The following is a 144,179-nucleotide window of genomic DNA, read 5'->3' on the forward strand; positions in this document are numbered from 1 at the left end:
TAAATTAGTCTCAAAATAATGAAATTCTGAGTGTATTAAATGTGATACACAAGGCTAGAAGGGGTTTTAATATGTCCGTTTTACCCTGGAGACCCCAATTTACAGACACTGCACAACAGTTTTGTTTCAACCCAGCCATAAAAAGCAGGTAAGTAATTACGTATATTTATTATTCAAAATGTCTATAATTTTTAGCTTAGAATCAATCATTGATGTCTAATATTTAGTTAAAAAAAAAAAAAAAAAAACGAAACGACTTTAAAAAATTATTCACCCGCATATTTTAAACTTTTAAACAAATTACATCGCAATGAAAAAAATAGTGTCTGTAAATAAGTCACAGATTTCATAACTATCACTTAATTGTATATATATATGCATATGTGATACATCATTGGAAAGCTTAAAATTTCTATTTCCTGGGGGAGGAAAATTTTTGAACAAACCATTCCTCTCAGTAAAAGTGAAGGCAAAAGCAAAGACAATGACAAGCGAAATAGGACAAAGAAACATTTTCCCAGTTTTTTCCCTTTGTTTTTTACTGACAAAATGTAAAAGTCAATTCGTTTGCTTTTCAATGAAAAAATGTCAGTGACAAAAATGGTCAATTTCACATTTGTCATTTTCGATGACAAAATGTAAAAGTCAGTATAAAGATATTCTTATCAAATTTTCATTTTTTTATTGCTCTTTATATTTTTTCACAAATACAAATGTAGTACAACTGTATAATGACAATAAAGGGATATTCTATTCTATCATTGTGCTGCTGATGATTGTAAACTGTAATCACTGTTTGATTTTGCCTCGGCTACCGGTGCTCGCTAATAGGGTAGCTGTCACTGACGGCTTAGCTCACTGACAGCCTGTCAGTGAGTTAAGCTGCGCTAGGCATTATGGGAAATGTAGTTTTAAACTGCTGCATTTGGAAACATGCTGGTTGAATCGTTTGTCAGTTTATTTCAGTTATTGTTTGCGTGCAATCTAGAACACTGAATGAGAATAACAATTGAGTGTGAATAACCACTTGTCAACGACAACTGTTGTGATATTAATTTATCAAAATGTTTACACATAGCGTACGGTGTGTGTGTGTGTATTGACTGGGCTACATTTCCATTATATTATCATTATTTATCATTTTTGTCTTGACAGTACAGTATTGTATTTGGTTGACATGACCCAAGAATAAAACAAACAAAACCACATGTCACAAAAACATTTCATGAAGCCATGCCCAAAAAGAAACAAGAATTCTGCCATTTTGGTGTGGTCAATTTTCAACAAAGTTGAATTCCCAGACTTTTCAATGCTTTGAGCCATGAATGTTTTCATCAGCCACTTTTATTCAAGTCATTTCATTAACATGCATTGATACACTTAACGCTGGGAAACAACTCGTAGGATCCCTTATGAAAGGAAAAGTTATTTACCAATGTATTACTTGCAATGCATTGTATGATATTGTAATACATTTTAAATATGTCACGATAAAGGGTGCCGATTGCAAAATATGCACGATTGCCCCTTTCCATGTTTTGCAATCGATTCGAACATATAAGCCAAAACTCATACATGGGAATATATTTATGTGTTGCGCGATATTTTCCGATATCCTCCGGTTACGATGCCCTCGACCGAGGAAGCCTGTGCCTCATCTGCCATTTAGCCCCTCCTCCCATTCTTCTTCATCCACCTCATAGCAGTAATGCCAAGTACAGCACCTTTTTTTTATTTGAATGTATTGTAGCATTTACAAGGACAACACTAGCTTTGTTCATTTTCAATACTTTATTTGCAAGAGACAGCAGGGAACACGACTACTGTTAAGCCGTAGCCTACAAAAACGAACAGTCTTCCACCCCTCTCTCCCTCCCTCACTCACACTCCAGTCAAGCGCTGCGTTTAGTGACAGCATTTAAAACACAATAGCCACACATCAACATTGCAACCTGAAGAATGCATGCGACCCAATTCGTAACAGTATTTTACTTTTTTTATACGTAATATTTTGACGTAATTGTGACTTTAACGGGAAATTCGGGTCACCTCGCCAATGTCGGAATGTATGTCGTTTGTAACTGGAGGACTCCCTGTATACTGAAATATATTTTGCTTCATAAGTGATGGCCCTCAAGAGGAGGTAGACCTTCATCAAGGAGGGACCGATATAAGAATATTGCATCACCTTAGTGGTGGATTTGCTTATATTTATCTGGTGGGGCATTTTTGTTTGTGAGTTCGCATTAAAAGTGAAAATTAATAAATTGTTAATGAATGAGTGATAACAACATTAATGTCTTGAGAATAAAGTCTTATCTTTGGCCAAATCTTTTGATGGTACTGCGGATCATCACAATGGCCTATCATTTTTGTCACAATGTTAATTTCTTCATTTTCTTCAACAAAAAATGCCTCTCAATTGTACGTTTTCCATCCTCCTATCCCGAACAGATTTAAAAAAACATAGCTCACAAAAAAAAGAGCAATTGATCTCTTAATCCTTCAATGTTTTTCCCCCTCAATTGCACAACTGTGCTTTACCCCAAAAATGTCTTATTATGGTGTAAATAGTATTGCCTTCATTTTGTCCTATCAATATTAATTGATACCCATTTCTGGGTATTAACAAAAATGAATCAGAAATCTGCCTGCCACATTTTTGGAGGAAGTACCAGAATTATGATATCTGCGTGATCCTGGACAAACGGTAGCTGCCGCAGATCATCACGGATGACTGGATGGAATCAGCGTGGATGCACTTATGAGGTGTAAATCACAAATTGGCAGTTCATCTGCTTTCATGGTAAAAAGGAAGCAGTCGTGGTTCCACTGGGTGGCAACAGTTCAGATGGGAAAGAGTTCCGGCGGACTCTCTCCGTAGCAGTACTTGGCTTGAGGGTTTCGGTAGGTGTTCTCGTGCTGAACGCTCTGCAATGACACAGTTTTCTCTGTTAACCTTGCTCATTGTTAAATAGTTCTTGTTTTTGCTACTTTTAAGTTCTTAATGACTACTACTTTTCATGAGAATAAAATATTCATCTTTCAACTCAAAATTTCAATGTATTATACTATTCATTTTTTTTAACAATACACTTGCACTTTTATGTCCAGCAATTTTTTTTTTATATTGTCAATGCGTTTATCTCGACAGACACAAGCAGTGAGGAACAAAATAGCTTAGAACAAACTTGGAACGGCAATTTATGGAGAAATTATGATAGTGCTTCGCTGTGGTAGATCTAAATCTATCAGGTCACTACTGTTTGATTCGGGGACACGTCCTGTTGATATCAGGTCACTTCCTGTTGATTTAGGGACATTTCGGGAACACGTTCGATTGACATCAGGTCATGTCCGGTTAATTTGGGGACATTTCGAGGACACGTCCTGTTGCATGCTGCCAATGGCAACGACTTACTTGGGTGCCAGTTGAATGTCAATGGGCTGTAACAATAAGTTTCTGGTAAAAAAAAAAAAATCACAACCACACATGGATTTCTGCCATTGAAAATTAATTGAACATTTGGACGTACATGGCGGTCAATGGCATCCCATCAGAAATAAATGGGCAAGTTTTTGGTGAATTTTGGGGGAACTGTGTTTTGGAAATTTTTGTGAACAACCTTTATACCCCTAACTGTCCTGAAATTTTTGAAGTGTAAATTATGCGATTTGGTCAAAAATTGTGGTACTAAATACATTTAGATTCTCCCCCCCCCCCATATAACCTGCGTTTACGGGCAAACGGAAAATTTTGGGGGGTCATTTGAAAAATTCCCTGCATTGCGTGAAAATTCCGGTCATCTTCATATTTCAACGGTGATGGTTGGTCAAACGGTTTGGGTTGTGCGGCGCACTGAAGAGACGCCACCAAAAAAAAAAAAAAAAAAAGGGAATTTTACTTTCTGGGCCTTTGCCATGCAAGGCCTCATCTAATTAATTCAAAATTGACTGAAGGAAAGTCTTTGAAATGTGTCGCAATCTGTCACTCTTTTAATAGCCATTCTGCAAGGTCTTTCACCATATTTTAAGAATACTTGCTTGTCCTGGCTGTCGGCCAAATAAGCAAAAATATTGCCATATTTCGCTTCTCTGCTGTGCATTGCTACCCAACCATTTACACAAATAATATTTTTCTTGGATTTTCCTAAAAAGATGATAAAATCTGTTGGAGAATAATACAAATATTTTTAAACAAGCCTCCTAATGATATAAATAAAATGTATTATTATAAGTGCATCTTTAAATGAACTGTTTTAATTTGGCATACTTATTGAATATATGTATGACAAAATCAGACATTCATTTGCATTTTGAAAATGTTTGTTTTGTTTAAAAAAGGAAGGTTGTGGACCCAAACAACAAAGAGGCTTTTACTTGGGAGGAGGTGCGACACTTGGCCAAGCACAGCTCAAAGACATCCTCCACAGCAGTGAACAGGTTCTGGAAGCCTTCGGCAGCACGGTTCAGAAAGCGTTCCAGGAGAGCTTGCTAAAATGAGAGGATAAAAATCCAAACGCGTCTTTTAACATACAATTTTTTTAAGTCCCAAAAATATAGACCTGCATACAAAACATGGAAAGTCATTTAGTCGTCCAAGATTACGACTTTGTCAAAATAATGACTTCATTCTCATATGAGTGTGACCCACCCACTATAAAAAAACAATTTCATTTTTCCCAGTTTCTTTACATGATTAAATACTGATAGCCATATATTTCCAGACTGCTGATGTTGATTTCACACAAGGGTCATCATGGTTTTATGTTCAAGCATATTGATGGTGCAAACATAGGCTCGGCTTGCTGGAGGAGGGATCTAAGACCAGTGTTGTTAAGCTTGCGTTAAAAAAGTAATTAGTTGCAGTTACAAATTACTTGTCCCAAAAAGTGAGTTAGTAACTCAGTTACCTAATTGCAAGAGTAATTAGTTACTTTTCACGTTCTACACATTTATGTTAACTGATTGACTGAATTGAACTGGTTTTTCCTTTTTTTTTTTTTTTTTTTTTTTTTAAATTTCACCGACATAAGAGTGTAACATTATACAACTTTTTTCAAATGCTGTGAGGGAAAAAAAAGACAGACGTTTTCTGTAATAATATACCAAAATACCAGCAACAGTGTGTGAAAAGCTTGTGAAGAGTTACAGAAAATGTTGGCCTCCGCTATTGCCAACAAAGGCTACATAACAAAGTATTGAGATGAACTTTTGGTACTGACCAAATACTTATTTTCCACCATGATTTGCAAATAAATTCTTTTAAAAAATCAAACAATGTGATTTTCTGTTTTTTTTTTTCCACATTCTGTCTCTCATGGTTGAGGATTACCCATGTTGACAATTGCAGGCCTCTGTAATATTTTCAAGTGGGAGAACTTGCTCAATTAGTGGTTGACTAAATACTTATTTGCCCCACTTTAAGTGTTAACATAGTCGAAGAGTGCATCCTTTTTCTTGAAAAACACATCTTTATTGAAAGATTGTAATTTTTAATGTGAACAAGAATAAAAAAAATTCCGAAAAAAAATAAGTTGTATTCCTGTAACATTACTATTTTGGAGAATAAACCCTGATGACAACTTCTTCAAACGTGACTTTATTCCGCTGAATTGTAATTTTTATAGACCGTAATTTCACATTCAAATCGATTAGAATATGTCTCCAAACAGAAATGTGTGTGAAGAGGTTACCTTATCTGGCCGGAGGCAACAGGACACGCAGTACTCATAAACGCTGCAGCAGCCACTGGCCAGGCAGCTTTTGCAGACGTGCTGCCTCGTTCGCGGAGCGTTGACGTTGCAGCAGCTGTTCACCAGCAAGTCTTTGCGTTCGCACACATAACCTTCATGAGGAGACACGCATTTTAGCATTTTCACATTCAATTTAAATAGATTTAAGTTTGATTTGGGTTGCCATGACAACAACAGTTGTTGTTCACCCAGCTGTTAGGTGAGCATTTAGCAACATCTTTTTCCTGCAACAATTTTATCATCCTAAAATCAGATTTTCTTTCTTTAAAAAAGAAAAATAATTTGTAATTTACAATAAACTTTTCCAGCCTCTTATTGCTATTTGTCCCAATACTCCAATGACATTTAAAGGTACAGTGGTACCTTGACAGTTTTCGAGATTCAATTAAGATGCCGATTTCCTGCGCCATCGTATCGAAAAGCGTTAGAGGGTATTTTAACTGAAGAATGGCTTAAAAGTCCTTTGGAAACAATTCACAAGTTGTATGTATAAACACCTCGGAGAATTGAGGCTTTAATTGCGGCAAAAGGCGGATCTACACTATATTAAATAAGTTAATTTAATTGTTTTGATTTTTGAAGGTGTTTCCATTTTTTTGTCCAACCCCTATACGGTCACATCAACATACGATCCTTTCGACATCCAATGCAAAATTTGACACATCATTTGTCTCGACATATGACTAGCGGTGTGCAAATAAATCGATGATTAGATTCATCAAGATTCGACACGTGACGATTCGATTAAGATTCACAAATGTTCAAAAACGATGATTTTCCCTAATAACTTAATGACAGCTGCTGCTAGCAGAACAAAATTCAAGACACGTCTGCCCCCCGGACACCTTAAGGGACGCAAAAGGTTAGAATGGCTGCAGCTGAAGTTACTGAGCGAGATTTACTCCTGTTCAAAAGACTCGAAAATAAATTTAATGTATGAGACAGGCAGGGACCCGGCAGTCACGCTTTGGATCCTCTTCTGTACGCAAGTTAATTTTTAGAGCGAAAGGGGAAGAGAGAATGTGTTGCTCTTTGCCTTTCAGTTGTCCAGCTGTAGGTTCAAGTCATGTTAATTGGAAAATGTCCCTAGTATGTAGCTAAGACCTGTGTGCGTCTATAAGAGGTGAGTACATGAACCCTATTGTACTGTTTAGCCTTAATTGTTGTGGTTTTAGAGATGTTACAAGTTAGTGACGAGTTTTATGCTAGTTGGCAAATTCGCTAAATTTCCATGTCCATTTGTGCGTCGTTTGGTGGTGTACAGAAGTTACTCCAGAAGCAGAACATGTAAAACCATGCGGTAACACTACAAACATGCAAAATAGTACCGAAATCTGTGAAAACAAAGTATATTGACAATAAGTCTGATTTCTAAAGACACTTTGTTTGTTTCCAGAAAATGTGGAATTCATTCCACCAGTTCAAATTTTATTGTATTGATGAGAGAAATGCGTACTGCCTTTTAAACAGCTAATGCTTTTGCCCCTTCTGGTAAAAAAAACAAAAACAAAGGTTATCATTAGGATATTTTAAAGTCCATCTGTGTTACGTACTGAATTAACAATATTTGCAGCATTATCTATAGTCTATAGACCGTACTCACATGACGTCACAACCACGCCCCCGCGCCATATTGTCCGTCAACTCGTCGTGTTGATGCATTACCGCTACGTAAATTCCTCTTATTATGGCGTGTTTTTCTGCTCGTTAACATTAATAATCAAAATGGCGAAGGCGTGTGTGGCGGTCGGTTGCAATAACAGAAGATCGACGGAGAGACTTGAAGTTCTACCGTATTCCGAGAGACCCGGAGAGGAGAGCGAGATGGACTGCTGCAACTCGACGAGAAAACTGGGCTGCAAACGATTACCACAGATTATGTAGTAGTCATTTTATATCTGGTAAGATGCATTTAATATATATTTTGAGGGTTTTGGCCTGACAACCACAATTAAGATCATTGCTAGGATAATCGCCGACAACATACCGCTTCAAATTCAAGATGCTTATTTCTTCCACCATCTTTATTTTTTGAATAATATTTAGCTGGTAACAAGTGAAAGAAGCTGGCCTTGTCTACGGATCATTGGTAAAACAGGGGTGTCCAAACTTTTTGCAAAGGGGGCCAGATTTGGTGTGGTAAAAATGTGGGCGGCTACCTGGGCTGATTTACGTAGAACAATACATTTAAAGAAATTTTAGCAAGCCCTTCTGTGTGTCACATTTGCTTTATTATTATTATTTTTAATTCATAATTTCAACAATCTTGCCTTTGTGGCGTTCTCTTTCGACCCTCGGGCTCTTGCGAAATACTGCTGCTGTGAAATTAAATTAGCTTCAAGTTGCTTTAATTTCTCGTTGCGTATCTTCCGCGACTGTCTCTTTGCAAATGAGGCAGACACTGTTGTGTATTTTATTGAAGAAATAGTCCAATATGCATCTATCCTTGACGCGTCGCAGTCAACTTTTTTTTTTTTTTTTTTTTAATTGATTGTCGCCATTTTAGAAAATTGGAAGTAAAGGGTCACACGGGGTAATGTTGCTTAGAGTGCTGCTCTTAAAGTTTTCAAAGTTTCTTGAGAATAGGCTGAGTTTCTGTGGACAAGATAGTTGTAGATATCAGGGTAGCAGATGTCAGGCAGAGACGGCGAAGACAGCGGGTCAAAAAAACATCGATTTAGGCATCAAATATGGATCTGGCGAATGGATAAACTGAAGCTTTTCCACATAACGCCTTTTATGCAACGCATCCAATGAATTTACAGCGTCAGATAACACCGGGGCTTCCATGAATTGCTCTATAAATTGCACGACTAATTGAAACCATTGAGAATAGGGCTAAACAATGACGGACAATATGGTGGCCGGATACAGCGACACGTCATTTTGTGACATTGGTGAGTAGGGTCTATAGGTATGGATTGATTTATCCTGCTTAACTTCCATTCAGTCATGGCGGTTTTGAATTCATCAATGTAGTATACAGTGGGGAGAACCAGTATTTGATATGGGAAAACCCATTGGCAGTGTATCAAATACTTGTTCTCCCCACTGTATGGACCACGCGTCCCATGATCACTCAGGGCTCACGCAGCCAATAGCATGGGATTTAACGTAGCACATCTAGGTTGCTATTTGATGATATCAGTGTGTGCGCGCGACTGTTTTCAGGCATTAAAAAAAGTTAACAAACGCCACAGAAGTCACATCTGCTCATCACTGCACAACACCAACATTTGACAATCGACTTTCATAAACAGGACGAGTTTGAAGTACAGCGTTCTTAATTTGTCACTCATAGTTCATCATGTAACTGCGAGTTAGCTCTCTGTCACCCACGGTCTTAACCTGTCTGTTGTCAAAGCAGGGTTATTCGTCGCAGCCAAGTCGACAATTATATATTGGCGGACTTTGTTGTACGTATCCGGAAAGACAATCTTTGTTGAACATGTACGAGTGAGGATACCATATAAGCGCACCCAAAATGCTGCCAAACAACGGATCTGTACGATATTGAAGCCGGCAAGCTGCCTCCTTAAAGGGTATGACAACACCTGGGGAATGCTAATATTCCATCATTTATCCATAAACGCATGCCTTTTGGATTCATATCATGCCACTTCGTGTAATTACACACATCGCAACACCAAGAAAATGATAGAAATTTGGATCGATTGGCACGCTAAAACGACCCGCCCCCGAGATCCCGGAAATCTAGCATATTGTGTGCGTGACGTCACTACAAGGAAACAACCGGCTCAGTGCTTAGTACTGAATGGCGGCGATGATGGCGGACAAATTTGTTTCTAGTTGCAGCGACGAACCCGACGTAACGAACATTCCTCTAGTGGTGACGAGGAGAGTGATGAACCTTTCTTTGGTGTTTTGGGTTATCAATTTGAGCCCAAACGAAAGCCAATGCAGCCTAATAAAAGGATCATTGAGGGGAGCAATTACACTGATTAAACACCAGCAACAACAGATCATGTGGGAAACACCGAATGGTTTGTTTTGCATTTCTTTTTGTGAAGCTGATACACCGTGAACGCATCGGTTTTTGCTCTGCCAACCGATACAAATATGAATGGGATTAGAGGATTTGTTCTATATATTTTACGAGCGATAATTTATACATACAGTGCCTTGCAAAAGTATTCGGCCCCCTTGAATCTTGCAACCTTTCGCCACATTTCAGGCTTCAAACATAAAGATATGAAATTTAATTTTTTTGTCAAGAATCAACAACAAGTGGGACACAATTGTGAAGTGGAACAACATTTATTGGATAATTTAAACTTTTTTAACAAATAAAAAACTGAAAAGTGGGGCGTGCAATATTATTCGGCCCCTTTACTTTCAGTGCAGCCAACTCACTCCAGAAGTTCAGTGAGGATCTCTGAATGAGCCAATGTTGTCCTAAATGACCGATGATGATAAATAGAATCCACTTGTGTGTAATCAAGTCTCCGTATAAATGCACCTGCTCTGTGATAGTCTCAGGGTTCTGTTTAAAGTGCAGTGAGCATTATGAAAACCAAGGAACACACCAGGCAGGTCCGAGATACTGTTGTGGATAAGTTTAAAGCCGGATTTGGATACAAAAAGATTTCCCAAGCTTTAAACATCTCAAGGAGCACTGTGCAAGCCATCATATTGAAATGGAAGGAGCATCAGACCACTGCAAATCTACCAAGACCCGGCCGTCCTTCCAAACTTTCTTCTCAAACAAGGAGAAAACTGATCAGAGATGCAGCCGAGAGGCCCATGATCACTCTGGATGAACTGCAGAGATCTACAGCTGAGGTGGGAGAGTCTGTCCATAGGACAACAATCAGTCGTACACTGCACAAATCTGGCCTTTATGGAAGAGTGGCAAGAAGAAAGCCATTTCTCAAATATATCCATAAAAAGTCTCGTTTAAAGTTTGCCACAAGCCACCTGGGAGACACACCAAACATGTGGAAGAAGGTGCTCTGGTCAGATGAAACCAAAGTTGAACTTTTTGGCCACAATGCAAAACGATATGTTTGGCGTAAAAGCAACACAGCTCATCACCCTGAACACACCAACCCCACTGTCAAACATGGTGGTGGCAGCATCATGGTTTGGGCCTGCTTTTCTTCAGCAGGGACAGGGAAGATGGTTAAAATTGACGGGAAGATGGATGCAGCCAAATACAGGAACATTCTGGAAGAAAACCTGTTGGTATCTGCACAAGACCTGAGACTGGGACGGAGATTTATCTGTCCAACAGGACAATGATCCAAAACATAAAGCCAAATCTACAATGGAATGATTCAAAAATAAACGTGTCCAGGTGTTAGAATGGCCAAGTCAAAGTCCAGACCTGAATCCAATCGAGAATCTGTGGAAAGAGCTGAAGACTGCTGTTCACAAACACTCTCCATCCAACCTCACTGAGCTCGAGCTGTTTTGCAAGGAAGAATGGGCAAGAATGTCAGTCTCTCGATGTGCAAAACTGATAGAAACATACCCCAAGCGACTTGCAGCTGTAATTGGAGCAAAAGGTGGCGCTACAAAGTATTAACGCAAGGGGGCCGAATAATATTGCACGCCCCACTTTTCAGTTTTTTATTTGGTAAAAAAGTTTAAATTATCCAATAAATGTTGTTCCACTTCACGATTGTGTCCCACTTGTTGATTCTTGACAAAAAAATTAAATTTCATATCTTTATGTTTGAAGCCTGAAATGTGGCGAAAGATTGCAAGATTCAAGGGGGGCGAATACTTTTGCAAGGCACTGTATGTCCAGTCCTATATCCAATGCGTGATATGTTTTTTATTATAAAAGAGTACTCAGTCTGGCCATTTCCCTCCTTTGCTTTGCCTGAGGTGGTGTAGTGGTCTCATCAGAGCCAGTCATCGTCCTCTTTCTTGACATCTCGGGACATTTAGGTGGCTGCGCGTGTAGGTGGGCAGCGCATCTGCTTTCAGCAGCAATTTCTTAGCAAAACCTGATTTCAGTTGTCCGTAGTTCGTATAGCTTTCAGGTGTAAAATGCGCACCACACAAAACCGTGCCGGAGGCTGGCTCTGCAAAATTAGCCATCTTAGCACTGACGAACTTTACTCATTGTCTGCATAGTCCAGCTCTTTTTCTCGCGTTCGGGAACTCATGGGTACTACATTGCGACAAATGGCTATTTGTACACCACATAGCATGACAGGTTTGAACCATTTTAGCGATTTTTTTGATAAAACACAGACGCAACTCTCTCGTCGATAAACAACGATGGCACCTGCCTCGACCTTTTGTTTCCTTGTTATGACGTCTCCGCCCCATTCGGCTGTTTCTGGAATACTTTCGGAAATGTTCATAATTTTCGATCGATTTTCGATAATTGCTCATGAATGTGATTTATTTTTTTGTTAACTTTATTAATATTTGCAGTGTTTCCCCTAGGATTTTTTGAAGCTGGGGTGGTGGGCTGCATCGGAGTCGGACAGCCTCACCATGTCGTGCCACAGCGAATTTTTTTTCCTTCATTTTTCCCCCCAAGAAGAACCATAACAAAGATATATTTGAAATATTTCATTAGCCAGGCTAATGTTGTACCTCTCAGCTACAGTACATGTATGTAAAATGCGTAGCTGATTACAGCTACGTTACCCGATGTACTAATGCGACTTTTTTTCTCGTGGCAATAGTACGACTTACATCTCGTAGTGACTCAGGGTTGGCAACCCAAACTGTTGAAAGAGCCATATTTGACCCCCCAAAAAACACAAAAAAAACTGATACAGTATGTCTGGAGCCACAAAAAATTAAAAGCCTTTTACAAGCCTTATAATTATCGATACTAGCTATATTAGCCTACTATAGAAATACGTAATTAGCCTTCATGATTAAATGTTTGTTTTCCCTGCAGTGGATCCTATAGAGAATGACGCACCACGTGACTACTCTGTTGTACTATGCCACCACAAGTTTAACTTCATTACAATATTAATGAATTGAAAGAATGTTTGTGTCATGTTTGTCCTCCTAGAAATCCTATTAAAACAAAAAAATATATTTCCCTCCCCCATCTTTTTCCATTTAAAAAAAAAAAAAGCTCCGAAGCATCGCTAAAGAGCCGCATGCGGCCCGAGAGCCGCGGGTTGCAGACCACCGTCGTAGTCCTCCTTTTTCCTTTTATTTGACCCTCATAAGTACTACATTACCACAACAATAACAGTCCTTCTGTCAACTGACCCATTTAGAGCACTGGGGGAATTCTAATAGCCGTGTAAAGAGTTTTACTTGATTCGGTGAGAAGGTGAATAGTTTTTTCCCCGTTGTTCGTAAACTAAATTTCCACACAAAGGCACGTCGAGGTACCATTAACTTAGCAAGGAGAGGTATGAGAGTCATTTTTCGAGTGTCCCAGAGCTCGCGAAATTTGGGTGGGGGGGCGCATTTATCAAAGTTTCGTCAGCCGTAATTGTCTGAAGTTGGCGCGCCGGTGTTGTGCCGAAAAATAGCCACTCCACGTGAAATGTCCCCCCTGACGGGAGCGCCCACACGTCACTCGTACAAACAGCCTTTTCTTACCAATCGATGGACACAGAAACAACGTTCTTGTACCGTGAATATGTATCATTTTACTCTGCTTGAACTGATAAATCGTTTACTGTGACCAACGCTCTGAAAATAGAGCAAGGCTTTATTTTGGGCCCCGCCTCTCCGCAGTCTCTCAGCGCAAGTTAGTCAAAGTTTGCTTTAGACGGCCGTCCACCGCTCACTTTCGCCGAAAAGTCCGATCCAAATTATTGTAATGCCCCGGATATGGGCAAGAAGGAGAGAAGTCTGTATTTGCTTACCCACTTTATTGTGGTAACAATAATAAAGAAAAACAATAACAAAATAACAGCGGGCTGCTACAACATGCGACCGCTATCTCTCGCTATCTCGCTCGTTCTCCCATTCTTCCTACTCGTTCCCCTTGCGTCTCTTAAGGGGGGGCCTGCATAGTTACGAACATTAGGCTACAATACACAATGAATAGGTGTCCGCTGAACTCCTCCCACTCGGCTGCCGCTAGTTTGAAGCGGCCTTAAAAAAAAAAAATTTATTTAAATAAATAAATAAAATACATCTCATTTGCCAGGCGTGGCGGCTTTCATTTTAGTGTGGCGGTGCGCCACAATCTGTTGAATATAGGGGAATCCCTGATTTGTTATCTTGCCACATAACGGTTCTATTGATAACTCACAGCCCCTTCGTGTTTTAATACCCTTTAAGTTTCTGTCTTTCCTCAGGAGCAATGATCCCCGTGCGCCACAGCTCCCACCTTTATGCAGTTTGGGGGAGGAGTGGATGAGGGGGGCTGCTAGCGGCAGAGTTTGTTTTTTCAAGGCAAAGCTGCTCCGGACATTTTAGCAAGAGAGTCGACAATAATAAATTCGGAAAATACATTTTGGGAGCTTTTCATTTGGATCAAATGTTTTTGCAAACTGAATTGAAAAGGGTGTATCGAACGGTTCAGTATTGTTGCATCCTTAAAGAATACCATGATCATCGTTTAACGATCGAATCTTAGCACCCTGAATCGTAATCGAATCGAATTGCGATGTGCATTAGATGGCACACCCCTCTACTTATGACAAGCTCGAAATACTACAATTTATGACAGTGTCGCAATCTCATTATTTTCCCACAAGTCAGATGCACATAACAAGAATATTTAGGTTATTATGTCGTTACAAATTGTAAACATGCTGACGATTGTAATTTTTTCCAAACACAGGAATTTTAACACCATAGGACAGGGGTTTCAAACCATTTACACAAAGGGCCAAGATGGTCCAGGATTTCGTTCCAGCCAATAGAGTGCAAACAGTTTATCCAATTAATTTTATGCTGAAAAACAAGCAGCACTTGACTGCAATCAACTGATGACAGTTGAAGCTACGAGGTGAGATTGGTGAAAAGGTGACCCCTTCATTGGTTGAAACGAAAATCTGCACCCACTTGAACTTATATAGAATTAGTTTGACACCAGTGCCATAAGGGAGTGATCCCCACCCATTGGGCCGGGGACTGGTACCGGTCCGTGGCACATTTGCTACCGTGCTGCAGAGAAATAATAAATCATTTGTTATTGACCTCTATCTGGCCTGTGCCTCTTGACAAATGAATATGCCTGTCTACTCATCTGAACAATCCGAGTAAAGATTTGTCTACGTCGCTATCTAGTGAATGACCGCCATTACTGGGGTGTTTGTACACCTATAGCCGCCCAGCATCAGTCAATGTAAACAGTACCGTTAACGGCTGTTAGCTGTGTGCTGCAGGCAGCGACGTCTTTGGAGAGCTTTTTCACAGGGAAAAGGCCACCTGCTGAGCCTACAAAGGAGCCTACAAAAAGAGTCCATTTTGCATAATATGTGGCTAAAAGCTGGCAAACGAGGTAACAAGAGAATACTCTGAGAGCATCATACCTCGTGGCGAACCGTAGTGCTAAAGCCAAGAAAACTTTCACGATTGGAGAAGAATTCATGATGCCAGCGACCAAGTATATTTGCGGTCAAGTTTTAGGAGCGGCCGCTGTTAAAAAAGGTGTTCAGCCTTTAGTGAGTTACATTTCCCTGCACCTAATATTGTTTTTTAGCTCCGTTGTGTTACTTTATTTTTTCTGTAGTTTTCTGCCACACAATGCCGGTCCATGAAAAAAAGCCCACATTACACCGGTCCATGGTGCAAAAAGGTCGGGGACCACTGCTATAAGGTATTCCCTGAGCAGTGGACAGGAAGTAGGGAACTGGGAGTACCCAGTGGACCGGAAGGCAGCTATGATCCAGACAACTCCCTTTTTGCACTAAAGAGAACCCGTCACTCACCCAGCTCGTCCGTGAGCAGCGTCTTGCCCTGGATGGAGTTCCGACATCTGCCCATCTGCCGGCTGCTGTTGCCCAGGTTGAAGCGCACCTTCCACGGGATGCGATGCTCGGAGTCCCTCACCTCCAGGAGGGCGCGGTCCCCTATAGTGCGCTCTTCCTGCATACAGAGTGGACAAATTGCACTTTCTTGAGGTAGGTTGTGCCCATATGCAAACTCCTATCTTAGATTATTTATTTGTACACTTGGCTGTAAATTTGAAGCTCACATGTTTCAGCGTGCTGGTGAGGAAGTAGATGAGCGACAGTCCAAAGACGACACCCAGCACCCAGCGCTTCCTCAGGAGCCGCCGGAGCACCATCATGGCATGATTTTCTCAAAGAAACATTCAATTTACTCCTGTCGTGGAATTGCGTACGCTTCGATGAGTACGCGCGTGTGCTCCTAGTTAGCTCCCGAAATGACACACATAACGGCGAAAGTTTTACAATGAAACCGCGAGCTGCCTAATCTACAATGAACCCATTATACGTGATTAAGTACCATAAACAATGCGACAACGGCGATACTCAACATTTACTCGTTGCTGTTAGCCTGATAGCTTATTTGCGTGAGAAGCGCTAACAAAAATTGGCTAGGTCATTAGGACCCATACCATTCCTGGAAAATAACACTTCTGGGAAACAAATTGCAAAAAGATTAAACCCAGGTAAGAGCGAATACTTGGCTATATTTGACGAAATATGAAGCTGTCGTGTACTGTACGTATATCCACTGGCGGAATCAAAACAACATCTTTATTGACTACTCTACCCGGAAGCGACGTTCACTTGAACGTGAAATGCAATTGGTCGATAGGCAACAACGCCATGACGAAAGAAAAATCGCTTTTTAGTGGGAACGCCAGATTTATTTGGGGAAAAAAACCTCCCGAAATATTTTTAATTTAAGCATTCTTTTTTCTTTTCTTTTTTTCAGTTTTGGTAACAGAAGAAGCTGCGTGTTTTAGTCTTTTGAATGTAGATTTTGTAGATCTTGTACATGACTAGTATGTATGTGTATACGTGTACGTGTGTGCGCGTGCACTATTTATGTGTAAAGAGAAAATGCTACTTTGTTTTAAACTGAGTTTCATATTCTGTGGGTTTCATAACATCAAAATTCTTAAGAACAATACATATGCGAAATGCGTTATGAGCCGGCTGTTAACGCTGAATCATAGCCACGGTGATATATTTTTTTTTGTTATAAACCAAACCGTTAGAAAATTCGTTGAGACATTGTCGAGTTTTAGTGGAGGAAATCACTCAATTTACATTCACTGCTTTGAAGCCCGCAGTAGCGTGCTCTGCTTTATGATGGCTGCTGGTTTTCAACGCCGCCATCTCAGATTTTCCGCATCTAGTAATAAATATGTGATGTCTATTGACAGTGTTTATTCACGCAACTAAACCCGGAAGCGGTGCAAACGTAATGCTATTGGTCGGTAAGTGATGAACATGACGTTGAACGGAGGTTATTACCTAAAAATAACGGCAGCGGCCTAGCATTTTTGCCACTCTCTTAGCAATCAAGCCCGGTGCTAAATAACAATGAAATTCAGCTAAGTGCCATTCATGGACCACGCTAAGGTAAACATTTATATTAATATTCGTTAAATGTAATGTTGCTAGATGTTCAAAAGATATGTTAACGTGAACATGTTTGCTTGTATCCTCAGGTCAGTTTCATGTGTTAAGGAGCGCCGTGCCATGCAGAGGAGACACAGTAGCAACACGGATGGCATGCCCTCAGAAAGGTCAGCAAAGGCACCAAAGAGGCGCGCTTACTGCACTGTACTGTTTCGTTCTAGTGTTGGGTGTTGTAGTAGTTGTAAATTCTCAGAGGTTACCTAACAGGCTTTGTTATTCCTAATTTAACGGGGGGGGGGGGGGGGGGGGCACTGGCTTAAATACTGATTTAAAAAATGCCTCTTCTGTATTGGCGAATAATTGAATGCTTGAACAAAATAATAGCTGTCTTTTCAATTTGTACCGTTCAAATAAATAATCTGAAACAATCGTCTAAATCAGGGGTCAGGAACCTATGGCTCGCGAGCCATATCTGGCTCTTTTGACGGCCGCATCTGGCTCGCCGACTTATCTAATTATGGAGAAAAAAAAAAAAAAAAGCTTTGTTATACTCCTTTTCGCATTGTACAAAACGGCGACGATCCCGAGTGACTAGAAAGCCGGTTCGCAGTTATTTTAGTGGGGAAGTGGCAAACATACATGTCATTGCGTCTATCTATCTATCAGGCATGAAAATCTCTCACGTTTCGGCGAAATTCGCCGTTTTGAAGTAAAAAAGGATGACCAATGTGAATCGTGTAGATCCGAGAATTTTTTTTGGGGGGGGGGGGGGGGGTCGGGTGTAGGCATGTGCCGGTTACCTTCACGGTTTATCATGCTATGTAAACGTCGCGGTTACAAAACCACTAAAATTTTCCGTCATTCGTTATTTTTCATGTGTCAAAAATGCAGCCAGAAGTGGCTTGGCGCGGAAGCGCTTACCCCTTCCCCTGTTTGATGCTGCGTGTGTCAGTGACGCTATTCCAGCAAACCCAAAAACAAACCCTCCAAACACAAGCCGTACTTTTCTTCCATTTATTGAGCTCTCAAATCGTGGTAACTGAAATATACCAAATGAATACATTTAAAACGTTGTACAATCGTATTTTTCCACGTGTGAGTAGATTCAACAGTTTAGCTTCATGAAAACGTTCGCCAAAAACAAAACACACATTTTCCTTTCAAATTCAATACACAAAGCTACTAAAAACTTACAAAGACGAATGATAGGCAAGGTTTAACTAGGAGAGCAACTTCACTGAGGTTAAAATCACAGCCGCTGAGAGAGAAACAAGTTTGAATGCGGGGGGGGGGGGGGGGGGGCGTCAAAGATCGCTAATTGCGACAGATGATCTTGTCCTAAGCACAAATTCACAGTCGCTGGACGAGGGGAGGTCTCACTCCCAATTTTTTCAGATGAATGCATTTGCCAGCATATTGAATTTGGTGAGTAATGGTTTCAATCGTTTTCATATTTTGCGGTATGACAAAGTTACTGCCGTTCGTTGCAGCTTGCGTTAAACACTGCCAGAGCTAGCCAAGTCTCCGGTGAAAAAATAGCTCCCGTTAAGTTAGCGTCAAGCTTGTGTATTTAAGGGGGAACTCCGGATTTTTTGACATCAGGCTTAATCATCGAGTTGGGGGGGGGTTAATTAGTCAGTGGAGTAGATTTCAAAATATTACGTAGCGTTTGTTAGCCTTTTATTATTTTTCAGGGCTCCAGAGTGGCTATGCTAATGCAAGTCAATGTGCCCAATTAGCATGCTAATAAAAAGTGATATTCACAGATCTAACACAGTCAAATAAATTGAAAACGCAGCTCAATGTACAAAAATCCCCTGCAGCCCAAAAAAAATGTCGCACCAAACTGCCGTAATTTATTCAATTCCGCGGACTATTGTTTCATATGCGTAATGACACTCCACTAGAGAGCAGTGCTACGGCCACTTGTCTTCACGTCAGTCTGCACGAAAGGACATCAGCATGGTTGAAATGTGCGTTTTAGAACTTGTGGAAACATACAGAAGAAATGGACAAAAGAAAGTGTCCACCGCTTCCCTGTGAAGAACGAGGAACTATATAAACTTTGGTTACTCTCTGCTGGATATGACATTCACACACCGGTGGAAAAAGGACTAAAATGGCGAATTTGCAGCAAGCATTTCGCAACAACCGACATCAGGAAAACATTTTGTGGCTATTCTCTCCTGAAATCAAATGCTGTGCCTTCGACTGCCCAAACAGCTTCAAGATCTTCTGATAAACAGGTAAAAAAAAAAAAAAAAAATTCATGTATGGAAATATATCGCATATACACTTCTACTAGGTGTTGGTGTACATGCACGCCAAAAGCGAGCTACTTGTAACAAACATCGGGCATATTTATGGTTCGTGTTTTTAAGTAGGAAACAACGATTAACTTTCATATAACCATCCCAAATGCAGTAAATTATTCCAATTTGGGTTGGGTTCGGTTTACAAATGGTTCGTAATTGGTTTATGTTGTGCCGTTCGTAACTTCGTAGGGTGATCTTTTGCCCTTTCATGTCCTCGCGCGTCCCGAGAGGTTTTCTAAATTCATGTCGATGCTGCTGCTTTTTCTGTCTGCGTTCTACTTTCTCTTTATAAAACTCGGACATACGCAAATGTGTTGAACATAACTTCAAGTATTATTTCTTGAATTACAAGTGGCCCCCTTGAACACTTGATTTAAAAACTTGAAGTTGCGTAATTTGCGGACTATAATCCGCTATGTTTTCCCCTCATTTTAAATCCTGCTGCTTATAGTCCAGTGTTGCTTATTTGTTGGGTGAATTGAAAATGTGTCCAAGCTAGAGTTCTGTAACCTATATACTTGCGCTCTATCACATGAGGATTTTGGCACATTCTTTTTGTGTAGTGTATAAATATTATAATTTGAGTTACTCGAGGCCGGGTCGAGTTTCCCCTTTTTTGGAAATCTAAATATTGTCACCCTACCTATAGTAAGTAGTTTTCTTTGTCCCATTCCCATTCAGGCATTTATTTAAAATTTTGTCGTTTGCGTAAAAGCAGAACTGTATTTGTAAATATTAATGTAAATGCCTGAAATGACATGAAAAAAAAACAAAGCGAGCAGCTCTCTCTTTTGTATGATAGGCCTTACTAAGCCAAGCATTTGTTCATACTTTCTTTTGTGATAATGAAATATAGGTAAGATCTGCTGTACCACAGTCCACGCCAGTGAAGGATACCACATCAACATCAGGCCAGCCGAGGACAATTCAACAATCATCACGAGTAAGTGATCATCTAGTAATAATTGCCACACGATATTAGGGTTGGGAACCTCTGGGTGCCTCACGATACGATAGGATTTGCGATACAAGACTTATGATAAAGAGGATCTCACAAACAATACAGCAATTATCGATAAATCGGTCAGGAAATGCTTCTAGGATATTCAACAAAAAAATAAATAAACAGAGAAACTGATTGGACCTCTACTAGAGATCCAATTAGTTCGAAGAGGGAGGGATGGCAGTGGATAGTTATTCACTGCCAGCCAACTTTCCACTTCAAATGGATTGGACGTACAGTGGGGAGAACAAGTATTTGATAAACCCATTTGCAGTGTATCAAATACTGTATATGGCTCCCAATGAGCTCGATCTGGGGCATTTCACATCATTTCCAGTTTATTTTCGATAACTTCCTTTTAACAGGTCACTTCCTGTTGATTTATGCTTACTGACCACTCAAAAATGTCCCCAAACAGTTAGGAAGCAACTCCAATGCAACAGGAAGTAACCTGTAAAATGCCCTAAAATGAACAAGAAATGACCTGTAAATGACATGCTCTGGTTTCAGTGCCATTGACTGTGCTCAATGCCCAGTCCACTCAAAATGAATTGCATGTCTAGCGCCGTCAATGGCAGCCATTGAGCAAACATAGACACTCATCTAATAAAAGATTTTCTTTATTTTATATTTCTAAACAGTGACACCTTTTGAACACTGGCCAGGGCAGAGGTGGATCAGTTGATACAAATCACTGTTGTTTCTAACTCCAATCAGAATATTTTTTTGAGCATTGAGGTCCTCATTTGGCATTCGCATTCACACTAGCAAGCATCTTAAATATTTGCAAATGCAGGGCTACCTTGGCTTTGTCAGAAAATCAAGCAGACAACATTTTTACATATTCCTGTATGTGAATTGAGGTGCAAAGTTACAACACCACCTCTCATTTACTCTCTACTTACTTACTTCCTCTATTTTACGCTACAAATCCCTATAGCTTTATGTCCTGATAATTATGTTTTAGTGTTTGTTAACTGCTCAGTATGGTTGTCTAATGTGATTGAATTGTGCGCTTTTTGACAAAATTAGGAAGATAGAAAAAAACAGCTCAAAGTCCCAACACAGCTGAAGGTTGATCTCCTCTCCATCTCAGTCAAATGGGTGGACTTCAATCAGGATCATTTCCACCAGCTCTTGGCCACAGAATTTCTCAGGGCACTGACGTACGTAAGTAGGAAACTGCAGCTAAGGGAGTCCTGCATTTGCAAATATTCAAATGCTATTCGCAACTATAAAGAGTGCCCCCCCCCCCCCCCCCCCTTCACACTCAGGCAGCGACCCCTCTGCTTGATTGCTTGTTTGAGTGGTCTGTTGTTTGACAAAGCCAAGGTAGTCCTGCATTTGCAAACATTCAGATGTTAATTGTACCTATCCACCTGAGTTTGGTATAGTGGTCATCTAATGACTTTCTGGTCTTTCTTTATAGCCAAAAACACAATCCCCCTGCACTTCTAGTGTTTTAAATATATATATCACTTTTTGGTGGGAGTATATCGATAACCTTTTGGGCTACAGACTATCGCTATATAACATCTTTTCTATATATTGTCACACCTCTAGACATGCATCCTGTTTGTTTAGCCTCTTCAACTATGAGAGATAGATTGACATTCCGAAACACTGAAGGACTAGACCTTTTACACACTACTACACTATTTACAACACTAATAGCTCACTTGATTTCTGATTGAATTAAAAGCAATTTTCCAAACATTTATTTTATTGCAGTAGAAAATGTTATCCTCTGCCATTGACATCCCTAGTCCATCACACATACATAATATAAATGCAATTTTAGTTTTGTTTAAAACAAAAGTACACAATGATGATCGACAGGAGCAAATTTTTGACTAAGTTGTTGCCTCATCAGGACACCAGATCGATTGAATCTTTTTGGTCTCCTGTATTTTTTGGCTGAACATGAAAATACTGCATTATTTATTTTTTTCTGATACTTGGGTTTGCCTTATTCCGTGGTGCGGTTGTGTCTATAACACTGGCGTATATCATGACATATCTCACAAGCTACTTTTTATTGTGGTCTGTAGGTGACCTGGAGGTATACCACAGTGCGATGCTGAAGTACACCCAAAAGAGGCTCCACTTTGTCTATAACTCCATGAAGGCAAGGACACTGATGTCTGTTATGGACCACAATGAAAATGTCGGGCGCCAGCAACAGAGGAACGCTGATGGTAGGCTTACTCATACGTCATGGACCAAATTGAAATCTGTCAACATTTGTCCCATTACAATTGCACTCTACCTTTCTTATCGTGTACATATCTCTATCAAATTTACTCTATTAGGCACTTTGAAATACAGCTCGGAGTTTCCAAAGCAAACAAAAAGATGGGTTGCCCGGAGCTGTTACGAGCCAACAACGCAGACATTCAGAGAGAATTTGGTGGAAGCGTGTCCTGGAAAGACGGCAGGATTCATCATTAAAGTTTGCTGAGCCAGACTTCTATTTCAAGCCTCCAACTACGATTCCACCGAACATTGTAAACATCGAAAGGCCTGACAAAGAAAAAGTTATTTTACAACGTCAGTCGCTTTAAAAAACAAGTAGGCAGACATTTTCCTTTTTTTTTTTAATAGATATTTTCTAATGTAGATATTTTTGAATGAACGACAATAAAAAAAAACACACATATTGTATAATTTGTGAAATGTGAAGGTTTAAAAGATAAAAAGTTTCTGGGTATGGAGGAAATGGTATGAAAAGGTATGTAGGTAAGTCGTACTTAGAAAAATTGCATAGCATCTTCAGCTTCCCTAAAACCATTGTAGTTCTCACTGACAGAAGGGTACTTCTCACGGATGCAGGAGACGACACACGATGGAAGAACACGTCGCTGGCCTCTTCCCAGATGTTCGCCTTTCAACGCCCACTCAAGAACAACCCTATATGCTACCAATCAGAGTTGCCTAAAACAAAACCATAATAGAGGGTGATTCAACAAGAAAGTTCCAAAATCATCATGTTGTAGATCAACAGTATATAATAAAAAGTTACAGAACTCTAGATTATTTAGCAATATACATTTTAAATATACCCAACAAATAAGCAGCACTTGACTACAAGCAGCAGGATTCAAAATGAGGGGAAAAAGAAGAGACTTATAGTCTGCAAGTTACGTAACTTCAAGTGCTCAAAGGTGCCCATCACCGGCACTTGTAATACATGAAATGATACTTGAAGTTATGTTCAACACATTTGCCTATGTCAGGGTTTTATAATGTTTTTCATTTTTGACATATCCCGTGATGATTTAGGCACATTCTCGTAAATAATTGCCATACAGCTACTGCTTTTGGTAATGACATCATGCTTTTACGCTCACAATGCATTACAGTTGAGATGATATAGCTGCTTACCTGAAGTAGAATGAAGCTTAGAGTATACCATAGGTAGTTTTATTATGAGACCATTACGAATATTCGTCCAGCGGCAAAATAAGGCATGCAGGAATTCACTTACCTCATTGATAGCTGTCCATTTGGGCCTGCTGGCCTTGTTTTTTTCTTTCAGTTGATCTTGTCAACGAAGAAAAAAGTTTTCTAGAACACCTTTGTTGATAAGTGGTAAAAAGTCTCCGTGTTCACTTATGCATCGAAATGCTTTTTCATCGTCACTATGCAGCGATATATTGAGTTCATGAAAACTCGTGTCGGGAAGTTGCGTCGTTGCCACAAAAAAAAAAAAAAAAAAAAAAAAAACTGCGGTGAAAAGACCAACGTGATATCCCTCCGCCCTGAGTGCGCGGCGCTTGTTCTCTGCAAAGCAACTGAATTACTAATGTTGCTCTTCATACTGCAGTTATAGACATGCAATGGTAAGTTTTAATAACTTTATCCTGAAAACATAGCCAACACTACTGATTGCATGCGTCATCGGTGATTCTGTTGCGTGCATATGTTTTTTTTATTGGTATGCTAATTGGGCACATTGACTTGCATTAGCATAGCCCTGAAAAATAATAAAAGACTAACAAACGCTACGTAATATTTTGAAATCTACTCCACTGACTAATTAACCCCCCTCTAACTCGATGATTAAGCCTGATGTCAAAAAATCCGGAGTTCCCCTTTAACGGTAGTATAAAAGCAGTGTTGTTAGTAACGCGTTATGTGAGTAATGCGTAACTGTAATCTGATTGCTTTCTTTCAGTAAAGAGCAATCTAACGTGTTCATTTTTCTTAATCAGTAATCTGATTAAAGTTACTTTCCTTGATGCCTGTGGGTTACTATTTTGTTATTGCCCCATAATGTATGTAGAATGAAGAATACTGTAGTCATGGGAGTGACATCACATGTCACATTTTCTAATCGGGGATGGAAAAAAAACTGGTCACGTGTATTACCATGATGCGTGAGCCATGAGCACTGGGAGTTTGCGGCCAAAACATAGCCTTGCTACCTCGCCAAGATGCAATGAAATAGGCAGGAGATATACTACAAACGGCTGCATTTGCACACTGGAAACACAGCCATTACTTCACATTCTTGTCCAGTAAAGATGACAAAAATATCTCCGTGCGCTGCGGACTTTGCGCTGGCTCAAAAAGACTGTCGAAGCTAAAAGCATCCAATTCAAGCACCACTTGGAATTACAGCACAACAGGTACCAAGACAGCCAGGACTTTTTGATACTGCTCGTGCTCAATCCTCGGTTCAAGCTCAGTTGTTGTTGAACGTTTTGAAAGCTTAGGTTTAAAGAAATTCTAAATATCCATCTTGCCTCTTCAGCTGTAGTTTTGGCTAAACAAAGCAAACGGCTGTCTCTAAGGTGCTATAGTCACATGATCTGTTCGAAAAATAATTTGGACCCATTATGAAATACTTTGAACGATTCTTGTTCATCTCATTCATTTTTGTTGTTTGTTTTATCGCTCTAAAACTTTTATAGACAACATTTTAATGGCCATATTCAATGGTCGTTATTTTAAAGGGGAAGTTCAGAATTCTTTACATTAGGCTTAATCGTTGAGTTAGCTGGGGTTTAATTAGTCGTTGGAGTTGATTTGAACAAATTCTGTGCAGTTTGCATGTTATTTGTTAGTTTCAGGGCTCCGGAGTGGCTAAACTAGCGCAAGTCAATGGTGGTTGAAATCAAGTTCCATTTGAGGCGTGCTTATTTGGTTTCACATGATGGAATCATACGCACATTGGTGTGACGCTGTTCCTAAGGATTTGCAAAGTTTAATGTACAACAAGAATTATATTGAGTGGAAACTGCATGTAAGCCCATAAAAAGAGATCTTAAGTATTGACTGCATTTACACTCGTAAAAGGAGCACTTTATCAAGAAAACGCCAGATTACCGGAACATGTGTCATTCAGTATTGTGGGTTGGTTGTATTTTTAATGTGGCGGCAACACTCAGAAGTTAAGTCATTGATGGGAAAACCTTTTTTAACATATTTATTTGTGTATGAAAATCTACCACACGGTTTCATAAACATACTACCATGCTGTATCATCAATGTGAGAAAACTCCTTACAACTGCCAGACAGATTGTTTTACTAATAACAGTGGTTTATTATTATTTCTTGTACTGTATGTTAGTAAACTTTGACTTCAAACTAATCAAGTGTTGTTACTGTAAGATGACAGCAGCGACGTTGCCTGGCACGGCCAGACTGTTCTCCCTGTATTTTTCAAACACTGTGAGATTAGTCTGGGACCCAGCCCATTAACGGCCTCTCGAGCAAGCACAAAATCAACCGTCCAATCAGATTTGTTAATTTGCGTGACGTGTCCGTAACGAGCAACGTCACTCTTCCGCGTCAGAAGTCGTCTCCATAACAACACAGATGGCGAACAGGAGAGGCGAGAATAATTTTCAATCCAAGGTAAAATCAGTTTTAAATTACCAAAAACACATCGACACAAGTCATTGACAACAGTCTGTCTCGCGCTAGCCATGTTGAATAAACTCCGCTCAACTCGAATGTTTACATCCGCGCACAAGTCCCTCGTCGCTTTAATAACGTCACGTTGCCCGTCGCTGATTGGTCCACTCCGCTGTCTGTTTGCTGTGGTTTGCTCCGCCCTGAAAATTTTATCCGCTGAATGGCGGCCAGACTCAATAGCTGGAACAGTGGTGAGTCTGGTGTAACAGGCTAGCAGCGACATTGAATTAAAGTGAACAGGAGTTGCAGAATTGGAGGAAATTTTGGCTTCAAGATTGTTAAAAACATTTTCTGATTTTACACTACCCATTAACATTAGGTAATAAGCCATTAAAGGCTTAATAAAATAATCTTAAAGATCAATGGTAAAACTTAAGCCACAATTATTTTATTTATTTAGAATATTTGGCATATTCACAATTACATGGTTGCAGGTAACAGAGCTGCAAATCTGTACTGTTAGTATTTCCTCCAGAGTAGAATCTAGCAATAAAGCTAGCTATTACGGCTGACCAAGAGGACAGAAACAGAGCCTCCCTTTAGGAGGTAGCAGCACTTTCTTAAAAAAGATATAATTCGTCATTTACCGTTATAAAACTTGAATTCAATTATGGCTTTTGATTTTGAACTATAATTATATATTTATTGAATGTAGCTTTATAACTTGGTTGGGAAGGTTTGTTGCAATTCGTTTTGTAAACCAAAATAATAATGTTGTACTGTATGTAATACTGGTTGAATTATTTCCAATGGTCTAAAAATATATGTATCGATCAGAAGTCAAAACTTCTGTATGGGGACATCTCTACTTTCTTCTACTGCGATTAAAAAATGTTATAGTAACAGTAAAACAGTAAGCATGTATGTTGTGGGACACACATTCCTTGAATAAATAATTATATATTTAAAATGGTTATTAAAACAAATGTTTCCTCAGTTACAAAAAACAGTGATGAAACAAAAAATACCAAAGAAAAATAATTTAAATTTAAATTTTAACTGAGATTCAATTTTATCATGGAAGTCCGTCGAAACTATATTTCCTCGCTCCTGTTCTTTTTGTATTAATCTAGTGAAAGGTTGTATATTGATAGGGGCCTTTGAGGCTGTGTTTCCTGCTTCTTTTGTGTTAAAGGAACATATGAAGAGGGCCCCTGGCAGTGTTCGCCTTACGCCCCAAAATTGCTAAGTCCGCCACTGGAAACCCATCAAACATCTCTTGGAGTGGGGCAAACTTTCTTCAGACCGATGTCAAAGACTGGCTGAAATAACTTCAGTGAGACACTTTTAGTAGCCATCTACCAAAGGGGGTAACACTAGCTATTAGGTGGTAGGGTGTCCTAACTTTTTCCTCAGTTAGAATATGCATTTTTGGATATGTGAACATTTCTTAATAAAGAATTGAATTAGGGGCCTTTGAGGCTGCGTTTCCTCTTTCCTGCTTCTTTTGTGTTAAAGGAACATATGAAGAGTTCGCCTTAGGCCCCAAAATTGCTAAGTCCGCCACTGATGAGGGGTTTAAGTCAAGGCAGTGTTAAGTTTTAAGTCTGCTTTCGAATCGAGATGATTTTAAATTGGCAATTCAGGTCAGGGTTAAAGTGCATATGACATGACAAAAAAATCTTAAAGAGCATTATTATTGGAATCAAAATCATATGTCGAGACGATTCAACTAATTACAACAATTTGGCAAAGCACAACTGATGAGAAATGAGTCTTAAAATTTGCTGTTTAGCTTCTTTCATTATAGCGCTCTGGCACCTCCATCTTTGTGAAGACATCAGTCAATAAGCGATTTTAGCAGATTTAGCACTGAGCCCAATGGAGAGGAAGCGTTTTTCAGCGATCTTGGTTCAAGTGTGGATTTTTCTAACTATATTGTCGATCCAGAGGACCTATGTGGCATACAGCCATATATGTTTGAGTCGTATTTGGAGGAGGAGGAAGATTCAGAGCGAGAAAAAGGCAAGAGAGACAACAAACACGAGGCTGACGACTAGAGCAGACTGCATTTGCAACACAAAATGTCATCATTGTTTTTATCTCTCTACTCCCAATATTTTTTCAGGATATTCATGTATCTAAGTATTTTTTCCCTGATTGCCATATAAATGGTATGGTCATGACAAATAAGTCTTGTGCTAAATGGAATAGGAAATATAAAAAATGTGTTTATTCAGTACGACATGGCTAAATTACTGCATAATCGTCAATACTGCCGACTTCTTAAACCTCCCGAACGGTATTTTATGCCACTGGAGTTAGTCCAGCTCCTGTCATTTCCCTGCCGGACTCGGAGACAGAGGAAAGAGCGTAAACAAAACAGGAGGCATGAGAGCTAGTCTACATGCTAACCTGACCTGAGCAGCTCTTCGAAGTCTCTTTTTCGCCTTTCGAACGCGAAAAATCACACAAAATTACCTCGACTCATTTCACACATGGCAACGGAAGTAATTGCCTTCACCGATCGGCCAGCCTCCTGCGGCAAGCAACTTTCAGCGGACTATTACAGTTTGTCATTCCCATGCTGCGGCCCCGGCCAGCAGTCCCACAGTAGTGCTCGTCGCCGAGAAATGAACGCCGAAGATGGCTCCTTCTCGGCGGACAAATTGGCCGGCTTGTCACACACCATGGTCGCCGGCTGATGAATATAAGCACGCCCGGCTTCACTGGCCGACGGCAAGCATTGTCACCCACAAAATACAAGCCACCTCCTTATTAAAACGCATGCCATGATCCCAGTATTTGACGTAATATAAAACACGTAGCTTCCTCACTTCCTCGTCTGTCCCTCGATCGTCTTGTTTTGCCGATTCTTCTCAGTGAACAGTATCTTTTGAAAAGCCAAAAAGACTCACACCACTCTCCCTGGTGTAGCAACAAAAGCGTGCAGCACATTGGGCTGGTTTGACACAAAAAATAAACAATGAGCAAATAAACAAATTAATCCTCAAAATGAGCTGAATCCTTCTCCTTAGAATAGTATGGCTATATAGTGAAGATGACCTCATTCTCGGATTTCAAATCCGCCTTGTTCTTCAACCCTGGACTCTGGCCAGTCATTTTCATGGCGTGGGATTCAAAAAGTTGAATAAATATCTCGATTCATCACTAGTCACCCGGTGTCATCACTAGTCACCCGGTGTCCCCTTTCCCCTCTCCCCTCTGGGGACTCCCCTCTGGGGAGGGGCTATTTTTCAGCTGCAGCCTCCTGACTGTCCGGACCCCTGGCTGGATAGACGTCCTCGCTGCTACCCCCGTCTCATCTGGCTAGATGGACCTCTTCTTGCTCCTTTACTCCACTGCATTTTTACAGACTGTAACTTCGCTTGCTAATTCCCATTAGCAGTTCTGGGGTTCCTGTCTATCCGTCCTGGGAGTGGATCTCTCCTGACTGTGGTACTCCCCGAGGTTTCTCATTTTTCTCCCAATTGACTCTGGGGTTTTTGGAGTTTTTCCTTGCCGGCATGGAGGGTCTTAAGGATAGGGGATACCCAGGACTTGAACTGTATCTATTCATCTTTGTTGCTTCATTTCTAATTGTGTATCATATTGCCTCTGTAAAGTCCTTTGAGACATTTGTTGTGATTGAGGGCTATACAAATAAAATTGAATTGAATTGAATTGATTGCTTCCACACACATCCAAGCAGTTCATTTCATTCATGAGCATAAAATACCGTGTGTAATATGAAATAAACATGCTTCTTGTGTAATATGCCCGTTAGGGTGGGGGAAAAAAAGTTGAATTGACCCATTTCGCGTGATGTCACATAACGTCCGGACGGTTGCCATCGTGGGTGTTTCCTCAAACACACACGAGAAAACACTGGGTTTTCACTGCTATGCTTTCGCCGAAGCAGGCAAAATGTAAACCAATTAGACGTTGTCTTTCGTTGTGTCAGCCAAAAGTTCAATACGCGATGTTTCATTCATACATACCAGACATACATACATGCACATCATGTGAAATTAAAGATGGTTTTGTGGTGTCATGGATTTTTTTATTTGGGAATGCATTTTTTACAATGTGGGACTATAATCATCATTCTTTTTCATCCTTACACGAAAAGTAAACATTTGACAAGCTTCAAACGATGTGCTTTTTGACTAACTTATTAACAAACTAGATCTGACAACCGAGGTGAGGGCTTAGGAAGAGTTTGTGAACTTTTGAATTGGACGGCGTGGGACTATGTGGCTGAGCAAAGGCAGTATGCGTGTCCATAGAGTATTATTATTATTATTTATTTTTTTAAAGTTAACTTTGTGATTGAGAATGTTTCGTTATTCCATCTGGTCTCATGCAATCTGGACTTTCCTGTGGACTGTTAAAAAAAAAAAAAAAAAAAAAAAAAAAAAAAGATTAAAAAAAAAATTTCAAATAAATAGTTTCTGTATATCAGTTTCTGAATAGGATATTCCATTTTCCCATTTAGGAGCCGTAGCCAAACTGTGGAATCAGAGAGCAGTCTGGACGAAGGCGGCGTGTTCGATTGCTTAAAACCCGACTCGCCCACGTCGCCCCAGCAGATCTTTTCGGGCCTGGTGGGCGTTCCGTCTGGTGCCGTCTCTTCTGCCCAGTTCCAGGCGGCGAGTTTAGTGCTGGGCTCGCATCCTGATGTCTTCATCCAAATGACTACGTTATCCCGGGAAGAAGGAGGCCCCCGTCGCCCCGAGGTTGGAGTGTTCCTGCCTCGTCCGCCCCACCATCACCACAACTTCCATCACCCGCCGCCGCAGCACAGGACTTCCTCTCTTCTCCAGCAGGCGGCAGCGGCCACCTCGGAGAGGCACCATCATGGCCCCAGGGAAGAGGTGGGCCAAGAAGACCCGTCTGCACCGGCTCCTGCCCTCTCAGAGCTGAAGGCAGTAGTCTCGTGGCTGCAGAGGGGTTTCCCTTTCATCCTTATCCTGCTGGCCAAAGTCTGCTTCCAGCATAAGCTTGGTAATTGCACTCATACACAAAGGATTTTGTCTAAAAGTTTTTTCTTCTGTATTTCAGATTAAATTTCATTTTGATTTCGCCTGAAAAACATTTCAGGAACCCACCCTGGGTTTCCCCCAGTACTTTATGAGCCTAGTGGGCCACCAGGCTTTTCTAGCCCCCACCCCGAAACATGGGTAAAACAGTGCTACAAAACAGTATAGAAAGTATGCATATTTTAACTGTGTCTTGTAACACGTTTGAAAGCACAATCATGATATGTTATGGTTGATATGTATATTATACTTACATATAATCTTGTCTAAAATCTGCCATTACACTAAATTGCATTTTATTGAAACTGTATTTCAAGACTGCCTTTTCTAAGATTCTACGGTTAAGGATTGTTAATGCAGTATATGACTTGTAAGACAAATCATATAAAACTTCCCGCCGGCTTCAAGGGGAAGTTCAGAATTTTTGACATTAGGCTTAATCTTCGAGTTAGCGGGGGCTTATTTAGTCGGTGGAGTTCATTTCAACAAAATCAATGCAGTTTGTCAGTTATTTGTTAGTTTCAGGGTAAACTGGGTAAGCTTGCGCGAGTCAATGGTCCCATTTTAGCATGCCAATAAAAACACAACATATGAGAATCATTGATGACCAATGTAATCAATAGTATTGGCTATGTTTTCAGGATAAAGGTATTAAAACTTGCATTGCATGTCAGTAATTGTAGTATGAACAACAAGATTTGTAATCCAGCAGCTATACAGGGGACAGGCTGCAGAGCGGAGTGATATTTTTTTCCACAGGTGTGTTTATTTTGTAGCCAGCGGCAAGTAACCAGTTTATATTGTTCCTTGTTTTTCAAAGAGATTTTGTGAAAACTATAATTTGCCCATTTCTTCAGTCTGTTTCCACAGCCTCTAAATTCACATTCCACCATGCTTCCATACTTTAGTCAAGACTGAGTAGACTGATGCTGCATTTGAGGAAAGTGGGAGGTCGTAGTTTTCCAACCTTCGACCAGGAAAGATATCATGGGAACACTACTCGAACTGGCAGGCCCTAGTTGTGAAGTCGGAAAAAAAAGAAATACCCCGACTTCACGAGTCGCTTCACTCTGACGTCACTTGACAAAATGGTGCTGCCCTTCGAAAAGTAGACCGTCAATAGTAGAACTGGAGAAGGCAGTTCTTTACAGTGTGTGCTATTTACCTTAGCCGTCGTTTTTCCTCCACTATTTGATTGCTTATGAGAAGGCAGGTTTGCTGGAGGTCAAAATGTCTTTTGATGGCCAAGATAAAACAAAAGAAAACTTGTCGCGATCAAAAATCTTGCTGTTTTCATTCAGTCGGAACGCTTTGTGGCCGCAACTGGTAATATTCGAGTGGGTTAAGTCCAACTTCCCACCTTCCTCGAATGGAGGATGAGCAGGAGTGGCCAATCACTCCTCTCTAATGTGGTCATTTTACATAGTTAAAAAAAATGAGTCCTGCAGAATAAAATGAATTACGGCAGTTTGGTGTGACATTGTTTTGGCCGCATGGGTATTATCATATATTTGGAACAATGATCTGCATTTTGAATTTATTTGACTGTGTTGGATCTGTTAATATCGTTTTTTTATTGAAATTCTAAGATGGGACCAATGACTCGCACTAGCTTAGCCACTCCAGAGCTCTGAAACTAATAAGAAACTGCACGGAATTTGTTGAAATCAACTCCACCGACTAATTAAACCTCCGCTAACTCGAGGATTGAGCCTAACTGGAGCCTAGATCGGGCCTAAAAAAATCTAACCTGGCCCGGCCAGCGTGTAATAAAGCCCGACCAGGCCCGAGCCCTGGCAATTAACTTGCAGGCCCGAGCCCGAAAAAACCCGCAATTTTACGTTTTATTTGTAGCCCGAAAAAAATAAACAAAATGTTATGTTTTATTTGGGAGGACCCAGGAGGAGAAGGAGGAAATGCGGGGATGCGACGTGTCAGTCAAACCTGGACAGAGCACTGCTTGGAAAATGTTTGTGTTTTGTGTGATCACATCGTGACTATGCCTGTGGATAATGATAACAAATTAAAGCCTTTTGTAACAAATTCTCCCAGTTAAACAACACTATAAGATGCATATTCCATAAACATTTATATCTTTTATATTTGTGTGTGTGGTTGTCTGTTCTATCAGGTGGATAGTTCATGCGTCATTTCCTTGGCAAAATGCAGCAACAGACATTTATTTTAATTTCTTTGAGTTGGCAGAAAAAAAGGCAAGTTTAAATAGTCTACATACTGTATTTTTATGATCATTATAAATGCATTTGCACAACGAAATAATGCTGGAAAGGTTTGTTAAATATATTTCATTGTGGGATATTGTGCTCACATGGACGCGCCTCTCTGACAAGGAGAGGAACAGCAGCTAAAATTAACTAAAACTATTAAACTAAAATACTTTTCAATAACATTCTTTATTTTAATGACTCGCATCAGAACACACAACAGAACAACCTGCCTTAAGGAGCACTGAAACAAAATAAGAACATTTTAAGGAACACCACGAACTCCACGATGTCCTGCTTAGCACGAAGAGGTGCGGCCCTCGAAACAAATGATAATAAAGACGTTTGACTAGTATCATCTTTTAGGCCAGTACAGTTTTTAAAATGCCTGCTCAGCATCGAGGTGCTACTCTTCCTGCTCTCGTACTAGAGCAAAGCGCCACATTTGTTGCATTCGGCAAAGCCGACAGTTTTCTGCAACATCTTCCACTATCAATTTCAATCCTCTCCACACCCCACTCCTACCGGTGGATTCTTGCCTTTTCAATACCCCCGTCGTTGGTTTGCTTTTCACCTATCTTGCTGTTCCATATTGAAATTCGAAAAGGAAATACCGGTATGCATAGTTGCAGACTCGTGGAGAGCGCCAGAGCAGGAGGGGAACATTAAAAAGACGGCGGGGCCACGGCGTTCATGTGCGCAAACAATGCACTGGCTCTGCAGCGGCTCATGTTTGGGATTACCACAGCGCCTTCTCTCTGTTTTATCCAATGTATTTATTTAATAACAAGTATTCCTTAGTTTAACATCCATACATCGTTTTAGTATACTTATATGTATTTATTAAAAAAGTTAGCGAGAGAGAAGAAGTCCGACCCGAACGTAAATGTTTGACATTTTGGGCCCGACCCGGCCCTAAATGTGGGTTGGGTCGGGCCGGGCCGGGTTCGGACTCAAGATCTAGGCTTTAAGCCTAACGTCAAAAATTCTGAACTTCTGCGTTAACATTTTTATTTTTTATTTAAAATTGTGGGCTTCTGTACCACCGGGCTTTGCAGGTTTCTGGGGGGAACCCTGCCACAATTGCACAATCAATAAAGGAATGTGTTACATATCATATACTGTATGTTCAAACCTCCATGTAATTGGAATGATCTTAGTATCACCCCTTTTACACCATTATTAGGGCTGTAGCTATCGAATATTTTAGTAATCGAGTATTCTACTGAAAATTCCAACGATTAATCAAGTAATAGGATGAAACATTTTTTAATGTAAAAAGCAACTATAAATATTCATGAGAAAACAAAACATTTCACCTAATATTGTGTTGTATTGAAATTGAACGATTCCGATTCCACGTTTCGATTCCGGTTCTGAACGCTTCTAGATTCCGATTCTTTTAAGAGGTAGGGTAAAAAAACAATTATAGTTTAAAAACTTATTAGTTTATATTAATGTCTTAACTTCTCAATGATTTTTTTGAATTATATAAATTTAAAATTAATTCTGATTTATCATTATTTTATTATTATTTTTATTATCATTATTTATTAACACAATATAAAATTTATTAACTTGTCACAGGGCTATTTTTAACTTGTATATAAATATCAATCTTTAAACTTGAATGTGATGAAGTTTCCACAGGAGCGCACTTTCACAAAATTTTTTCAAAAGCTCACAGAGAAAACATTTACACTAGGGCTGTCAAAATTATCGCGTTAACGGGCGGTAATTAATTTTTTAAATTAATCACGTTAAAATATTTGATGCAATTAACGCACATGCCTCCCTCAAACAGACTAAAATGACAGTACAGTGTAATGTCCGCTTGTTACATGTTTTTTGGTGTTTGGCTCCCTCTGCTGGCGCTTGGGTCCAACTGATTTTATGGGTTAGTACCATGAGTGAGCATGGTGTAATTATTGAGATCAACAATGGCGAGCTACTAGTTTATTTTTTGATTGAAAATTTTACAAATTTTAATAAAACGACAACATTAAGAGGGGTTTTAATATAAAATTTCTATAACTTGTACTAAGATTTATCTTTTAAGAACTACAAGTCTTTCTATCCATGGATCGCTTTAAGAGAATGTTAATAATGTTAATTCCATCTTGTTGATTTATTGTTATACTAAACAAATACAATACTTATGTATCGTATGTTGAATGTATATATCCATCTTGTGTCTTATCTTGCCATTCCAACAATAATTTACAGAAAAATATGGCATATTTTATAGACGGTTTGAATTGCGATTAATTACGATTAATTTTTAAGCTTTAATTAACTCGATTAAAAATTGTAATCGTTTGACAGCCCTAATTTACACATATTGTTTTGCCGTACAGGTACCTTAGCTGGGAGCTACAATGAAGCATTAGTATTAAGGCTGTCAAACGATTAAAATTTTTAATCAAGTTAATTACACCTTAAAAATTAATTAATCGCAATTAATCGCAATTCAAACCATCTATAAAATATGCTATATTTTTCTGTAAATTATATATATATTCTGTAAAATAAATTGTTGGAATGGAAAGATAAGACACAAGATGGATATATACATTCAACATAAGGACTGTATTTGTTTATTATAACAATAAAACAACAAGATGGCATTAACATTATTAACATTCTGTTAAAGCGAGCCATGGATAGAAAGACTTATAGTTCTTAAAAGATAAATGTTAGTACAAGTTATATAAATTATATATTAAAACCCCTCAATGTTTTCGTTTTAATAAAATTTGTAAAATTTTCAATCAAAAAATAAACTAGTAGCCCGCCATTGTTGATGTCAATTATTACTTACACAATGCTCATGGGTGCTGAACCCTATAAAATCAGTCGCACCCAAGCGCCAGCAGAGAGCGGCAAAACTCCATAAAACACAATTAACAAGTGGGCATTTCACTCTACTGTCATTTAAATCTATCTGAGCGGGACATGTGCGTTAATTGCGTCAAATTTTTTAACGTGATTAATTTAAAAAATTAATTACCGCCCGTTAACGCAATAATTTTGACAGCCCTAATTAGTATAAATTCTTCTATTATAATTTGAAGATCTTGTAATACTGTTGATTTTAACGGAGGCGTCTACTGCTTTAAGATGGCGTCTGTTTACTAACGCTGGCAAGTCTGTCATTTCACATCTAGTTCTCTATTCGTGTTCTAATGCCACCGAGACTGTCATTTAGCATCTAGTATCTAAAATACGACTTATTCTCGTACTATTCCGTCCATCCATCCATCAATCCATCCATCCATCCATCCATCCATCATCTGCTTAATCCGGGTTCTACTTACCTGGTTCTGGCGACGCAGCACTCAGCTATGCACCTGGCACTCGGCACTTGTATTCCATGAAGCCGGAGGTGTTTAAGCATATTAGTTGTGCAGCCACCTTTGGATGATATTGTTGTGTTGCAAATGTTGCACTGAGCTGACTTTTTTTTGTTTTTTGTTTTTTGTAAAATTTAACCAAACTTTTGAGCGCCGCTGCACCGTGTCAATGGTTGTAATCAAGTTGCAATGCACAAACACGCGCTTCTTGTGGCTTCTTTTTCGTGGTTTTCGGCATTAATTTTTTTATGCTCGGCGGCCAGGGCATCGAAACGTGGAATCGAAATTTTAAAATTCAAACTGTTCCGGGAGCATCGGAGTGTTAGAACCAGGTCCCATCGATGCACAATGCCCAACCCTACAAGCACATAACCACCATGAGAGAAAAGAAACAATCTCCCTCCATTGCAGCCGTTTTTCAGTCTGCCTGTTTAAGTTAGCCAGCTGCTCTCGAACCTGAAAAGACAGAAGCTAAAGCAAGCAAGCTGCTAATTTAAGCTAAGTGACAGCAGCTAACCCCAGCCAGCTAGCTGCTATTGCTGCAAGCCTCCCGATTCAATATGCTGCATTCTTACATCCTGCACACATTCCACATTCGAGAAATAGAAAAACAAAATCTGGGAATTTGTGTTAATTTTTGTCGATATGGCTGTGAAATAGGTATTAAGTTTTCTTTAAAATGATCTTCATTAACTCTTAAAAAGTCTTTAATTTGAGGAAACTTGTAGGAACCCGGTATTATATTATTTGTGCTTACATTAGGACCAGTGTTGTTAGTAAAGATACACGATAATATCGGTGGCCGATAATTATCGGCCGATAATGGCAATTATGACGTCACACAGATAATCCAGATAATAAAAAATTCAACCGATAATGTAATCCGATAATTATATACTTGATTTAGCCTCCAAATGTGCACAACCGAAGAATTCAGCACGCCGCCTCCTCAACCCCTCCCCTCTCTGAAGCCCCTGAGGGAGGAGGGGTTGAGGAGGCGGAGTTACACGCCAAGAAATAGTTGAATATTATGGCGGCTGTTACTAAAAAAACGACGCTCTCGCCATTTGCGAAACATGTACCGCAGAAGTTCCAAGAGGCCGAAAGAAAGCGTCCTCATTCAAAATCACTAACCCAGCATCCATTTAAAACTGCATCACAAAGATTTTTGGAACGAATGCCAGGCTGCTGCTGCTAGCGGGAATGCTAAAGCTATTGTAAACACTAAGTTAAACTAGGGGCTTGTGACGATTCAGAGTCGGGTTGTTTGGGAAAGCAGCCCAAGGCGGGTGGTAAACTCGCATCTAAGGCTAAACACCGGCACGACTGGAGACCGATAGTCGGCAAGTAGCCGTCTTCCGACGGAGCCCGCCGCTCTGGCCGGTTGGGCAGGCCGCCGCCGCCTCGCCATCGGCGGGGCGGGCAGAGCCCGGTTCCCCGGCTTCAGGACCTCCGGCGAACACCCCGGTTTCTCGAGCGTTCCCTCACGGCGTGTGAGCAGAGCCAGGCCCCGAATACGCCGCGGCAAACCGGCCGGTGCGGGCGGATTATCCGGTACAAACGTAGCCGCCGCTGAGACGAGACACAATTTTTTTTTTTTACCGAAATGACCCGAGAGCCAAAGCCCTGGATAAAAAAATAATGCAATTTATATGACCACCATTCTTCATGAAAAACATGCCAATCACATTTTCACCACTACATTTGGAAAAGTGATGTCCAGTAAGCAAGCTTATCATGACGGCACAGTGTTTAGATGATAATTTAAACATGGAGAAAACGAAGTCAGCCTGTCAATAATACATTCAGTATGTAAAATGACGAGCGGTCAGATGACTTTGTAATGCCGCCTTTATTTTCGGCTTAACAAAACTCAGGCACAAAACAACTCGCACGGAGATGCGCGCTCCAACTGCATCCAAATAGTACTGCCGTTTATCAGTTTAGCTGCTGTAAAGCGAATGTCGCGACTCGTGAGTGCCGCAAATGTAAACAAAGCGCTGCAGAATGGGTACATGACATCTTGCTCTTTTGAGTTAATCATTTTCACAGTGTGCAACAAAGCATATAACATTAGCAATCACTTTTCAAATTAATTTAACTTATTTGTCTGCTCAATTACAGTCACAGTAGATAATCTAAACTTATTGGCACTTATTAACACTTAATAATTTAAATATGCACATTCCTGTTGTAATGAAATAACAATAATATTCTGTAGCCACAAATATTCAAAATCTTTTCTTCTTCCAAGTTTTTTTTAGGATTAAGTATAATAATGTATTGCTTAAAATAAGGCTGTTGAGATTATTTTCAGCGAGCTATTTTTCTTCCAAGAAATCTGAGAGAAATACACATGAAGTGCTGGCAGATAATTTCACTTATTTCCAATAGATTTACACTTAAAACTGACTAGTTTTAAGGAAGTGTGTTTTGCAGTGTATTAATGTTATGTTAGGAATGGCTTACTTTTAAAGGCATTTTTGTGCAACTTAGGTATTTACTCTGTAAGTAATTGTTGCCAAAAGTTTACCATTACACAATGTCAGACAATGTCATTATTTAGATGTTGGAATTGACGACTTGTTCATATTTTATGTTGGAGAAAAAAAAGCAATAAATTATATTTTTGCAGAGTAATATTTTCTTTTGTTTAAAATTTTACATAAATCTTTTAATAGAATTATCGGCTTAACATTATCGGTTATCGGTAGGAGTGAGGAGGAAATTATCGGTTATCGGTATCGGTTGAAAAATGTATTATCGTGCATCACTAGTTGTTAGGGTTTAATGTTGAATTACTTTTTTTTACACCCCCCCCCCAAAAAAAAAACAGAAAAAAAAAAGAAAAAACATAGGACACACTATGTAAAGTTCAAAAAGTTTTTGGGTCAATTGGCCGTAGCCCAATTCTTTACCGTAAACTTGACACAGGGGTATTGCTGATATTGCGATAACTAGATTGCGATAACCTTTGCTTGTTTGGAAGTCATTTAATGTTCTGAATCAACCCGTTATTGCTTTCGTTCCCTTCTGTCTACTTTCGATATGTGAAAGTTTTAAAACCGTTTCATAATTTAAAGATAGATTCAAGTCCAGATTTTGCCGATTTTGGAGCAACTTAGATTAAAAGTTACTTAGGCTCGCCAGGAAGATTCTCCACAGTAAAGCCTTCCTGAGAAGTCTACTACTCAATGATGGCGGCTGTTTACTAACGCCGATGAGTCGTATCATTTCGCATCTAGTTCTATTAATTTGCTAACGCCGCAGAGTCTGCCATTTCACATCTAGTTCTATACACATGTGATATCTACCGTAGCATCATGTTGGTGTAGTTTGTAGGTTATCGGCTACAGTCAGCTGTTATTGGAGCCACCTAGCATTGCGTTTGCAACGGCGTCACAACTCTCGTCCCCTCCTCCCCTCTCCCGCTCTGCTTTCTCTGTCTCTCAGACATTTCTTGCGTCATTCAACCAACGTAGTAACGCACGCCTTTACATCCTCAGTAACGGTAATGGCATTGCAAAGATGAGAAAAGTAATTAATTAGATTATTCACGAGTCACTACTGAAAACACAGTTATTAACAACACTGATTAGGACTTCTTCGAAAACACATTGCTGTATCTCAAAGGATTTCAAACTTTTTTAACAATACCCTTGCTCTCCTTTATGCCCCGCTCGCTATTTGTGCTGCAGGTATTGCAGTTTGCGTTGGGTTGGCCAGCACCTTCACCTACGCCAACGCCACCTTCAAGCATCAGGTGTCGCTGCGGGTAAGTTTCCTTTTTTATTTCATTTTTTGGTCTTATCTCATAATCCTTGCGTGTGTTTTAGGAGGAGCGCTCGGTGCTAATGGCCCTTTGGCTTGCACTCTTCCTTTCTGGGAATGTGGCATATATTTACTACGCCTTCCGCCAAGAGGAGCTGCATAAAAGGTAGAGAATTTTCCCAGCATCTCCTTGGGTCAGCAAATTCATGATTTCATTTTACTTGTTTTCTATTATGTCAGCCATTTTATGTCGTTTCTTTTGGCAGAGTGCCCGTCTGGTTTTTGTCTTGTGAGTATTTTTTGTTTTTCTCACTTGTTTTTGTCACACCATGAGCTGCTGCTTGTGTCATCATCGCAGACGTAAAGACGGTGTGCAAATGTCCTCTTTTTCTGGTTTCATCTAGCCTCATGTTTTCCAAGCCCAACCTCAACGGTTTTGACTTCTTCGACCTAATGTGGGCGGTGGGCATCAACGACTTTGTTCTCAAGTTCGTCACCGTTGGACTGAAATGCTTCGTCCTCCTTCTACCTGGCATCTTCTTGGCTTTCAAGTCTAGGGTGAGAATTCGGACTCATATTTTTTAATTCAATCAAAAAGGGCAAAGAATGAAGAATTGAAAGACACTTTACATCTTAAACTTTAAACATTATTGGATGAAACCTCGTCGCTGCCCTAATTTTTCCTGCCTTTTAATTTTTTTTTTTCCCTATGTGTTAGAGTATAACGACCTTTCTAATGGCGTTATTTTTTTAAAATAGTGAGTAACCTAATTGATTACTTTTCCTATATTTCCAACGCCGTTACTGAGGATTGAATGGCGTTGCAAACCAGATGATGATTGGCTAGGTAGCTAGGAGGGTTAGCGTAGCATTCACATTCTCGTTAGCATTAGCATTTAGCGTGGTGAGTGTCATTTTAACTCTCGGGTAATTTTTTTGACGTACAGTTCGTGGCGTCCAGGTGGGTACAATTGATTGAAAATAATGTACTATTATCCTGCTGTGTGTGTATTATCATCATCAAGTTGGCGTTGTCCTTGTAGATGCTACAATATAATAATTAACTTAAACACTATAATTTCTTACCAAAAATAGTCTCTTGCCCTAAAATTTTCTCGAATGACGTATCCATGAACCTGGTGTGATGTTTTTTAATCAAAACAACTACAGCAAAGATAGAAGATTCAGATACCTACCTGTAAATTGAAAAATATATCTATAGTGTGACATTACACAAGAGTCACGGTTCAGTATGTACCTCAATACGGAGGTTACAGTTCGGTGCGGTTTCAGTACATCAGAAAAAAACAATGGCTTTTTTTCTCGCAGCATTTGAAAGATACTGTTAAACTCTTATAGAGGTGATTTTTATTTTAAATGTAGAAAACTGTGAAATACCTTTTCTTTGTTGTATGAAAAAATTTGTTCAATTCAATCAATTAATATAAACATATTATAGAATATATAATTTAATAACGTGTAGAACATGAAAAGTGACTTCAGTTTCTTTGCTGAGTAGGAGTGGAAACCTCTTGGTTCTGCTGATCTCTCCTTATCCTGATAGGATTTGCGATACAAAGCTCACGATAACGATGATCTCACGATATGGTGATACAACGATTATTTACACATTGGTCAGGAAATCATTGTAGGATATTCTACAAAACTATTAATGAACAGAAAAACAAGCTATCTTCATCCCTCTGCTGTCAGTTTATCACTAGTAGGTATCCAATCCATTTGAACTTGGGGGGGGTGGCGGCGAATGAACCCCTCCCACTTCAAACGAGACCCTTCCACTTCTATGGCCGTCAGTGCCAGCCAATGCCAGGCAACAAGGTCATTTTGGGCCATTTTAGGTCATCACCTGTTGATTTTTAGTTAATTCCTGTCGATTTTGGGGCATTTTCATGGGTCACTTGCTGTTGATTTTGGGTTACAGAACAGGAAAGGACCCGGGAGACTCCCAAATGAATAGGCAGTGACTCAAACTCAAGTAGGGAGCGGCCAAATGCAAAAATGTGTTAAAGGGCAGCTGAAGAGCTTTTCGGATGAGCGTTTTACTCAGTTAAATTGGCCCGAATGAATCATGTGTGTCCCAAAACTCAAATTACCAAACATTTTTTTTAATTGACCATGTAGTTTTTGAGTTACTGCCATAGCAACACCATAGTAACAAGGGACGCGCCTCGCTGCCAGCTGCTACCTGATGACTTCATTTCCCCAAGACCTCGCCAGCACTCCAATACGAAAGTATAACACCACGCTATCCCCACCAAATATTGCAAATATTTTCTGGGTTTTACTCGCTAGATTTGTCATGCCATTTCGATGTGTAGGGATGCATTGCTCACACGAAGGCACAAGACTCTATAAGTGGCCCAAAAAACCCTTCTTCTGCAAGGATTTGGTCAAACCTGTTACCTGTGGCACATAACAGGTGGTGGCAATAACTAAATCACACTTGCAGCCAGTTGAAATGGATTAAAGTTGACTCAACCGCTGTCCTGTGTCCTTGTGTGTATCACATTCAGCTGTCTGAGGACTTGAGAAGCAAAATTGTGAGGATGTCTGGGCAATCTCAAGGCGACAAGTCCATCTCCAAAAGACCTGAATGTTCCTGTGTCTACCGTGCGCAGTGTCATCAGTAAAGTGTAAAGTCCATGGCACTGTGGCTAACTTGGAAAAGGAAAATTGACGAGAGATTTCAACGAAGATCGTGCGGATGGTGGAGAAAGAACCTCGACTAACATCCAAACAAGTTCAAGCTGTCCCGCAGTTCGAGGGTACAACAGTTTCAACCCGTACTATCGTCGGCGTCTGAATGACTCTATGGTAGGATACCCAGGAAGACCCCACTCCTGACCCAGAGACACAAAAAAGCCAAGCTGGAAGTTTGCAAAATCTTACCTGAGAAAGCCAAAAACGTTTTGGGAAGAATGTTCTCTGGTCATATGAGACAAAAAAGTAGAGCTTTTTGGGAGAGGCAGTTTACAGGAGAAAAAAAAAACAAAAACACGGTCCCCACAGTCAAACATGGCGGAGGTTCCCTGATGTTTTGGGGTTGCTCTGCTACCTCTGGCACTGCACTGCTTGACCGTGTGAATGGCGTTATGAAGTCTGAAAACTACCAACTAATTATGCAGGATATTGTAGGGCCGAGTGTGAGAAAGCTGTGTATCTCTCAGAGGTCATGGGTTTTCCAGTGGGACAATGACCCAAAAAGCACTAGAAAATGGTTTGAGAGAACGCACTGGAGACTTTGAAAGTGGCCAGCAATTAGTCCAGACCTGAATCCCATAGAACACCTGTGGAGAGATCTGAAAATGGCACCCTTCAAATCTCAGAGACCTGGAGCAGTTGGCCAAAGAATAATGGTCTAAAATTCCAGCAGATCATTGTGAGAAACTCCTTGATGGATAGTGGAAGCGGTTGTTCGCAGTTATTTTTTCTAAGGGTGCCGAAACATTTGTCCGACCCATTTTTGGAGTTTTGTGTAAAATGAGAATGATTTGATTTTTTTACATTCTCTTTTGTGTTTTTTTTTCATTGCAAGCAAAATAAATGAAGATTTTACAACCAAAGTATTTGTAATTGCAATCACTTTCTGGGAGAAATTGAGCATTACCTGACAGAATTGAAGGGCTGCCAATACTTTTGGCCAGCAGTGTATGTAGTTCAAAAAATCACACTGTGGAAGTCCCGCAGCGTACCAATGTGACCTCACCGCCATGCGACATCATCAACAATGGTGACCTACTAGTTAAAATAATATAACACATTTGATTAAAACGAAAACATTAAAGGGTATTAAAACACTAAGGGGCTGTGAGATATCATTAGAACCGTTATGTGGCAAGATAACAAATATTAATAAAGTTAACAAAAAAAATAAATCGCATTCATGAGCAATTATCGAAAATTGATCGAAAATTACAAACATTTCCGAAAGTATTCCGGAAACAACCAAATGGGGCGGAGACGTCATAACAAGCAAACGAAAGGTTGAGGCAGGTGCAATCGTTGTTTATCGCAGAGAGAGTTGCGTTCGTGTTTTATCAAAAAATCGCTAAAATGGTTCAAACCTGTCATGTTATGTGGTCTACAAATAGCCATTTGTCGCAATGTAGTACCCATGAGTTCCCGAACGCGAGAAAAAGAGCTGGATTACGCAGACAATGATTCAAGTTCGTCCATGCTAAGAGGGCTAATTTTTCAGACCTAGCCTCCGGCACGGTTTTGTGTGGTGCGCATTTTACACCTGAAAGCTATTCGAACTATGGACAAATGAAATCAGGTTTTGCTAAGAAATTGCTGATGAAAGCAGCCACCAAACACGCGCAGCCACCTGAGATATCAAGAAAGAGGACGACTGGCTCTGATGAGACCACCCCAGGCTAACCAAAGGAGCGGAGCAGCCAAGCTCGAAATGGCCAGAGTGGCCAGGCCTCTTTTATAATAAAAACATATCACACATTGGTATAGGACTGGACATATGTATAAATTATCGCTCATAAAATATATAGAACAAATCCCCGAATCCCATTCATATTTGTGTCTGTTGGCAGAACGAAAACCTATGATAGCACAATAAATGATCATTATTCAATACATTACATTATTTTGCGATCACGGTGTATCAGCTTCAGAAAAAGAAATGCAAAACAAACCATTCGGTGTTTCCCAAACGATGTTGCCGGTGTTTCATCAGTGTGAATGCTCCTCTCAATTATCCTTTCATTAGGCTGCATTGGCTTTCGTTTGGGCTCAAATTGATAACCCAAAACATCAAAGAAAGGTTCATAACGCTCCTCGTCACCATTAGAAAAATGTTCGTTACATCGGATTTGTCGCTGCAAACTAGAAACAAAATTGTCCGCTATCATCGCCGCCATTCAGTACTAAGCACTGCGCCGGTTGTTTCCTTGTAGTGACGTCATGCACACAATATGCTAGATTTCCGGGATCTCGTGGGCTGGTCCTTTTAACTTGACAATCGATCCAAATTTCTATCATTTTCTTGGTGTTGCGATGTGTGTAATTACACGGAGTGGCATGATATGAATCCAAAAGGCATGCGTTTATGGATAAATGATGGAATATCCCCAGGTGTTGTCATACCCTACCCTTCTAATATGAAATTATTATAACTCATGCTAACATTTATCTTTTAAGAACTACATGTCTTTCTATCCGTGGTACCCTTTAACAACTTTTTTTTTTTTTTTTTTTTTAGGCATGTCAGTCGATCTACAAATACATCTGAAGAAAACATGCCTGAAAAGAAAAAGGCACAGGTCTTGACATTTTAATTTGAAGGGCACATTTTGGGGGCAATTTTTCCATTTCCAATGTTCATCCTACACCTTTACAAATTTTAGTCCAAAAACCCGTTTTACTTCGAAATGTAAGATTTGATAGTCATATTACCAAATAGTCTCAAGAAAAATATGCTTTTTATCGTCATATCATCATAAATATGATTTAAATAACTGTTTGAATGAAATGGTCTTAATGATATCATTCAAATTTTAAAAAACAATATTTTATCCAAACTGTCACAGTTGCTGTATGGTTTAAATGACAAAACTTTTCATCAATGTAGGTAGTGGAGCTCCGTGAAACAGGCCCAAAATGAAGTCTAAGGGTGAATCCCATTTCACCCCTTGGCCCTACCCCTTACCCCTTCCCCTCCGTTTTGCGCGTTCACGTGTAGGGGTAGGGCTGTCCCAATTCACGCTAATGTGCAGGGGTAGGGGTAAGGGGGAGGGCTTTCCACCCGTCCAAACGGAGGGCCATGACTACCCTCACTCCAAACGGAGGGTTACGCGAAATTTCCCAGGGTGCAAAGCGATTACCCCGAGAATCATTTCCAAAATGGCGGAGCCAAGGAAAGAAGTACACAAATGTAAGTAGCTCTGTTTATCCCTAATTTAACTATTTTAACAGTTTTAAGTTGTGATAACTGATGTAGGCGTGTCTGTTTGGTTCTGTCGCTTTTTGATGACGTCATAACTGGCGGAATGGACTTATGACGTACGTGAGTGTGAAGGGGTGTCCCAATTCGTAGGGCTAACGTTTCAAGCCCCTACCCCTTATTGCTCCGTTTGAAGGGCCAAGTGGTAGGGGGAAGGGGTAAGGGGGAGGGCCAAGGGATGAAATGGGATTCACCCTAAGTGTTCATTGTATGTGCCATATACACATTTTTAGGTTACTTTCGCTGATGGAAACTTCTCCTTCCTGGGAAATTCACTTCTACTGTTTCCATTCCTCAAACTTCTGACCTAAGCCAAGCCATTAATTACTGCATGAGCATCTGAAAAATGCGCTGCACCAAAAGATACTCAGAACTTCATGTCATGATGGAGTTCGTCATATGTAACTTAACCTCATAACAAATGTTATGAGTTTGTTGTTGACAAACCTTGTTCACATCTTCTGTCTTAACAGTCTCAAATGGCAGCAGGTGCAAACAAGGCAAAAAGACTCAATATGGGGAGAACCTCTGTTCCGCTTGTGTCAAGATTTCTTTACATGCTAGAAACTAAAATTATCTGGACATACAGTCTATACAGCGTTGTAATTTTGGCCTTTCTGAATCATCTCAGGTCTGACATATTGCCAGTCACAAGAAGGAGTCATGTCTGAACAAGAGAGACACATCCAACCTACTCACATAGAATTCTTTTCCGTAACATGAGAAATCCTCTGAGTGTGAATGGTTGTGTATGTCATTGGGCCCCGCGAGTGTTTTTGCAACCAGTTCAGGGCGTAACCCGTAGTTAGCTCGTATGGGCTCCAGCACCTCTGCAATCCTTGGGAGAGTAAATCATAGTTTTTTTTTTCTTCTTCAACTAACTAAATGTGTAAACATATACTAGATGTTGAATTAAAGCTCATGGCAGAGGTTGTACATTACAGGTGTCCAAACATTTGCTTTCAAGTGCTGTATACGGAGAAGATGAATTTGTTTCATTGAATTTAGGTCAATTAAAAGTTAAGAAAGACAGAGCAGCAGAAATGCATGTCAGCAGAACCAGCAAAGAAAGCTTGCCTTAGGTAGCAACTGTGATCAAGGAAAGGAGGAGGGGAGGAGTAGTGGTGGATGAAGTACTCCTTTTTTTTTTTTTTAATTTATTTATTTAAATAAAAGTACAGATACAAGGGCAAATAATTAAGTAAAAGTATCCAAGAAAAAATTGACTCAAGTAAAAGTACAAAACTACTTGCTTTAGAATTTACAAGTAGAAAGTAAAGGTACTTTCTCCTGATGCAAAAATGTCATACAGTCATGTGAAAAAATTTGGACACCCCATGAAATATTCAATTCTTTATTAAGAAATGTGCACATATCCAAAATGCATATTCTAACTGAGGAAAAAGTTAGGACACCCTACCACCTAATAGCTAGTGTTATCCCCTTTGGCTGAAATAACTTCAGTGAGACACTTTTTGTAGCAATCTATCAGTCTTTGACATCGGTCTGAAGAAAGTTTGCCCCACTCCTCAATGCAGAATACTTTCAGCTAAGAGATGTTTGATGGGTTTTCAGTGGCGGACTTAGCAATTTTAGGGCGTAAGGCGAACACTGCCAAGGGCCCTCTTCATATGTTCCTTTAACACAAAAGAAGCAGGAAACCCAGCCTCAAAATACAACCTTTCACTAGATTAATACAATATGAACAAGAGCGAGGAAATAGTTAATGAATATATAATTATAGTTCAAAATCAAAACCCATAATTGAATTCAAGTTTTATAACAGTAGATGACGAATTATAACTTTTTTAATAAAGTGCTTCCACCTTCTAAAGGGAGGCTGTGTTTGTGTCCTCTTGGTCAGCCGTAATAGCCAGCTTTATTGCTAGATTCTACTCTGGAGAAAATACTAACAGTACAGATTTGCAGCTCCGTTACCTGCAACCATGTAATTGTGAATATGCCAAATATTGTAAATAAATAAAATAATTGTGCCTTAAATTTTACCATTGATCTGTAAGATGATTTTATTAAAGGGGGAGTTCGGAATTTTTGACATCAGGCTTAATCTTCGAGTTGGGGGGGGGGGGGGGGGTGTTAATTTGTCAGTGGAGTTGATTTTAAAATATCCCGTATCGTTTGTTAGTCTTCTATTATGTTTCAGGGCTCTGGAGTGGCTATGCTAATGCAAGTCAATATGGCCAATTAGCATACTAATAAAAAAAAAAACATATGCACGCAGGAGAATCACCGATGACGCATGCAATCAATAGTGTTGGCTATGTTTTCAGGATGAAGTTATTCAAACTTACCAATGCATGTCAGTAACTGCAGTATGAAGAGCAACATTAGTACTTCAGTTGCTTTGCAGAGAACAAGCTGTCCGGGCAAGCAGGGCGGAGGGATATCACATTGGTCTGTTCACCGCTGTTTTTTTTTTTTGTGGCAACGACGCAACTTCCTGCCCCCAAATCAATAACCCGACTCACTGTAGTTTATTCTGACCAAGACATGGCTTCGTTTGAACCGCATACGTATTTTTCTGACACTGAACAGGATGATGTTAGTATTATAAACATTTTACCATATCAGTTTGGGCCGGAATACACAGATGAACAACTGAAGGACACGGATGAAAAGCAAAGACTGACTGACCAGTCAGGACAAAAGGAGACTGGTGGTGTCGGTGCAAAAAATGCGTCAAAATGGCAACAGATGTGTAATCTTTTTGCTGCAGGGAATGGGAGTTGGTTAATGAACAATTGCAACAATTGGAGCTGGACATGAGTTTTCAGGAACTCTATATCGCTGCATAGTGAAAACGAAGTAAAAGCAGCTTGATGCATAAGTGAACATCAAGACTTTTTACCACTTCTCAATAAAAGGTGTTATACAAACTTTTTTCTTCGTAGACAAGATCAACTGGGAAAAAAAAAAAAAAAAACAAGGCCAGCAGGCCCAGATGCGCAGGCATCAATGAGGTAAGTGGGTTTCTGCATGCCTTATTTTGCTGCTGGGCAAATATTCGTAATGGTCTCACAATAAAAACACCTACGGTACACTCTGAACTTATACTTCAGGAAAGCAGCTATATTATCTCAACAGTAATGCATTGTGAGCGTAAAAGCATGATGGCAATTATTTACGAGAATGTGCCAAAATCATCACGCGATATGTCAAAAATGAAAAACTTTATAAAACTCTGACATAGGCAAATGTGTTGAACATAACTTCAAGAATTATTTCATGTATTACAAGTGCCAGTGATGGGCACCTTTGAGCACTTGATGTAAAAACTTGAAGTTACGTAATTTGCGGACTATAACCCGCTACTTTTTCCCCCTCATTTTGAATCCAAGTGCTGCTTATTTGTGTATAATGAACATGTGTCCAAGCTAGAGTTTTGTAACTTTTTTTTACTTATATATATACTTTTGATCAATAACATGATGATTCTAGCACTTTCTTGTTGAATCACCCTGTATTATGGTTTTCTTGTTTTAGGCAACTCCGACTTGTGGCATATAGGGTTGTTCTTGAGTGGGCGTTGAAAGGCAAACATCTGGGAAGAGGCCAGCGACGTGTTCTTCCATCGTGTGTCGTCTCCTGCATCCGTGACAAGTACCTTTCTGTCAGTGGGAACTACAATGGTTTTAGGGAAGCTCAGGGTGATATGCAATTGTTCTAAGTACAACTCCTACATACCCAGAAACTTTTGATCTTTTAAACCTTCACATTTCACAAATGAGACAATATGTGTTTTTTTTTTGTTTTTTTTTTAATTGTGGTACAGTGTAAAATATCTATTAAAAAATGTCAGCCTACTTATTTTTTAAATCTACTGACATGTTGTAAAATAACATTTTCTTTATCAGGCCTTTCGATGCTTGCAATATTTGGTGGAATAGTAGTTGGAGGCTTGAAATAAAAGTCTGGATCAGCAAACTTTACTGATGAATCCTGCCGTCTTTCCAGGACACGCTCCATCAAATTTTGTCTGAATGTCTGCGTTGTTGGCTCGTAACTCCTACGGGCAACCCATTTTTTTGTTTGCTTTGGAAACTCCAGGCTGTATCTCAAAGTCCCTAATAGAGTAAATTTCATTGAGATATGTACACGATAAGAAAGGTAGAGTGCAATTGTTAATGGGACAAATGTTGATAGATTTCAATTTGATCTATGTCGTATGAGTAAGCCTACCATCAGTGTTCCTCGCTTGCTGGCTTGAGGTGCTAGACAGTGGAATAAAGCTTTCATCCATCTGGTGTTCTGGTAAGGCAACAACTGGGCAAAAACTCATGTCCAGTTGTTGATCTTCGACTGTTCTCGTATCCTTTGAAATCATAAAAGTGCAATTATATTAGCCATGTATAAATGGAATGGAGATGTCTATGCCTGATTTAACTATATTTAGTGCGTCACAATACAGTGGGGCAAACAAGTATTTAGTCAACCACTAATTGTGCAAGTTCTCCCACTTGAAAATATTAGAGAGGGCTGTAATTGTCAACATGAGTAAACCTCAACCATGAGAAAAAAAAAAATCACATTGTTTGATTTTTAAAGAATTTATTTGCAAATCATGGTGAAAAATAAGTATTTCGTCTATACCAAAAGTTCATCTCAATACTTTGTTATGTACCCTTTGTTGGCAATAACGGAGGCCAAACGTTTTCTGTACCTCTTCACAAGCTTTCACTGTTGCTGGTATTTTGGCCCATTCCTCCATGCAGATCTCCATTAGAGCAGAGAAAGTACACGTCCAGGCCATAACACATTCTCCCAGTCCTCTTCTGGATCATTCAAATGCTCTCTAGAGAATCACAGACGGGCCTGGACGTGTACTTTCTTCAGCAGGGGGACACGTCTGGCAATGCAGCATTTGAGTCCCTGGCGGTGCATTGTGTTACTGATAGCAGCCTTTGTTACTGTGGTCCCAGCTCTCAGTGTGGTTCTGGGATTTTTGCTCACCGTTCTTGTTATCATTTTGACGCCACGGGGTGAGGAGGGAGTTGAAAGTCCATGTTGCTCAACGACAGCCCCAAAACATCACTGCTCTAGAGGAGATCTGCATGGAGGAATGGACCAAAATACCAGCAACAGTGTGTGAAAAGCTTGTGAAGATTTACAGAAAAGGTTTGGCCTCTGTTATTGCCAACAAAGGGTACGTAACAAAGTATTGAGATGAACTTTTTGTATAAACCAAATACTTATTTTCCACCATGATTTGCAAATAAATTCTTTAAAAATCAAACAATGTGATTTTTTTGTTTTTTTTCCCCACACTCTGTCTCTCATGGTTGAGGTTTACCTATGTTGAAAATTACAGGCCTCTCTAATATTTTCAAGTGGGAGAACTTGCACAATTAGTAGTTGACTAAATACTTATTTGCCCCACTGTATATGAATCAAATCCAACCATATGTCTAAAAGAGTATGCTGCAATTAATTATTTGAGATAACGCTCTTACTTGTGTTGATGGTGGTTGTATTGTCCTCAGCTGGCCTGATGTTGGTGTGGTATCCTTCACTGGCGTGGACTGTGGTACAGCAGATATGTCCTATATTTCATTAACACAAAAAAAAAGACAGAGTATGAACAAATGCTTGGCTTAGTAAAGCCTATCATACAACAGACAGAGCTGATCACTTAATTTTTTTCCCCATGTCATTTCTGGCATTTATATTAATTTTTACAAATACAGTTCTGCTTTTACACAAACGACAAAAAATTTAAATAAATGCCTGAATGGGAGTAGGACGAAGAAAACTACTCACTACAGGTAGAATGGCAATATTTTGATTTCCAAAAAAAGAAACTCGGCCCGGCCTCGAGTTACTAAAATTATACTATATTTACACTAATTATACTATACATGGTACCCGCGGGTTATTAAAAGCAGGCCCGGATCTAGGTTTACCCACCAGAGTGGGCACCAAGAAAACTTGAGGAGGCACCCCCAATGCAGGCTTTTTTTTTACCCTCTCCGGGCTTGGGACCGGCGCAAGTAGGACACTGGCTTGTGTCCCGTTGAGGCTGCATTAATTTTTTGGGGGTCTGTTTTTTGTCTTTTTTCATTCATCTATCTACTTATTCTCGCACTCGGCGTGATGTCACGATGACGTCATCTTGCATAGCAACGTGTCGCCATTTTGAGAAACTTCCGTAGACAAACGTCTGAAATTCATATATTTCAGCTGTGTTTTGCATCTTTTTTTCATAAAAACGTCTTAAACATGACTTATTATTATCACGAGTCACTACCGAAAGACACGAGGAGGCGATACGACTTAAAATTAGTGTGTATTGGCCTGCAAATCTGCCCATACAAAGTCGCAGCTGATAGCTGGATAAACGATCCAAAGGAATTGCCTGCAGTGGAGTGGACGAACTTTACTCATTGTCTGCGTAGTCCAGCTCTTTTTCTCGCATTCGGGAACTCATGGGTACTACATTGCGACAAATGGCTATTTGTAAACCACATAGCATGACAGGTTTGAACCATTTTAGCGATTTTTTGATAAAACACGAACGCAACTCTCGTCGATAAACAACGATGGCACCTGCCCCGACCTTTTGTTTCCTTGTTATGACGTCTCCGCCCCATTCGGCTGTTTCCGGAACACTTTCGGAAATGTTCGTCATTTTCGATCCATTTTCGATAATTGCTCATTAATGTGACTGATTTTTTTGTTAACTTTATCAATATTTGTTATCTTGGCACATAACGGTTCTATTGATGTCTCACACCCCCTTTTCGTTTTCATACCCTTTAACACTCAAAAGGCTGAAACAAAAGAAAACAGACAAAACAACTCAATCAAAATATGCACAACAAATGAAATCGCATATGTACTGCCCTATCTGTAGCAAACTGCGTATGAAAATATGAATAAACACTTAGCAGAGCGCCCGAGACGCCATTTTGCCGACCTTCTAATTCGTGGGTAATTAGCATATCACAAGTTTCGGTGACACTTTATAATAACTATCCGTTTACTAGTTAATAGATCATTAGTAAACTGTTGATAAATTATTTATTGTTCATTTGTGAAGTATTTGTTAACAGTTTGTTAAGCATTTACCTTAACCTGAAACACTATCTTTTCAGGTGAAGAAATGCCGTTCACTTCAAAAGAAAAGGCATTTTGATAAGGCATTTTGCAGGCAGCGCTCATGTTGCACATTTATGAAAATCTGCCATAGAACCAACAAATATTTGTACTTTTCTTTGTATATTTAACAAATAAAACTTATGACCTTCAACATAAAGTGTATATAGTTTTATTAAGAGCCATCAACTAGCATGGGCATTTAGAATGGGGTCAACCATAGTGGAACACCCTGTAAATGCTTAACAAACTGTTAACAAATACTTCACAAATCAACAATAAATCATTTATCAACAGTTTACTAATGATCTATTAACTAGTAAAACGGATAGTTATTATAAAGTGTTACCCAAGTTTCATGCTAAGGGAATCTGTCTCACTTTTTTTGCACTGAAGTACACACAGTTCACATATTTATGGTTTTAAACACATTTAAACAATACGTACCGGCGATGCAACCTCAAATTTAAGGCAAAGTGGTCACAGAGACGGCGCGAACTGACTGTGGCCCTCGTCGTGTGGTTCTCGACCGAACAACGTCACTTCCGTGTTGCAGTTTCTTTCAAATAAAGTGCACATGAAATGCAGTAAATTAAGGCGTCCACTAGATGATGCCAATTAGACGTAAAAGTAATAAAACTCATGTATTCAATCACAAAACCCATCAATCTTTTATGCATAACAGAACACCGACATTTTGATTGGGTGGGCACGACTCACGTCTGGGTGGGCCGTGCCCACCCCGCCCCCCCATACATCCGGCCCCGATTAAAAGTATTTTAAAAAAGCATTGAATTTAGTTTTCCATTATTAAAGGTATTAAAAATATTAAATTAGCTGTTGTAAGTCTAATTTTTTCACCGTGGTCTTAATTTTCAAGAAACATCTCAGTGCAACCTAAATTATATCCGTGACGAATTTTTATTTATTTTTTTAATCCTTAACGAAGATGACGCATAGAATTTTTACGATGCACTGCACTACAAATCGAAATGCAACTCGTGCGTGCCAGACCACCACAACCGGCAAAACGGAGAATCCATCCACCTCTGCATCGGGAATGCGTCCGTTTGTCGGTGGAACGAAAACCCTGCAGGCAGAAGTATTGTGGATTCTGAACACCAAAACAGACCACCATTCATATACTTCAAATGAGTCCATTGGTGATCTGTTTCAGATATTACGTCATTTTTGGTAGGCATCAGCTGTCACAATGTTGGTCATATTGCGTTTTGTTCCAGAGGGAGCGTTCCCGATGTCGTAACTGTCTTTTATAACAAATTTTCAGTTGGCAGAAAAAAAACGCACATTTTCTTAATGTTTAAATAGTCTACATATTTTTATGATCATTATAAATGCATTTACGCAATGAAATAACGCTGGAAAAGTTTGTTAAACATAATGTTGGTCAAATCGTGTATTTTTTTCCCGCAGGGAGCATTCCCGACTTCGTAACTGCAGCCAATTTAAGCTCATCAAGACTTTAAGATAGAGGTAAAATCGGGCCTAAAAAAATTCAGCCCGACCCGATCTGGTCCACGGGTATTAAAGCCCGACCCGTGTTTTGCATGATAACATTTGTGACTTGTGTCTGCATAAAAGCCTGTCTCTTGTAGCGAATTCTCAGTTGGCAGAAAAAAAACGTACATTTTCTTAATGTTTAAATAGACCAAATATTTTTCTGATCATTATACATTTATTTACAAAACAAAATAACGCTGGAAAAGTTTGTTAAATATAAATAAACAGATGCGGACTCGCAGAGGGGAAGATTAAAAAGGGCGTATAGGAACGCTCTGGCTCTGCAATGACCATACAGCGCCTTCTCCTCCAAATTATTTATTTTATAACAAGTATTCCTTAGTTTATCATTCATACACCGTTAATATATAGTTATTTCAAAAAGTTAGCGAGAAAGAACCCTGGCCCGGCCTGACGTAATAATTGACATTTAAATTTTGGTAATGTTTTCAGTTTAATTTAGCTGTTTCCAGCTTGCTATGTTTATAATTGTGATGTTTCTTTACCGCTTTTCGTCTTACTGCGAAGAGGGAGGAAGTTACATCGGCCGCCGCTATGATATTTAAGTCATCAGCCATCTGCTGTGACCTGGGTATTTAACGCCTGCTTTCAGGCACACTGCTTCTCATGTCAGTCGACACGGGAAATTGTTTTCACACACAACTGCTGCACGGTTAAGTCCCGAGATATTCCCGTTGTTTTGGAGTATGTGATAGGGGTTCAAGTTACATCCAGATACTTTAGGTTGCAGTTTATGGGTCATGCGAAGGCAGTGGACCTGCTTAAACATTTCGGTTTGCCTTTCGAATGAATGTGAATTTCGCTGTTTTAACTCAAGAGTTAGCCATGTTCACTGGGGTCTTGGCAGGTGCACTAGCGGCTAGCCTGTTACAGAAGATGGCTGGTCTGAGTCCTGTCCTCCTCTTTTTGTCCATAATTATTGTGTGCGTGTGTGTGTTTAATGTGACAGACTTTATAATGTTACTTTAAATGTGTTTTAATTGTATCTTCAATACATGTGCATTCTTTTGTCAAACACACTTAGTAATTGAGGTTAAATTTGATATTCAGTGCTTTATTTTTTATGATTCAATATGATCTAAATAATGGGTGCGAGAAAAGTTAATTTTCAGTTGAAATGGCATTAAAAAAGGTCTTAAAAGTCTTGAATTTAGATTTATCAATCCTGGGGGGACCCTGCCAGGATGATTCAAAAAGAAAGTGCCAAAATCATCATGTGATAGAGGAAAAGTACATATATACTGTATATACAGGTATATATATATATATAAATATATAAAGTTACAGAGCTCTAGCTCGGACACATTTTCAATACACCCAACAAATAAAAAACACTGGACTACAAGCAGCAGGATTTAAAATGAGGGGAAAAAAGTAACAGATTATAGTCCGCAAATTACGTAACTTCAAGTTTTTAAATCAAGTGCTCAAAGGTGGCCACTTGTAATACATGAAATAATACTTGAAGTTATGTTCAACACATTTGCTATGAGTTTTATAAAGAAACAGTCGAACGCAGATAGAAATAAAAGCAGCATAAACATGAATTTAGAAAACCACACGCGCGAGGACATGTCCGGGCAAAAGATCACCCTACGAAGTTACAAACGGCACAACATAAACCAATTACGAACCATTTGTAAACCGAACCCAACCCAAATTGGAATGATTTACTGCATTTGGGATGGTGATCTGAAAGTTGACCATTGTTTTCAATTTAAAAACACGAACCACAAACAGTTTTGGGTGCAGGGGATTTTTGTACATTGAGCTACGTTTTCAATTTATTTGACTGTTAGATCTGTGAATATAACTTTTTATTAGCATGCTACTTGGCCATATTGACTTGCATTAGCATAATCACTCAGGAGCCCTGACAATAATTAAACACTTAACACATGATACAGAATATTTTGAAATCAACTCCACTGACTAATTAACCCCCCCCCCCAACTCGAAGATTAACTTAAAGCCTTTAATGGCTTATTACCTAATGTAAAATCAGAAAATGTTTTTAAGAATCTTGAAGCCAAAATTTCCTCCAATTCTGAAACTCCTGTTCACTTTAATTCCACGTCGCTGCTAGCCTGGTACACCAGACTCACCGCTGTTCCAGCTATTGAGTCTGGCCACTATTCAGCGGATAAAATTTCCAAGGCGGAGCAAACCACAGCAAACGGACATCAGAGTGGACCAATCAGCGACGGGCGAACGTGACGTTATTAACGCGACGAGGGACTTGCGCGCGGAAGTAAACATACGAGTTGAGCGGAGTTTATTCAACATGGCTAGCGCCAGACAGACTGTTGTCAGTGACTTGTGTCGATGTGTTTTTGGTAATTTAAAACTGATTTTACCGTGGATTGGAACATATTCTCGGCTCTCCTGTTCACCATCTGTGTTGTTATGGAGACGACTTCCGACGCGGAAGAGTGACGTTGCTCGTTAAGGACACGTCACGCAAATAAACAAATCTGATTGGACGGTTGATTTTGTGCTTGCTCAAGAGGCCGTTAATGGGCTGGGTCCCAGACTATTTTCACAGTGTTTGAAAAATACAGGGAGAACAGTCTGGCCGTGCCAGGAAACGTCGCTGCTGTCATCTTACAGTAACAACACTTGATTAGTTTGAAGCAGGGGTCGCGTTAACCGAATATTTTCCGTCGTTGACCGTTTTTTTTAAAACGTTGATGGAAAAAACAAGTCCATCCGTCATTTTGACAGGTTGCAATTCACACCCCAGACCACAGGATGGCGAGTGAGCATATTAATTAGCTATTGTCTCTCTTGATGCATGACGTCGTTGGCCTTACTCGGAAAAATGTCCAAATTAGCATTCAGGTGTAGCAAACACGGAAACGTTAGGAAGCTTTGGAGAGCATTGTCTAAGGCTACGTTCATTCTACAGGTCTTAATGCACGAATCCAATTTTTTCATGTTTTTCCGACTCGAGTCAGGCATTAACTTGACGGTCTGAACGGGACAAGTCGCATAGAAGTGGACCATTTCAAATCCGATCTGGGTCATTTTTGTATGTGGTTCAAATCCGATCTGGGCCACATTTTTCCAGACTGTCGCGGCAGTCTGTACCGTCCAGTGTCCCAAATCCGATTTCAGCTGTGCGTTATTAGCGCCTAGCTTGCAGTGAACACGGCTTTTGGGGAATGACAACAGTCATAAAAAAATAAAAATGGGTTGAGGATAAGCATGAGAATGATCGGTTTTCTCTCTGCTCTATGTGAGCTATATTTCAACATTTCCTACACGGCCGAGAGTCAGGAGAGGGGTCTGGCTGCAGCCCGACTTGGAGAGTCGGGGCAAACGGCCCGTATGTGTGTGTGACATGCACGGACAGTGCGTGCATGCTATCGATCCATATAAACTGTGAATATAAGCCTAAACGGGGATTATTTATGTCTGTTATTTGTCTCCTCCTTTTGAAAAGCAAAATATGATATCCCTGGAATGACGGATGACTTGTCATTTGTTTTTATGCTTCTGCGCACCGGCGCGTGTCGGACTGCGAATTAGAGCACATGCATAATACTTGAATGGTCTCAATGGACAAAAGCAGTCTGAACGGGCATGCCAAAAAAACGGATATTACAAAAAAATCAGATTTGTGCATTAAGACCTGTAGTATGAACGTAGCCTAATTGAATGAGCAGGGACAAACAGCTTGGAGTCAGAAGTACATGCGCTATTCTCAAACCTGAACGCACCCCGAGTCTTGGATGACAAATCAACAGAGCAGAGAGTAGACACAACATGGCTGGTAGTTTTTTCAATTTATTCAGAGTTGAGTAAGTAACGCACCGCTTTTGACCAACACTGCTATTGAATATGTCATTATTATCATTTTAAAAATTTAAGTGACGGGTAAAAATAGATTATGACCGGATTTTTATGACCCTGTCAGTCAAAATGACAGACAACGAAAAAGTCTAGCGCAACCTCTGGTTTGAAGTCAAAGTTTACTAACAAACAGTACAAGAAATAATAATAAACCACTGTTATTAGTAAAACAATCTGTCTTGCAGTCGTAAGGAGTTTTCTCACATTGATGATACAGTATGTTTATGAAACCGTATGGTAGATTTTCATACACATATATGTTAAAAAAGGTTTTCCCATCAATGACTTGACTTATGAGTGTTGCCGCCACATGAAAAATACAACCAACCCACAATACTGAATGACACATGTTCCGGTAATCTGGCATTTTCTTGATAAAGTGCTCCTTTCACGAGTGAAAATGCAGTCAATACTTAAGATCTCTTTTTATGGGCTTACATGCCGTTTCCACTCAATATAATTCTTGTTGTACATTAAACTTTGCAAATCCTTAGGAACAGCGTCACACCAATAGGCGTATGATTCCATCATGTGAAGCCAAATAAGCACGCCTCAAATGGAACTTCCATTAGCTTTCTTATATGCCGCCAACATGTTGCTAAATGCTGTTTTTTCCCCTCATCTTAAGTGTTTGTGTTCCCCTGAGTCAAAGTAAACAATACGACATACCCACAATTATCAATCTCGATGACGATCTCACTTTGTGAGGCGGCTGGTGTTGTGCCGAAAAATAGCCGCCCCGCATGAAACGTTCCCCCTGACAGGAGCGCTTATTTATGACGCTTTATTGAGGTGAAAACATCAAATGTTTTCATGGACGCATTACAGTAATGGATTTACGACTGTAAAATCAGTTTAAAATAAATAAATTACACAAAATACTAGTACTGTATTTTAGTAACAAATCGTGGACTGGGCCACATAACCATCTTTGAATAGAAATGTATTAGTCTACAGGTTTTCACGAACATATCCCAATGACAATCGCACAGGTATGACGTTCAAGCAGAATAAAATAATACATATTCACAGTACAAGATTTATCAGTTCAAGCAGAGTAAAATAATACTTATTCACAGTACAATATTTTTTGGTTCAAGCAGAGTAGAATAATACATATTCATGGTACAAGAAAGTCGTTTCCGTGTCCATCAATTGGTAAGAAAAAGCTATTTGTATGAGTGACGTGTGGGTGCTCCCGTCAGGGGGGATATTTCACGCGGGGCGGCTATTTTTCGGCACAACACCGGCTTCTTCTCCTAATCCTAAAACCTCTTCATTCACAGCGAAAACCTCATCCAGGTCACGGTGCAGTTAAATGGTCCCTACTTCGTGGAAAAACTTCATGTACTTTCTTGGGCTGCTGCGACCACCGCGGGCCACGTAATTGCCCTTTGGCCACCTTATAAACGTACTTAATGTTCTTATGTTTTTGCGGCACAGTTTCCAGTTGCGCACCACGCCAAAAGTTCGTTCCAAATGGCCGGAAATCTCCTGGAAGATGTACTTGTTATGTATGGTGCTCTTGAGGCTCTCCCGGATACGCCGATCAGCCCAGATGCATAGCAGCGCTTGCATCTCGTCGTCAGTCCAGTCATCCTTCATCACTGGGCTCGCAGCATCTAGCGCGGTACCATCCGTTAGGTGACGGGAGTTCGGCTCACAGTCCACGACAGTTAGCTCTGGCTCATTGACATCTTTGTCTGCCGACGACATCGTAAAGAATTTCGAGACATTTGGCAATAATGAAATGTATTTTTTTACATCCTCCCGCGGTTTTCTCTTTTTAGACCCGCTCTTATTCATTAGCTTCTTTTTAAGTACTATAACTACTTCTCAGAAACCCAGAACTTCCTCTTCTTCAATGTGTGATGGCAGTTGGCAAACCAATTTGCAGGTACATTACTGCCATCTACTGGACTGGCCCATGTAACTTTCTGGCTGCTCAGTCCGTTGTCATAGAACAGCCCATTGTAGTCCGTGTGTGTGTGTGTGGGGGGGGGGGGGGATATCAGCATTCAAATGGCTTTCTTTTTTGTTTTGTTATTTGTTTTTTTGTATGCTGACATAATTATACATGATAGTAGTTGGGGGTACTGCTGGCTCCGGTGGCCCAGGCCCTTGCTCGTTGGGGCAGGGGCAGCTGGTTGGGGGGCCCCTACTGGTTGGGGGCCTAAGGCGATCGCCTACTTTGCCTGAATAGAAGATCCGCCTATGGTTTGTTTTTTTGTTTTTTTGCATGTACAGCCCGTTTCAAGTCACCCCACAGCATCTCAATGGGATTAAGATCTGGGGTTTGACTCGGCCATTCCAGGACTCTCCATTTCTTCCTTTTACAGCCAGTCCAGGGTGGATTTACTGGTATGTTTTGGGGTCATTGTCATGTCGCAGGGTCCAGTTTCGCTTCAGCTTTAATTTATTCACAGATGATCTCACATGTTCCTCAAGAACCCTCTGATACACGATAGAACTCATTGTGGATTCTATGATGGTGAGCTGGCCAGGTCCTGCTGCAGCAAGGCATCCCCAAAGTATGACACTTCCACTTCCATGCTTTACAGTTGGTTTGAGGTTCTTTTCCTGGAATGCTGTTTTGGATTTACTGCGGCCGACAGCCGCTACAAACTACGCCCACATAATGCTACGGTACATACGGTACATACAGCGTTAGTAGCACATGTATTGGAAACTAGATGCGAAATGACCAACTCCCTCGCGTTAGGAAACAGCCAACATCTTAAAGCAGTATACTTCTCTGGAAGGCTGTTGTAGCGAATCTTCAGAACCAACCCAATTAACTTTTTATCCAAAATATTCCTAAATTGGCAAAATCTTGACTTGAATCTATCTTTAAATGATGAAACAGTTTCACATGTTGAAAGTAGACAGAAGGGACATTATGGAATAACAGGAGCAATTTTATCAACTTTAACGGTTGATTCACAACATTAAATTGAATGTAGTTTAAAGCTGCTGATACAGAATGGGGACTGGAGTTTTTTATTGACTGTTTACTGGGCTTTGGGACTTTCGAGTGCCAGTTTGTCACGCATAGCAAAAGTTTCTGCCAGTGTTAGTTGCGTAGGACCTTTCTTTTTGTCTTCGGTTTTCTTAACATACCCCTTATATTGTTTGTGGTGGTATTTCGCTAAATACGGCACACCTTCAACAAACTACATTACCGTCTCCCAATTTACCGAGAGACTTTATCGGTAAAAATGTCAGCTGTGTGGAATCATTTCACCTTAAAGGACGACAAAGACGACGAGGCAGAGTGCAACATATGCCACAATAAAGTCAAGCGTGGGGGTAAAGCTGTAAGAATTGTTAATACAACCAACCTAATCAAGCATTTAGCGAAATACCACCACAAACAATATAAGGAGTATGTTAAGAAAACCGAAGACAAAAAGAAAGGTCCTACGCAACTAACACTGGCAGAAACTTTTGCTATGCGTGACAAACTGGCACTCGAAAGTCCCAAAGCCCAGGGAATAACAAGAGTCATTGCCGAAGAATTCATTCTGGATGACGAGCCATTATCTCTCGTGAGTAAAGAGGCACCATCCAACACTTAGAACCACGGTACAACATGCCCAGCCGTCATTACACCCTTGAGCGATTCGCCCGTGGAAGATTCAAGAACGATTCACAAACATCCAAATTCCGATGATTGAAATATGTCAAGTAAAGCGGAACTAATACACAGCGCGGTCTTCGGGACGCAATAAGAAACGGACCGCATTGCGTCCCGAGAGTAAGCATCATGCTTGTCATAGACCCGGGTAATGCCAATGCTCAACTCATGCCGCTGGATAAAAAACACAAGAATACCTGACTGCTGCTGACAGCCGCTACAAACTACGTCAACGTCGTTTTACTGGAGATAGTAGATATCATATGTATATAGAACTAGATGCAAAACGACAGACTCGACTGCGTTAGCAACATTGAAGTATTGAAAACTAGATGCGTTAGTAAACAGCCGCCATCTTAAAGCAGAAGACTTCCCCAGTAGAGCTGGGAATCTTTGGGCACCTAACAATTCGATTACGATTCAGAGGCTCAGATTCGATTATAAAACGATTATTGATGCACCCCCCTCTTTTTTTTTTTTCTTTTTTTTTTCTTTTTTTATTAATGTTTTGTACATTAGTTCCAAAATTGTTCAAAAATACTCTCAGGCTAAACCAAACTACTATTTCAGTATCAAGTTAACATATAGCAGTAAAAAAAATACAAAAATAACAGTAAATAAAAAACTCCAGTCCCCATTCTGTATCAGCAGCTTTAAACTACATTCAATTAATTTAATGTTGTGAATCAACCGTTAAAGTTGTTAAAATTGCTCCCGTTATTCCATAATTTCCCTTTTGTCTACTTTCGACATGTGAAACTTTTAAAACTATTTTAAAGATAGATTCAAGTCAACATTTTACCGATTTAGGAGTATTTTCGATAAAAAGTTAATTAGGTTTGCTTGGAAGGTTCGCTACACAGCCTTGCAGGGAAGTGTACTGCTTTAAGATGGCGGCCGTTTACTAACGCCCGCATCTAGCTTTTTGTAGATGTGCTGCTAACGCTACCGAATCTATATTGCATCTAGTCCTATATAAATGATATCTACCGTAACATTATGTGGATGTACTTTGTAGCAGCTTTTTGGCAGCAGTCAGGTATGTTGTTGTGTTTTTTTATCTCGTGGCATGAGTTGAGCTAGAGCCTTGAGTTGAGCATTGGCATTACCCGAGGGGCCGGGTAATGAGAAGCATGATGTTTAGCTACTCTCGCTCCGTTCCTCATTGTCCCGAAGACCGCGCGGCGCGCTGAGTGTGTTGTACTTCCGCTTTACTTAGTTTGTAGCGGCTGTCAGCAGCAGTCAGCATGATGTTTACTCTCGGGACGCAATGCGGTCCGTTTCTTATTGTGTCCCGAAGACCGCGCTGTGTATTACTTCCGCTTTACTTGACATATTTCAATAATCGGAATTTGGTTTGTGAATCGTTCTCGAATCTTCCACGGCCGAATCACGAATAATCTAAGAATCGGAAACTTTGCACACCTCTATTCCCTAGTAGACTGTTCTGAACCTTCCAAGCGAACCTAATTAACTTTTTATATAAAATACTCCTAAATCGGCAAAATCTTGACTTGAAGACAGCCCCACAGCATCACTGACCAACCCCCATACTTCACAGTGGGTATGAGGTGCTTTTCAGCATGCGCATCTTTCGTGGCACGCCAGACCCACTTAGAGTGTTTGTTGCCAAAAAGCTCAATCTTGGTCTCATCTGACCAAAGCACACGGTCCCAGGCTTCAACTGGGACCGTGTGCTTTGGTCAGTTTTTGCAGTTCGCTTCCAAAGGCCCTGGGAACCTTGTTAGGGTGCATGGCATCATGAATGCTTTGAAATACCAGGACATTTTAAATCAAAATCTGTTGCCCTCTGCCCGAAAGCTGAAGATGGGTCGTCACTGGGTCTGGGATTTAGAGAGATTCTGCAAAGAGGAATGGCTAAAGATCCCTCTTTCTGTCTTTTCCCATCTTGTGAAACGTTATAGGAGAAGATTAGGTGCTGTTTTGTTGGCAAAAGGGGGTTGTACAAAGTATTAACACCATGGGTGCTAATAATAGTGACACACATTATTTGATGTCAAATAATTATTTCTTTATGTGGGAATTTTTCCCCACTGAATAAATGCACTTGTATTGAAGGTTGGATTTGTCTCTTTTTTCCATTAAGGCAGTGCTTCTCAATTATTTTCTGTCACGCCCCCCTAAGGAAGACGTAAATGTTTCGCGCCCCCCCAAACTCTCTGCCGCCACTGTAAATAGTATCATTTGTCTATAAAATTACTATTATAAATACGCATCTGCCTAACATTGTGTCCTTTTTTTCTAATAAAGAAAAAAGTAACATAGATCAACTTATAATAAAGTATAACTTTATTAACATTGTTTTGTTTGTAACAGAGAAGACTTGACGTGCATCAATTTGCCTGAATTAAAAAAAAAAAAAAAAATTCACATCCAAACTAAAAAATACACTCAAGGTACATTTTTGACCATTTGATACAGAAAAATAAAATGTAATAAAATCAGTAAATAATACCAAATTAAAATTGATTAGAAACATTCACTCATGAGGACAATGTGCCAAAAAATTTGACCGAAAAAACAAATCTGAATAAAAGGGGGGGGGGGGGGGGGGGAGTGTCCAGGACAGTTTTTATTTTTGCTGCTCACAGTATTTACCTCCTTTGCAATGATGTGGAGTTATTTTTTAATTAGCATGCTAACAATGCTCACTGGCTTACTGATATAACACTGACAAAGCAGGACGATTGTTGGCAATATACGGCACGTTTTCAATGAAAAAATCAAGCCGCTTAACAATGATTGATTTGGCTTCTTGCTGTCTGCTATAATTATTTTTAGACACAGTAAACAGTGGTCTTTCATCATCACCCACTGTATTAAACGTCAAAGCTAAAAGGCAAACGGCACGAAATAAGCGCAGTCACGGCGGCCGAGGTAGAACCGTGGGTGAGGGCAGTCGTCGTGACGATCCGAACCCGAAAATGGCACTTCTCGGGCGGCGACGTGAGAACCGGACAAGACAGTGGGTCGCTGCGTGAGTGAGTCCGGTCGGAAAACGGCTTTCGAAAACGGCGGTGGCACACTGCTCTTCATATCTGTTGTCTGTGTGTGCTGAGTGCTCTTCCTTAGTTCAAAAATACTGCGCGCACTCTGAAAATGAGAGCGCCACTGCCACCTACTGAGTGGATGTGCAAGTACACTTTATTCCAGTACGGCAAAAAAAAAAAAAAAAAACTAAAAAAAACATGTTCCCCGAGGTCACATGCGCCCCCCCGGCATTGCTCTGCGCCCCCCCAGGGGGGCGCGCCCCACTATTTGAGAAGTACTGCATTAAGGTCCCATAGTATTTGAATTAAAAAATATATATTAGAAGCTAAAAAAACACATCTTAACCAGGGATGCCAATAATTATGGAGGGCACTGTATGTCAATTGGCTGGCATCCATAGCATCCAAATTTGATGTGGAAGTGATAACCACAGTGGGACCCGAGCCTGCAGGGACAATAAGGAAGATGAATTGGCTGCTAGCGGTAGCTACCTGGCTGCCAATGCCGCCTTTACCCACAGCCATCTATCTTTGTCAGGAAGTCATTAAGTCCAGTGAGTTCCATGAGCGGTAGCTTGGGGGTCCACAAAATAATTTTGGAATAAATTATGTCATTTAAAAAAGGCCAGACCTTCATATGTGAAATGGCTGATAAACATCATAAACCACTTAAATCTGTCACACACACACACAAGATGTGGGGGACTCAAATGCAGAATTCAGTCTTTTATTAACGTAAATGGTCAGAGGCAGGTACAAACAGGGGCGCTCCACAAGGAGGAAATAACAGGCTATGAAACAAAAATGATACAAAGGAGAAAGAAGAGAGCCAGGCAAAGTGCACTGGAGTAGACAACTACAACAACGGGCTAGGCATGAGGCACAAAATAACAAAGAGCTATGGCATAACACTATAAACAACTTACAACATAGAACATCTTTGTCTATGGATACTAGCTTTGGTGGCAACGAAGGGTGAAGACACTTTGGCATGAGATTAGGGAGTGACAAACAATTTAAGTACAAGAGGAATGGGGCACAGGTGGGAACAATTGGTAATCAAAATCAGAGGCAGGTAAAACAGCAGGACGGGTGAGTGGTGGAAACCGGAGGGTGAGGCTTCAAAATAAAGCAGGAAGAGACAACAATACTGTATACCTAAACCTGACAACCCTCACCCAGGCGTGACAAAATCACCATTTACAAACACTTAACGTAGGGCTGTTCGATTTTGCCTGAAAAGAAAATCCAGATCATTTTCCCTCAAACCCGATTTTCTGCTACCGATTATGATTTCTTGGCAAAAATAATGACAAATAAGTTTTCTGAATTTCTTCTGTTTAAACTTATTTTTTCTTTATTGGAACTGAAAGTGCCAGTGAATTTAACTATGTTCATACACACAGAGCAATCCCTTGGGATTTAGAGCATTTTATTTATACAACAGACTCGAGATCTGTTCTTAATTAAAGCGATAATGAAAGAAGAAAGTGCATATACCATTTGAAACAAAATCAAACTTGACAAAAGGTAGTCAGTCTGTAAACCAAATAGTCTCTCAGCAAGTCAGTCTGCCAACCAGCTAGCCAGCCAGCCAGTCAGGTGAAGTAGGTAGGCAGCCTGGCTCAGGGTGATGTGCTGTCATATTTCTCTCTGGTCTTACTTACATAAATTATCCTGATCCTGATTATTTGAATCAGGTGTGTTGGAGAAGGGAGACATGGAAAACAAGCTGGATAGGGGCTCTGGAGGACAGGAGTTGGATACCCCTGCCATAGGTTTATGAGCATCTCATCTTTACAAAAGACGTCAGGTCAAACACATTAATGGGCCAATGAACAATGTGCATATAAATTCAATTTTCAAATGTAGAACTATGCAGGGTGTGTTCCAATTATAGAGGAATCACACTCCTCAGCCTCCCCGGTAAAGTCTATTCAGGGGTACTGGAGAGGAGGGTCCGTCGGGAAGTCGAATCTCTGATTCAGGAGGAGCAGTGTGGTTTTCGTCCCGGCCGTGGAACAGTGGACCAGCTCTACACCCTCAGCAGGGTCCTCGAGGGTGCATGGGAGTTCGCCCAACCAGTCTACATGTGTTTTGTGGATTTGGAGAAGGCGTTCGACCGTGTGCCTAGGGGAATCCTGTGGAGGGTGCTCCGGGAGTACGGGGTACCGAGCCCCTTGGTAAGGGCTGTTCGGTCCCTGTACGACCGGTGTCAGAGTCTGGTCCGCATTGCCGGCAGTAAGTCGAATTTGTTCCCAGTGAGGGTTGGACTCCGCCAAGGCTGCCCTTTGTCACCGATTTTGTTCATAATTTTTATGGACAGAATTTCTAGGCGCAGCCAAAGCGTTGAGGGGGTCCGGTTTGGTGACCTCAGCATTGAATCTCTGCTTTTTGCAGATGATTTAGTGCTGTTGGCTTCATCAAGCCGTGACCTCCAACTCTCACTGGAGCGGTTCGCAGCTGAGTGTGAAGCGGTTGGGATGAAGATCAGCACCTCCAAATCCGAGACCATGGTCCTCAGTCGGAAAAGGGTGGAGTGCCCTCTCCGGGTCCGGGATGAGATCCTGCCCCAAGTGGAGGAGTTCAAGTATCTTGGGGTCTTGTTCACGAGTGACGGTAGGAGGGAGCGGGAGATCGACAGGCGAATCGGTGCGGCGTCTGCAGTAATGCGGACTCTGCACCGGTCCGTAGTGGTGAAGAAGGAGCTGAGCCGAAAGGCAAAGCTCTCGATTTACCAGTCGATCTACGTTCCTACCCTCACCTATGGTCACGAGCTTTGGGTCGTGACCGAAAGAACAAGATCCCGGATACAAGCGGCCGAAATGAGTTTCCTCCGCAGGGTGTCCGGGCTCTCCCTTAGAGATAGGGTGAGAAGCTCGGTCATCCGGGAGGGACTCGGCGTCGAGCCGCTACTCCTCCGCGTATAGAGGAGCCAGCTGAGGTGGCTTGGGCATCTGGTTCGGATGCCTCCCGGACGCCTCCCTGGAGAGGTGTTCCGGGCATGTCCCACCGGTGGGAGGCCCTGGGGACGACCCAGGACACGCTGGAGAGACTATGTCTCTCGGCTGGCCTGGGAACGCCTTGGGATCCCGCCGGAGGAGCTGGTTGAAGTGGCTGGAGAGAGGGAAGTCTGGGCTTCCCTGTTAAAGCTGCTGCCCCTGCGACCCGACCCCGGAACAAGCGGAAGATAATGGATGGATGGATGAACTATGCATTTTGGGAAAATATGTTATTTTATTAAAACAAAAAAAACAAAATTTAGTTACTGTAATCTAGTAGCAGCAATCTTGACAAGAAAATGAGACAGAGACAGACACGCACACAAATATACTTCCATACTTGTGGTATCGTGCAATACATTCAGCCAGACGTGGTGCTACATTACTCTCTGTTGTTGTGTTGTACATGATGAATGTGTGCAGTCGAAGTAAATGAAGTGTTGAACATTTCAAGGCTGCATGTTTTATTTGATAATCCACTGCAATAATTCTACAAAATACTTGAAGTACATTATGAGAGAATACACTTACTTATGGCGTCATACAATTTGTGTTCAAAGTTGGCTGGGCAAAATTAGCAGAATCGCCAGTAGCCATGGTTGTTCCTGTTCTCGTTAAGATGGCGCGCTCTCGTGGGAGGAAGCGGTAATGCAGAGGAAACCAAACGACGGCTTAGATAAAAAGTGGTGCGGTTTTGGAAATCACGTACCATTTTGAACGTTTTTAACATCGTTTTAACCAGAAAAGCCTGTTTCGGTTCAAAATCAATTAATCGAACAGCCGTAACGTAGCTTTCGACCAATTAAATGCTTTGATATGATTGGGATGTACAGTATACATAGGGCTGGATATTGGTTGGGTATTCTACATATTAGATTTTTTTTTTTGCCAGTGATGCCAAGAGTAGCTCTACCAATTTCACCAATGAGACTTTGCAACAATAAACACATCACTACATTAAACCAATCAGACGTAAGCTTGCTGTTCTATGATCACGCCAGACTCTTGATTCACGTGGCGTCTTTAAAGCACCGTAAAAAATGAAGTATAGGATATAGAGTGCCGCCCTCAACATGACTCGAAAGTGCAGATTTCAACCTCTCTCCCAAATTTTATTTAGCACCGAGTGACCACGGAAAACTGGAGATATGATCATTTTAATTTCATAATCGGAACTAAGAAGGAACTATTCACTATTCAAACTAGGAACTATTTTCTTCACTAGAGGGCACTCATGCTCTTCGGACAGATGATGCTTCAGTTCTGCATTTTTTTTCTCTTGCCGGAATTCAATGTTTTATACATATATTTATAAATTTAATATCAGGCATGAAAATCACTCACCTTTCGGCGAAATTTGCCGTTTTGTAGTCAAAAAGGGTGACCTACGCGAATTGTGTAGATGACATATGAGACTCCAGTTGTTGTGTCCAGATGTTAATTGGGCAACAACACGCCGTAGATGTTTATTGGTCAACAACACGCCGTAGAGTTATACAGTTCACACATACAAAATAAGGAAACACATCTATATTAAACACTGTAAACGTTAGCATTACTACGCTGAGACTAATGGGGAAAAAAGACAACTTACTTTAGCCTGCTATAAAACATTAGCAGTCTTTTCCAAAACGCAAACTTGCAGTTAAAAGTTGAAACTTCAAACATGAAAAATCACTGTTTAACAGCATTTGCAAACGAAAAAAATCTATTAGTGACACTACAAGCAATGACGAAAAGTACTTTTTGCGGACTGTAAAGTTAGCGGTTTAGCGAACGTACTTCCGGTGAACATTTCAAAATAAAAGCATGTCACGTTTGTCATATAAATAACGATTTCTGGAGGTAATCCCGCATATTTCAGAATGAATACAATAATATGTAAATACTATTTTACACTAAGAATACCATTAAAATGATACCGTTTTTAAAAAATATAATTGGCAATTAATATTACAATTATTATAATACTATTATATATAGTAGTATACAATAAAAATATATATAAAATAATAATGCTAGACATTTTTTATAAGAATTGCTTTGAATAATGTTGGAAAGGTGAAGTCGGTGTTCTGAATCTGTTTACATTCCATTCTTTCGCACCAATAAATGCTATCACCTACGCCTGCACAATATATCGTCTGAACATTGCCATCTGAATGTGCGCGTGCGCAATAGTCACATCGCAGGACGTGCATTTTTTCTCTTTTTTTTAGCATTTAAACTTTTGTTTTACTTCATGAAAGCAGCAAGTGTGCAGATCCGGGATTAAACTGAGTTATAAAAAATTAGGGCCGGTGGCGCCATTTTTCAGAGCATCGGAATTTAAAAACAACATACATTGATGTTTTTCTGCTTCATGCTCGTCCAGCACCACAGCGTCTCAATCTCCCTCCTGCTAGGCAGCGCGACCCAACAGTTTTTCTTCGTTAACAGTCAGGGGCGCTGCCAGGGATTTTGGGCCCCATGAAAAGATATCACTTTGGGCCCCACCACCAGTGCCGGGACACACACACACATTTAGAGTATCAACTATGTAATTTCCTGCATTCTGGTGAATCTTTACACACTAATTTGTGCATTTTCTGCATTAATTTAAGATGAAAATATATTTATGTAAACATACAGCGTATAGAGCAATAATGAATAGACTGATATCGTCTTTAAGAAATGTACTGAAGCCCATCTTTTACAATCTAAATATATTTTTATTAGAAATATTCTCAAATACCACAATGAATGACTTAAGTTAAAACAAAACTTTTATTCTAACAATACTACAGCATACATTAACGCCAATCAAAAAAAACAATCTTTAGAATGATATAACAAACAAAGCGAACACCACACATACACACACACACACACACACACAAGCAATCACACTCACAATTACAAACAAAGCGAGCAGATTGCAGGTTACTCAGCCTTAGTCACCAAGAGCCCAGCGCCGAGCCTTCTTGATAGCAAAGTCAGTGATCAAATCATTAAAGTTTAGCTTCCTAGCCAACTGACTTTCAATGGACAACATGGCAAGACTAGAAAGCCTGTCCTGACACATAGTGGACCTCATATAATTTTTTATGAGTTTTAGCTTACTAAAAGCTCTCTCGCCGCCTGCAACCGTTACGGGGAGTGTGCAAAATATTCGTAAAGCGATGCACACTTCTCCAAAAATGCTTTGCAGCTGCATCTTAAAAATTGCATTCAGGAGACCAAGAGAGGACAAGTTAGGGGGGAATGTAGCAGTATACACAGAGTTCAGGTGTCTTACTGAAGATGGTCCTGGCTCTGTAGTGTACATAAAATGACAAATATAGCAATATCTTCTATATTATTCTAGTATCTTAATTTAATTATTAATTATGTATCATTAATTAATAATAATAATAATTATTATTCATTATTATTACTTATTACTATTTGTCTCTTAGCCACTGATATTTTATGTGTGGTGTGGCAGTGTTCAAGTTGATTCCTCACCTCCTTCAGTTGGGAGTAAAGATGAGGCTGGCTCATAAAGGGTGTCAGGAGACAGGGCTGCTGAGCCAGACGCAGCAAGAGGAGTTGTGCTTGTGCCTATTACAACAGGCGAGGGCAGAGACAACTGTTTTGGTGTGGAGAGCTTGCGAAAGGGTTAACCTGCTGTACTAATTAAATGTAAGCTAAAAGTGGAGCAAACACTAGCTAGCAAACAATTACAGTATTTCATTATGGAGTAGGCTTAGCCCCATTTGAAAATTTACAATCTCCACGATAGGCTACAGCTCCGAAGCCAGGTCCCTTCCTTGTTAACTAACTAAATTTAATTGATGACAAACTAAATTCAATAAATTCTTGACAAACTGGATTCAACCAGATTAAAAAAAAAATCCACACCAACTTTCAACATCTGTATGATACCAAAAAATGCCGTCACCATTTGGAATTCATGTTCTTGAATTGGTCAATGTCGCTCACTGAGGTCGGGAAAATCCCGTATTTCTTACGGAGTGAGCTGGGACCTGCTTCTGAGCTTTCTAATAGACGTCGCGTGAGCTAAAATAACAGGTTAATTTTCAGCACTACACTGACACAATTTACACCAACCTTCCTTTGTGAAGTACTTTTTCACATCCTGTTGGCCTTTTCTACCCCTCTACACCATACTCAGAGTCATTGACTGGTGTAAATGTGCACCGCTGCTCAGCCTGCGCGCGGTCTGATCAAAGGAAAGGCGGACGAAACCAATTAATGAAAATACGCGGGGGGGGGGGGGGGGGGTTGCTGGCAATACATATGCTCTCTGGATGTTTACTTTTTGCCAAAAACAAAACAAGAAAAAGAAACCCTTCGTTTTATACCTTTTAAAATTATAATGATTAATATTTAAATTTGCAAACGATTACCTAATGCTCTAATTTTCTTTGTGGGCCCCCTCAGGCCATGGGCCCTTAGAATCAGTACCACTTTTCCCCCCTATACGGCGCCCCTGTTAACAGTGCAGCTATCCCGAACGGAGCTATTCAAGTGATTTGGTGAAAATTTTCTCGTTTTAATATTGCAATATAATATCGCAAACTCCACAAAAATCACAATGATAGTTTTTTCCAATATCGTTCAGGCCTACTATCAGCATTTGACCTCAGTGTTCATGTGTGATTAATTATTGTTATTTACATGTTTATTTGCACTGTAATAAAGAATTTAAGTTTTCCAAAATGTTTTTTTTTTTTTTTTTTTAACTAATAAGCGTCAACACAAATTTCATTGCTAAATTATTTAAAAAAAAAAAAAAATTAGTCAACTAATTGTAAAAAAATAGTGGGCTGACTGATCGGGCTGACTAATCGGGAGAAAATTAGTCGTTTGAGACAGCCCATACCGGAACATGTTTCCTCCACACCCTTCTCACCTTTTTGACCCCTGACCCATTTTCATACCTTTTATACATATATGTGTATACAGGACTGTCTCAGGAAATTAGAATAAGAACTTTATCACAATATTCTAATTATCTGAGACAGTCCTGTATATATCTCCTTGGCTTAGTGGTTCTGTAATAGGCAGTACAGTATAATAATAATAATAATAATAATAATAACACTTCATATAGATCATTTCGTGCAAAGAAAAAAATAGCATTATTTTAAAAAAGATCTAACATCATAAGCAGTTACTCACAATGTTACTCATTGTGTATACTTTCCACCAAGTATGTTTAACTTGTACTTGAGTACATTTTTCGGAAGACTACTTATACTTTTACTTGAGTAATATTTTTTTTTAACCGACGTTACTCTTACTTGTGTAACATTTTTTGGGTACTCTACCCACCTCGAGGTTCGGACACTGGTTACTACTCTGCATCTTTTAACCGGTTTCAGTGCCAAAAGGTTCTTGAACACAATTAATGAAAGCAAAACGGCACACACGCTTTGTCAACAAACAATTTTATTTCCAGGGCCAAGTGGATCATTCAACAATGGACATACAAGAACATTAAGGAAATGAATCAATGTGCAATAAAAATGGCATAACACCAAATAAAAACCCCACAAAAAAACAATGTTAACAAAATATACTCCAGGAGATGACGTAATAAGTAATCAAAAATATGAAGAAAATGAATTTCTCCTGTTGTTAACGCTTTCATGTACGAATGAGGATTTAAAAATATATATATATCCATAACTTATTGGCTGCCATTGATGGTGCTGGATGTCCAATCCATTTGAACAAATTTATAATTATAACAAATAAAACATACAATTATGATTTATTGGGAAAAAATAATCTAATAATATTTATAATATTAATAATATTTATAATATATATCTATTTTTTCATTTCTAGAAATAGTCACTTGCCCTATTAAAGGGTTAAAGATCTTACGCACTGTGAAGTACGGGGGTGGGTCAGTGATGCTGTGGGGCTGTTTCCCTTCCAAAGGCCCTGGGAACCTTGTTAGGGTGCATGGCATCATGAATGCTTTGAAATACCAGGACATTTTAAATCAAAATCTGTTCCCCTCTGCCCGAAAGCTGAAGATGGGTCGTCACTGGGTCTTTCAGCAAGACAATGACCCTAAACATATGGCCAAATCTACACAGAAATGGTTCACCAGACACAAAATCAAGCTCCTCCCATGGCTATTTAAGTCCGCAGACCTTGTTTTGTTGGCAAAAGGGGGTTGTACAAAGTATTAACACCAGGGGTGCTAATAATTGTGACACACATTATTTGATGTCAAATAATTATTTCTTTATGTGGGATTTTTTTCCCCACTGAATAAATGCATTTGTATTGAAGGTTGGATTTTTCTCTTTTTTTCCATTAAGGTCCCATATTATTTGGATTAAAAAAAAATATTAGAAGCTAAAAAACACATCTTAACCAGGGGTGCCAATAATTATGGAGGGCACTGTATTTGCTGCCCCCTCCTCCAGCTTTTTTCACCACAAATATTTAAACACTCACACTTTAAAAGCACATTATCTTTTTTGTAATATATTATATTAAAACAACTAAAACAAGCAAGTGCAGAAATTAAAAGAAAAATGCTATAATATCTATTTAAAAACACCAATCAAAAACACACATACAGTAAATAAATAAAATAAATTACAATTATTACAATATGTTTAAAAACCACCCGCTCAAACTTAAATAAACACACACAGAACAATTTGAAATACAATTTTTTTCCCCACCTTACTCGCCTTGTCTTCTCTGGCAGTTTGTGTGTGGGAAGGCACTGGACTTGGTGGGCTTGTGCTTGGTGCTGACGTGAATAAGTTGGGTGTGAATGATGGCCCGGGATGTACAGGTGGAAGGAAAATATTTCAGAAGAGCATCTACAAAGAGAAGAAAGTGGAATGTTACATTATATTAGTCAAAAGCTGTTGATTGTGAAACCAGCATGACATAACCATAATAGCGCCTCGCCTAAATTCTTGCAGCCTCCTGTTCCTGGCTCGATCAGGTGTTAGGATCCGGCCACTATCTTTGACGAGCGAAGCTGAAAAAATAAATAAATTCATAAAGCACTGCAACTACACAGGACAATCCAATAATAATGAATTAAATATTATATAATAATTTAATTGAATATTTTTTTTGCATGAACAAAATTGCCATTTTAATGAATAAATGACAAATGTATGCATTTAAATCCATGGCACTTTTAGTCCCCCATACCTCAGAACTAAGAAATTATTAATTGCATATTTAATAGTGTATTCATTTAATTAACCTTGGCACGTTTAGGCAAGGAATATTTAATAGCAAAATTTAACACAAGATAAAAGTGCTTCACATCACTTGAAAATCAGAAAGACAAAATTTTAGTATCCATACACTTTGTGCAACTATCTCTAAAATTGGAGTAAATTTAACTGAAAGTAATCCACAGCTGGTTGAATACTGAAAATATTTCTAAAATAACAGACCTGGCTAATAGTAGTGCAATTACAGCATACAGTATAATTTAGCTTTAGCAGTATGTCATACAAACTCTACGTAAACTGCTAGCTTGCAATTGTGCCAAGTATACGTTTTTATGCAGTTGAAACAAGTTTTTTTTTTTTTTTTTTATCACAACAAACCTTTTGACGTTTATGCTCCTCTTCTTCTTTCTAAAATGCGACTGGAAGGTTTTGTCTTTTCATGATGTCAACTCGTCACCGTAACGTCGCTCAATTGCGGAGGCTAAAAATAGCACCTTCAGGTAGCTCGCTGGTCTGTGGGGGGGGGGGGGGGGGGGGAGACTGAAACGGGCAGAGGGCACAATAGAAAAATGATTTAATTATTTTTAAAAGACTCAATACAATATATATTGTTGTTGTTTTGTTTTATTGTCTTGTATATATTTATACTGCTATCATCAAATATTATTTGAACATTTTTCGTGACGCCCCTTTGGACGCTGCGACACCCCTTGGCATTTGCCTAGCTCGCCTTATGGACCGCACGGGTCTGGATAACAAATAAAAAATTGTACGTAAAACGGTGTAAATTAGACATTGCTTTTAAATTGTGGTTCAACAACAATTCCTATACACACCATTCAGTCTCAGGGTTTGGCCTGCAAGTCAAACCCGAGCCCTTTCATATCTTAAAAAACTCCAATTGTGTCTAAAGGTATTATGGTCTTTTTTTTTTTTTTTTTGGATGAATGTTTTTGTTGAAGTTTTGTAAGTTGAAAATATATAGATTTTTTAGCCCAAGGGGAAGAATCACAATGTTTTGCCAGGTTTTATTTAACACACAGGTTTTGTCTTTCTGCGATGCTCTTGAGGTCCTGAGTAACAAAGGTTTTCACATATACAATATTTTTGCATTATTGTGTCTGTTTGCAGGGCAAGTTCTACCTGCTAATTGAGGAGCTGAGTCAGCTGTTTCGTGCATTGGTTCCCATCCAGCTGTGGTACAAGTATATCATGGGGGAAGAGCCTTCAGCCAGCTACTTTTTGGGAGCTGCGCTCATTATAATCTACAGTCTCTGCAAGGTGCTTTCTTTCGCCATGGATTTTTGACATCAAATTACTGTATTATTATTATCCTTGTGCTGCCCCAATCCATGTTTTCACTTCCGATCCCAATACCTAAATCAGAAAATCTGTCAAAACTGATACAGTTCAGTTTATTTTATTATTATGTTTTTTTTTTTAATATTCACCTTTTGCCATTTGAAATGAGTTTCCTCCGCAGGGCTCTCCCTTAGAGATAGGGTCAGAAGCTTGGTCATCCTGGAGGGACTCAGGGTCGAGCCGCTACTCCTCTGTGTTGAGGGGAGCTGAGGTGGCTCAGGGAGGTTCGGAGGCCTCCTGGACGCCTTCCCGCAGAGGTGTTCCGTGCATGCCCCACCGGCGGAAGGCACCGGAAACGACTCAGGACATGCTGGAGAGAGTAGAATACAATGGAATAGAATAGTCCTTTAATGTCATTATACAGTTGTACAATGAAATTATGGAGCATCTCCCTTTTCAGTGCAGGATAAGTTAAAATCTCAAAAGTGACTTGCAAGTATAAAAGTATAAAATATAAATATAAGATGTGTATGAGATATTCCTATGTTCAAGCAGTGCAAATAATGGAAGTACGTAGCAGCGGTTTGACAGTGAAGGCATGGAATATTGCACGTAGTAAGTATTGCACATTGAATATTGGACATTGGGTGATGTGGTGTTACATATGGCAGTTCAGGGTGTAAATGGCTTTAGCAAATGAACTGTTCCTCAGTATGTCTGTTCTAGCTTTTAAACACCTATAGTGTCTTCCAGAGGGAAGCAGTTTAAACAGCTGAAAACCAGGATGTGAACTGTCCTTGAGGATGTTTAGAGCTCTGCTGAGGCACCAGGAGGAGTAGATTTCCATCAGGTAGGGGGAGAGGACAGCCTATGATCCTCTGCGCTGCCTTGACTGTCCTCTGAAGCCTCTCCCAGTCTGCAGTAGTGCAGCTCCCATACCAGGTGGAAATACAGTATGTTAGCAGGCTCTCAATGGGTGAGTGGTAGAAGGCCAGCAGCAGCTTTCTGTCCAGCTTGTTGTTCCTGATGACTCTTAGGAAGTGCAGATGCTGCTGAACCTTCTTTATGATGACTGCTATGTTTGCAGTCCATGAGTGGTCATCTGAGATCTGGACTCCCAGGAACCTGAAGGTGAGGATCCTCTCCACACACTCGCCGTTGATATACAGGGGCGGCGGATCGGTTCTGTTCCTCCTGAAGTCCATGATGACCTCTTTGGTTTTGGTGGTATTCAGGGCCAAGTTTTTGTCTGAGCACCAGACTGAGAGTTTGTAGACTTCCTCTCTGTAGGCTGCCTCATCTCCTATGGGATCAGTCCAACCACTGTGGTGTCATCAACAAACGAGACGATAGCGTTGCTCCTGTGGATTGGACTGCTGTCGTTGGATTGGACTGCTGTCGTAGGTACAGCGACAGTACAGGAGGGGGCTCAGTACACAGCCCTGTGGTGAGCCGGTGCTCTGTGTGCAGTTGAAAGAATGGTGGGGGCCAAGTCTCACAGTCTGGGGTCTGTTGGACAAAGGCAATCCTTAATCCAGGAGCATGTGAGAGGAGGGCAGAATATCTAGCTTTGTAGTGAGAATGTCCAGGATGATGGGGTTAAACGCAGAACTATAATCAACAATGAGCATCCTGGAAAAGCTCTGCTATACTATGTCTCTCGGCTGGCTTGGGAACGTCTTGGGATCCCGCCTGAGGAGTTGGTTGAAGTGGCTGGGGAGAGGGAAGTCTGGGCTTTCCTGCTAAAGCTGCTGCGACCCGACCTCGCATTAAGTGTCAGATAATGAATGGATGTAAAAGCGAACCAAAACTGACAGCTTTTGTCAACAGGGACTGGAAAGAAAGCATTACTAATGTCCACAACAGTAAGGAAAGTTGAATCTAGTCCAGTTAACAATGTGTGTTGGCCCAGGATGTAAAGTGCCCTTTAAATTATGGCATCATTGACTGATTGTAGGTCCTAGACCATTCTCCAACCCACAGAAGGTGAGGCCTTTTTTACAGGAAAAATAAGATCTTTATTGATCCCATCATGGGGAAATTTTCGGTGTTACAGCAGCAAAGATATAGGTCACACAGAGGATGGCGTGATGTAGCCGTTAATGTAATTAACACTATTACTAAAGGAGCTGTGGAGTGCTGTAAGGGTGCCCCGGAGGGGGTGGGACGGGTTGTGCAGCACTGATGACAGCTTTGCCATCGTCCTCCTGTCCCCCACTGAGTCCAGGGAGAAGCCTAGGACAGAGCCAGTCATCCTTATCAGTTTGTCCAGCCTCTTTTTGTCCCGGGCTGAGACGCCGCGTGCCCAGGAGACCACTCCATTGAATATGACTGATGCAACCACCGAGTCATAGAAGCCCTTGAGGAGTGCCCCCTGAACGCTAAAAGACCTCAGCCTCCTAAGTGGGAAGAGTCTGCTTTGACCCTTCCTATCGAGAGCGTTGATGTTGTCACTCCAGACCAATTTATTGTTCAGATGAACACCCAGGTACTTGTAAGTTGAGACTCTCTCAACATCCGTTCCCTGGGTATTCACTGGTACAAGTGGAGAGTGGCGGCGCCTGCCGAAATCCACCAACAGCTCCTTGGATTTCTCCGCGTTGATCTGGAGGCGGTTCTGCTGGCACCAGTCCACAAAACCCTGAATAAGTTCTCTGTACTCCCGATCATCTCCGTCTGAGATGAGGCCAACAATCGCAGAGTCGTCAGAGAACTTCTGCATGTGACAGGTGGGGGTGTTATATCTGTAGTCCGAAGTGTAGAGGGTGAACAGGAAGGGAGCCAAGACAGTTCCCTGCTGTGCCCCAGTGCTGCAGAGAAGCACGTCAGACACACAGTCCCATGCCCTCACGTACTGTGGCCGGTTTGTAAGGTAGTCCTGGATCCATGTGGTGAGGTAGTTGGCCACTCCTGCCCGCTCCAGCTTGTCTCCCAACAGGGTGGGCTGGATGATGTTGAAAGCGCTGGAGAAATCAAAGAACATGATCATCACAGTGCTCCCCGCCTTCTCCAGGTGGGAGAGTGAAGTGTGGAGGAGGTAGATGATGGCATCATCCACACTAATACCAGGCTGGTATGCAAACTGGAGTGGGTCCATTGAGGAGCTCACCAAAGAGCGCAGGTGGACAAGGACCAGTCTCTCCAGGGTCTTCATCAGATGAGATGTCAGCGCCACTGGTCTGAAGTTGTTGAGCTCCTTCGGGTGTGGGGTCTTTGGCAGCGGGACCAGGCAGGATGTTTTCCACAGCTGGGGGACTCTGCCCAGCTTCAGGCTCAGGTTGAACATGTGCAGGACAATTCCACACAGCTGGTCTGCACAGGATTTGAGGAGCTTGGGGGGGAGATGCCATCTGGACCCGCTACCTTCCTCGCCTTCATCTTCCTCAGCTGGTCCTTCACCTGAGAAGTGGTAAAGGACAAGGCTGAACAGGAGGGGGTTTTGGCTATCTAATGTGGCTGGGAGCCGAAGACTGTGGGGGAAGGGGGGAGGGGGAGACATTCACAGCGGGAGAGTTGGGGGCTGCAGCAGGAGAGACTGAGTGGGAGCAGGCCTCTGATCGAACCTATTGAAAAACAGCTTCAGCTCATTTGCCCACTGCAGGTCCCCCTCAGACTGGGTCTTAGGTTGTCCGTGGCCTGAGATGTTCTTCAGGCCCATCTAGACTCCCTTGGCGATTTTCTGCTGCACCTCCATCCTCTTCCTGTAGGACCTTTTCCCCTCTCGGATCCTCCTTCTCAGCTGGCGCTGCACAGTCTTCCACTCCTCCTTATTGCCTGACACAAAAGCCCTCCTCCTCTCCTTCAGGAGAGCTTTAATATCCGGTGTGATCCAGGGTTTGTTGTTGGAGAAACACCTGGTGGGTATAGTGTTCTCCATGCAGAAATTTATGTAGTCAGTAACAGTGTCCGTTAGACTATCAATGTCATCCCCGTGGGCATCGCTAAATACTTCCCACGAAGTTGTACTAAAACAGTCCTTTAAGGCCTCCTCGGCCTCTCCAGACCATCTCTGAACCGTGCGCGTCACAGCTGGCTGGCTGCGGACCAGAGGTTTGTACACAGGCTGGAGAGCCACCATGTTGTGATCAGCTTTGCCCAGCGGTGGGAGGGGCAGTGATGTGTATGCCTCCTTAGTGTTGGCATAGAAAAGGTCCAGTGTTTCCCACAGGATTTTAGGAGACTGTGGTGGGAGGGTCTCTGACCCTTGGGGTAGGGTGTGTGTGTACATTTTCAAGCCTGGTGTATCTCTTTAGGGCATTTTGAGACCACCACTGAATGTAATATAAATTGCTGTATGCGGTGTCGCCGGATCGCGCCAAATGCAACAGAATTCAGCAGACAGTAGTCCCGTAGCCTGGTACACCAGACTCAGCGGCAATATGTTCCAATCCGCGGTAAATTCGGTTTTACATGACCAAAAACACATCGAGTCGCTAAAACCAACAGTCTGTCTCGCGCTAGCCATGTTGAATATGTTGAAATGTCTCTCGCTAGTTTCTTGTCGCTTTACCGACGTCGCGTCAGCCCGTCGCTGATTGGTCCGCTCCGCTGTCTATTTGCTGTGGCTGGCTCCGCCCTGGAAATTTTTTTCTGCTGAATGGTGGCCAGACTCATACTCTCATAGCCAGAAATGAAAATGGGTCAGGGGTTAAAAAGGTGAGAAGGGTGTGGAGGAAATATGTTCCAGTACACTGTACACCCCAACAAAATACTGAGCTCTGTCGACCCACACACTGCAGGGCCGTGCAGAGACCGGTGGAGGGGCGGGTGCTCATAGATCAAAAGGGGCACATGAACAAGTATTTAATACACCTTAAAACAACATAACTTCAATTTCAACCAGCTTTAGATAATAATTGGCTGCGACTGTGACATACTTTAATTGGGAGGGGGCAACAGTGAATAGAAATCAAAACTGTCATCAACACTTTCTGGCTGTGACTCAGTCAGTCTGCCTCTTTTCTTCCTTCAACCTCTGCATCAAAACTTCCTTCCTCAACTTGTTCATCTGAGAACAAACCACATCAGATGGTCACTGAGCCACCAACAGCACAGTTTTCTCAAAACTATTATTTCATTGTTATCCATACTTAACAACTCTAGCACCTAATGATTAATAAAGCAATGACATAAAATCTTATAGAAAAATAACATAGTAATTTTGTTTATAATTGTATTTAATACCCGACTATCCTTGCAAACTTGTTCTTACCAGGTCTGCTATTCACCCAGCTGATGAGGTATCCACTGCCTTTAGCAGCTTCATCCAACTCCTTTTTTATCCCTCAATCTCCTTTCCCTACGAGGCATGTCTATGTAATGAAATATAAATATTAAAAAAAAAAAAAAAAAACAGACTCCCCGGTGACTTTTAGTTTTAAAGCTTTCTTAATTTCTTTCTCTCTCAATAACGATGGAGGTAGATTTGTGTTTTTAGTATTCAATCATAAAACAAAGTTACTTCTATCAAAAACAAAGTTGCTTCAATCAAAATACAGTATATACTTTTAATCCCAAAAAAGTCACTTCAATAAAAAAAATCGTTTTTGATTGCAAAAATAAATTTGAGACAAAAAAAGCATTTGAAAACTATTTCTCTTGATTGAAACAAATTTTTCCATTGAAGTAATGTTGTTGTGCGTTTGGGCCACATTTTGGCTAGGACATTTGTGTCTTTATTATTCAATCAAATAAGTTGCTTCAAACAAAAAAATATATATAAAAAGAAAAACTTTGCACATGTGTCAATCACCGTTTAACAAAGCCTAGAGGGTTTGAGTAGACTCACTATGAAGCATTTAATAAAGCCAAGCATTTTCTTACTACTTTATTCTTGTTTACAAATAATTCGGTGGGGCAGTAACATGTTTAAAACTTATCATAATTCTTACATTTTGAAGTGCTTGAAAACCATTTATAAATGATACTTTGGTGAAAAAAGTGAAAAAACATGTCATATATATGTATCTTTTTTTCAATGTAAAATCTGAATAAATACATTGAACATGCACAAAAAATGGGGGGGGGGGGGCGCTACTTCGCGGATTTCACTTATTGCGGCGGGTTCTGGTCCCCATTAACGGCGAAAAACGAGGGATCCCTGTATTTCTGAAAAGCTTTAAGAAGCAAGAGTCATTCCCACCACTCGTCGGGCCGGTGTTGTGCCGACACCGGCCATCAGCTCAAGTCCCAGCCGAAAATAACGCGTCTCAGGTGGACGACGGGAGCGATACGAGGCGCCCCCCTCCATCCGAGAGCATGCTGCTTAATTTGACTGAACAGTATGTTTCTTCGTTTATATTACCGCTAAATACACAAGCTTGACGCCAATTTAACGGGAGCTATTTTTTTCACGGGAGATTTGGCTAGCTCTGGCAGTGTTCAACGCAAGCTGCAACGAATGGCAGTAACTTTTTTAAATCGCAAAATGTGAAAACGATTGAAACCATTACTCACCTAATTCAATCTGCTGGCAAATGCAGGCAAGTGTGTATGCTGCGCTGTGGTCTGCCCCGGTGTGGATAAGGCCTGCTTTTTGTTTTCGCAGCTTTGCAATGCAACCAAAGGCTCTCCGAGCGCTCCCATGTACACGTAAGGAGTGCGCGCGTTTGGAATAATGGAACGCAGCTTGGGCCGATGATTGGTTCTCGTCAGCGAAGCATCTAGAAGGATTTGCTGACTGTCCAAGTGTCACTTTTTTAAAGAACCGATTTCTTAAGTGCTCAGTTTACGTACTAAGTTAATCACATGATGATAATAATTAAATAAAACCTCCCGACCCCCCCCCCCCCCAAAAAAAAGAATTTCACCTCGGATCTACGCAATTCACGTAGGTCGCCCTTTTTTACTTCAAAACAGCGAATTTCGCCAAAAGGTGAGAGATTTTCATGCCTGCATAGCACAGCTATGAGTCTGGTGTACCAGGCTAGTAATCCCGTCTATGAGCGCGACCTGTTGGCGCCTGTGTCTGTGTGTGTGCACGCACGCACGCACGCGGGCGCTCTCGCTCGCGCTGGTAGTAGAGTGGAGTGGGCTGCACCTGTGTAACCGGCTGACTGACGCATCTGATTATTATCTTTTTTTAATTTTTTCGGCGGGGGGGGGCAAACATTGGTTCATTGGTGGGAAACACTTAGGTCCAGTGTTTTGTTGTCTCTGGTGTGGCAGGTGACATGCTGTGTGAATGAAGGCAGAGAGGAGGAAGGAGAGGCATTTTTGAAGTCACCAGAAATGAGGAGCAGGGCGTTTGGGTGCTGTGTTTGTAGCCTGCTCACAGCTGCAGTCAGGACATCACAGGCTATATCACTATTGGCAGCGGGTGGGACGTACATGGTTACCGCGATCACGTGACTGAACTCTCGCGGGATGTAGAATGGTGTCATGCCAACAGCTAGCAGCTCAATGTCCTTACTGCAGAGCTGCTCCTTGATAGTGATGTGCCCAGGGCCATCTATCGTTCACAAACACAGCCAGTCCACCTCCTTTCCTCTTACCACTCTCCAGCGTCCTGTCCGCACGTAGGACTTTGAAGCCGTCCAATTCTACGACCGTGTCCGGCGTTAGCGCTGTTAGCCACGATTCCATAAACAGCAGTAAGCTCGCCTCCCGGAAGTCCTTTTCGTGCCGGGTTAGCGCCGTTAGCTCATCCATCTTATTGGGGAGAGATCTAACATTCCCCATGATAACAGACGGGAGGACGAGGTGGTAACGTCTCTTCCTTGCCTGTCGTTTAACCCCCACACGAGATCCCTGCCTCTTCCTTTTCAGTTCATGAGGAATGTCGGGTCTCGCTCTGGGAGCCAGCGTGGGGTTAGCACGGAGTGCTAACAGTTGGTCCCTGCTGTAAACAATGTAGCCGTGGCTCCGAGCTGTGTGTCCAGACACGATCGCTCAAAAAATAACCACCACAGCAGCAAGAATACCGTAAGAGCAAGTTGGGTGTCCATTGCTGCGTAAGTTTAAAAAGGAAAATAAATAATAAGTAAGGGTGTAACGGTACATGTATTTGTATTGAACCGTTTCGGTTCTGGGTGCTCGGTTCGGAACGGAGGCGTACCGAACGAGTTTCGGACGTAATGTAAAGTGCTGTCAAATTTAGCGCGTTAATGGGCGGTAATTAATTTTTTGAATTAATCACGTTAAAATATTTGACGCATTTTATTCACAAAAGTCGAACTCGCAATGAACAAAATATACCAAATGCGGAAGGAGCTGGCTTCAGCGTAAGCCCAGGCGAAAACCACAAACAAAATGAAACTACACTTAAACCCCACACGCTAAGTAAACCCTGATCGTAAAAAGGAAATATAAAAAAGACAGCCACTACCCTGGCTTCTACACTAAACAAAACGGGTTGAACGAAAACGGCAGTTTACCCCTACTGCTGCGGTGCTCTTATTTACAGTGGTGCACAAAAACGATCCAATAACAAATGAACACAAAATACCTCACTGAAAAAGCGGGAGTGTAACGAAAATAGCGATCAAATGCGCAGGTGAATGAATGGCGAGCAAACAGCTGGCGAGGAGGTACGTGGCACGTATGCTGTCAAATGCGAACTCTCAGTGTTGACTGTAAAATGACGAGCGGTCAGATGACTATTGTTAACGCTGCCTTTATTTGGTTAACAAGACTCAGGCACAATACAACACACACGCGGGGATGTGAGCTCAAACAACGGCCTAATAGTGCTACCTTGTATCGGCTTAGCTGCCGTAAAGCAAGTGTCGTTATTGCCGCAAATGTAAACAAAGGGCTGCACAATGGATACATGACAGACAGCGGCTAGTTTCTGAAGTTGGCACCCTTTCTCGGGTGGCCCATCAGCGGCTGCGACGTCGTCTGCCCGTCCGGTGTTAATCAGAGTACGTCACGTTGGGAGGGGAGGCAGCCAGCTGGCGGACGCGACAATCAGCTGACTGACAGTCTCAAAAAAGATAACAATTAAACGGCCAGGCTGTCGCACCACTCAGAAGTGCAGTGAGCAGCGTGGGTAACGGTTAAATGTAACATGGAAGAAAAGAAAAGCGGTTGGCCCACTGGGTGGGGAATTAAAATTAAAGATGTGATTAACTCAATTAAAAATTTTAATCGTTTGACAGCCCTTACCTAACCCTTACTTTTCGAGGCTGTGGTCATAAAGTTAATATGAGACATTTGAAACTGTTCAGTGTTGCAACTGTTCAATTTTGCACATCAGATATTTTTTTAAAGAAAAAGTCTTAGCCAATGTTATTTATTTTTATTTTGTTTATCAAAATATCTACATTGCAGAATATTGTATTTTCTATTTTTGAGCAGAATTCTAGCTTTGTATAGGCTAATGTTCCTATTGTTGAAAGCACAAAAGTGTTTTCTTACTGTCCCGAAAATGTAACGAACCGTGACCTCAAAACCGAGGTACGTACCGAACCGAGATTTTTGTGTACCGTTACACCCCTAATAATAAGGTAAAAACACACGAAAAGGCTCGACAATGAACCAGAGCTGCTGTAACAGGCTGCCACTCGCGCGGCGCCACGCACGTTGATGTGTTACAAGAAGAATCAGAACATTCAACTATAATCCCTGCATAAATTAATGACTTGATTACAGGCTTTATTTTATCCCGTTTTATTTTATATGTTCTTATATATACTGTCTGACTTGGACAGGCTGAGCTCCCTTGATGAGTCCTACATCAGACCACAAGCATTCCGGAAGGTCATTTAGAAAAAGTCTGTTCCTCCTCTGTTAAGAGAAATGAGGAAGCATTGTGTCACTGTGGCTGTAGATGACGCATTAACCTGCACATTCTAAAACAATGCAGTTCTGGTCATGTCTGCATTTTCACTATCCTCGGTACATAAGATTTTGTTGCTGTGTTTCCAGTCCATTTGGCCCTTTCTCACGAACCCACCCAGATCCTTCCAACGTAAATCGGAACGTTTGAACAGCGACACATTTGGAAATGTGCAGTTTATGCTAAGGTGTTGTAAAGCTGGTGGGAGTCTTAACTCCCACAGCAGCTGTCCTGTGGTTGTCTGCAATGTTAATGCTAATTTTCCATGCGTCCGAGCAGACACACAAGCTCCCCGAGCCAACTGCAGACCACCGTGAGCAACATTAGATGTTTACGCTACATAACAGTGCCCTCCACAATTATTGGATTTATAATAATTATGTGTTTTTTAGCTTCTAATAATTTTTTTTTCTAAATAATATTGGACCTTAATAGAAAAAAAGAAGAAAAATCCAACCTTCAATACAAGTGCATGTATTCAGTGGGGAAAAAATGCCACATAAAAAAATAATTATTTGACATCAAATAATTTGTGTCACAATTATTAGCACCCCTGGTGTTAATACTTGGTACAACCCCCTTTTGCCAACAAATCAGCATCTAATCTTCTCCTATAATATTTCACAAGATGGGAAAAGACAGAAAGAGGGATCTTCAGCCATTCCTCTTTGCAGAATCTCTGTAAATCATCCAGAGACCTGGGTCCTCCTGGGTCAGTGATGCTGTGGGGCTGTTTCACTTCCAAAGGCCCTGGGAACCTTGTTAGGGTGCATGGCATCCTGAATGCTTTGAAATACTAGGACATTTTAAATCAAAATCTGTTGCCCTCTGCCCGAAAGCTGAAGATGGGTTGTCACTGGGTCTTTCAGCAAGACAATGACCCTAAACATATGGCCAAATCTACACAGAAATAGTTCACCAGACACAAAATCAAGCTCCTCCCATGGCCATCTCAGTCCCCAGACCTCAACCCCATTGAAAACCTGTGGGGTGAGCTGAAGAGGAGAGTACAGAGGAGAGGACCCAGGTCTCTGGATGATTCAGAGAGATCCTGCAAAGAGGAATGGCTGAAGATCCCTCTTTCTGTCTTTTCCCATCTTGTGAAACCTAATAGGAGAAGATTAGTTGCTGTTTTGTTGGCAAAAGGGGGTTGTACAAAGTATTAACACCAGAGGTGGTAATAATTGTGACACACATTATTTGATGTCAAATAATTATTTTTTTATGTGGGATTTTTTCCCCCACTGAATAAATGCACTTGTATTGAAGGTTGGATTTTTCTCTTTTTTTTTCCATTAAGGTCCCATATTATTTCGAAGAAAAAAAAATACAATCTAAAAAACACATAATTATTATAAATCCAATAATTATGGAGGGCACTCTACCAGTATCACGCCTGATTAAAACTTCATAGCAAGTTACATGGCTTATTAAAAGAAATTAATTACAGTAGCAATTTTCATTAGTTTACTTTTAATATCATGGATTTGGCCCACTCAAAATTAAAAAGACAAAAATCTCGTTGTTCATTAGATGTGTACTATGTTATATGTGAGTCCTGCATTAGTCTTAGGAAGAGTCCTGCTTTGGCCTGGGTAAGGTCCAGTTGTGGCACGGGTGACTTAATTAATAAAACATAATGAACAACCACAATGAGAGAAAATCAAGCTTCCATATTAAAAATGTTCAGACAATAAGGACACTCAAGGATCCTATTCTCTTGTGTCTAAGCAGCTATACAGGACAGGTAAAAAAAAATATTATAATAATAATTCCCTCCATCAGCTGAGGAATTCCCAAGCAAACAGAAGGTTCCCTTTGAGCAAGAAATAAAAGCTTTTACTAGATGGGCAGTACATTTACCTTTAAATAAGGCATAGATGTGGTACTTAGACAGGTGAAAAGGCTATGATGTGAAATTGTACATTCCATGTGCAGATATTCTAGATACCTTGCAGGTGTATAGTATTAGACCACATAGTATTAAGTTAATGTGGTAAACAAGTTATAGTGACTTTCAACATAATATGTCCCATTTAAAGTGAATGGAACATTGAAAAATGGTCTGTATATGCTTCTTGAAAGGTTCAGGTAGATGAGGTGCATCGACTAAATAGAAGTGTTTGACTGCAGCTTCTCTGCCTGAGATGTGAGTGACAGTGACAACGTGCGGTCATGTTATGGCCAATGAATAATGCAAATATGACCAAATATTATTTCATTCGACTGAAGGGAGTGTGCTGATTCGAGCTAACCCGATTGTGGCGCGATGTCCAGTTGGCCAATGGCGATGCAGAGTGGCTTTTTTGTGGAGGTGGGGAGTTTTGTTGTTATGGCTGTATATAACTGTCACGAGAGAAACCGAGCAGCTGGGCCAAAATTGAGACACTTATGACTGTCGCGGAAAAGTCCACTCAGCTGTGAGAGGAACTGTCACATGAGGAAGTGCTGCATTCCATTAGGCCCACATTCCTTTTATACTTGATCACTTTACAGTTTTGGTATGGATGGACTAGTCATATTCTGTTATGTGAAGAAATAGCACGGGGGAATGATTCAGGTAAATGCGTCATTTAAATTTTTTTTTTTTTTTTCAATTTTTGTATAGCTTCACTCCAAATCAGTTTAGAGGAATAGGCAACTGCTTTCATATTGCGGAGGGAAAAAGGTGCACAATAATTATATTAGATTGACTTTCATTTTGACCTCAATGGTTCTTTGACAAAATTACATTTGTTTAGTTTGTTAAAAAAAAAACCAAGGGGTATTATGGTTTGGGGATCTTTGTTGGGAGTGTTGGGAAAAGTTGGAGGACCCAAATACAGCGAAGCAGGTATGCAAGCCTGGAATGTACTCTCTTTTATTCATATTTTTTAAAGACACAACAAGCACGTGAAAAAAAAAAGTGTAATTATTGTACCATATGGCCATTACTCTTCAACCCTTTCATCCACAAATTATGCTATTGTTTAAAACCGTACAAGCATGCACAGACTTTGAGGGGGCCTTTAGTGGCCGAAAAATATCATTGTATATAACTGACTTTCCTATACAGTGGTACCTCGACATATGATCGCTTCAGCACACGATCTTTTCGACATCCGACGTAAAATTTGACTTGCCATTTGTTTCTAAATTCGACGACATGCTAGAAATACGACGACATGACAACACAGTAGACGGACGTAGGCTGATTTTCTTGTGAGAGAAATTAACACAGGTTCCAAGAAGGTTAGTGCAGGTGGTGAAAAAGGTGACGCTTACCATTGAAATGAAAATGGAAATGATAAAAAAAAAAAAAAATGAGCGTAGGCACCGCGTCCGTGAACTGGCTCAACAATATGGCCGTAGAATGTCTACGATCTCGACGGTCCTCCTCTGACCTCTGTTCGCCAATCATCATAAGTTAAGGTGACACTTATTATTGTGGTAACATCGCCAAAGAAATCGCCAGCTTCGTAAGGTTTCTAATCATTTATTTCAGAACTTGTGCAACACAACACGCCTACTGCCTCCCCAGTTGACGGCAACCACAAAACATTAAAAGAGAAAGTAAAATCCCAACCGCACCTTTCTCTCAAAAGTTCATCTCAATACTTTGTTATGTACCCTTTGTTGGCAATAATGGAGGCCAAACGTTTTCTGTAACTCTTCACAAGCTTTTCACACACTGTTGCTGGTATTTTGGCCCATTCCTCCATGCAGATCTCCTCAAGAGCAGTAATGTTTTGGGGCTGTCGTTGGGCAACACGGACTTTCAACTCCCTCCACAGATTTTCTATGGGGTTGAAATCTGAAGACTGGCTAGGCCACTCCAGCACCTTGAAATGCTTCTTACGAAGCCACTCCTTTGTTGCCCTCGCTGTGTGTTTGGGATTGTCATGCTGAAAGACCCAGCCACGTCTCATCTTCAATGCTCTTGCTGATGGAAAGAGATTTTCACTCAAAATCTCTCAATACATGGCCCCGTTCATTCTTTCCTTTACACAGATCAGTCGTCCTGGTCCCTTTGCAGAAAAACAGCCCCAAAGCATGATGTTTCCACCCCCATTCTTCACAGTGGGTATGGTGCAATTCAGTATTCTTTTTCCTCCAAACACGAGAACCTATGTTTCTACCAAAAAGTTCTATTTTGGTTTCATCTGACCATAACACATTCTCCCAGTCCTCTTCTGGATCATCCAAATGCTCTCTAGAGAACCGCAGACGGCCCTAGACGTGTACTTTCTTCAACAGGGGAACACGTCTGGCAGTGCGGGATTTGAGTCCCTGGCAGCGCATTGTGTTGCTGATAGTAGCCTTTGTTACTGTGGTCCCAGCTCTCTATAGGTCATTCACTAGGTCCCTCCTCGTGGTTCTGGGGTTATTATTTTGATGCCATGGGGTGAGGAGGGAGTTGAAAGTACGTGTTGCCCAACGACAGCCCCAAAACATCACTGCTCGAGAGGAGATCTGTATGGAGGAATGGGCCAAAATACCATCAAAAGTGTGTGAAAAGCTTGTGAAGAGTTACAGAAAACTTTTGGCCTCCGTTATTGCCACCAAAGGGTACATAACAAAGTATTGAGATGAACTTTTGGTATTGACCAAATACTTATTTTCCACCATGATATGCAAATAAATTCTTTAAAAATCAAACAATGTAATTTTCTGGGGTTTTTTTTCCACATTCTGTCTCTCATGGTTGAGGTTTACCCATGTTGACAATTACAGGCCTCTCTAATATTTTCAAGTGGGAGAACTTTTACACAATTAGTGGTTGACTAAATACTTATTTGCCCCACTGTATATTAGTGATGCACGATAATACATTTTTCAACAGATACCGATAACCGATAATTTCCTCCTCGTTCCAACCGATAACCAATAATGTCAAGCCGATAATTCTATTAAAAATGTTTTTTTAAGTATAACTAAGAGAAAATATTACTGTGCAAAAATATAATTTACTGCTCCTTTTTTTCAACATCAAATGTGAACAAGTAGTAAATTCCACCATCTAAATAATGACAGATTGTCTGACATTGTGTAATGGTAAACGTTTGGCAACAATTACTTACCTAAATTGCACAAAAATGCCTTTAAAAGTAAGCCATTCCTAACATATATAACTTTCCTTCACTGTAAAAACACACCTCCCTAAAAACTAGTCAGTTTTAAGTGTAAATCTATTGTAAATAAGTTAAATTATCTTCCAGCGCTTCAAGTGTTTTTCACTCAGATTTCTTGAAGAAAAATAGCTAGCTATAAATAAGCTTACCAGCCTTATTTTAAGTAATGATTATACTTAATCTTAAAAAAAAAAAAAAAAAAAACGTGTTTGGGCCTAATAAGAACAAATGCCAATATTTACGTACTTCAAGTAAGTGGAATAATCTGGCGCATTCATCTGTTAACTAGTCCTTAACACTCAAAACAAGATGGGGAAAATTATTTGACTAGATATAAGAAGAACTATCCTATTAAGACATCATAAATTTACAGCGTACTGTGTCATGGCAGCGCTTTGTTTACATTTGCGGCATTCACGACACTTGCTTTACGGCAGCTAAGCTGATACACGGCAGGACTATTAGGCCGTAGTTGGAGCTCACGTCCCCATGCGTGTTGTATTGTGCCTGAATTTTGTTAAGCTGAAAATAAAGGTAGCGTTACAAAGTCATCTGGCCGGTCGTTTTTTTACATATTGAATGCATTACTGACTTCTTGTGAGTGTGGTTTTGTGCATGTTTAAATTATCATCAAACCACTGTGCCATCTTGGTAAGCGTGCTTACCTGACATCACTTGTCCAAATGTCCGCGGTGAAACTGTGATCGGCATGTTTTTCACAAAGAATGGTGGTTATATAAACTGCAATATTTTTTTATCCGGGGCTTTGGCTCTTGGGTTATTTCGGTAGAAAAACGTATCTCGTCCGGAATCTCCTCCCGCCTGTGCCCTTCAGTCCGTCCGGCCGTCAAATTAGCACCCGCGCCAGGCCTCTGTCTGGCCGTGCTGCTCGATGAATTAAACCGGAGTGGCAGCGGCAGCTACATTCGTACTGGATATCCGCCCGCCCCAGCCAGCTCGCCGCGGCATATTCAGGGCCCGGTTCTGCTCCCCGCAGCGTCTCTCCGTCGACACAGGACCCGTAGTTTAACTTCGCTTATGTGTGTTTACATTAGCAATAACATTCACGCTAGCAGCAGCCTTGTGTTCGTTCCAAAATCTTTGTGATGCAGGTTTGAATGGCTGATCGGGTTTATGTTGAATGAGGCGGCTTTTTTCCGCCTCGTGGAACCTATGCAGTGCATGTTTTGCAGATGGCGAGAGCGTCGTTTTTTTTCACAAACGGAAAATGAGCCATGATTTCCACTCCAACTGCCTCTGTTGTGCAACTCCGCCTCCTCAACCCCTCCTCCCTCAGGCGCTTCAGAGGGGGGAGGGGTTGAGGAGGCGGTGCTGAGTTGGTTGCGCACATTTGGAGGCTAAATCAAGTGTATAATTATAGGATTGCATTATCAGTTGAATTTTTTAATATCTGGATTATCTGTGTGACGTCATAATTGCCATTATCGGCCGATAATTATCGGTAACCGATATTATCGTGTATCTTTACTATATATATATATATATATATATATATATATATATATATTAGGGCTGTCAAATTTATCGCGTTAACGGGCGGTAATTAATTTTTTAAAATTAATCACGTTAAAATGTTTGAGGCAATTAACGCATGCACTGAATGATCCGCTAACACGTTGCCTCAAACAGATTACAATGACGCCGTTTATGTGCATTAGGAGTGAAGAGAATGCCACCGGCCGTTTGGGGGCAGCGCCGTTCCTTACTAATGTTATTTCTTCTAATAGTGGGAGAATTAGTAGTTGTGAGACATTTATGCTGTTGCATTGTGCTATTTGTGCCCCACACATATTTCTGTAAGTTTTCTTTCTTTTAGTGGGAATGATGTGTCTCTTGTTGTATTTTGGGTAAGGTATGTACAGAGCAGGGGTCGCGTTAACCAGCTATTTTCCGTCGTTGACCGATTTTTTAAAACGGTGACGGAAAAAACTGAAGTCCATCTGTCATTTTGACAGGTTGCAATTCACACCCCAGACCACAGGGTGGCGAGTGAGAATATTAATTAGCTATTGTCTCTCTTGATGCATGACGTCGTTGGCCTTACTCTGAAAAATGTCAAGGCAACTGAGTGTCCAAAGTTTCTTCAAAAAGCCCCAAAACGACTTGTTGATAAAAGAGGTGAAAAAACAGGGACTGCACAAGCGGGCACGCAATTCAAGTCCATGCGCACCAGGAGGAAGGTGTAAGACTCCGTTCAGGCCACAGCAGGTGAACTGTTAATTTCATTGTTCCATATGTAGCCTACCTACTGGGGCCAGAGTCAGCTGTTTTTGTCACTGCGGAGAAAAAGTTACATATTCATCTGCTTGATGTGTGATGGCACCGTGTGGATTCTCTCCTAATATTCTGTCCAAACAAGCTTAATTTAAAATGAATGAAAACTAAATACTATTGAATATGTTGAAGCGGTATGCAATGTTAAGAGTCTTGTTAGCTCGAATTGCTGTGTCCAGCCGCTGTAGCTCTGCTGCTCTCTGTGAACTCTCTATTCAAGCCGGAACGCTCGCGGCTCTTAACTCATTCACTCCCAGCCATTTTCACCAGAGCAAGGCCCTTCGCTCCCGGACGTTTTTTCCGGATTTTGACTGATTTTGCAAGGCCCACAGAAAATTCTGTTCCATTGCTATATAAACATGGTACCCACCAAAAGAAAGATTAGACTCTCTCCTTTCAGTAGAAAAAAAAATTAAGTTCATATCTTTTTCTATTCTTTAGAAATCAGCATTAGTAGCTTAGTTTGAGCAATTTTCCAATTTCTGAGCTTTTTGTAAACGCATACATTTCAAACATAAGTTTGACTTTAACACGGCTATTTTTGGCTTCAGTGACATCCCAAACATCTGAATAATGTTTTCCTTTTACAAAATAACATGAACAACCAGCCAAATGGAGCTTTTGATAGCAAAGAAGCAATTTATTCACACATGACTACTGAGAGATGACGGTTTGTCGCCGAGATGACGCCGTTGTCGCCACGTCAGCCGTGTAAACTTTTCCCTCATCGTTGTCTGTCTCACAAAGATGGATTATTTTTGCGTTTCTGCGGGGTCTGCTTGGCAAGCCGCTTTACTGAGGGTCTTACTCGTTTTGCGTAGTCGTCCAACGCCTGGCCTTTCAGGCGTCCTTTCGTTGTTTTGTTCGGTCGGAGCGCCGCCTGGCATCGTGCCGCCAGCGCTCCGACCTTCCTGCCCGTCCGTTCACTGCTGTTGAATCGGGTTGCCTGGTCTTGCAAAGTGCGCTACTGCCCTCCAGTGGCCAGTTTTATTGCTTTAAAATGGGCTTGGAGTTTTGTTCTTTGTTTCTCAGATACAGTGGAAGGTATATATGCTTCTTATTTAAAAAAAAAAAAAACGCAAAAGACGTATAAATACGTTTTTGGGACAGTGAAGCATTTAAAAATAGAACGTATTTATACGTTTCAGGGAGCAAATGAGTTAAATGTCTCTGTCACGTGACTGTGTCGTAGCCGGTAACGCGCTCGGCCAAATGCCAAACAAAGGGTCACCACAATCATCATTTTAAAAATTTAAGTGACGGGTAAAAATAGATTATGACCGGATTTTTATGACCCTGTCAGTCAAAATGACAGACAACGAAAAAGTCTAGCGCAACCTCTGGTACAGAGATATACTGTATATGTTATAAAGGCGATTGGACACAGGCGTTCATTGGACCGCACCGTTTATTGGCATAAGCTTCGGCAACTCCTTCACAACAAACCTAAGTATCATTTAGTGAAAGCACAAACAAAAATAATATTCCTGTCTCTCAAAAAAAAATAATGTTCACAAAAAGAAAAGCACTTCAGTCTGTAGTAATGAGGCCCTATTCTCACACAGTTAAACAACAATGCAAAGTGAACTGGCATTCCCGATCAAAATAGCTATGCAAAATACACGTAAAACTTGCTCAGACTTTGGTCACTCTATTCTTATTATTGTTATTTTTATTCTTCTTCTTATTATTATTATTATTATATTAACTCTACATTTGATTGAAATTTTTACAAATTTTATTAAAACGAAAACATGAAGAATTTTAAGATATAATTACTCTAACTTGTAACTACAGCATTTATCTTTTAAGAACTACAAGTCTTTCTATCCGTGGATCCCTCTTAACAGAGAGAATGTTAATAATGCCATTTGTGGATTTATTGTTATAATAAACAAATACAGTATGTTTTATGTATATATCCGTATTGTGTCTTACCTTTCCATTCCAACAATAATTTCAAGAAAAATATGGCATATTTTAGAGATGGTTTGAATTGCGATTAATTACGATTAATTCTTTTTTAAGCTGTGATTAACTCGATTAATCGTTTGACAGCCCTAGTATATATATATATATATATATATATATATATATATATATATATATATATATATATATACAGTGGGGAGAACAAGTATTTGATACACTGTCAATGGGTTTTCCCATTGGCAGTGTATCAAATACTTGTTCTCCCCACTGTATATATACATATACTGCTCACAAAAATTAAAGGAACACTTTGTATATCACTTTAGATCAAAATAAATCAAAATGGACGTAAGTACATTTATATCACTTTATTCCTGAAACCTCATCAAGCATTCAAGTAAAAATGTTTTTATTTTATGTTTGAACAACATATGGCTTTCAGTATAGCATCTTCTCTTTTTTAGGGCAAACCTGCTTTACTCCAAACCTGTTGTAATGCAAGATACGAAATACTCCATGCCTCCGTTTTTGCAGTCAAAGCCAAAGTGAGCCCAAATTTCAGTCAAAGGACTAATCCAAGCAACCACTAGAGGGCGATGTACACAAATCTCTAGTCTAATGTTGTTACTTCAGCAGACTGCAAGGCAATGTTGCTGTGTGCTGCCAACTACGATACGGGAGTAGAAATGCAGTCACTGAATTGCTTATTTCCACTAAGAACAAACGTGTAAGGATCGATAGAGACAGATTTTGAGTCGATACAAGAATTGCGTGAAGTAATATCTTGATATATCTCTGAATCCATTTTTTAACACTCCTTATATATATATGGCTGAAAACATTCAGGTGACTTGAAGTTCCGCTCTGAGACCCCCAATTTGGCCAACTTTCAAAACTGTCCGATATGCATGTGTGATATATCATTGGAAAGCTTAAAATCTTTATTTTCTTGGGGAAGAAAAAAATTTAACTGGAGGGCATTTAAAAAAAAAAAAAAATTTAAACAGCGAAACCCTATCTGGAGGTGAGAGCATGAAAGAGCAGAATTAAAGACGCCATGACTTCAACGAGATATTATCGCGTACTTACCTTGTTTCGATCCAAAAACTCCATGTAGCATGTATTACCGAGTGTCAAGACACAGCTGTGAATGGCCACAGCCGGATTTTTGGGGGGATTTTATGGGTGAAACATGGTATAACAAGAGTCGAGCTGCAGAAATCGCAGACATCAAGGAGTGGTCAAGATGTTGTTTTTCATATATTTACCCTTTTAAACTTTTTTTCCCCAATTTTTCTTTGTTTGGATTGATTTTTTATCATCTAACATATTGGGGAAAATGCGACAGTAACAAAAAAATAAAATTAATCGATAGTTATGAGGTAGATATCCGTGACTTTTTTACAGACGCCATTTTTTTCATTTTGACTTAATTTTTTAAAAGTTTAAAATACGCAAGTGAATCATTTTTTAAAGTTTTTTTTTTTTTTAAACAAAATATTAGACATCACTTAATGATTATAAGCTAAAAATGACATTTTGATTAATAAATATAATTACTTACCTTGTTTATATGGATGGGTTTAAACAAAAGCTGTTGCGCAACGTCTGTAAACGGGGGTAAAAGGGACAAATTAAAAATAGTTCAGGGCCTTAATGCGCTATGAATCTGCTATGGCAGCATAAAGACATATTGTTCTATCAAACACAACAGTTCTTTCGGCTTAAAATACAGCAGTTTATTTCAAAGAGGAGTGCAAGAGCAGAACCTGCTTTTTCAGTCTTGTCTGTGTTTTCCGCCATATACACATATGACTTCACATATCATACACATTTAAAAATCAGTGCTCACTTGTACAAATTACACCGCAACCGTACAACTTGACAGGTATGCTCATTGTTTATGTGTGATTAATTATTGTTATTTACATGTTTATTTGTATTTTGATAAAGAATTTAAGTATTTTTGTGCATTACTAAGTGTCAACAAAAATTTCCTTTGCATCTCTGTTCATGCAAATTTCCTGACAAAAAAAAAGTAACATGTTTTGTTTTTGCGTGCGTGTGTGTGTGCGTGTGTGTGTGTCATCTGCAGTCATTTGACATCTGTGGTCGAGCGTCATCGCTGCGCAAGGCGCTGGTCCTTCTCTGTCACTCTCAGGTAAGCCTTGGCTGCCTTTCATAAACCCTGATTTGCGAACCCACTTTTGAGGTCAAAATGAAATTATACAAAGGAAATCCTCAGTGATAACTGTTGCAAGTTAATAAATTCAGTAAGCAAATGTAAGGGTGTTCGATTTATCGATTTTGAACCGAAACAGACTTTTCTGGTTAAAACTATGTTAAAAATGTTCAAATCGCTACGTTCGATTTTCAAAACTGCACCATTTTGGTTTATCTGAGCCGCCATAGTTTAATCGGCATTTCCGCTTTCTCCCACGAGAGCGCGCAGTCTAAACAACAAGAACAACAACAAAAATGGCTACTTTTGCCCAGTGAACTTTGAACACAAATTGCATAACGCCATGAGTAAGTGTGTTATCTCATGATGTACTTGTCAGGCAGCAAGGCAGGTGGCGGTGAACTCAGAAAAGGTTTTAATAATAACAAAAGCACAAAGTACAACCAAAAGTACTGGGGATCAAAAATGCAAGGTTCAAACAAAACTTACTTTATCGGAGGGACTAATACAAGAGGGCTTGGACAGGACTTCGACATCGACATTGACATAGACAATGACGCAACAAGGAGTGAAAAGAAACTGGGAGCTTATATACACACAGAGACGAGGGGTAACGAGACAACAAGGAACAGATGGGCGACACAGAAGGAGGCAAGTTGGCAATACACTAGGAGCAGGAACAACAGGTGAAATCAATGGGCAATCACAGGAAAACACTAGGAGGGAACCAATACAAAACCTAACAGTACCCCCCACTCAAGGGACGGATCCCAGACGTCCCAAAGAGAAAAAAAAATCCCAAACACGTTAAGAAGATGGATGTCTGGAGGAGGGAGCAACAGGGCTAGTCAGGCGGGCGTCCAGAACGCCAGACATGGGCAGATCACACAGGTCGATCGGGTGGGCGCTTGGGGTGCCAGACATTGGGCAACCGCACGGATTGATCAGGCAGGCACCCCGGACGAGGTAGGACTCTGTCGTTCGTGCCGCCAAGCCGTGGCAGGAAGTGGGGAGCAACGTCGTCGTCATCATGAGGCGAGTCAGGCACTGAGTCGTCTGCTGGCGGAACAGCGTCTGGGTCGTCTGCAGTGGGTTCGGCGGAGTCTGCTAGCGGGACAGCAGCGGAGTCGCAGGAGTCTGCTGGCGGTAGGGGTGGACTGGTAATCTGTGGCTTCTGGAGGATCACAGAACGGCTGGTGCCATGGACGGCCGGCGGCCGCCATTCATTCTGCATCACTGTTTGTATCCCCCCTATACTCTGATTATCTACAGTTCGCATCCAATCCGACAGGTGGCAGCAATGCACCTGGCTGTTCAACGCCAATCTGATAGAAGAACCAAGAAAGCACAGAGTAGCCTTCATTGGTTCCTTACTTGTGGAAGCAAAATAACGACGAGCGTTAATGCACAATATAGATGGTGGTAGGAAAAAAAGAAAAAAGAAGGGTGGCCCGGAGAAGGTTAGGGAGAAAAAATTAAAGAAACTGGAGAGCGAAGCATTAAAATGTCATAAGTTGACAAATATTTTCGCAAGCAGCAGTCTGGCTGCAACGCAGGGGTGGCGTTAACCGAATATTTTCCGTCGTTGACCGATTTTTTAAAACGGTGACGGAAAAAACTAAAGTCCATCTGTCATTTTGACAGGTTGCAATTCACACCCCAGACCACAGGGTGGCGAGTGAGCATATGAATTAGCTATTGTCTCTCTTGATGCATGACGTCGTTGGCCTTACTCTGAAAAATGTCAAGGCAACTGAGTGTCCGAAGTTTCTTCAAAAAGCCCCAAAACGACGATGGTGTTGATAAAAGAGGTGAAAAAAACAGGGACTGCACAAGCGGGCACGCAATTCAAGTCCATGCGCACCAGGAGGAAGGTGTAAGACTCCGTTGAGGCCACAGCAGCTGAACTGTTAATTTCATTGTTCCATATGTAGCCTAACTACTGGGGCCACATTCATCTGTTTTTGTCACTGCGGAGACAAAGTTACAATATTCATCTGCTTGATGTGTGATGGCACGGAGTGGATTCTCTGTTAAGCTTGTTCGGACAGAATATTAATTTAAAATGAATGAAAACTAAATACTATTAAATATGTTGAAGCGGTATGCAATGTTAAGAGTCTTGTTAGCTCGAATTGCTGTGTCCAGCCGCTGTAGCTCTGCTGCTCTCTGTGAACTCTCTATTCAAGCCGGAACGTGCGCGGCTCTTAAGTGCCTCTGTCACGTGACTGTGTCGTAGCCGGTAACGCGCTCGGCCAAATGGAAACACAAGTACGGAAGGTGAATTATGCCAAGCAAAGGGTCACCACAATGTCATTATCATCATTTTAAAAATTTAAGTGACGGGTAAAAATAGATTATGACCGGATTTTTATGACCCTGTCAATCAAAATGACAGACAACGAAAAAGTCTAGCGCAACCTCTGCTGCAACGGCCACGTCGGGTAACAATAGCCCAACCCCCGTCGATGGTGAGAGTGGGAGCGGCAGCCGCTCTGACGTGCAGCCGGTGCAGGGAGAGAGAAAAGAAGAGGGAGGGGGTAATAATAAGCTGGTGGAAGTTCCCCATACAAGCGCAGGGCAAGTAAGTATGGATGAAGAGGGTTACTTGCTCGGTATACTGGCAGTTGTTATCCACCAGGTAGCTACATTTTAAATGAAATAAATGACAATTAAAGGGTTAGTGCCAGCTAGTCCATGTACCCGTTTGATATCGTGTCAAGTTACAGTATGCTAGTCCTACTATCCCTCTCCTAAGAAAAATATTTTAGCTGTAAAACAACGTATGCACACGCAGCAGCAATATTAATTCAGAAGAAATATAAAATATTAATAAAATGAATGGTTTTACTTTAAAGTTTAGGTAGCTAAATTGATATGATATATATTTTTAATCATTTATATATCGTTTTGTTTTCTGGTTAATACTTTCCAATGAAGGTTATGTATAAAGGATTTGTCTTAAAACGTTTATTGTATTTTCATTGAAATTAATTATTTGTGTGGCAAGATTAATTATGGCATAAACAATGAAGTCATTTTATAGACACAGAGGATAGGTGCTGTTATAATCAATTGGATACAAAAAACTTGCTTTACAAAATAAATTCTTTAATTTGTTTTTTCATGGTTGATCTTAGCGCTAGGGCAGAAGGTGAATCCAATTCCAGTTCAGCCTTGCAGTAGTTTGAGCGCTCCAAGTCAGACAGTCACAGTCTAGACACATTTTTTACTTACCACCCTCAGAAGAAGACAAAACACCTGACTGTACAAAGAGTATTCATACGCAAAGATGGCTTTGATAGAAAATGGCTAACATACTGCGAAGAAAATAATAAACTATATTGTATATGTATAATAATGCAAGGGGTAGTTCTTCATAGCCGCTTCATTTTTCTCGAAATTGATGCATTTTACAATAAATGTAAAAAAAAAAAAAAAAATTCTCCCAGGGGTGCATGCCCCCGGATCCCCCTAGAGGGTCTGTGTTTCCCTTCTTACTGCTATTCTTGTGGCCTGGGCTGAGTCAAAGTCCAGGGCTGCTTTTTGATCCCAGTCCGCCCCTGGCTGGCGGGACAGCAGCGGAGTCGCAGGAGTCTGCGGGCAGGACAGCAGCAGAGTCGCAGGAGTCTGCGGGCGGGACAGCAGCGGAGTCGCAGGAGTCTGCGGGCGGGACAGCAGCGTAGTCGCAGGAGTCTGCTGGCGGGACAGCAGCGGAGTCGCAGGGGAAAACAGGAGTGGGGAGTCGGCACGGGCACAAGACTGCGGGGAGTCGGCGCGGGCACTTGACTGCGGAGAGTCGGCGCGGGCACTGGACTGCGGGGAGTCGGCGCGGGCACTGGAACGGAGGCCAGACAGCGAGGTGCCGGGACAGGGACTAGGCGACGAGGCGCCGGGATGGGCACCTCGGGCAGCTTGGACGTCGGCGCGGGAGGCCTGGACGTCGCCACGGTAGCTTCAGGAAGCCACGACGTCGGCACCGCTGCATGCCGTCGGCGTTGACGACCACGCCGAGGCTTTTGGCGAGTGCCTTCAGGTGGCAGAACAGCCTCATTAGGCCGCAATGAGCCTGGGCAACCCCGCAGACCACCCCGGGGGGGTCCCAGATAGATGGCCCAACGGGATCCCAGGTATGAGTCTCTGACCAGGAGCTCCGAACGGGACACAGAGGTAGTGGGGTAGAAAGAAAAACGATCAGAGGAAACAGGCTGTGAAATCAAAATCAGGGTCTGAGTCAGAATCTGAGAATAGGAGATCATATAAATTATGATCCTCCTCAAAGTCCGAAAAATCTGAATCCAAGAAAATGTTCTGTGGTCGGCAGGTGGGCCGAATTTGGGCTAATGGCCGTCGGCGTGCCTGTCGAAAATGGATTTTTCCCGCTGGGAATTAGTTGCGTCATTCTGTCAGGAAAACCGGGCAGGAAGGTGGTGTGGACCCAAATGCATTGAAACAAAAGGCAGCAAGGCAGTAGGGATGGGAGGATCGATACCAAAATATCGATATTTGGATCCAGCGCGTTAAATTTTAGGTATCGATCCCCAAGGAAAAGTATCGATATCTGGAATTAATATATTTTCTTTGTCAATTTTTGGGTATATTTTTGTGCACACTTTTTGTACTACTTTTCCCTTTCGCATTCTACACGCACGTAAGCAGTGCACACACATAAGCAGTGCACCGGCGTGTGCTCCCACCCCCATTCACGTCCCTATCCTGTGTCGAACAGCATGCTTTTCCTCCGCCCCTCTCACGCCTAATTTCTTACTTAACCTTATTATTATTTCTTATTCATTTCTTATTATTTCTTGTGAGTTTGTTTCATATTTTTATTTTTTCATGAAATGTTTTCCATATTTTTTTTATGTTACAAACTAGTAAATGCGTGATTTCTTATGTTTTGTTGCTACTTATTTTTATTTTGTTAAAGGTCTGTTTCAATTATTTCAAGATGTTTTTTAAAATTTATTTATTTTTATTATTATTTTTGTTTTTATTTCAAAATCTGTTTGAAAATGGTGTTAATAAAATAAAATTCAAAAACAGCAAGTGACTATTGATTATTGGATTTGTTTTTAGTGATCTACCATTTGAGAGCGGTAACATGCTACTATTAATTCGTTCTTTAATTAGATAAAAAATATTTAACTTAGGTAGATTAAAATTTGATCAAATACAACGTGTAGCAGGGAAATGTTCTGTGCATATGAATTTAAGGGTCATGGTTAAAGGATATGAAAACGCAAAGGGGGTGTGAGACATCAATAGAACCGTTATGTGCCAAGATAACAAATATTGATAAAGTTAACAAAAAAATCAATCACATTAATGAGCAATTATCGAAAATAGATCGAAAATGACGAACATTTCCGAAAGTGTTCCGGAAACAGCCGAATGGGGCGGAGACATCATAACAAGGAAACAAAAGGTCGAGGCAGGTGCCATCATTGTTTATTGACGAGAGAGTTCGTATTTTATCAAAAAATCGCTAAAATGGTTCAAACCTGTCATGCTATGTGATTTACAAATAGCCATTTGTCGCAATGTAGTACCCATGAGTTCCCGAACGCGAGAAAAAGAGCTGGACTACGCATACAATGAGTAAAGTTCGTCAGTGCTAAGAGGGCTAATTTTGCAATTTTACAGGGAAATGGGAACCTGACGAGCCAGAAGATGTGCCTACAACCTCAAAGAAAACAAAATTTATGCTACTTCCCAATCACTAAAGACCCACGAACTGCGAAGGAGTGAATTCGTGACCCGTATGTGAATAAATCGAGTGATTCGAGCATGTCTATGGAACAGGAATATCAGCTTGTAGAGATCGCAAATCACGGCGACTTAAACGTACATTTGAGACAACAACTCTACCGAAGTTCTGGATTAAAGTCATTTCGGAATATCCCGACATCGCTAGGAGCGAGCTGAAAACTGTGCTACAATTTCCAACATCGTGTATTTGTGATGCTAGCTTCTGTTACTCTCCCATCTCGGGACCATCTCGTCTCAACGAAACAAACTCAGCCCTCCCACTGATTCAGCGGGTGAGTTGTATTTTTTCCCTGCACTTAACACGACGGGGCTAAAAACAAATGCTATTTTATATTTGCTGTATTTTTCTGCCGCACATTGCCGGTGTTCTGACAAAGTTGGCATGCGCGTAACGTTAAAAAGGACCGCGAATGCAGCGATTCCTAAGTACACACTACAAACTTTCTTTAAAGAAAGGAATATTAACTTACGTTTGCCATGTTTGGCGCACACAACAACTGCACGTAGCCCTCTCATTTAAAGACTTCGCCGTGTCGTTAAGCGTTAATTTACGCCATTTCCGTGTTGCACATGTATTTTTGTGATGTAAATAGTTTTTAGCACCATTGGATAACATTGAGAGTCCAACTGAATATAAAAGTGGGACACCGGTCCGTGAAAAAAAGACCCAAATCACACCGGTCCGTGGTGCAAAAAAGGTTGGGTTGTTAGCTGTACACAGCAACTGCAAGCTGCGCTCTCACTGTTAACGACTTTGCCGTGTCGTTAAGTATTAATTTACGCCATTTTCGTGTTGCACATGTATGTTTATGATGTAACTAGTTTATTTAGCACTTTTGGATAACATAGAGTCCAACTGAATGTAAAAGAGGGCTTTTTCACCGCCACAGCAGCTTTGGGAGCAAAATTTTATAAGGGAGAACATTTTGACAGAACACCGGCTGTTTCCCGAAAGTGACGTCACGCACACAATATGCTAGATTTCCGGCATCTCGGGGGTGGGTCCTTTTAGCTTGATAATCGACCTAATTTCTATCATTTTCTTGGTGTTGCGATGTGTGTAATTACACGAAGTGGCATGATATGAATTCAAAAGGCATGCGTTGATGGATAAATGATGGAATATTAGCATTTCGCCAGGTGTTGTCATACCCTTTAAAGAGTGAGACTGACTAATCAGAGTTTGTTGTTGATGGATTGGTTTGTGAGTTTGAGGGAAACTGCTTTGCTAGTTATTAAAAGCAGCAGTTTTCCATTGCAAAGCATATTTGACACAAAGAGACTTAATAGTTTTTGAGTGCTTGATGTAGTTGTACATTAGATTAGGTTGTTCTGTATGTATATGTATGTGTGTATATATATATATATATATATATATACTTCTGGTATCGATATTGGATCGGGATCGCAATATTTGGCTTTGGTATTACTTGGTATCGAATCGAATCCAAAAACACTGGTATCGCCCATCTCTACAAGGCAGGTTGCGGTGAACTCAAAGAACGTTTTAATAATCACTAGTGATGTGCCCTACTGTGGCGAGGCGCCGATGCGTGTGCCGAGTAAACCGGAAAAAAAATCTGCAAAGCGCGCATCGAGGCATGTGTTGATTACGCTTGTGGCCACGCCCGAAGCCTCGGAAGGCACGTTGCTACGTCCGAAGCCTCACGAGACGGGCTTCCTGCGTCATCGCCAACACAAAGTTTCGCCGGTGATTCGAAATTAAATGGCGCACCGAGACGACAATGAGCTGACACTGACACACCCAACTCGCATCTTCAAACCTAAATTCAATCGGATTTGTTTTGCAATGGACGCACTGTCCAACATCGAAAAAGAAGAGAACATCCCCTGTCTGGGATCATTTTGAGCAGTTCTCTCCTAAAAAGGAACAAATTATAATAACCAGTGTGAATATACAGTATATTGTAAATTATTGTGACAACACAGTGTATCCCTCGTTTTAATGTATTTCTTCTACTTGCTGATTTTTCAAAAGGTGAAGTGCAAACCAAGAGAACACTTCATCTATGTTGAGGCATTGTACCCTGTCCTCATCCGTCCTTTGCGAAAGAATATTTTCAAAAGCAGGAGAAATCCTATCTAAAAAAAAAATGAAACCGTTTAAAGCCAAAAACTTTGGAAATTAGGAAAATTTTCCTCAATAAAAATGAATGAAAGGTGTGTCTTGTTCCTTGTTTATATGTCAATGTCTAAAATAAAGCAATCATTCTTTCAAGTAGAGCCTAGATCTTGAGCTCGGGTCGGGCCCAAAATGTCACTCATTTACATTCGGGTCGGGCTGAACTTCTTCTATCGCTAACTTTTTTTTTTTAGAATAAATGTATATTTTATTTTAGAATAAATATATATTTGTATATGGATGTTAAACTAAGGAATACTTGTTATAAAATAAATAAATTGGATAAAACAGAGAAAGGGCGGCGTCATGAGCCGCAGGAGAGCCAGTGCATTGTTTGCGCACATGAACGCTCTGGGGCTCTCCGCGAGTCTGCAACTCTGCATCCTGATATTTCCTTTTCGAATTTCGATATGGATATGATATTAGTCAAACATCTTTATTATCATTTGTTTCGGGGGCCGCACCTCTTCGTGCAAAGCAGGACTGCGTGGTGTTCTTTAAAATGTTCTTATTTTGTTTCAGTGCTCCTTAAGGCAGGTTGTTCTTTTGTTTGTTCTGATGCGAGTCATTAAAATAAAGAATGTTATTTAAAAGTATTTTAGTTTATTTTTGTATATGCTGATTTTCCTCTCCTTGTCAGAGAGGTGCGTCCATGAGAGCACAATATCCCACACAGAAACATATTTAACAAACCTATCCAGCGTTATTTCATTGTGTACATGCATTTATTATGATCATAAAAATATGTAGACTATTTAAACATTAAGAAAAATTGCGTTCTTTTCTGCCAACTTGAAATTTAAATAAATGTCTGTTGCTGCATTTTGCCAAGGAAATGACGCATGAACTATCCACCTGATAGAACAGACATACAAATATGAAAGATATAAATGTTTATTGAATATGCATTTTACAGTCTTGTTCAACTGGGAGAATTTGTTACAAAAGACAGGCTTTAATTTGTTATCATAATGCACATAGGTGTTGTCACAAATGTGATCACACAAAATGCAACCATTTTCCAAGCAGTGCTCTGTCCAGGTCTGACTGACGCATTGCATCCCTGCATTTCCTCCTGCTGGGTCCTCACAAATAAAAAATAAAATTTCGGCTTTTTTTTGGGCTCGGGGATACAAATAAAAAACTACAATTTCGGGTTTTTTCGGGCTCGGACCTGAAAGTTAATTGCTCGGGCCGGGTCAGGCTGGATTTCTTAGGTCCAATCTAGGCTCTACTTTCAAGTAACACATGCACGCACATTCATTCACATAACAACTCCCTGCCCTTTTGACCCCATCAAAGCCATGGTATTATTTTAATCACTCTGTCTGTCATGACATTTATTTTCCACATGAAGGCGCAATAGAACAAATGAATCCTCGTGATGCTTCGGCCCAGGAGCGAACCAGTTTGATGGAAAGCCTCATTGCTTCATGATGCTTCAGTTTGCCATCACTGATAATAACTAACAAAAGCACAAAGTACAACCAAAAGTACTGGGGATCAAAAATGCAAGGTTCAAACAAAGCTTACTTTATCGGAGGGACTAATACACGAGGGCTTGGACAGAACATCGACATTGATATAGACAATGACGCAACAAGGAGTGAAAAGAAACTGGGAGCTTATATATACACAGAGACGAGGGGTAACGAGACAACAAGGAACAGATGGGCGACACAGAAGGATGCAGGTTGGCGATACACTAGGAGCAGGACAACAGGTGTAATCAATGGGCAATTACAGGAACACACTAGGAGGGAACCAACACAAAACCTAACAGTACTCAAAGTATTGTTGTACATGTAGAAGGATTGCAGTGGATTGTCAAATAAAACATGCAGCCTTGAAACGCATGTAGAAGGATTGAAGTGTATTGTCAAATAAAACATGCAGCCTTGAAATGTTGAGCACTTCCTCATGGACTTTGTCTGCACACTTTCATGTAAAACACAACAACAGACAGTAACATAGCGCCACGTATGGCTGTGTGTATATTGCGCTATACCACAAGTATAAAAGTTTGTGTCTGTCTTGCTGTGTGTGTCTGTCCCTCTGTCTCGTTTTCCTGTCAAGATTGCTGCTACTAAATTACAGTAACTAAAGCCATGCGATGTTATTTTTTGTTTTAATACAATAAAATATTTTGGCAAAATGCATAGGTCTGCATTTGAAAATGGAATCTCTATGCACATTGTTCATTTGCCCATTAATGTGTTTGACCTGACGTCTTTTGTAAAGATGAGGTGCTCATAAACCTAAGGAATCATTCCGTTTGTCACCTTCACTATTTGTGTTTGTTTAGACGAGGGGATTGCCACCTTGCATATTGTTATTATCGAGTGACGGTTTTGCACTAATCATTCATTTATGTAAGTAAGACCAGAGAGAAATATGGCAGCACATCACCTTGAGCCAGGCTGCCCACCTACTTCACCTGACTGACTGGCTGGCTAGCTGGTTGGCAGACTGACTTGCTGACAGACTATTTGGTTTACAGACTGACTGACTGCCTTTACTCATGCTTGATCTTTTTTTTCAAATTGTATATCCATTTTCCTCTTTCATTAGCGCTTTAATTAAGAACAGCTGAAGTATGTTGTATAAATAAAATGCTTTTAGTCCCAGATTAAATCAAAGTTGAATTGACCAGCACTTTCCCTTCTAATAAAGAAAAAATAAGTTTAAATAGAAGACATTCCGAAGACTTAATTTTGCCAAGAAATCGGGTTTGGGAGAAAATAATCAGGATTTTTTTTTGTTAGCAAAATCATCAAATTCACCATCTGATAGTGAAGTCTATGGCGAAGTTGAAAAGCCCTAAGCAGATGTGACAATTTTACCTGATCGACATTCAGCACAGTCACACGCAGTATTTTGTTTCTGTTTCCTAAAGTACAATAACAACACACATGTCCATGTGACACAATGCTTCAAAATAAAATTTACCGTATTTTTCGGACTACAAGTCGCTCCTGGGTATAAGTCGCACCAGCCATAAAATGCCCAACGAAGAGAAAAAAAAACATATCTAAGCCGCACCGGAGTATAAGTCGCATTTTGGGGGGAAATTTACTTGATAAAATCCAACACATAGAACAGACATGTCGTCTTGAAAGGCAATTTAATATAAAAATACAATAGAGAACAACATGCTGAATAAGTGTAAAGTGCATGAACAACGAAATGCGAAAATACTGTCCTCACCAGGACGCTACGGCTTGGTCCTGGCTATTCAGCGGGCTAAACTCCCAAACGATGATGCTGGACGGGTTCGTGCAGGTGCAGGTGCAGGTTCGTATCAACGTAAATAAATGATAATTAGGTGTTTTTACAACAATGACACAAACGGTTAGCATGCGCTCGCTAGCATTAGCACATCGTTCAAACAACCACACAACTGGCTCGAAGTGTCCGATCGCGGGTGGAAAACACACAAGAACAACAGAAAAGATTATACACACAGGTGTTGCCTCTGTAGAGATATTTTACGAGCATAAACAATGAACGTAGTTTCGCAGCCGTGTTTCTCTCTCGCACACTTGCCCACTTATTCAGAGCTACGTAGCTGTCGGTCTTCTTCTGGTGTGTGAGCGATCTTTTTTCACGTAAACAAGTGCGAGTGCGCCCCCATGGGGCGTGAAAACGCCACAAACTAAAAGCATGCATTTCAATACAAAAAGGTCAATAATACAATTGAACACACATTGCTAAAGGCAGAACGCAAACGTGGCCATAGCTATTAAGAGTTATTCAGATAACTATAGCATAAAGAATCAAATCAAATCAAATCAAATTTATTTATATAGCCCTTTACAAAACCCGAAAGGTCCCCAAAGTGCTTTACAACAAAGACAAACATGGCACATAGTAAATAAAAGGCAGGAAAGTATTATACAATGACATTAGGAAGAAAAGAAAAGAAAAAAAGAAACGAAACATCGCATCACGATTAGTCAGACAGCAAACAAAACAATAAAACAGATAAAATCCGAAAACATTAAAAACCCTAAGGAAATAAAACCAGGCTAAACTAATGTTGGGGAAAGGCGAGTCTAAAAAGGTGTGTCTTTAAACGAGATTTAAAAAGGCCCAAATTTGTAGTGGTGCGGATCTCCGGGGGAAGACTATTCCATAACCTGGGTGCAGCAACCGCAAAAGATCGGTCTCCCCACTGTTTGAGTTTGGACCTTGGGACTTGCAAATGAAGTTGGCCGGTAGAGCGAAGAGTCCTGCCAGAGTTACGGATGGTTAAAATTTCTGATAAGTAAGAAGGAGCCTGGCCATTAATAGAATTAAAAACAAACAGTAAAAGTTTAAAATCAATTCTAAAATGGACTGGAAGCCAGTGGAGCGATGATAGCACGGGGGTAATATGTTCACGTCTAGGTGTATCTGTTAAAAATCGAGCAGCAGCATTTTGAACAAGTTGGAGACGAGAAACTGAGGACTTGGGAAGACCAACATAAAGTGCGTTGCAGTAATCCAGCCTCGAGCTTATAAAAGCGTGAATTGCTTTTTCCAGGTCGTGGCGAGTAAGAAAAGGCTTCACTTTGGCCAAGAGACGGAGCTGGAAAAAACTTGCTCTTACAACAGAACTAATCTGTTTTTCAAAGTTGAGCCTGCAATCGAATATCACTCCGAGATTTTTAACATGTGTTTTAGAAAAGGGAGCCAGAGTGCCAGGGTTGGGCTCAAGGGCATTTAACATAGAAGGTGTGCCAAAAGTAATATATTCAGTTTTGCTTTCGTTAAGATGTAAAAAGTTTTGCGCTAGCCACTGCTTCACATCGGATATGCACTCCATTAATTTAGTGAGAGCAGTTTGTTCGTTGGGTCTCAGGGGGAGATACAGCTGCAGGTCATCAGCATAAAAATGAAAAGAGATATTATGTTTTTTTATAACTGATCCTAAAGGTAGGAGATAAAGTGCAAAGAGAACAGGCCCTAAAATGGAGCCTTGTGGCACCCCACAAGACAGAGAGGTTTGTGAGGAGGAAAATTCCCCAATCATTACTGAGAAGGTCCTATGTTCCAGGTACGATTTAAACCACTGTAGAGCTTTACCACGGATACCTATAAAGTGTTCTAGACGAGATACAAGGACTGTGTGGTCGACTGTATCAAATGCTGCTGTGAGATCTAGTAAAACAAGGATTGCTGGGTTTCCATTATCTACAGAAAGGGAAATGTCGTTGTGCACTTTTAACAGTGCTGACTCAGTGCTATGTCTGGACCTGAAGCCTGATTGAAACTTGTCAAGGATGGAGTTTGTCTCTAGAAATGTTTGCAATTGAATAAAAACAACTTTTTCTAAAACTTTAGAAAGGAAAGACAAGTGGGAGACGGGTCTAAAATTGGACAGCACGGAGGAGTCGAGATGGGGTTTTTTAAGAAGGGGTCTGACTACAGCCTGTTTGAAGGCAGCTGGGACAGAACCGGTACTGAGAGAGTTATTTATAAGAGCCAGCAGACTTGGTCCGAGGCAACTAAAGACTTCCTTTAGAAGGCCAGCTGGAATTATATCTAACGGACAGTTAGTGGGTTTCATGCCACTAACTATTTCAGATAGAGATGACAATGAAAGGAGATCAAATTGTTCAAAAACAGTGAGCAGTTCTGGAGGATGTAGATTATCTGATGAGATACCCGAATTGCAGACATTTTGCCTAACCGAAGAGACTTTGTTTTGAAAGAAAGCGAGAAACTCCTCACAAGTGGCACCTGACACATCAGTTAAGACAGTGGGATGCGGGTTTAAAACAGAGTCAATTGTGTTAAAAAGCAGTCTTGGATGGCTGGAGCTGTTATTTATAATAGAAGATAAATAATTCGACTTGGCCTGTTTTAGGGCCTCCTGATAGGCAGCCAAGGTGTCCCTCAGCAATTCCAAAGAAACATGGAGTTTGTCCTTTTTCCATTGACGTTCAGCCCGCCTGCATTTTTGCCTGAGCAGGCGGGTATAGTCATTAAACCATGGAGTGGCTTTGGGTTTGGAACTTTTTAGCCGTAGAGGGGCAATGGAGTCCAAAACAGCAGTGCAGGTGGAACAAAAAATGGAGAGAAGACTGTCTGAGCAGACAGGAGAAGGCAGAACGGCGTCAGGATGCTGCTGTAGGTCTCCAAATGCAGTCACAAACTCTCCTGCTGTGGATGGAGTGATGCGCCGGCGGTAACAAGCTGGAGAAATTTGCTTTTCTGCAGACAAAGGGGCAGCAAAGTCAAAAATGATGGGAAGGTGGTCCGAGATGGCAGTATCCACTATTTCTCTGATGGAGACTGAAAGTCCAAGCGAAATCACCAGATCCAAAGTGTGACCATGCTCATGAGTTGGTGCATTCACAGACTGAGTGAGGCCAAATGAGTCCAGAAGTCCTTTAAACTCATTCGCCAGCTGATTTGCAGAGCAGCAGACGTGAATGTTAAAATCCCCGCAAATTAAAACCCTGCCAAATGTTGGAATAAAGTCTGATAAAAACTCAGAAAACTCCTGGATAAAATCCTTGTTAAAACCAGGGGGCCGATAAATAGTGGCACAAAGCAATGGGGGAGAAAGCCCGATAGAGAATAACTGCAGTTCAAAACTTGAATAATTATGAGCAGTTATGGTCCTACATTTGAACTTGTCCTTGAATACAGCAGCCAGGCCGCCACCACGGCCAGACGCTCGCGGGGTGCTGAAAAAACAGCAGCCAGATGGGAGGAGCTCCGAAAAGGCGCTGCATTCACCTGGTTTCAGCCAGGTCTCCGTTAGAAAAAGGAAATCCAAATGATGTGTCGAAAAGAAGTCGTTCAAAATAAACGTCTTATTCGTAAGGGACCTTGTGTTAATTAGCGCTGAGTGAACCAGGGAGTGCTCAGCTGTGGGGGTGAAGCCGCGGAGCGGGCGAAGGTTCCCCGGCACAGAGCCACGCAGGGAAAGCCTCACCGGCCGACAACGCGGAAGTAGCGTCCCGACGTCCCGGTTAGTCAGCCGAAGCCACCGATAACGGAACTCCAAGGAACTCCGTAGATCATATCCCTTGAAGGCAGTCAGGGGTCTAGCCGGTGGATGATAGCGATCGCAGCGATAGGACGCCAGGTAGGCTTTTAATTTGACTGCAATTCCTCCCCGCTTTCCACGTCTCCGGCGGCGGTAGGTACGAGGCAACCAACAAGGAAGACGCCGTAGATGTGGTGGTAAAAACGCCAAAAAAGGCGGCGGTGACTTTGAGTGACTAAAGAACATGCTAACAAGTTTACCAAACCATCAGTGTCACTCAAAAACACCAAAATAACATGTGAAATGATATCATAATGTGTTAATAATTTCACACATAAGTCGCTCCTGAGTATAGTCGCACCCCCAACCGAACTATGAAAAAAACTGCGACTTATAGTCCGAAAAATACGGTAATTGGTCCCAATTTATTTAATAACAAAAAGTCACACTTTCAATAAAAAACAATGTATGGTCAATTTTCAAAGACATGATTTCAAATAAACCTTTTATTTTTGCACATCCCTTTTTGAGAGAGTGTTTCTGTTGAAATATTTCCAGAGTTATGGTATGCGGGCAGGCAGCCAGCAGTGCAGCGATGCCGGTGACATCTGTGCAATTTGCCAGGCAGATTTCCGTGAGCCTGTTGTTCTATTGTGTCAGGTAAGAAGTGAAAGTTTTTTGGGGGGTTTTCTTGGCTAAATAATGATGGGCTTTAATTGAGTTCCTCATTAGCATGTTTTCTGCGAGGACTGCCTGAGCTCCTGGTTGGATCGGGAGAGAGTGTGCCCACTATGTCGCGCAAATGTCGTAGAGACGCTCCGATGCTGGAAGGACGGAACCACCTCTGCTCATTTCCAAATCTACTAAACCTGTATGGTGACTATGTGCTCCTTCAAAAAAAGTTCCAATATTACAAGAACAAAGTTGTAATATGATCTACAATGTGAAAAAAGCATAAAAGCCATAAAGTGAGAAAGAAATGGTCATGCTACGAAATTGAAGTCGAAATATGAAACGTAACAAAACATTTGCGTATGAAGTTGTATACAGTATTAGATGGGAAAAGCACAATGATACAAAGGTAACATCATAACATCATGACAAGGCAGAATATTAAGCAAAAAAAAAAAAACTAAGTAGTAACATGAAGCATACAGTGGAATGAAAAAGTATCTGAACCTTTTGGAATTTGTCACATTTCTGCATAATATCACCATCAAATGCGGTCTGATCTTTGTCAAAATCACACAGATGAAAACACAGTGTCTGCTTTAACTAGAACCACCGAAACATTTATGGGTTTTCATATTTTAATGAGGATAGTATGCAAACAATGACTTTATATTTTGTGCCACCCCCCCACCCCCCCAATGGCAGCCATAACTTCAACCAGACGCTGATCAGTCTGGCACATCGATCACGACTAATCTTGGCCCATTCCGCCTCATAAAAACAACTGTAGTTCAGTCCGATTCCTGGGATGTGTGGCATGAATTGCTGTCTTTAGGTCATGCCACAGCATCTCAATGGGGTTCAAGTCTCTACTTTGACTTGGCCACTCCAGAACGTGTATTTTGTTTTTCTGAAACCATTCTGAAGTTGATTTACTTCTGTTTTGGATCATTGTCTTGTTGTTCGCTGCCACCCTCCCACTTCAAATGGATTTGACGTCTACTATTGAAATTGAGAGAAGAACGATGAAAAGAGCTTGTTTTTCTGTTTATTAGTTGTATCATAGAATATCATCCAATGATTTCTTGACCACAATAGTTGTTGTATCGCCATATCGTGAAATAATTGTTGTTGTGAGGCTTGTATCGCAAATTGTTTCATATCGGAAGGTACCCAGAGATGCCCGCCTTTATTTATTACCGTGCACGGTCACACGCGCACAAAGATGGTTGCCAAACATCTTGAGCACATCTCTATTGATTCATCTTTTTGTAATATTACGCAACTTTAATAACTGCATTATGATTCCTTGTGATGTACACTTGACTTATAAGTAAAATTTAAGTTTGTGAGCTCACCTTCCAAAGTATTGTTCGCTTTATTCAAAACCATTCTTACATTCATCCTCTTCAGACTGTAAATACAGTAGTACTGGTACTTATATGAGATAAGAAAGTAGGACATATCATCATGCATGGAAACATTTGAACTTGACGTTTAGGTAGAAACTACAGTACAAACTTACAGTAGCCTACAGTTCATATAGCTTCATAAGAAAAAAGCAGCCAGAGACCTTCTTGCTTAGTAATAGTAAGTATTCTGGTCGGATGATTTTCATTTTCTCTTAAATAACAAGATTTTTTTTACAGGCTGACTGACTCATATTGTTGGTGGTGGTGTGTACACTATCATTTTGATCTACAGTATGTTTTTATCTTTATGCCTGAAACATCATCAGACCACTAAACCTGCACATAGCTTAAAAATTTTCATTCAAATTTTGAGGAATATATATTGTATTGTACAAGATTAAACCTGCTTAGTTACATTAAGCTTGACCGTGCAGTTTCTGTCATGTTTACATCTCAAATGACATCAAATATAATGAAATACCCTGCACAAAATGATGGCTAAATTTGAACAGTCATTATGTTAAATGTATCCACAGTTAGAAACTTGTAGTTCTTATAAGATAAACGCAATTATGAGTTAAAATAATTTGAAATTGATCGTTTTTATACAATTTGTAAAATTAGTTTAACTCGAAGGTCGCCGTTGTTGTGGTCACAGGGTGGTGACGTCACATGGTTACGCTGGCGGACTTCCACAGTATAACCCAACCCTTTAAACCTAAAAAGAACATTTATGAGCATGACAGCACTGTCGATATTTCACAAAATGAGCAGCAAAAACAAGATGAACAGGGAAGACGGGATGATATGTGACGAGAGTAGGAAAAAAAACTGTTTTCTGCCAAAATGTGCTGGCGAAACGTCCTACAAGAGGCAAATTTGACACCCAAAGTACTACCATGCGCTTTCAGCTTGTTTTGTTTAGATGCATATAGACAGAACATTCTAAATATGCCTTAAGAAAATACTTAAACGTAGTAATAGCAAAGAAGGGTGGTTTAAATATGCCACGTGACTATAATGTGGTGAACAGATCAACAATCTGCTTTAAAGCTACCGAAAGAAAACACTACGCTTAAAAGTATGAGAGGGAAACGCATGCAAAACGTATTCAAGGCAATGAAAAGTTAATAAAAGACTCACTAAAAACACAAATAGTAAGTACTCGCCGCTTTTAACCGATTAGCGCAAGTGTTGGACGTCTTGCCGCGTAGAAGGAATTGCAGCAACCCGGTAGCATTCGTCGAGTTTCAGTGACAATCTACGTCAGGGTTCACGGACCTCGGTGCCACTTTTCCTGTCATGTTTTCCACGTCTCTCTCCCCTAACACTCCTGAATCAAATGATTATGTCATCAGCAACCTCTCCAGATGCCTGATAATGATCCTGATTATTTTGATTCAGGTGTGTTGGAGGAGGGAGACATGGAAAACACAACAGGAAAAGTGGCACCGAGGTCCGGATTTAGTGAACCCTGATCTACGTCAGCACCCCGAGCGTCCATAAAACATGGCGCCCTCCGTAGGTCAAAACATGGACTAAATATTATAGATTTTAAAATCAATGGCAATATTTTATGTGTTTCTAATAACATATTTTAGTAAAAGAGAACAATTGTGGCTTATTAGAGCTTACAAGTCTTTAAGTCTGAGGTTCCCTTTAAACAAAACATGAATCTTCTCACAAATCCAATAACCGTTAATTTACTTTTTTTAAACTTGTCCTGTTCAGCTGTTTGACATGGAGAATGGAAGTGTAAGTGTCCGGTTGGTCTGAACAGTTTTAATGTTTCACATTGAGAGTACGACATACTCCCATTGTGATCATTCAACATACCTCGTTTATTATGACAAAGCAGCGAACAGGAAGGGATTATGGGGCATCAGAAGAAAAGAAACACAAGAGAAGAAAGAAAAGAAACACAAACGACAACAAAACCATGCGCAGCACAGCACATCCCGCAGCCCAGCAAAGGAGTCATCGTCACCCCCCCCGGAATCCAGGGTGGTCCCCCGGGCCACCGGCACTCCCATCAGGGATTGGAGGGAACGCACCACCAACCCTATGACCACCCTCACCCCCGTCTGCCCACCCGGCCCACGAGCCTCAGCCCCCCAACCGGCACATCATGCCAGGGGATCCCCAGCTGCCCACCAAGCCCAGGGCAAGGCAGGGTCCCCCGCCGGAGCAGGCGACATCCAGCCGATACACCGGCGTCCAGCCAGTGACCCGCAGTGGAGCGCAGGGCGGATACCCAGTCAGAGAAGAAAGGGGAAAGCAGAAGCAGGAGAACGCCGAGGAGCAGGTAACCTCCCCCTACTCCTACGGCCGACAGCCCAGGCAGAGGGGAGGCCACGCCCCGGGAGCCACGCCAATAACTGGTAATTTACAACAAATAGTTTTGCCTTTTGATTTGCTTTTCACATTGGAACATGAAATTAAATTCGATTCATTTCACACCATTTCTATTTTTGTTTTCATATCATTCCAATGCATCCTTGCCTCACATGCTATTTTCATGCCGTACAACGTGACGCAAATGTTTTTTTTTTTTTTTTTTAAGTCAACGCAGTGCACGTTACACGTAGGTAGGTCTTTTTTACTTTTTCATACCAAGGGGGTGTCAACCTTCCACTGAGCAAACCAGCTTCTCCTCCCATCAGATAGAGGACTATCAGTTGAAAGAACTGAAATCAACCCTGTATATTGGGGTCTAACCAGCCCAAAACCTGTTCTAAAACGTCACTTTCCCTAGATTTAGTCAGCGTCCAAAAATAGAGCCCTGCGTGTCCTATATATGCATCGAATCTCCTCTTGTGGGTTGCGAAGTATCCATTGGTCCCACATTTGCTAAAATGTTCTTTAGGAATGCTGGCGTAGTAGCATTCCAACAGCTCCACGTTATCTTCTCTTGTCCAACTATGTCTTGTTTCAGTGGCCCATTTCAAATCAGGGTGCCCTTGTTCCCTAGAAACTGACGTGGACCTTGTTGACGTCCAAGCCGGGGAGGCTCTATCTTTTCCGGTGCTGTGGTAGGCCTGGCAGCTTTAAGTGTCTTAGTAATAGTATTAATTCTAGAAGGATAAAGTAGGAACAGTGGCACGGGAAGTGGGGTGCAAAAAGAGAAAAAAAAGTGTTTGGTAGATATTTTTTTTTGGGGGGGGGGGTTAAAAATAAATAAATGAAACATTTAAACAATAGTATATTTAACTTTGGAGATTATATGTTGAAAAAGTTTTGTTTGTTTTTACCACCCGACACCTTGCTTGCTGCCAGGTCACGTTGAATAAGACGCTATTGGAATGGAAAAGTTAACTGTTGACAGAGGAGGCGTTAACATGGCACAATATAGAATTGATTTTTTTTTTCTTTACAAAAACAGCAAAATTTTCTCAAATTCAATTTGAGGGGGAAAATAAAGATGAATATGACAATTTATTATAGTGCCCAGCGAGGAAAAGTTAGGTGCAGATTTAAACTGTGGAGAACTTCAACTAGCTTGCATTGTAGCCATATTATTGTTTGTTGTTGCTGTTGAGCTGCTGCCGTGCAGAGCGCTGTTGGATATTCGTGTGCAATTTATTTGAGTCTTGTGAAAAGTGGGTGTTCAACCGAGGCTGATTGAAGCTTTTAGTTTTCAAATGTGTTTGTGAGTCATTGCGCCATCTAGCTGCCGGGATCTGCATTATAATACACTGGCGCTTTTATTTCCAATACAAAAACTCCCGACACGTACTGTGAGTGAAATAGAACGCTATCTTTGTCGTAGACTAGTAGTAGTATGTAAACGATCCTGCATGCCCATGCCTTGTATGGAGAACAAGCGCGAGCATGACAAATTTGGACCGAAATGGCTGTTTTTGGATGGGAAAAATAAAATAGTATGCCCAGCACCCCCTGCTGTGAGTGACTTCAGGCGCCCCTTAGTGGGAACAACAACAACAAAAAAGGTTGGAAAAACCAGAGTTGAGAACTAATATCATTGGGGAAAGCATGTATATTTTAATATCAATGTTATGAGTAATTTGATGAGATTTTCATTTTTGTATAAAATACTTAAACTTAATTCGTCATTGATGTTACAGCGATTTAAAGTTGTATTTGTAACGGATTTTTTAGATGGCTGCTGAAATTGCAATGTGATTCAAACTCTGTTGAAAAACCTTTTCTCCCAGTTTAACCGTCTTTTTTTTTGTTTTTTTTTAATTCATTGTCATTCACCTAAATGAGTCAGCGTTCCTCACAACCCAGAGAGAATGAAACTCTATATGTGACTAGGGAGGAGAGCTGCATGTTCAATCTTCATTAAACAGCCTCCCCTCAGGCACCGCAGAAAACATCCCTTGGAACGCTTGCCATCCTTGTTTTTGTCCGCAGATGTGCTTGCAAGGCGTCTGTGGACTACAGATAGGCATTAAAATGCATTACAGAAAAAGGTTGACAAGTTGGAATTTCAGTTACAAGGGGACGACAAATATGTCAACTTCAAAGGTAAAATTGCTGTGGCACCAACAAAAATCACTTGATAAAAATGCAAGAAATTAGTTGTAGCTTGGTGAGAATAAATGTGGAATATAGCTCGGGTAGAAAACAAAGGCACAATGTTCATAAAAAGAATCCATTTGAAATGTGAGCGGAAAATAAGCAATGATTTACGTGTACAGTGTAAATAATATTTGCAGCAAAAAAAAAAAGTATCAATCAGTTACATACGATGTAGCCAGAAACAACCTTAACATTACAAGAATAAAATTGGAATATTACATTTTAAAAAGCTGCAAGTTTCAGTACTACACAGAAAAGAAATCAGAATTGAATGTTTTTGATCAAGGAGTAACATTAAATTTCAACTTGTGACATTTCTAGAAATTTGGACTATTCCCCACAAAGCTACAATCATGTGAAATGAATGTGTAAAGATTAAAGTCATGTTCAGAGAATCAAATTCCTCACATTGCGAGAAAGAGGTCAAAATGTGGGTTACAACCATGAGAACGTTATGCATGCATTTCAATTTGTCATCAATTACTGTAGTGCAGGTACTTAATTATTTTCTGTTACCCCCTTTAGGAAGTTGGTTAATATTATCTAAATGTTAACATTTGTCAAAAAAAAATTTTTAGAACTACATTTGTGTTGTTGGCAATGTTTGGCATGTTTTGCAGAAAGAAAAAAAACTGGTATAGTTTATTAGCATGATGTGTGTGTAATTTCTGTACATGATGCCATAATTCATTTAATCTTTCAAATCTTTCTGTTCAGAAGCTAAAACACGGAGAATGGGAATCTGCGTGTAGGCTGAAGACATATTTAATGTGCCACGGAGTTTGTTGTACTCTCATTCTGGTAGTCTATTAGGAGAAAGTAGCGGACAGAAATGGGTTTTGTGAGGGACAAGCAGAGAGGAAGAACAAACACAAAAAAATACACATGCTACCAATCGGTCTTTGTCAGTCACGTGCCCAAACTAGCGGACACGCCCCCAGGCGCCATTTTGGGTGTACCGCGGATATAAACAAACCAGAACAAGTAGCTCCGACGCCACACATTACTGCCTCCAACTTCATCCTTGGATATAACTACTTCGGTTACAGTATCAGCGCTTACACATTTGAACAGTTTAAGAACTATAAATCTCTCGAAACTTACAGACATTTCACGAATGGCTGGGTGCAGGATCTCTTCGCTATTTCGACCGCAGGACTGCGACAACACAGAACGCTAAAGAAGACTTTTGGATCTGCTCTCGTTGCTCTTCTCAGAAACATGATACAGCTCTTACTTGAACATTGTTGAACTTGAATTGTACCTTGAATATCATCTTAAACATCACATGACTAAAACAGGTGAAGAAACTGTCATAATGACATGCAAATTCTTGTATATTGCACAATATATTTTCTGTGTTGCCATGCAAAGATGTGCACTTCTCTCAATGCAGTACTTGTCATGTGAAGTGGGACAAATTTACTTGAACACGTTATTCTACAACTAGTGTTCTCCAGGCCAGGTCGCCAACTGTTGAAATTCGCCCCCCCGGCCCAGACGCACCCGGGAACAGCACCAGCCAAAACAAGTGCCGCTCGGCTGACGCTGCCTCGCGTGCGCCCGCCGGGAAGGCCGAATTTCGCGCGTCCTCTTCTTATTTTAACCCTTTGTACTGACTCCATGTTTCAAAAGTTTGAAGAGCACTCACCGAAAACAGGTTGACAATTTATTCGTCGACACTGGTAAAAAACAAGGCAAAAACAGACGACGGAGGGACAATTCTGGATCCAAAACAAGGCTACATGTTTCCGAGCAGCAAAAATCTGTATTATCTCAGTGTCCAGTCTTTTTAAAGTCTTTGCTGAGGCGGGCCTTGTCGAAGGTGTTTCTGGGCGTTGCTTTTGGGTCATCCCCTCTGTGGCCGGTTTCGGGCGGGTTAGGTTCGTGCGCGGATTGGGACGCCTGCTATCAACTTTGCTGTCCGGGCTGGTTGTACTTGTTTTAGGACAAAGCGCTTTATCCTTGGAGTTTGCTGGGAGAGCTGATTGCAAGAGTTGGTGCGTCAATCTTGTGATAAGACGGCATTGTGTATCTCTTCTATTTCTTCTCATGAAACTATGGTGTGCTATTTATTTTATATTAGTAGTGTAGTCCTACCGTAAATATGAAAATGATACTATTTCCTGATTAATTATATTACGTGTGTTAGAGTAATGCAAACAGTTAGACGGTACCTACGAGAACCTGTACCATATGTACAGTGGGGAGAACAAGCATTTGATACACCGCCAATGGGAAAACCCATTGGCAGTGTATCAAATACTTGTTCTCCACACTGTATGTGTTAGACTATATATGTGTTAGACTAATGCAAACAATTATGTGGTGTGTGCGATGACGATATCTTTTCCCCTTCCGTTTCCAAGCGCCGCGACACTTCCACTCGGCAAGCAAGGACGGTAACCACTGCGCCAATGAGCTCGAGCCAACGCCGCTGCCGTTATCGTCCTTACATGAAGGAATTGGCAAGGAGGTTTCCACGCTCCACAACGGACCTGCGTGTACCCGTTACATATGTATTTTACTACGTATGCACAGTTTTTATATTTCCTTGTATTGCTATTTTCTGTTTACCATTGTGCTGCTGCTGTTTTGATAACTTTAGTAAAAATTATTTAACTAAAACAGTTAAACTGTCAATCTTCTTGTTTTTTTAGCAAAACATCGTAGTTCCTATTCAGTGTTTATGTCCACAAAACTGTTTGAATGTAATTAGTAAAGAAAAGTACATTTCATTATTAAAACCAACACTAGCTCTTTATGTACTTTAGAGAGGCAAAGAGTGAAGAAGACTTCAAAATTGTCATTGACATACTTTATTAAACAGGTTTAAGTCATCTAAAAACATAAAACCTTTGCTTGCACAAATACTACGAAAAGAAAACTAATTGTACTAAACTATTGTCAGGGCACAGAACACAGTGAAAACCTTATCCAACATTGTGGCTTCTTCACCTTCTCATGGAAGAATCATGTTTATGGGTATGATTCCTGTTAAAATCTTATACTTCTGACAAACATTTCCGATGACCCTTTCAACTTGGACTCTCAAATGTGCTATTTTCCTAGGTTAATCCACATCTCTAGCTGCTAACTGACAGCGGCCTTTTGTAAATGCTGGGAGTTTGACATCCGAACACTACATGCCCACACATTCTTGTATGTCAAAACCTCTGTCAGACAAGACAATGTCCCCAGGTAACAAATGATCAAGAAAACCACTGTTCAGGTATATACGTTTGTCACTTGTACAACCTCCCCAGCCTTTTGATAAGAAACAAATGGCTCCCTAGGGTGTAATACCTATTAAGTACTTCATAGTGTGGTGGTGCTTGTAGCTGGAAAACATTTGGGCACGTGCTTTCAGATTTGATGGTTAGCGCTTCAATGTTTGCATTCTGCTGGACCCCCATCTCTGGTGCTTGCAGTGTCTCTTTCCGTAGCTGCTCACGCCTATTTCGTCTTGCAGAGCGTGCAGTGTTTGTCGGTGTAACAGATGTGTGTCCCAGATGTAGGGATGGTGGCCAGTCTGGGTCAGTCTCCATCATTTCATAAGCTGGTTCACCTGCAATCACGTTGGGTTTAATTTAGAAAGCTAGGTAAGATTAGATGTTTCCATGGCATTTCACAATCGTAACCACTTAATCAGACATGCTACCATCCCATCAGATCTCTCAGATCACAAGAGGAAATCTCACTCACGCATTGATAAATATTTCTGTTCATTTTTGCTGTTCTATCTTTCAAATCATTCACTCTGTAATGTTTTATAAACGATGACTGAATAAATTAAACACTGATTAATCACAAACAGATTAACCCATTTCCACTGCCCTCCCTCCCTTTGCCTGTAGTTCACAAGTGAGGCTAGCTAGCTAAGGTTAGCTCATGAGAAAATAGCGACTTTAGAAAGCAAAAAAAGAACAGCATATTCAGTATCAATGCTTAGCCAAAAAAAAAAAAAAAAGCTCTGACTTGCCTTTATGAAAATGCCGAGAGCAAACAGGCTCTCGAAGGGAGATATGGTCTTGAAAGTGATGCCTTTCCGTCCCATCCGACGCCGCTTTGTTAGTTCCTCAACCTGCTATCCATAACCTCTTTTCTAAGTGGGAACTGAAAAAAATCTTACGTCATGGTCAACTTTGCTGCCATTTTTGTCGTGTGATTTAGTATGGCAGCCTTTCACACAACACGAGTGTCCCATTTTATCAAAGATGAAAGCAAAGATTCTGACTTTTCAGTTGTTTACAATAAGTGACCACCCAAAATGGCGATTCGACCCACAATGCACTGCAGCTTTTGCAAGCGTTACGTCACCTGACAAAGACCGATTATTAACAACTGAAGGACAATAAGATAAGAGATAAAATAGGTGGGCAAGGGGAGTGCACAAGCGATGCCAGTAATGTGAGGTGGGGAACCCAGTATAGACCCCACTCACATGACGTCACAACCACGCCTCCGCACCATATTGTCCGTCAGCTTGTCGTGTTTACGTATTACCGCTACGTAAATTCCTCCTATTATGGCGTGTTTTTCTGCTCGTTAACATTAATAATCAAAATGGTGAAGGCGAGTGTGGCGGTTGGTTGCAGTAACAGAGAAGATAGACGGAGAGACTTGAAGTTCTACTGTATTCTCAGAGACCCGGAGAGGAGAGCGAGATGGACTGCTGCAATTCGACGAGAAAACTGGGCACCAAACAATCACCACAGATTATGTGGTAGTCATTTTATATCTGGTAAAATGCATTTAATATATATTTAGAGGGTTTTGGGCTGACAACCACAATTAAGATTATTGCGAGGCTAATCACCGACAACATACAGTTTCAAATTCAAGATGCTTATTTCTTCCACCATCATTATTTTTTCAATAATATTTAGCTTGTAACAAGTGTTACCAATTCGCCCTCGACTGGTAATTGGCGGTACTTTCAACTTCCCACCATAGTGAGAAGTGGACCGGCGAGTCACGTTGGCTCGTTGTCGTCGGTTGTCTTCGGTTCGCCCGATTTCCTCTCCAGGAAGGCGGCGGCGCGTATACAAACACCCAGAGGCGTCGAATGGCTTTTTGTGGGTACTTTTATTCACAAACAAAAGCATGTGGGGGACACTGCGAGTGTCTAGTTAACTGCGTACTTTTTCCAACTCGACTCTCTCTCGCTCGACCACTCTCTTCCTCTCTCCTCCATACTGACAATGCCGGTCATAACAAAAGTAACAGCAGCCCCTTGGGAGTGCCGGTAACACAAGTGAAAGAAGCTGGCCTCGTCTACGGATCATCATTTAAACAGGGGTGTCCAAACTTTTTGCAAAGGGGGCCAGATTTGGTGTGGTAAAAATGTGGGGGGCTACCTTGGCTGATTTACGTAGAACAATACATTTAAACAAATTTTAGCAAGCCCTTCTTTGTGTCACATTTGCTTTATTATTTTTTAATCCATAATTTCAACAATCTCGCCTTTGTGGCATTCTCTTTCGACACTCGGGCTCTTGCGAAATACTGCTGCTGTGAAATTAAACTAGCTTCAAGTTGCTTTAATTTCTCGCTGCGTATCTTCCCTGTAATGTTGTCGTACATGTCAGCGTGTCTTGTTTGGTGATATCGCGTCACATCGAACTCTTTGAAAACAGCGACTGTCTCTTTGCAAATGAGGCAGACACAGTTGTTGCGTATTTTATTGAAGAAATAGTCCAACATCCACCTATCCTTGAAGCGTCGGCCATCGCAGTCAACTTTTTTTTTTTTTATTGATTGTCGCCATTTTAGAAAATTGGAAGGGTCACACGGGGTAATGTTGCTTAGAGTGCTGCTCTTAAAGTTTTTCAGAGTTTCGTGAGAATAGGCTGAGTTTCTGTGGACAAGACAGTTGTAGATATCAGGGTAGCAGATGTCAGGCAGAGACGGCGAAGACACCGGGTCGAAAAATATCGATTTAGGCATCAAATATGGATCTGGCCAATGGATAGACTGGAGCTTTTCCACATGACGCCTTTTATGCAACGCATCCAATGCGTTTACAGCATCTGAAAGCACCGGGGCTTCCATGAATTGCACTATAAATTGCACGACAAATTGAAACCATTGAGAATACAGATAAACAATGACGGACAATATGGCGGCCGGTGTTGTGCCGAAAAATAGCCGCCCCGCGTGAAATGTCCCCCCTGACGGGAACGCTTATATATAACGCTTTATTGAGCGTTTATTTGATTTATTTGTTTATTTATTTTATTATTGAGCGCCCACACGTCACTCGTACAGCTTTTTCTTACCAATCGATGGACATGGAAACGATTTTCTTGTACCGTGAATATATGTATTATTTTACTCTGCTTAAACTAATAAATGTCATACCTGTGTGATTGTCATCGAGATATGGTCGTGAAAACCTGTAGACTAATAAATTTCTGTTCAAAGATGGTTATGTGGCCCAGTCCACGATTTGTTACTAAAACAAAGTACTAGTATTTTGTCTAATTTACTTATTTAAAACTGATTTTACAGTCGTAAATCCATTACTGTAATGCGTCCATGAAAACATTTGATGTTTTCACCTCAATAAAGCGTTATAAATAAGCGTTCCCGTCAGGGGAGACACTTCACGCGGGGCGGCTATTTTTCGGCACACCGGATACAGCGACACGTCATTGTGTGATGTGGTGAGTGGGGTCTATTGAGACAAATCACTTGTGAGTATTAATGAGTCGACATCCTAATTTTTGCGATCCGATTGCTAATCCTGCATGGCACCGACAATTTTATACCTGACTGGTTGCACCTAGTCATGCGTGTACACACTCTGGCGTGTGTTTGTCATGCAAAAAAAAAAAAAAAGAAACTTCTATGTGAGGGAGAGTTTCCTTGAACTCATTCTATCCGGCTCTCTCTGCCATTCTTTTCCTCCCTGGAATATTTTTCCTTGTCTCTTCAGTTTTTTTCCCACTGCACTTCCCATCTTCCGATCTATCTTATACGCGAGAACGAATGCTCTGCATGAAAACACTACAAATTGTGAATACTTCCTGTGTCATAATTACTTTGTTCCAGCACGGTAAAAAATAAATAAATAAATAAATAAATCCCCGTGGCCACGCACCCCTCCCACTATTTGAACAGGACTACTGGAGTAGATAGAACAATTTTGTTTTGTGCTTCAAAAAATATTGAAAGTAAAACAAACAATTGAGGAGAGAGCGAACGTGACTATACGTACGTAGTTTTTATGAGTGTAGCCTCTTGACCAGCAGCAGAAGCGCGCGCACGCCGTATCGTACGTGGTCCGCGGGGCGCTGACCCGTAGTAGCGCGATTTTGGTGTAGTTCGTCCCCGATGAGTCGCAAGCGGGTGGCTAGGGTCTGAGCAGCGCAGTTATGAGGCAGCGGTGAAAATGCGTGCGCGGCTCCGATTAGCAGCGGTGACGTGCGCGCGCGTGACAACGTGGTCTGTAAATGATGTAAACGGCACATGCCTTCTCTTTTGAGGATCCTGGTGGAGTGACTTGGGGACCCTCTTGTATTCAAAGCGTGTTTTGTGTTTACCACCCACTCGTGGATTATTCATAACGTTCAGTCACGTGAATTTGGACTGACGTCATGTAATTACAGTATTGCCCACTGAAGAGACACCTGTCTCCATGCATGAACTCCACCCCACGTTAAGTCATTTTGGAATCAATTTGTTGAACGTATTCTTTGGACTAATTGTGGACTATCCCTAACATTTTTTTGCAAATAAGGTAAAATTATCCATCGGTACTATCCAGCTAACCACTTTATGAAAATGTAAAACAGACCAAAAACTTCAAATCCAAATATTTTCAAAACCAAAGCTGCTAACGACCTAAAACCAAAACAGGCCATATACGAGTCTCCATGAGCAGCGGCATCAAAGAATTCAAAGTCGTTGCCTTATAAAATCCCGATTATTTTTTCCTCTAAGTATAACAAAACTTAAAATGGCTATAAAATTCTCAGAATTAACACTAGATGCACAAAAATCACCAAATGCAATCAGCTGTATTTTCAGGATCAATAGCAATATTAAACATGTATAAGTTTTAGCCCAAAATAGCAACTTCAAGCAAGTTTTCAACAAATAAATCACTCAATTTTCACATCAGAAACTTAATACTTGAGAGAAAACATGCAAAATCAATAATAAATAATATATAAATAGATTATTAATAAATTGTATATACGAGTACAATCACAACTTATTTTGCAATAGAATAGAATAGAATAGAATCACCCTTTATTGCGTGCAGTGAAATTGTGGAGCATTTCCCTTTACTGTGCATTATAAATGAAAATCTCCAAAGTGACTTGCAAGAATAAAATCTAAATTAACAAATATAAAATGTGTATGAGATAATCGTATGTGTTACGGTCCGCGAATGCGGAGAACAAGATTGGACCCAAACACAGACAACAGAAGGGAAGCGTTCGGGGATTTATTATTCACAATCAAAACAAACTCGCGAACGCGGAAAAAGGGGACTAACAAAAGGATTCCGTGACATACAGGTCGACGGGGATCAAAAACGCAAAAACTGAGCAAAGGGCAGACAGCCAAAAAGACAAACAAAAATACACTCAATACCTGCACAAGGTAGAGGATCACAAAGCTAAGACGTCTGACGACCTAGATGACAAATACAGAGCGGCTCGAAAGCAGTATGTGCGAATGGCGACCAGCAAACTAATCTCTCGGCGCCGTTGTGTTGGTTCGCCACCGTTTATATATTAGTGTTGATTGTCTGGAACTCGCTGCCGGTGTGACGTCACGAATGCTCCCACAGCTGGCCCTGAAACAAACAAAATCTAACCAGCAGCGCATCATGACAGTATGTTCAGGCAGTGCAAATAATCGGAGTGAATGAGCAGCAGTTTGACAGTTAATGCTTTGAATTTTGCAGGTGAGAAAGTACTGAACATAGAATATTGCATGCAAATGAATATTGGACTATGCCTTGTCAGCTTCCTCGACTTGTACAAGTCTCTGTTCCTCGCCATCTCCCTCTTGTCGGTCTGCCACTCTAAGGCCTTGTACGTCCTCGCTTGGGAAATCACATCCTTGAAGAAGTTCGCACCAAAACAGTGTTGACCAGCCTGTGCCCCTCCTGGCACCAGTACCCCTGCAAGGTCGAGTCTGAGGCAGCCAGGAACATCAAGATCTCCTCGTCATCCTTTTTCTCCTCTACCTTGGCACGGTCAAGGTCAGCCTGCACGTCCACGGGGTAGAACCCGACAAGCTTCAGCAAGGGCAGGCGCTTGGCCAGCCTATTGATGACCATGAAGGTCTTTATTCTGGTCCAATAATTGGTGCCACAAATTTGGTTGCCGTTGGGTCAGAGTTGGCATTCCCCCTATTTGACCCCCGGGATCTTGCGGAGGATGATATCCCTGCAAGAGGCGGGCAGGGCATTGCATGTGATGTGCAAAGCCGAGGCAGTGGGCATTGGCAGCCTACCGGTCTTTGTCCCTCTTTTCTGCTTTTTCTCCTTTTTGGCCCAAATCTGGAAAATTTGATAAAATTAAAAAAAAATACAACTGAACAAGCATGCTGTCGATTCAATTCAATTTAATCAACTACAGTGTGGTTACGTACCTTGCAAATTTCACCAATCTCCTGGAGGAACCGGATGTTGGCCTTCGACTGCTCATCAAAACAGCCTGCCTGGTCCTCAAAACCTCCTTCCTCTCCCTCATCACCTCCTGCTCCTAGCCACGGCACACATCGGTAGTTATCATTCCAGCGCACGTCCTGCCCTGGCCCGCCCACGTTAATCACAGAGATCATCCTCTGGAACATTTCCAGAACGTCAGCCGTGTCCCTGCGTTCTTCCTTGCCCGTGGTCATGGCGAGGAGCCTCAGTCCGGCGACCGCGTAGGGGTTGACGACCGCCATGATGAGCCCGACGCTCTGCTTCTCGATCGAAGAGGGCGCCAGCACCTTCTGGGTCAACTTGTAGCCTGCTTCGACAGACATGTAGTTCTCCCAGCTGGCCAGCGCCTTCAGGCTCGAGAATCGGGCTGTCCTTATCCTCTCAGGCTCTTACAAAACATGTTTGTTTTAGAAAGATAGGCGTTTTGATTCATCCTTTTTATAAAGTGAATAATGCTGCGCACTTACTTCAGCCCCAGGACAACTGGGCAGTACCATACAGCCGTTGTTGTGGGAGCTGCTGTAGATGTTCTTCCAAAGATGCACGGGGTCAAAGTAGACAATGATCTGCTTGTTGCCGTCGGTGTAGGACCATGGTGTTTCACTGAAAGTTATAAGATTGAAATATTACATAAAATAAAACATGCAATACAATATGAACGCAGAAATGTCTAAAATAAAATCTCGATACAAAATCAAACATGGCCGCCGAAGCAAAACAATGAGGTTTTTACATTGAAATTCCCATGAATAAATGCCTAAATCCCTGAATTCTTGATAGATATGGACGAAAAATAGTCTCGATTCTTGTTAAAAAGCAAAAGAAACCGTGCAGGTAGCATTTACTTCACTTAAAAACGGCGAATGTGCGGCTCATCTGTAAATTCACTGTGGCGCTGCCTTACCACAAGTCCATAGCAAAGAGCTTTTTACGTTGGAATTCTTGTGAATGCTTAAATCCCTGAATTCTTTATATACCGTAAATTTCAGACTATAAACCGCTACTTTTTTCCTTCATTTTTAATCCCGCGGCTTATAGTCCAGTGCGGCTTATTTGTTGATTGGGTTGATAGGTAACACATATTTGACAGCGGCGTCATAAAACAGTCATAATTATGAAATGACACTATTATGGGCATTACTGAACGCTTATGACAGATGTCAATAAGTGTCATCTGGCAAATCATGTCACTAACTCCATTTATGTCCAGCTAGGATCTTTTAGATCCATTCAAAAGTGAGATGATTGCCAGATAACACTAAATGACATCAGTTGTAAGCATTCATTAATGCGCCACTTTCAAATAAAGTGTTACCAAATACCTTCACTAGCAATTCATGAAACAACTGGAACAGTAACTGAAGAAATAATTAGCACAGAACATGCCTTTTGATTGTTATTTACATCTAAAGCTCTGCAATGCATGCTAGGAGGCATGTTGGACAACAACAGTGTTGACAGCAGCTGGCAGCAGAGGTTGTTTCCCCCAAGGGAGCAGGGATGGCCAAATGAAGCTTCTTCTAGTAACAAAGCTTTGCAGCCAATTGGTTCAAAGCTTCATGGTGGTTCATGTAGTCATATATCATTCGTCTAATGCCGCGGTCAAATAAAGTGTTACCGGTTTATATTTTTTGGTGTAAATTAGGGCTGTCAAAATTATCACGTTAACGGGCGGTAATTAATTTTTAAATTAATCCCGTTAAAATATTTGACGCAATTAACGCACATGCCCCGCCTAAACAGATTAAAATGACAACACAGTGTGATGGCCACTTGTTACTTGTGTTTTTTGTCTCCCTCTGCTGGCGATTTGGTGCTGATTTTATAGGTTTAAGCACAATGAGCATTGTGTAATTATTGACATCAACAATGGCAAGCTACTAGTTTATTTTTCGATTGAAAATTTTACAAATTTATTAAAACGAAAACATTAAGAGGGGGTTTCATATAAAATTTCTATAACTTGTACTAACATTTATCTTTTAAGAACTACAAGACTTTCTATCCATGGATAGCTTTAACAGAATGTTAACGTTAATGCCATCTTGTTGATTTATTGTTATAATAAACAAATACAGTACTTATATACAGCATGCTGAATGTACTGTATATATCCGTCTTGTGTCTTATCTTTCCATTCCAACAATAATTTACAGAAAAATATGGCATATTTTATAGATGGTTTGAATTGCGATTAATTACGATTAATTAATTTTTAAACTGTGATTAACGCGATTAAAAATTTTAATCGTTTGACACCCCTAGTGTAAATATCCCATAATACAGTGAAGACAGCTGCGGCTTATAGTCCAGTGCGTCTTATCTATGAACAAATGTCGTTTTCGTGTCAAATTTGGTGGGTGGTGGCTTATAGTCACGTGCGCCTTATAGTGCGAAAATTACGGTATATGGGCGTAAAACAGTCTCGATTCTTGTTTAAAAGCAAAAAAACAGGCAGTTTGAATGTACTTTTATCTTAAAAATAATTGCATATGTTTTTAAACAAAATGTTTTTTAAAAAATCATCAAATGTTCACGAAAAATCTTATGTTAAACTAATGTGTGCAATTATGGTTGATGGTGTTTCAGAAAAAAAAACAATCTTACATACAAAACTCAATTTAAGATCGCTATTTATTTGTAATTCATTTTCATTCACAGAGGTTAGGAATTTTGGGAGGGGTCTGGCTGCAGACCGCACCTCTCAGGCCCCTCCTCCGCTCGCCCCAGTCTTGGACATCTACTAGTGATAAACACACAGCCGAAGGATGATAATTGTGTTTTTCTGTTTATTAGTTGCTTGTAGAATATCCTAGAATGATTTCCTGACCAATGTATCGAAAATCGTTGTATCGCTATATCGTCCGATCATCGTTATCGTGAGCTTTGTATCGCAAATCGTATCGCATCGTCATCAAGAGGTCCCCACTCCTAGTGGCAGCTAAGCATTTTTAAAAAATTTTTACATAGCGTTTTGACAGTTGCTGTCATATTTTCGGAATCAAAGCACCGTGTACCAGAACAGCATTCCGGCCCTGAATCTCATACCAAAAGAGCATTCCGGTCTTGAATCTTATACCGGAACTGCGTTCTGGCCCTGAATCTTATACCGGAACTGCGTTCCTGACCGTTCTGGCCCACTTTCACCCCTGAATATTAGAGATTGAGCATAATCTAGCAAACAATAGCAACGACAACAACCACCACAAAAAATAACAAACACAAAAGAAAACAAACAAAAAAATCAACGAAATTTCCTTTGAGAGTGGACTTGCTAAACCAACTTAAATTGTTTGAACAAAGAAAACTAATGGAGGGCAATCAGTCAAAGTCAAGGCTTTGCAAAAGTGGGCCCTACATGGTTTGGTTTAAAAAAAAAAAAAAAAAAAACTACTACTCTTATGAATTAAAACAAAATTCCCCGTAAGCAATATCCCATTTAAAACAAATTCTAAATTCTTACCCTTGTGATAAACACCAAACAAAATTGTTTCTTCTGTCAGGGCAGGCCTAGCAATATTTTTAGATTGCAGGCAAGTCTTTGACTCTGGAAGGAATTAACTAGGGTGACCAAACGTCCTCTTTTGCCCGGACAAGACCTACTTTCACGTAGTATCCTCGTCGTCCGGGCGGGTTTTATAAATTCATAAAAATGTCCGGTTTTTATGATTTTTCACGGGACCAATTCAAAGATAATCCCTCCGGCCGCTGCGTGGCAGCAGTTGACATGGCTCCTACTAGAAGGGAGGGAAGGAGTAGTTCTTCTTGTTTTTGTTGGCAGTTTACCCCTATCATGAGGCATTACCGCCATCTACTGGGTTGACGATTTGGCCACAACGCCTGCCCAGTTGTTAAACTCATTTGCTCCCAGAACCGTATAAATACGTTCTATTTTTAAATGCTCAACTGTCCCACAAACGTATTTATACGTCTTTTGCGTTTTTTTTTATTTTTTTATAAGAAGCATATATAGCTTCCGCTGTATCTGAGAAACTAAGAAAAACGCTCCAAACCAATTTTAAAGCAATAAAACTGGCCACTGGAGGGCAGTAGCGCATTTTGGAAGACCAGGCAAGCCGATTCAACAGCAGTGAACGGCCGGCCAGCATTGTCAGAGCGCTGGTGGATTGAGCCCAGGCGGCGCTCCGACCGTACAAAACAACGAAAGGACGCCTGGGACACCAGGCGCTGGACGATCGTGCAAAACGAGTGAAACCCCCCGTGGAGCGGCTCGCCAAGCAGACCCCGCAGAAATGCAAAAATAATCCATCTTTGTGAGACAGACAACGATGAGGGAAAAGTTAACACAGCTGACGTGGCGACAACGGCGTCATCTCGGCGACAAACCATCATCTCTCAGTCGTTGTGTGTGAATAAATTGTTACTATTCTATCTAAAGCTCTATTTGTCTGGTTGTTCATGGTATTTTGTAAAAGGAAAAAATTATTCAGATGTTTGGGATGTAACTAATGCAAAAAATAGCTTCGTTAAAGTCAAAGTTATGTTTGAAATGTATGCGTTTACAAAAAGCTCATTTTGTCAGTTTTTTCATCAGAAATTGGAAAATTGCTCAAACTAAGCTATTTTCTAATGCTGATTTCTAAAGAATGGAAAAGATACGAACTTACTTTTTTTTCTGCTGAAAGAAGAGAGTCTTTCTTTTGGTGGGTTCAAAGTTTATATAGCAATAGAACAGAATTTTCTGTGGGGCTTGCAAAATCAGTCAAAATCCAGAAAAAACGGCCGGGAGCGAAGGGCCTTGCTCTGGTGAAAATGGCTGGGAGGGAAAGAGTTAAGGTTTTTACGATAAATACGTATATAATGGCAACTGTTGACTTCTGTCGGAGCTTTGACTGTAAAATCCCGTTTGGTGTTGCATCGTTGCGCTGCCGATGATTGTAAACTTTTATAGCAAAGTTTGATTTTTGCCTCAGCTAGCTATCAGTAAGTTAAACCACGCAAGGCATTATGGGAAACGTAGTTTTGAACTGCTACGTTTGGAAACATGCTGGTTGAATAGTTTGTCAGTTTACTTCGGTTATTGTTTGTATGCAATCTAGAACATTGAATAAGAATATCAATTGAATGGGAATAACAATTTGTCAAGGACAATTGTCGTGATAGTAATTTATAAAAATGTTTAGTTGGCAAATAGCCTACTGTGTGTATGTGTATTGACTGGACTACATTTCCATGGGTCTGCATTATATATAATATGTATCTATATATATATATATTTTAGTCATTATTTATTTTATTTATTTTCAAACTGCATTTTTCCATCCAGAGTGCGGGGGCACACTTTAAATATTTTAAAGTGATATAGACATCTTTGAGTGAACTCAGAGTAAAATTCAACTATCTTGAGGCCGGGCTGAGTGTCCTCTTTTTTTGGAAATACAAATATGGTCACCCTAAATTAACAACATTGCAGTGAAAAATAAATAATTTAAATTTTCTACGTCCACATCACAAAAAGTTGAATTATTCATTCCAAAACCAAATTTCAATCTTAAAAATACCGCAAGGAGTCAGTCCCGAAAGAGGCCGGGTGCAGCCACACCCAACAGTCTGGCTGCAGCCCGCCTCTCACAGTACCCTGCGCGGATCCTGCAGACAGGAAATGACGCAATATCACAGCTCTCAGTCTCCTCAGACCGGAAATGACAACATAAGGCAGCGCTCGAGCTCCGAGCTTCCGGTTTTATTTATTTAGCGTCCATTCCAAAGTAAATATTAGTTTACTTTTCGCACGCATTTTATTTTCGGTTTCAGCATCACTCATTGTTATTTAAATAAAATCTAATTTCCATACTCGTTGAATTGATTTGGTGAAATCGGGAAATTAACTCTTCAACCGTGCGCAGTTTGTTAAAGTGTGCTGATTTTACCAAAATGAAAAAAATACAGCACATCAAAACTAGAAACTGCAATTTCGGGAGAAATTACACCTTGGTCTTTCCTCAGTGGAGATACAGATCTTCGCCCCACTCAGGTGTAGCAATAGAATGGACAATAATGCCAGTCTTTGGCATTAAACAAAGTAAACGCCATTAGAGATGATTGGGAGAATTGGACGTCCATGGCCGTCAATGGCGGCACCCTTCATAAGCGTCAATGGAATTGTGGAAGTTTGGGGGACACATCCTATCGATATCTGGTCATTTTTTGTTGATTTGGGGGGGAAAAAAAATTCCCATTGCAAATGAATGGGAAAAATTTTGGACGTCCATGGACATCAATGGTATCAACTTACATAGGCGTCAATGGAATCCAAGTACATTGGCATCAATAGAATGAAAAAACATTATTAAATGCCATTAGAAATGAATGGGAAATTTGGACGTCCATGGCAGTCAATGGCGGCACCCTTCATAAGCGTCAATGTAATTGGGGAAGTTTGGGGGACACGTCCTATTGATATCTGGTCATTTTCTGTTGATTTGGGGGGAAAAAATGAATTCCAATTGAAAATGAATGGAAAAAAATTTGGACTTCCATGGACGTCACTGGTATCAACCTATATAGGCGTCAATGGAATCCAAGTACATTGGCATCAATAGAATGAAAAAACATGATAAAATGCCATTAGAAATGAATGGGAAATTTTGACGTCTATGGCCGTCAATGGCATCACTCTCCATAAACGTAAATGGAATTGGGGAAGTTTGGGGGACACGTCCTATTGACATCTAGTCATTTTCTTTTGATTTTGGGGGGGAAAAAAATTCCTTTTGAAAATGAATGGGAAAAATTTTGGACGTCCATGGACGTCAATGGCAGCACCCCCCATAAGCGTCAATGGAGTTGGGGACGTTTGGAGCATACGTCCTATTGATATCTGGTCATTTTCTGTTGATTTGGGGAAAATTTGTTTTTTGCCCATTTAAAATGAATGGGAAACATTTTGGACGTCCATGGTCGTCAATGGCATCGACATCCAAATAGTCAATTGAATCCAAGTACATTGGCATCAATAGATTCAACATGCATGGCCGTCAATGGCATCAATGATGTAAATTCCAATGGAAATCCCATTCGAAGTGAATGGGAAATTCTCCCGTTAGAAATAAATGGGATAGTTTTTGGCAAATATCCGGGGAACGGCAAATTTTTTCCAAATTCTGTATACAATCTTTATGCCCCCCACCGTCCCGGAAATTTTTATGTCCAAATTATGTGATTTGGTCAAAAATTGTAGGACAAGTAGCGTTTTGAAAATTTTTTTAAAAATCGGAAAATCGCCGTTTACGGGCGAACGGAAAATTTTTTGGGGTCGTTTGAAAAATTCCCATCGTCGCGCGAAAATTCCGGTCGTGTCGATACTTGAACGGTGCCGATCGGTGGTATGGTTCGGGCTGCGCGGCGCGCCGAAAAAACGTGGAGAAACCATTGCATAATAATAATAATAACTAGAAACAGCAATTTCGGGAGAAATTACACCTTGGTCTTTCCTCTGTGGAGATACAAATCTTAGCCCCACTCAGGTCTATCAATAGAATGGACCATAATGCCAGTCAATGGCACTAAACAAAGTAAAAGCCATTAGAAATGAATGGGAAGTTTGGACGTCCTTGGACGTCAATGGCCATAAGCAGCAATACAATCGGGGACATTTGGGGTACACGTCCTATTGATATCTGGTCATTTCCTGTTGATTTGGGGAAAAAAAAAAATTCCCATTGAAAATGAATGGGAAAAATTTGGACGTCCATGGACGTCAATGGTATCAACTTACATAAGCGTCAATGGAATCCAAGTACACTGGCATCAATAGAATGAAAAAACATGAAGAAATGCCATTGGAAATGAATGGGAAGTTTGGACGTCCGTGGACGTCAATGGCATCACCCTCCATAAGCAGCAATGCAATCGGGGACATTTGTGGGACACGTCCTATTGATATCATGTCATTTTCTGTTGATTTTGGGGGAAAAAAAAAAATTCCCATTGAAAATGAATGGGAAAAAATTTGGACGTCCATGGACGTCAATGGTATCAACTTACATAGGCGTCAATGGAATCCAAGTACATTGGCATCAATAGAATGAAAAAACATGATTAAAAGCCATTAGAAATGAATGGGAAATTTGGACGTCCATGGCCGTCAATGGCATCACCCTCCATAAGCGGGAATGCAATCTGGGACATTTGGGGTACACGTCTTATTGATATCTAGTCATTTTCTGTTGATTGGGGGAAAAAAAAAAATTCCCATTGAAAATGAATGGGAAAATTTTTGGACGTCCATGGACGTCAATGGTATCAACTTACATAAGCCTCAATGGAATCCAAGTACATTGGCATCAATAGAATGAACAAACATCAAGAAATGCCATTGGAAATTAATGGGAAGTTTGGACGTCCGTGGACATCAATGGCATCACCCTCCATGAGCAGCAATACAATCGGGGACATTTGGGGGACACGTCCTATTGATATCTAGTCATTTTCTGTTGATTTGGGGGAGAGAAAAAAAATTCCCATTGAAAATGAATGGGAAAAATTTTGGACGTCCATGGACGTCAATGGTATCAACTTACATAAGCGTCAATGGAATCCAAGTACATTGGAATCAATAGAATGAACAAACATGAAGAAATGCCATTGGAAATTAATGGGAAGTTTGGACGTCCATGGACGTCAATGGCATCACCCTCCATAAGCAGCAATGCAATCGAGGACATTTGCGGGACACGTCCTATTGATATCTAGTCATTTTCTGTTGATTTGGGGAAAAAAAAAAATTCCCATTGAAAATGAATGGGAAAAATTTTGGACGTCCATGGACGTCAATGGCAGCACCCCCCATAAGCGTCAATAGGGTTGGGGACGTTTGGGGTATACGTCCTATTAATATCTGGTCATTTTCTGTTGATTTGGGGAAATTTAGTTTTTTCCCCATTGAAAATGAATGGGAAAAATTTTGGACGTCCATGGTCGTCAACGGCATCGACATTCGTATGGTCAATTGAATCCAAGTACATTGGCAACAATAGATTCGACATGCATGGCCGTCAATGGCATCAATGATGTAAATTCCAATGGAAATCCCTTTGGAAGTGAATGGGAAATTCTCCCATTAGAAATGAATGGGATAGTTTTTGGCAAATATCCGAGGAACCGTGAATTTTTTCCAAATTCTGTATACAATCTTTATGCCCCCCACCGTCCCGGAATTTTTGATGTCCAAATTATGTGATTTGGTCAAAAATTGTAGGACAAGTAGCGTTTTGAAAAAGTTTTTAAAAATCGGAAAATCGCCATTTACGGGCGAACGGAAAATTTTTCGGGGTCGTTTGAAAAATTCCCATCGTCGCGCAAAAATTCCGGTCGTGTCGATACTTGAACGGTGCCGATCGGTGGTATGGTTCGGGCTGCGCGGCGCGCCGAAAAAACGCAGAGAAACCATTGCATAATAATAACTAGAAACTGCAATTTCGGGAGAAATTACACCTTGGTCTTTCCTCTGTGGAGATACAGATCTTAGCCCCACTCAGGTCTATCAATAGAATGGACCATAATGCCAGTCAATGGCACGAAACAAAGTAAAAGCCATTAGAAACTAGAAACTGCAATTTCGGGAGAAATTACACACCTTGGTCTTTCCTCTGTGGAGATACAGATCTTAGCCCCACTCAGGTCTATCAATAGAATGGACCATAATGCCAGTCAATGGCACTAAACAAAGTAAAAGCCATTAGAAAAGATTGGGAGAATTGGACGTCCATGGCCGTCAATGGCATCACCCTCCATAAGCGGCAATCCAATCAGGGACATTTGGGGGACACGTCCTAATGATATCTAGTCATTTTCTGTTGATTTGGGAAAAAAAAAAAAAATTCCCATAGAAAATTAATGGGAAAAATTTTGGACGTCCATGGACGTCAATGGTATCAACTTACATAAGCGTCAATGGAATCCAAGTACATTGGCATCAATAAAATGAAAAAACATGAAGAAATGCCATTGGAAATGAATGGGAAGTTTGGACGTCCATGAACGTCAATGGCATCACCCTCCATAAGCGGCAATGCAATCGGGGACATTTGGGGGACACGTCCTAATGATATCTAGTCATTTTCTGTTGATTTGGGGAAAAAAAAAAAATTCCCATTAAAAATGAATGGGTAAAATTTTGGACGTCCATGGACGTCAATGGCAGCACCCCCCATAAGCGTCAATGGAGTTGGGGACGTTTGGGGTATACGTCCTATTGATATCTGGTCATTTTCTGTTGATTTGGAGAAATGTAGTTTTTTCCCCATTGAAAATGAATGGGAAAAATTTTGGACGTCCATGGACGTCAATGGTATCAACTTACATAAGCGTCAATGGAATCCAAGTACATTGGCATCAATAGAATGAACAAACATGAAGAAATGCCATTGGAAATGAATGGGAAGTTTGGACGTCCATGAACGTCAATGGCATCACCCTCCATTAGCGGCAATCCAAGTACATTGGCATCAATAGAATGAACAAACATGAAGAAATGCCATTGGAAATGAATGGGAAGTTTGGACGTCCATGAACGTCAATGGCATCACCCTCCATTAGCGGCAATGCAATTGGGGACATTTGGGGGACACGTCCTATTGACATCTGGTCATTTTGTTTTGATTTTGGGAAAAAAAAAAAAATTCCTATTGAAAATGAATGGGAAAAATTTTGGACGTCCATGGACGTCAATGGCAGCAACCCCCATAAGCGTCAATGGAGTTGGGGACGTTTGGGGTTTACGTCCTATTAATATCTGGTCATTTTCTGTTGATTTGGGGAAATTTAGTTTTTTCCCCATTGAAAATGAATGGGAAAATTTTTGGACGTTCATCGAAGTCAATGGCGGCACCCTTCATAAGCGTCAATGGAGTTGGGGACGTTTGGGGTTTACGTCCTATTGATATCTGGTCATTTTCTGTTGATTAGGGGAAATTGTATTTTGTCCCCATTGAAAATGAATGGGAAAAATTTTGGACGTCCATGGCCGTCATTGGCATCAACATCCATATAGTCAATAGAATCCAAGTACATTGGCATCAATAGATTTGACATGCATGGCCGTCAATGGCATCAATGCAATGTAAATTCCATTGAAATCCCATTGTAAGTGAATGGGAACTTTTCCCATTAGAAATGAATGGGAGAGTTTTTGGCAAATTTCCGGGGAACCGTAAAGTTTTGCCAAATTCTGTATACAACTTTTATGCCCCTCACCGTCCCGGAATTTTTGATACCCAAATTATGTGATTTGGTCAAAAATTGTAGGACTAGATACATTTTTAAACGTTTTTTTTTTTCCGGAAAATTGCCGTTTACGGGCGAACGGAAAATTTTTCGGGGGATTTTGAAAAAGTCCCCGCGTCGCGCGAAAAATCCGGTCGTGTCAATACTTGAATGGTGCCGATCGGTGGTACGGTTCGGGCTGCGCGGCGCGCCGAAAAAACGCGGAGAATAAGATGATGATATAATAAATAATAATAATAATAATAATAAGGCGAATAAAGTTGCAGAATAACAATACCTTGTTCTTTCCATAGGAAAGACCAAGGTAATGAATGGGAGAATTGGACGTCCATGGACGTCAATGGCGGCACCCTTCATAATTGTTAATGGAATCGGGGAAGTTTGGGGGACACGTCCTATTGATATCTGGTCATTTCCTGTTGATTTGGGGGGAAAAAAAAAAATTCCCATTGAAAATGAATGGGAAAAATTTTGGATGTCCATGGACGTCAATGGTATCAACTTACATAAGCGTCAATGGAATCCAAGTACATTGGCATCAATAGAATGAACAAACATGAAGAAATGCCATTGGAAATGAATGGGAAGTTTGGACGTCCATGAACGTCAATGGCATCACCCTCCATAAGCGGGAATGCAATCTGGGACATTTGGGGTACACATCTTATTGATATCTAGTCATTTGCTGTAGATTGGGGGGAACAAAAAATTTCCCATTGAAAATGCATGGGAAAATTTTTGGACGTCCATGGACGTCAATGGTATCAACTTACATAAGCGTCAATGGAATCCAAGTACATTGGCATCAATAGAATGAACAAACATGAAGAAATGCCATTGGAAATGAATGGGAAGTTTGGACGTCCATGAACGTCAATGGCAGCACCCCCCATAAGCGTCAATGGAGTTGGGGACGTTTGGGGTATACGTCCTATTAATATCTGGTCATTTTCTGTTGATTTGGGGAAATTTAGTTTTTTCCCCATTGAAAATGAATGGGAAAAATTTTGGACGTCCATGGACGTCAATGGCAGCACCCCCTATAAGCGTCAATGGAGATGAGGACGTTTGGGGGACACGTCCTATTGATATCAGGTCATTTTCTGTTGATTTGGGGAAATGTAGTTTTTTCCCCATTGAAAATGAATGGGAAAAATTTTGGACGTCCATGGCCGTCAATGGCAGCACCCCCTATAAGCGTCAATGGAGTTGGGGACGTTTGGGGGACACGTCCTATTGATATCTGGTCATTTTTTGTTGATTTGGGGAAATGTAGTTTTTTCCCCATTGAAAATGAATGGGAAAAATTTTGGACGTCCATGGCCGTCAGTGGCATCGACATCCATAAAGTCAATTGAAGCCAAGTACATTGGCATCAATAGATTCGACATGCATGGCCGTCAATGGCATCAATGCAATGTAAATTCCATTGTAAATCCCATTGAAATGAATGGGAAATTCTCCCATTAGAAATGAATGGGATAGTTTTTGACAAATATCCGGGGAACCGTACATTTTTTCCAAATTCTGTATACAATCTTTATGCCCCCCACCGTCCCGGAATTTTTGATGTCCAAATTATGTGATTTGGTCAAAAATTGTAGGACAAGTAGCGTTTTGAAAAAACTTTAAAAAATCGGAAAATCGCCGTTTACGGAAAAACGAAAAAATTTTCGGGGTGTTTCGAAAAAGTCCCTGCGTCGCGCGAAAATTCCGGTCGTGTCGATACTTGAACGGTGCCGATCGGTGCTATAGTTCGGGCTGCGCGGCGCGCCGAAAAAACGCGGAGAAGACATTGATTAAATAAGACCTTCGGAAAGACCAAGGTAATAATAAAGTTGTAGAATAACATAACCTTGTTCTTTCCTTTGGAAAGACCAAGGTAATAATAATAATAAAGTTGTAGAATAACATAACCTTGTTCTTTCCTTTGGAAAGACCAAGGTAATAAATAATAATAATAACTAGAAACTGCAATTTCGGGAGAAATTACACCTTGGTCTTTCCTCTGTGGAGATACAAATCTTAGCCCCACTCAGGTCTATCAATAGAATGGACCATAATGCCAGTCAATGTCACTAAACAAAGTAAAAGCCATTAGAAAACATTGGGAGAATTGGACGTCCATGTCCGTCAATGGCAGCACCCTCCATAAGCGTCAATGTAATTGGGGAAGTTTGGGGGGACACGTCCTATTGATATCTAGTCATTATCTGTTGATTTGGAGGAAAAAAAAAAATTCCCATTGAAAATGAATGGGAAAATTTTTGGACGTCCATGGACGTCAATGGTATCAACTTACGTAGGCGTCAATGGAATCCAAGTAAATTGGTATCAATAAAATGAAAAAACATAATTAAATGCCATTAGAAATGAATGGGAAATTTGGACGTCCATTGACGTCAATGGCATCACCCTCCATCAGCATCAATAGAATTGGGGAAGTTTGAGGGAAACGTCCTATTGATATCTAGTCATTTTCTGTTGATTTGGGAAAAAAAAAAAAAATTCCCATTGAAAATGAATGGGAAAATTTTTGGACGTCCATGGACGTCAATGGTATCAACTTACATAGGCGTCAATGGAATCCAAGTACATTGGCATCAATAGAATGAAAAAACATAATTAAATGCCGTTAGAAATGAATGGGAAATTTGGACGTCCATGGCCGTCAATGGCGGCACCCGTTTGATATCTAGTCATTTTTTGTTGATTTTGGGAAGAAAAAAAAATTCCCATTGAAAATGAATGGGAAAAATTTGGTACATCCATGGACGTCAATGGTATCAAAGTACATTGGCATCAATAGAATGAAAAAACATAATTAATGCCATTAGAAATGAATGTGAAATTTGGACGTCCATGGCCGTCAATGGCGGCACCCTCCATAAGCGTCAATAGAATTGGGGAAGTTTGGGGGACACGTCCAATTGATATCTCATCATTTTCTGTTGATTTGGGGGAAAAAAAAAAAATTCCCATT

The 144,179-nt window shown here is 40.7% G+C and overlaps 2 protein-coding genes and 1 long non-coding RNA gene across 8 annotated transcripts; 2 read left to right on the top strand and 1 right to left on the bottom strand.

The window, feature by feature from the left end:
- Window positions 1-1,328: 1,328 nt before the first annotated feature.
- spring1 (SREBF pathway regulator in golgi 1) lies at window positions 1,329-16,431 on the bottom strand. Its single transcript, XM_057831122.1, has 5 exons — window positions 15,865-16,431; window positions 15,599-15,755; window positions 5,697-5,848; window positions 4,381-4,494; window positions 1,329-2,931 (listed from the first exon to the last, which is right to left on the bottom strand). Exons 1-5 carry the CDS (start codon window positions 15,958-15,960, stop codon window positions 2,848-2,850), a joined length of 603 nt encoding a protein of 200 aa, XP_057687105.1. The 5' UTR covers window positions 15,961-16,431; the 3' UTR covers window positions 1,329-2,847.
- Window positions 16,163-117,089, top strand: rnft2 (ring finger protein, transmembrane 2). 6 transcript variants are annotated; one of them, XM_057831119.1, is made up of 12 exons: window positions 16,163-17,227; window positions 17,317-17,394; window positions 30,907-31,147; window positions 31,235-31,415; window positions 40,727-40,803; window positions 40,865-40,965; window positions 41,204-41,357; window positions 77,279-77,428; window positions 97,033-97,113; window positions 98,664-98,729; window positions 114,206-114,307; window positions 114,380-117,089. In XM_057831119.1, the coding sequence occupies exons 2-12, from the start codon at window positions 17,348-17,350 to the stop codon at window positions 114,512-114,514; spliced, it is 1,335 nt and encodes a 444-aa protein (XP_057687102.1). In that variant the 5' UTR covers window positions 16,163-17,227; window positions 17,317-17,347; the 3' UTR covers window positions 114,515-117,089. The 6 variants fall into 6 exon arrangements, 4 of the variants coding, with proteins under 4 accessions (XP_057687102.1, XP_057687100.1, XP_057687101.1 ...); XM_057831117.1 differs by having other exon boundaries at window positions 30,907-31,415; window positions 114,380-117,088; XR_009062676.1 differs by lacking the exons at window positions 97,033-97,113; window positions 114,380-117,089 and adding an exon at window positions 77,631-78,580 and having other exon boundaries at window positions 30,907-31,415; window positions 114,206-114,260.
- LOC130912945 (uncharacterized) lies at window positions 18,539-30,558 on the top strand. The gene is made up of 4 exons (XR_009062678.1): window positions 18,539-19,473; window positions 20,399-20,485; window positions 22,597-22,743; window positions 22,858-30,558. It is a non-coding gene; the product is annotated as an uncharacterized LOC130912945 (long non-coding RNA).
- Window positions 117,090-144,179: the final 27,090 nt, after the last annotated feature.

The sequence above is a fragment of the Corythoichthys intestinalis genome, chromosome 3, assembly GCF_030265065.1.
Source record: "Corythoichthys intestinalis isolate RoL2023-P3 chromosome 3, ASM3026506v1, whole genome shotgun sequence".
Taxonomy (NCBI): domain Eukaryota; kingdom Metazoa; phylum Chordata; class Actinopteri; order Syngnathiformes; family Syngnathidae; genus Corythoichthys; species Corythoichthys intestinalis.

What these genes read in the sequence shown, in the direction of transcription:
- spring1 (XM_057831122.1), bottom strand. Translation starts at nt 15,960, where the DNA reads ATGATGGTGCTCCGGCGGCTCCTGAGGAAGCGCTGGGTGCTGGGTGTC. An exon ending in GTTGCCTCCGGCCAGATAAG is followed by an intron (nt 4,495 to 5,696) that starts GTAACCTCTTCA and finishes CTCTCATTTTAG; the next exon opens with CAAGCTCTCCTGGAACGCTT. An exon ending in AGTGTCGCACCTCCTCCCAA is followed by an intron (nt 2,932 to 4,380) that starts GTAAAAGCCTCT and finishes GTGTCATTGCAG; the next exon opens with AGCGTTCAGCACGAGAACAC.
- rnft2 (XM_057831117.1), top strand. Translation starts at nt 17,348, where the DNA reads ATGCAGAGGAGACACAGTAGCAACACGGATGGCATGCCCTCAGAAAG. An exon ending in TCTTGGCTTTCAAGTCTAGG is followed by an intron (nt 41,358 to 77,278) that starts GTGAGAATTCGG and finishes GTCTGTTTGCAG; the next exon opens with GGCAAGTTCTACCTGCTAAT. An exon ending in TTTTTGCAGTCAAAGCCAAA is followed by an intron (nt 97,114 to 98,663) that starts GTGAGCCCAAAT and finishes TGTCATCTGCAG; the next exon opens with TCATTTGACATCTGTGGTCG.